This window comes from Leiobunum rupestre, chromosome 4 (assembly GCF_980474605.1).
Source record: "Leiobunum rupestre chromosome 4, qqLeiRupe1.1.hap1, whole genome shotgun sequence".
In the NCBI taxonomy this organism is placed as follows: domain Eukaryota; kingdom Metazoa; phylum Arthropoda; class Arachnida; order Opiliones; family Sclerosomatidae; genus Leiobunum; species Leiobunum rupestre.
This window is the reverse complement of record NC_143387.1, coordinates 17,043,131-17,187,309: the sequence shown is the minus strand read 5'-3', so window position 1 is coordinate 17,187,309 and position 144,179 is coordinate 17,043,131. Positions and strand designations below refer to the sequence as shown.

General features: G+C 35.5%; 7 protein-coding genes across 10 annotated transcripts; 1 reads left to right on the top strand and 6 right to left on the bottom strand.

Moving 5' to 3' along the window:
• Window positions 1-40,623: 40,623 nt before the first annotated feature.
• Window positions 40,624-101,171, top strand: IleRS-m (Isoleucyl-tRNA synthetase, mitochondrial). 4 transcript variants are annotated; one of them, XM_090171255.1, is made up of 25 exons: window positions 40,713-41,036; window positions 43,309-43,415; window positions 46,946-47,194; window positions 47,802-47,924; window positions 48,722-48,875; window positions 50,406-50,554; window positions 52,307-52,356; window positions 54,046-54,093; window positions 55,622-55,683; window positions 56,531-56,618; window positions 62,227-62,342; window positions 62,568-62,740; window positions 62,862-63,098; window positions 63,171-63,334; window positions 64,288-64,393; window positions 69,541-69,637; window positions 81,631-81,742; window positions 82,430-82,532; window positions 94,005-94,130; window positions 95,454-95,585; window positions 97,330-97,436; window positions 97,705-97,853; window positions 99,761-99,948; window positions 100,087-100,210; window positions 101,010-101,171. In XM_090171255.1, exons 3-25 carry the CDS (start codon window positions 47,063-47,065, stop codon window positions 101,150-101,152), a joined length of 2,883 nt encoding a protein of 960 aa, XP_090027381.1. In that variant the 5' UTR covers window positions 40,713-41,036; window positions 43,309-43,415; window positions 46,946-47,062; the 3' UTR covers window positions 101,153-101,171. The 4 variants fall into 4 exon arrangements, with proteins under 4 accessions (XP_090027382.1, XP_090027381.1, XP_090027379.1 ...); XM_090171253.1 differs by having other exon boundaries at window positions 40,713-41,369; XM_090171256.1 differs by lacking the exons at window positions 40,713-41,036; window positions 43,309-43,415 and adding an exon at window positions 40,624-40,642.
• Window positions 73,937-75,290, bottom strand: LOC149946509 (uncharacterized). Its single transcript, XM_090173093.1, has 6 exons — window positions 75,212-75,290; window positions 75,070-75,145; window positions 74,534-74,626; window positions 74,406-74,465; window positions 74,249-74,341; window positions 73,937-74,181 (listed from the first exon to the last, which is right to left on the bottom strand). The coding sequence occupies exons 1-6, from the start codon at window positions 75,272-75,274 to the stop codon at window positions 73,937-73,939; spliced, it is 630 nt and encodes a 209-aa protein (XP_090029219.1). The 5' UTR covers window positions 75,275-75,290.
• Window positions 101,172-109,341: 8,170 nt separating the features above from the next.
• On the bottom strand, window positions 109,342-109,833 carry LOC149946507 (uncharacterized). Its single transcript, XM_090170794.1, has one exon. The coding sequence runs from the start codon at window positions 109,831-109,833 to the stop codon at window positions 109,342-109,344; it is 492 nt and encodes a 163-aa protein (XP_090026920.1).
• Window positions 109,834-109,844: 11 nt separating this feature from the next.
• On the bottom strand, window positions 109,845-110,867 carry LOC149946506 (uncharacterized). The gene has a single exon (XM_090170792.1). It carries the CDS (start codon window positions 110,865-110,867, stop codon window positions 109,845-109,847), a length of 1,023 nt encoding a protein of 340 aa, XP_090026918.1.
• Window positions 110,868-111,094: 227 nt separating this feature from the next.
• On the bottom strand, window positions 111,095-111,661 carry LOC149946505 (uncharacterized). Its single transcript, XM_090170791.1, has one exon. It carries the CDS (start codon window positions 111,659-111,661, stop codon window positions 111,095-111,097), a length of 567 nt encoding a protein of 188 aa, XP_090026917.1.
• A 144-nt stretch (window positions 111,662-111,805) lies between these two features.
• LOC149946504 (uncharacterized) lies at window positions 111,806-112,759 on the bottom strand. The gene has a single exon (XM_090170790.1). It carries the CDS (start codon window positions 112,757-112,759, stop codon window positions 111,806-111,808), a length of 954 nt encoding a protein of 317 aa, XP_090026916.1.
• A 415-nt stretch (window positions 112,760-113,174) lies between these two features.
• Window positions 113,175-114,344, bottom strand: LOC149946503 (uncharacterized). Its single transcript, XM_090170789.1, has one exon. The coding sequence runs from the start codon at window positions 114,342-114,344 to the stop codon at window positions 113,175-113,177; it is 1,170 nt and encodes a 389-aa protein (XP_090026915.1).
• Between the last annotated feature and the right edge of the window lie 29,835 nt (window positions 114,345-144,179).

Here is a 144,179-nt window from a genome sequence, read left to right as displayed (position 1 = left end):
TAAAAGTAGAAAAAATAAAAGGTAATTGTCATGGTACATACATACGTCTTATTTTATGAATTATTTATTTATTTATGATTATTTACTGTTTTATGCTTTGAAAAGCAAGTTTTCTAAAACCACCACAATTTGTCAAACATTGGATAAAATATTTATTTGAAACGTGTTGTATTTAATAACATTTTTACATAATTTCACCGCTAGGTTTAATTATGAATTCATATTTTACCCGATTAATGTTTTTATTTTATTTATCAGAATTACGTTAACATAACATGAAATATTTGACTTGATTTCATATTGTCTCGGATATATTTTAGAATAAAATGTATTAATTTTTATTAATTTTGTGTAAAACATTTGCAGTTACACTTTCTGTTAAAATTAGAGTGAACATATATCTTAAATCATAGTATAATGGTTATTTATCTCCCGTCTTTTAATGTAAACAGCCTATATAAATATAATTAATCTTAATTGTTTTTAAATTTAATTAATAAAAGGTAAAAAAAGGTCAATAAAAACAGTTTATAATTTTGTATTTTTTATATTGTTTCGCGGAGTTTCTATACATCCTTAATTATAATACAATATTTTCGTAAATACCTATTCCTCTTTGAATATAAAAAAGTTGTTTTCAAAATAATTTTGCTCAGTTTAAAAAAAATATATAAAATTATAACTGTATACTTGTATCTAAAATATATATTCCAATATTTATAATACGTATGCATGCATTAACAATCCAATTAAAAATCTAAGAATTTTCTGATTTAAAATTTATTCAGAACTTAAAAAATAGAATGTAAATCATTTGGGGAAAAAACGGATATTAAACCTAACCACGTTTAAATTTTTAACTATACATACAATTTCCGTGAAGATATTTTTTCCAAAAATCTCTAGTCGCTTATCTCTTAATAAATCAGAACCCAAATGACAACCAAATTATTGTTAATTGGATATTATTGGTACGAGCTATTTGTAAGTTTTTAAATGTTTTTTAAATTTGTTTAGGGTTTAGCTTTTATCCCTTTTCATAATGGAGCAATCTAATTATTCGCTAATTATATGGTTGGTATTGTTCTTCGTTGTACCGACCACACAAATACGATTTTCCTTCACACGTGAAGGAATGTTTGACAGGAGATTAATAGAGCGGAGTCCGTAAGGTATTTTTTTTTCACAATATGCATCCCTTTTTATAATGAATAGATATCCCGAGGGGTTCTGGATTTAACAAGTGGGTTCTATAATACTATGTAAATAACGGGAAAAACTCCGTCTGTATTGATAGAGTTTAAAGTGCAGGTTTGTTATATGTAATTTTTTTAAATTATGTTTACTATTAAATCTAGAAGTGACATACAACAAGGTATCATTTTGATCAGTGTTTACCTTATGGTTAACAAATTTATTTAGTGATTAATTTTTTGAATTGTAATTCATTTTCCTACACAGTACCTGTTTATTTATTAGTTCGGCTTTAAAATACAAATTGTCTGATTATTATAGGACAAAAAGATTTACACTTATACGAAAATATTAGTATATTTTCTAGAAAATCATGTGTTGATGAATTATGCAGTAACCGTATGATTAAATCTTATAAGAATTAAACTCGTTATCGTGATGTTTAGGGTTATTTAAAATTTTAAATACTTGAATTCGTAAAATATTTCAAATATAACAACAAAAATAAGTACCAGTTACCGGGGAGAAGTGTATATGAATCACATAAACGCATTCTAGCCTTGGGCGGTACTATTCAGGGATACGCAATTGATTTCTAGTCGTTTTACCTGTGAGTAAAAAGTGATGAAAATGGAGCCAATCAAGCCTTTGGTAATATTGTGAGGTTAGTGGGTTGCCAATTCTGTCAACCTTGGTATTAGGAGATAATTAATGTATTTTCCATATACACTCTATAGCGTTAAGGTTTTAAAATTTATTTAAAATGGTGTTCTACGTAATATATTTCTAGGTCAAAAAGCTTTATTAGATAAATGGCTAAAGTTTAAAGATAACATTTTTAAAATTTTTAAAATATAAAATTTATCATAAAATATTTGACATACTATATATTACATAGAGTTGAAATCTTTGAAAGATTATATAATTATTTTAAGTGTTATTTTATGAAAATTATAGTAAAATATCGCATTAAGAAACATTTTCATAGAAGAAGTTTTTAATGGAATATGCAATTGTCATTATAAAAGTAGTAATCTATCAATTTGATATTATAGATGTAAGAACTAGATGTAACATAAAAAAACCAAAGGGAAAAAGCTACGCTGGGCTTCCGTTTTGTCATGTAAACATTTGTAAACAACTTACAAATGAAAGGTTAAACATAAAATAACATGGGAAAAGGACTACATTTTATTATATGACCAGGTAAATCAGTCCGATTTCTTATAAAATAAATCTTGCATCGTTTTGCAAACTAGCGCGAGTAGAAGGAAAGTAAGGTAAACACGCCGATCCCAGGTTCAGGTTTAGGTTCGCGATCGAGATCCGGGATTTAAGGGGTGAAATAGGGGTAAAATCATTGAAAAGTCAATGTATTTATGATATTTCTCGCGACGATTTGTTTTTTCGTATATCAACATATTGTGTTCAGGCCCAACTTGTTTATTTATCTCCGCTTATTTCGAAAAACACTTGAATGTATATCTTATCACGTTTTATCGTACGGAATAAGTTAAAATGATGTAAAAAGTTATAACCTGGGCGGCGCGCGTGCGCGGATTACCCGGGGGACGCGGTTAATTTAAATTTAAAACATGGAGTGTTTTGACGTCATGGAATATTTGCTGTTAAAGTGACGTAGAATGGAAATATTTTTAAACTTAATTTTAATAGCATTGTAGTACTTAAATATGCTTGGCATTTGAACCTATATCACGATTATTTCTTAAAACGAATATCTCAATCGCGTTTTATCATACGGAATAAGTTGAAATTATGTAAGTTGTATGATACTTGATAACCTAGGCGGGAAGATAGTGTTCACGCGCGCGTGCGTGGATTACCTGGGAGGCGCGGATTGCCCGGGGCGCGGTAAATTTGAATTTAAAACATGAATTCCCTCTCCGAAATAATTCATGTACCCAAAATTGGACCGGAAGTTTTTTTCTTTTTAGGCGAATCTCTATGGGAGTTTAACATTACAATAAAGCTAATAGGTCCAGTTTAAGGTACTTTTGGTCGTTTTTAGGGTACTTTTGGTCTATTTTGGTCCATTTTTGGGTACACCAGAAAAGTAGTTGGAAAAACGAAGAGCCTTAATTTTTTTCCACCCATCCCCAAAAAAATACTATAAAAAACACTTACCTATATTTTAATTACGGTAAATAAAAAATACTTAATTAATGTACTAAGTTACGTTTAAAAGAACCTTTTGTAACAATTCCAATATGTGAATATAGGTATAAGGATAGAAAAATACTTAAAGTAAGTGATTTTACTGATAAACTCTAAAGGAATTTAACATTAATGGGTATCTTAGATTATTGTTTTTAATTTTATTCAAGTTCAAAACGTATTAAGGGTCCTTCACAGTACTATAAAAGGATTTTATTTACAAACTAAATTCATATTTTCTTCAAACTTTCAATTCGTTATAACGCGTCATCAACTTTACTGATTGGAAACGGAAATTAGTGAGAATTCCTCGCGCGTTTCTGGCTTTGCCCATGACAAGTTTAGCTCGTGTCTCGCGATCACGAGATTTTGTTTCCTTGGTAACCTTTTCAATAGCGCAAGGAATATAAGCATTTTTGCATTTTTGGGTCCGCTTAATCTATGTTCCGCGTGAAACAAGGTCTCATTGAATTTTTTCAATGGAAATGTTATACAGAGGCATACTTATGAGTAACTATGTTACATATGATATTAGGTATAGAATAACGATAAAAACCGCTTACCTATATTTTAAATACGGTAAATTAAAAATACTTAATTAATGTACTAAGTTACGTTTAAAAGAACCTTTTGTAACAATTCCAATATGTAAATATAGGTATAAGGATTGAAAAATACTTAAAAGTAAGTGGTTTTACTGATAAACTCTAAAGGAATTTAACTTTAAAGGGTATCTTAGATTATTGTTTTTAATTTAATTCAAGTTCAAAACGTATTAAGAGTCTTTCAAAGTACTATAAAAGTATTTTATTTACAAACTAAATTCACATTTTCTTCAAACTTTCAATTCGTTATAATTTGAATATAAATTAATGAAAACATCATGGATTATAGGTGCGTAATCTACTATTAGACCGAACGGATTAAAAAATACTTAAAGTAAGTGGTTTTACTGATAAAATCTAAAGGGATTAAACTTTAAAGGGTATCTTAGATTATTATTTTTAATTTTATTCAAGTTCAAAACGTATAAAGAGTCCGCGTTTTCCGCATACGGTGGGTGTAAAACATTATACATTTGTGTCCGGCTTGTTTATTAAGTAGTGGTGGGTGTTGTATGTTAAAACTTCGTTAGGTTTTTTAGTAATAGTAGGTTGTGAATGCATTGGAATTTTTGTTGTATCATGTATAAACGCGCGTGTCCAAGATCAAGTTGACTCAAGTGGAATATCTTAAGTTGAGAGGTGGTATAAGATAAAATCTCGAGAAGTAATATCCCACGAATTATAATAGATTTCACTACGTTTTGACATTAGTCAACCAAAGAAACCCCAATTGGAAACGTTTTCAACGATCTCAACTGTTTCACGTTTTTGTGTATAAAAGCCTACTAATTTATGAGAAATGTATCCATTCTCCCCACCATCAGTTGAGATAAGCTCCTGCTGTTACCGTGGAAGTCTACACGAGTGTTACCAATCAAATTATAAGGTTTTTTGGAATTGAAAACAAAATGTCTTTTAGAATGTTGGAAGTAGCTCTGCGAAAGTTATAGGAAATCGAGATATTTTGAAAACAAAATAATTTAAATGACATTTCTAGATATTATTTCAACGCGTTGAAGTGGTACCAATTAACGACTTGATATTTGCGATCAAGAGAGTTTTTCTAATGTCGTTTCTAGAGATTATTCCCAGGAGTTGAAGTAATTTAAAGAAAATTATTTAAAACTTCTTAAATATATATTCATTGGAATATTTCCCCACTCGAGTGCTTACAGTTTTTGAGGCGCCCCCTACATTTTCCGGTCGTGGCGTTGCCGCGTGGAGATAATGTTACCCGTACGTGAAGGGGGGAGGGCGCTACCCGCGTCTCAACGTCTGACTTTATCATCTGGCAGCTCCATACTGGGCTATTTGACCGACAAAATGACCAAATACACGTATATTTGTACATTTCCTTGACTATATGACCGAAAAATTTATTTAATCATATACTAAAAACTTTGCAATTTTAAAAATTACTAAGGAAAAACTTGATAAAATTGTTTTTAACGTATGATTAAATATATCCTTAATAAATTGAAAAATAAATTTATATATTTTATTATTGCATAATAAATATAGACCAACTAAAATTAGTGATTCTTAACTAATTAAAAAAATTAATACATAATAATGTAATGTACTAATTTAATTTAATAACTGAAATTATTAGTGGTTTAATAGTTTTTTCATAATTTTTAGCTAGCGTTATATTGGTTTTTGTATTTCTTTGTGTATTGACAATATAATAACCAAAACATGCATATAAATGTAACATTTATTTTACATTAAGTATTTATATACTTTAAACACATTTGAATATTCTTTAACTAAGAACTCTCTGTATAATTAATTTTTATAAAGTAAAAAAAAATAACCTTATTAATAGTTAATTAATAAGCTATATAAATAATTATGCTTTATATGCGTTAAGTAATGTGTTTACTTCTATATTAAGCTATTTTAAATACCCTTATTGGCTCAAGTACATACCATAAATATAATATAGCAAATATAATTTTAATAATACTTGAAACTTTTAGTATTTTGTATAATAGTTTCCATTGATGGCTATAGATGTCAGCAAAGCATCTATTAAAATAGATTTATCGCTAGTTATAATAGTCTATTTTAAAAATCTTTATTTTATGTAGAATTGAGTTTTGCTTTTAAAACATTACTGTAGTTAAGTTAAAAATATAAACATAATGCATCTAATTTAATTATTTTTAACTGATTTGAAAGCCTTGATATATTTTTATTTTTAAACATTAGTTTTATGTTATATAATTTCAAATACAGGTCTAATTTTAATACTTATATTTAATTAAATAGGAAAACTGTATTTCTAAAACTCGATTTTGTAACTCCAAAGGAACTTAAAGAAACTGAAAGAGTTTCACATGGAATTGAGACTAGTGTGTAACAAAAAAGTTACTAGTGTTTAACAAAAAAAATGTTTTTTTTTTATATTTTATGTAAGATTTACAGGTTTAGCGTTTTACGATTAGAAATTTATTTACAATGATCGTTATCTAGTTATATAATCTCATTATATGCCATTTCTTATCTTGATAAGTTTACAGATAGAGGTAGCCATTATTACGTTACAATGTGGTTTTGTTATGGAACCAATGACAATAAGCGATAAAATTTGCTTATCTTTGAAAAAAACGTCTCTTATTCCTAAGAACTTGTATATTTATCTAGAATGTACTAGCGCTATTAGATATTTTGAATGAAAGGCGATCTAAAATTTATGTTTGTTTACTTAATTATTTCATTTAACTACATTTCGGATAGGAACACTGTAGTACAAACATCGATCATAATCGATATCCTAAAACAATCATCAAATTGATAATAATAATTTATTTTTAAGGTTTAATTAATCGCTTGTTATATTTTTATATTACCTTAAGACATTTTCTCGTTATTTAATAAATTAATTGTACATTAGTTATCGTTATTTAGTTTTTCGTCGAGCAAAGTTTTTAGTCTATGATTAAATATATCCTAAATAATTTGAAAAATGTTATTCCTTTTTTTAAATTGTGCAATTTTATATTAAAAATAATAATTAATGTAAATTCTATACTCTACTTTTAATGCGACAAAATACAATTACGATATTCAAATATTTAAAAATACTTAATTACAACAAAATAAAATTCCGATATTCAAATATTTAAAAATACTTAATTAATGTACCAAGTTACGTTTAAAAGAACCTTTTGTAAACACTTTCTAGTTTTCTGCTCTCTTCCAACTATCTTGCAATATTTTCAATCCAATTATATCTGTTTTTATATCTTTAACTTTATTTCTCAGTACAATTTCTCTTTGACTAGCTTCATCTAACTTAAATTTCCACTCATCAATATGCTTTTCCATTTCTTCCAAATGCTTTCTTATGTCTTGCACAACTAACCACGTCACATTATACTCTTCCACTATTTTACTCGCTTCTTCAAATGTATTGAAATCCATATGGTTATAAGTAATAAAACATAATTAATATAAAAAGTTCAGAAATGCTAAAATTTAGGTCGTCTGAAAGACCCTTCTCTCTACTACGTCACAAGAGTTTTTTTAAAGTGAATCTAACAATTCCAATATGTAAATATAGGTATAAAATAAGATAAAAACAACTTGAAAATTACTACATCCCCCAAAAATCCGACGCTTTTTTTAAACCTAAAAAACTGTACGCACTCGAGTGAGGAAATATTCCAATGAATATATATTTAAGAAGTTTTAAATAATTTTCTTTAAATTACTTCAACTCCTGGGAATAATCTCTAGAAACGACATTAGAAAAACTCTCTTGATCGCAAATATCAAGTCGTTAATTGGTACCACTTCAACGCGTTGAAATAATATCTAGAAATGTCATTTAAATTATTTTGTTTTCAAAATATCTCGATTTCCTATAACTTTCGAAGAGCTACTTCCAACATTCTAAAAGACATTTTGTTTTCAATTCCAAAAAACTGTATAATTTGATTGGTAACACTCGTGTAGACTTCCACGGTAACAGCAGGAGCTTATCTCAACTGATGGTGGGGAGAATGAATACATTTCTCATAAATTAGTAGGCTTTTATACACAAAAACGTAAAACAGTTGAGATCGTTGAAAACTTTTCCAATTGGGGTTTCTTTGATTGACAAATGTCAAAACGTAGTGAAATCTATTATAATTCATGGGATATTACTTCTCGAGATTTTATCTTATACCACCTCTCAACTTAAGATATTCCACTTGAGTCAACTTGATCTTGGACACGCGCGTTTATACATGATACAACAAAAATTCCAATGCATTCACAACCTACTATTACTAAAAAACCTAACGAAGTTTTAACATACAACACCCACCACTACTTAATAAACAAGCCGGACACAAATGTATAATGTTTTACACCCACCGTATGCGGAAAACGCGGACTCTTTATACGTTTTGAACTTGAATAAAATTAAAAATAATAATCTAAGATACCCTTTAAAGTTTAATCCCTTTAGAGTTTATCAGTAAAACCACTTACTTTAAGTATTTTTTAATCCGTTTGGTCTAATAGTAGATTACGCACCTATTATCCATGATGTTTTCATTTAAATTCAAATTATAACGAATTGAAAGTTTGAAGAAAATATGAATTTAGTTTGTAAATAAAATCCTTTTATAGTACTTTGAAGGACTCTTAATACGTTTTGAACTTGAATAAAATTAAAAACAATAATCTAAGATACCCATTAATGTTAAATTCCTTTAGAGTTTATCAGTAAAACCACTTACTTTAAATATTTTTTCAATCCTTATACCTATATTTACATTTTGGAATTTTTACAAAAGGTTCTTTTAAACGTAACTTAGTACATTAATTAAGTATTTTTAATTTACCGTAATTAAAATATAGGTAAGTGGTTTTTATCTTATTTTATACCTACGGAAGCGATAAATAAATTATATAAATAAATTTTTAGAGTTTGGGGATGGGTGGGAAAAAAAATAAGGCTCTTCGTTTTTCCAACTGCTTTTCTGATGTACCCAAAAATGGACCAAATTAGACCGAAAGTACCCTAAAAACGACCAAAGTCACCATTTTCGGCCCTATGTACCCCAAACTGGACCTATTAGCATTATTGTAATGTTAACCTCCCATAGAGATTCCCCTAAAAAGAAAAAAACTTGCGGTCCAATTTTGGGTACATGAATTATTTCGGAGAGGGAATCCATGTTTTAAATTCAAATTAACCGCGCCCCCGGGCAATCCGCGCCTCCCAGGTAATCCACGCACGCGCGCGCTATCTCTCACCCACGTGAAATACTCGTGAGATAGGTTCAAGTGCCAAGCGTATTTAAGTACTACAATGATATTAAAATTAAGTTTAAAAATATTTCCATTCTACGTCATTTTAACAACGAATATTCCTTGACGTCAAAACACTCCATGTTTTAAATTCAAATTAACCTTGCCTCCCGGGTAATCCGCGCCTAGGTTATCACTTTTTACATCATATCATCTTTGGCTATTTTGAACAATAGCCCCGCCACCTAGTTTCTACTTTTTAGTTACACCATACCAACGTACTTATTAAGGGGAATCTAATGTAGCAAAAATTGTAAGCCGCAAATAATTAATTTTAAAGATATTCTAATTTAAAGATGTACGAACCGAACGGTTCGGGGCATAGAATTCACTCCGCGGCGAAGAGAGCTCGCCGTCGCGCCGTTTTTTCTCGGTCGAAAATCAGCCTTTATTTATTGGGAGTGGTAATAGAGCCAGTAGGACTGCAATATTTGCGATATATGCTGATGGCGCCAGTACGACCACAATATTTTCGAAATATGCTGCTGTTGTAGACGTGCGGTCTAAGGATTCAAATGACGGTGCCCGAAACAAAGCTTTTGTTAAAGGATTAAAATGACGGTGGGCTACTAAAGAGGTAGGAAAGAAACATTTCCCAAACCGTATTCAACGATTCTTTAAATTCCTAGATTTTAATGCGTTTTGGATAACGTGGGTCTGATGACGAAAAAGAAAAATGTGGACATTCAAAACATTACTAACTTACTATTTTCGGTATTTTCGCGGTATTTCAACGAATTTTAGGGGTTTTGGTGGGGAAAATAGGTTAGGTTATTTATATTATTAGGTTAGTTGTATTAATATCGGGTTGACGATACTTGATGCGTCAGGCTTGGTGCTGTCCTCTAGGTTGTGTTATAGATGGCCCATAGCTTTTTTAGTATGGGGTTGGGGAGGCGCCGCGCGCCCCCAGCGCTCGAACGAAGTTAGTGCGCGGCGCCGTCAGGCGCCATTACTTAGAATACATTCGACGTTGTATAAGTCAACATCACACAGAAGACATATAATATGACATAGTAGTAGGAGTGTCTACCATCATCAAGGGTTTTCCATGTAGAGGTACACGTGGGGGTCGGCACCGGAAGTCCCCGCTTCCTTCCCCCTTCTGGCAGGTGCCGCGGGGGGGTTGACATTTCCCACCCCCTCGGGTAATTGACCTCCGCAGAGTGGCGCGCGTACAGCGCGCTGATTGGCTGGCGTGGTTACAACGCGGCGCGTATACTTCGCGCTCATTGGCGCGCGCGGCGCGTGTACTGTGCGCTAATTGGCTGACTCGAAATTATTCAAAATGGCGCTGATTGGTTGGTATTTTGGCACGAAAAGGGGTCAGTACTCCTTTAAAGGAATTCCCAGGCTCGCTCGGCTTTTCCATTGTTAATGCGGTGACAGGTTTTGATTGATTACGAGCAGGTGTAGAAATAACTTAGAGGCGTAAATACCTTTAGTGACAATACCGAGAGAATCACATATTAATTATGTCATCGAATTATTACGTCAAATTGAGGTCGCGCATTCGCTGGAAAAATGGTCGCGTTAGTGAGCAATCCTTTTTTAGCGACGTAGAAACCGGTTCATTCCGCTTTCGTTAAGTAATTAATCATTTTGACAAATTGAATACACCTGTTAATATTCGTTAACTGTCACGGGATTATTTTGTTCCTCCCCCACCCATTACCTTGCCTGTATACAAGAAATCGCGCAACGGTCAATTTCGCAGAAGCGACGAACACCGCCCTCACTCTCCCCGACGACTCAAGAAGATCAGCAAGATGGTAATTATGTTTTTGAAAAAAAAATAAGCGAGATAAGTTTTTAATCTCTATATGTCTTAGGCAGCCCGAGACGACATTAAGCTCGATTGTGACACTCCCCCAACAGCACCAGTGCAGTTGCCCGAAGTATACGCTAGAAAATCAAAATAAAAAAATAAACCTCGACAATTATTCGCGGGGAAACGGGCTAACCAAGACCAAGAAAAATTAACAAAGAATACCACTTGGCACGATATTGTATTAGAATTCTCCGAGCTCGGAGATTTGGGCGTTAAAATAACGACCTTTGACCAAAAAATATATATAGATATAAGGCGTTACGCCACGCACGTAGCATCCAGTCTTCCGCAACCGACTAAACAGGGTGTATGCGTTAAACTAGAATCAGGACCCCAGCTTAAAGCAGCCTTAGAAGACTTCAAAGGCCAAGACGACGTTTACCTAATTGAGGGCGATAAATTAGAAATTCGCCATAGCCAGGCCACCGGTCACGCTTGCTTGACCAAAATATCTGGTTTCACATTTGCAAAATCGCTGACCCTATACGGAAGAAGAGACGTTCACGACGTCCTGTGGTTATTTAGGGAAGTGACTCAACGCTACGACGAAATTCGTAAATTAAAATGACTCAAGAAGCCCCTCTCGATTTAAGTACCAGGTTTCGACCTGAGAACTATTATTCGGTTACTAAAATTATCTCTCGGACTTCCAAAAAATACAAATATAAAACTTTAGAATTCAAGTGCGAGTTTAAAAACTTGGATGATCTCAACCACGCGCGAATAGAAACCCAATTAAACGAAATTTTCCAATCCTTATTAAACGAAATTAGCGATGAAAATCGGGGTTATAGTCGTATCAGAATAGCGGTCAGTTCGGACGAACTCGAAGAGCCCATTAATTTCCAATTTATTAACCTAAACGAGTTGACGGCGATAGAATTTTAAGCGGTATCGAGCAGGTAGCCCAGTCCCATAAGAATTTATACTTTGAAGCCCCCCTAAAATTCGACATAATTCTTCTGCAAGACACCAATATGTGTGGTAGTCGAAAAAGTATTCGTAACAGGTCTATTGAGTGCTTAGAAAATTACATTGAACAGGGCAATACCTTTATTCCGATTCGCAATTCTGATAATCTGTGTTTTGCCAGGGCGGTAGCTGTAGGAAAATGCCTCGCTGACTACCAAGAATTAAAAAATAAAGGCCAATCCAAACATTTTAATATCCATGATCAACCATCCAAAACAAAAAAGCGGCTTTGGCATTACACAGATTGTCAAAAGTTCCCCCAGGTCCTGTTGAAATAAAAGACATTCCTAAATTCCAAAATGTCTTGCCAGATTATCAAATTATCTTACTCGATTCCGATTCCAATTTTGACCCCATTTATTTAGGCCACTTTCAACCCAAAAAATCTTTCTCCTTAAATTAGGAAACCACGTCCACGTAGTGAGGTCTCACGCCGCCATGTTCGGGGGAATAGGGTACTGCCCATTTTGTTTGAAAGTTTTTGGGAATATCAAAGAAAAAAAGCAGCACAATTGCGAGGGCCCCGTTAATTGTAAGCGGTGTCTCGACACGAATGTTTCCCATACCGAAGCTAGTCAACGTTGCGCCAGCTGCTTTAGATATTGTGCGGGAGATACGTGCTTCCAAAAGCATATAGAATTAGGGGCGTACGACAAACTCAAACGTTGCCTGGCTTGCGGGAAAGAGTTTGAAGGGGACCACGTATGCGATTTGAAATGTCATTTTTGCAAAATTGAACACCCGAAAAATGCTTGTTTTGTTCAACCTATCACGTTACCAGAAAATTCCACCAGAATCCTTTACTTTGATTTTGAAACTTTAGTCGACAATGACGAGATCAAACCCGTTCTGCTCATTACAGCTATGCAAGACAGTCCTTACTCTGAAACGTACGATTACGGTACCTTTACCGGCTTTAATTGCGTCGAGACGTTTTTAGATTACTTATTGGAGAGTCAGGTCGTTGCAAAAAAGGGTAAGAAAAAATATTCAAAGGTCGAACAAGTTTTTAAAAACATTACGTGCATTTCGCATTTTGGATCTGGATTTGAAAGTTTACTCGTATTAAAAGGCGTTCTGACCCGGTCAATAATCCCCGAAGTTATCTTTAAAGGCTGCAAACGTCTCGAGATGTTTCTTTCCAAATACAATATAAGATTTATAGATAGCTTTTCTTATTTTCCAGCCCCTCTCAGAAGCTTCTCCAAAACCTTTAATTTAAGCGAAAGCAAGGGATTTTCCCCGTATTCCTTCTTAAAAAAAGACACCTTAGACTATATCGGCGTCGTACCGGAAAAATCCTTTTTCGAAGTAGATAAATTCACCCCCGACCAATTGGCAAATTTCGAAACTTGGTACGATTCCAAAAATGTATCGTTTTTGATTTAAAAGAAGTATTGACAAAGTACGCCATTGATGACTTCAAGCTGTTACAGAGGGGTTTTGACCGGTTCAGAAATCTTTTTAGAGGAAAGGTCAATTTCGACATTTTGGCGGGAAAAAGCGTGACTCTACCAGGAGCTTTAACCGATTTATTTTTGAGCCGGTATCTGAGTTAAAATTTTATTTTATTTTATATTTATATTTTAATAATTCACACTGACTTACATATACTTTGGATTTATCGGTTACATTGATTCTATTACACACGTAAATTGTTAAAATCAGTAAAACTTTTGTTTATTTTTTAACACGCTGACCTTCTGCTCGCGTGATATTAGAACTTGAATATGGCGCGTGGTAAAATTTTAAATCAAATTAAAACTAACGAACGACTGAAGAAGAGCCTCGGCTCGAAACGTCTTGTATAAAATAAGTTTTATCTTCTAATACCATGCCGTTTTCTCTGAATTAAACATAATTTCTACTAATATTCACCATGGTAAATAATAAGTTTAATATATACGATTATATACATGATCAGAGACATGTATCATCATTTTATCGGACTCGTCATGTTGGCAATACTTTGGCAAGAGTATCGAATCAACTAACCTTCTTGAGTAAATGTAAGTCATGGAATTTGATACCTAATGGATTACGAATTAGATCATCCTATACACCCACGTCGGGTGGGAATGTAAGAATTCAACGCGACACTTATACTCTGGAGAGTAGCATCCTTCATGATAGTATTCTAGCCCTAAGACGAAAGAAAGCGGACCTTCAAAAAGAATTTAAATTTCTCTCTAACCGCCTCTCCAACACCCTTGATTCTCAGATTTTATCAATTTTACTTGACGTTATCTCACGTTCTAACTCTAAAGAGTTCCAAGAAGCTAAATCTAAACATATCCGAAAATTCAACGAACTATGCCTCAGACACGCTACAAGTAATCCGAAATCGAGACATCACATTGATCATCCATCTAACCCTTCTATAATCACCAACCTTTCTAATCGACAATTGACAACCGGCGAAACTTCGCTACTAGAAAAGGGTCTTAACTTCAAACCAACACAAACCAATCCCAATATCAATGATATCTATGCTACAACTGAAAATTTCTTACGCACTTCAAAACAATCCGATCAAGATAAACAGGAAATAAGGAGTCTAATCAAAAATTCGTTCAAACACGAGAAACAAGTGAAAAACTTAACTCCATCAAATCTAAACAAAATTGAAAGAACAGCTCTCAAATTCTTTAAAGAAAATAAGGACATTATTGTTTTAGAAGCGGATAAGGGTAAAAAAGTAGTTGTTATGGATAGACTTGATTATGTTCACAAGATGGCTGAGTCTTTAGATAAGAACAATTACTTAAAGCTAAAAAATGACTGTACTCAGGACATTGATAGGAAACTTAGGATTATTATAAATCAAGCGGTGAAATCAAAAGAAATTACGGAAAAGGAGAGATTTAGATTCTATAATGACAATGTTCAGACCCCTCATATTTATGGAAAACCCAAAATTCATAAGCCGAATAACCCACTACGAACTATAGTAGCTTCATATGGAAACCCAACGTACAACACGGGAAAAATTTTATGTAATATAATTTCCCCTTTAATTGGAAACAATATTTCTTGTTTAAAAAACTCTGAAGATTGTATTAAAAAACTAAAATCCCATTGCCCTGTCTTATCCCAGAATGACGTCTTAGGGAGTTTTGATATAACCGATATGTATGGTAGTATCCCTATAAATGAAGCCCTTAAATTATTGGAATCTAAATTGAGAAATGACCCTAATTTATTACAAAGATCTCCTCTTAAAATCAATACAATTCTTAAGCTTTCGGAATTATGTTTAAATAGTACTTATTTTGACTTTAATTCCCAAATTTATAAACAAAAAGACGGCCTAGCAATGGGGAATCCATTATCACCGGTTATAGCAAATCTCTTCGTGGAAAATCTAGAGGATACCATTTTTGGGTCGGACATGGACAAAAATCATTTGGCTTGCTGGCTTCGTTTTATGGATGATATATTTTTTGTATGGAAGGGAGACTTGGATTCATTAACGACTTTTCACAATGATTTAAATAATTTACATAACTCTATTCACTTCACTCTTGAACTAGAAGTTAACCACGAAATTCCTTTTTTAGACCTATTTATTAAAAATGTTAATGGTAAACTAACCTTTTCATTATTCCAAAAGCCTACTCATTCAAAAACCTTTTTAAACTTTAATTCAAACCACCCCAACCATGTAAAAACATCAGTCGTAAAAGGTTTAAAACACCATATTGAATCCATATCTGATAACCCAATTGCGGATAAATTAAAAATTAAAAATCAGTTAATTGAATCAGATTATCCAAAAACACTTATAGAAACCATATTTGACAGAAACTTAATCAGCATGCCTTCTGATATGAAAAGTAAACCTAAAGAGGAGGTTTTAGTTTTACATTGATTCTATTACACACGTAAATTGTTAAAATCAGTAAAACTTTTGTTTATTTTTTAACACGCTGACCTTCTGCTCGCGTGATATTAGAACTTGAATATGGCGCGTGGTAAAATTTTAAATCAAATTAAAACTAACGAACGACTGAAGAAGAGCCTCGGCTCGAAACGTCTTGTATAAAATAAGTTTTATCTTCTAATGCCATGCCGTTTTCTCTGAATTAAACATAATTTCTACCATAGCTATTATCCCGCCGGCAGGGTACAGGGGTAAGCATTCCGTTAAAGCTCTCAGATGGGCGGCTTACTTGGAGCAAAAAATGCACGTAAAGTTTCAAACGGCGCGATCTTTGGAGGGAGAAAAGTATTTAGCTCCCTACCACCCCGACATTTACAGCGCTGACCCTTTAATAATTGGGGATTTTTCGGGTGTTTCTGGCACGGGTGTCCCAATCACACTGACCATAATGGGTACAATTACGATCTTAAAGAATCTAATATCAATAATTACTTAAAAACTCTCGACAAAATCGAGTTTTATCGTCAAAATTACCACAACGCGCGTTTAATTACCATATGGGAATGTGAATGGGACACTTTTTTAAAAGAAAACCCCGAAATAAATTCTTTTTGCGACGAACTGGCTTTCTCCGACCCGATCAATTCGCGAAGCGCTCTGAGGGGCGGCCGCGTTGAAATTTTTTTACTGTATATAGAATCCACCCCCGAGAGGCCTATTAAATTTTACGACTTTAACAGCATGTACCCCTCCGTCTCCATGTCCAAAAATTACCGCTACCCCAAAGGGCTCCCCGAAATCTTAACTAGCAACTTTAATTACGAACCCGATTTCTATTTCGGGCTGATCAAAGCGACTCTTATCCCACCCCAAGATCTATATCTCCCCGTCTTGGGCTCCCTGATTGGCGATAAATTAATGTTTACGCTATGCAAAACGTGCGCCCTCTATAATCTAGCCGATTGCCGTCATACCGAGGCGGAACGCGCGATTACGGATACGTATACTACCCCCGAGTTTTATTTATCCCTTCAATATAATTATAAAGTTTTACAAATTCACGAAGTGCAGCATTATCGCGAAACTTTCGACTTTGACTGCCCCCTATTTCACGATTATGTCAGAGATTTTAATAAAATGAAAACCCAATACGCTGGTTTTCCTAAAAACGTTGACTCCTTAGAAGAAAAACAAAAATATTTAAACGACTTTTGGGAACAGGACGGGATAAAAATAGGCCTAGAAGAGGTTAGCTCTAACCCGGCTCTCAAAGCGCTTGGCAAGCTTTCCCTTAACCAGCTTTGGGGACGTCACCTAATTCAATTACGTCAAAATAATAGTTCTTTTATAAATTCCTATGCCGACTTGGTTAAAATTTTAACTGATAAAACGAAAGAGCTGATTTAAAACTCCTAGAAAACGGAATGGCTCTCGTGACGACCAAAGATCACGAAGACCACGTCCCGGCTTATCGTAAAGGTTCCCCAACTGTGGGCATTTTCGTCGCCTCGTATGGGCGTATTAAATTATATAATTTTATGGCTAAAATAGGGCCTAATTTGGCCTACGGCGATACGGACAGTTGTATTCTGATACACGATAAGAAATTAGATTTAACTTTATCAAGCAGCTTGGGCGGACTTACGGATGAATATCCTAATGACCCCATTAAAGCTTTTACCACGATAGCCCCCAAGGGTTACTCTATCTTGTTCGAATCGGGCAAAATTTTAACCAAGATAAAAGGCGTCACTCTTACTAAAAAAATCAGGCCATCTTAAACTTTGACACGATAAAGCAGTTGGCGCTCGAGAACCGCGAATTAAAATACCGAGTCGAGATTCCCTTTAACGTGAAAAGACAAAAAACCGGGCACTTGCATTTCAGAGAAGCCGAAAAAATCGTGGGATTTACGTCGACGAAACGTATATTTTTCAAAGACGGTACTTCTATTCCCTACGGATATTCATGTCCCTCACACGCCTAAAATTTCAAACCCCCTGTACCTTTCTTTTGGCTGGCCCCAGTAAGTCTGGAAAAAGTCACTGGACGTTTAATCTCCTGAAAAATAAAAATTTAATGTTCGACAATCCACCCCAAAAAAATTTATATTGCTACAATCTTTGGAACGATCAATTTGACGAATTAAAAACCCTCGTCCCCGAAATTGAATTCCATAAAGGGCTCTTTGGCGAAAAACCCGAAGATTTGTTTGACAAAAGACAAAACAACCTCTTGGTGCTAGACGAACTTTCGAGCGAGTGCTTAGACAACGCGCTAGTATCTGAACTTTTTCGCGTGTGTTTGCATCATCTGAATTTGAGTATTGTATTCTTATGCCAGAACGTCTTTGGTCAGGGCAGATTTTCGCGCGACATTTCGCTTAACGCCTCATTTATAGTCCTGTTCCGGAGCCCCCGTGATCCATCACAAATAAAACATTTAAGTCGTCAGATTTTTCCGCATAACCCTAATTTTCTGAGAAATGTTTATAATTACGTAACGTCGGATAAGCCCTAATCTAACGTGGTTGTTGACCTACAACAAAAACTCCCGAATTTCTAAAAGTTAGAACGCAATGTCTCATTGACGAAGGACCGATGCTAGTATTTACCGAAAATTAGCTTTTTGTATTATGTATTTATCATTTTTGGTAGAGGAAAATGTACATTATTGTAATAATCAGAATATATAACAAAGTGTTTATTCGAATTTTACTACATTCTGTAAAATGCCTTTGCCCAGGTCAATTATAGAAAGCCGCCCGTATCTAACTTTATTGAAAAAGGCTTCCCCAAATCAAAGACGATTTTTACTTAAGAACGCCACGCGAGATCAGGTTGGCTCAATCGCGAATATCTGTCATAATATTTGCCGCGGAGCTTTACCCGTTGGCGAGAATAAACGACGGCAATTGCAACGATATAAAAAATCTATTAGAAAACTAGGTCAAAGAGATCTCAGTGATCGTTATCGACGAAGAATTCTAGTCTCGCAAACGGGCATTTTTTGGATGGCGATTCTCGATTCGCTCATCCCGCCAATCTTGGGTCGTATAATTAATCCGGCGCGATGAAAAAATTTGTCTTGCTACCCACGGATAGCTATTTATCCGATACCAAAAAATTTTTAAATTTAATACAAGAACACATGAATAGCATTCTTAACAAATCCGTTCGAGACGGTAGTGAAGAAGAAAAACTACGAGAATATCTGGCAATGTTGGCGCGGTATCTCAGAATTCAAGACTACGACGGCGCTCCAGCCGTTCAAATAAAACCGCCCCCTTACCTCCTTCTTCGAGTACGTTAGCGCCGATACAGTTTCCACACGGTGCGATCTACCAGCCTCCAGCTGTATCTAACGTCTCATTCGGTAACCCGGCGCTCGCCTCGCCAAGTGTTTTTTTGCCTCCCCAAACGCCAAATCAGCTCCATCAACTGTTCGCCGTCCCGCCCGTACAACAGGTGCCAAGAGCCGTACAGCAACCTCTCCGCCAACTGGAAATGGCTATTAACAGCCCCCTCCCAGCATCACCGATAAATCCTGGAATTTCTACACCATGGCAGAGTGTCTCCGGCTTTTTTATCGCCGTAACAAACGAAATGCTTAATCCCCTGGCCCTTGAAATAGCGTTGCACGGTACGATTTAAAAATTCAGAACCTTGATCAGTGTTAATTTTCAAAGGCTTACGTTGTTTGTGGATTTTTTTGAAAGCCGCTAAGATATCGCTCGCTCTTTTGTTTTTCACGGGAATAGCGAATAAATATCGGGACAGAATATCGATATTAGTAAGAATATAATTAAATATATTAATATTTTTTAATTCGTTTAACTCGATTAAATCAGCCTGGTGTTCTTCGTTCAAGCTCGTGACATAAGTCCTATTTCTAGGAAAATTAAATTTTCTATCTTTGTGCAATCTTCAATTTTTTTCTTGGAAATAGAGGGTAATTATAAACGTTTTAGTCCTCCCAGACTTCCGGGATTTTCTGGGTCAAAATAAATAGATTCTATATTCATGTCTTGACAGTTCAAAGTGTGCTACATTATTAAATGAAAGATCAGCTAAGTTTACATTTTTATACATTTTAATGGAAATTTTTAATACATCAGCTCTGATAAAATTTCAGATTCATTTTGCATGATATTATGATATAAATTTTCTACCCCCAGTTTATAGTCGGGAAAGTTGACGTAAAACACCTTAATTACTTTGTCATAGTTCATAAGGGGTATCGCCATCTTGACACTTTTTTCGAGTCTTTCGCAGAAATGTGACGCGATCGGTTTGCAACTAATGTGATGGGCCAATTGATTATGGCAGGGCAGGTTTGGGCATGCCTCGGTTAACGTAAATAATACACTTTTTAATTCGTCTAAAATAGGCATTTTCATTCCTTCAAAAGCGTCTTTTCGGTCAGTTATTTCTTTATCGAGAGTCGTACGGATAATCTTCAAACGGTCCCAGGCTTCTTTATCCAGGGCGACCCCGAGGGCGGAGGAATACACAACGACGTAATTTGAATTAGACCCGCGAATATAGCCGCGAATATCAATAATTCTTCCACGCTGACAGAAGAATCCTTCCACCTTGACATTATCCGACAACCAGCTGTGAAAACGTATAGCTTCTGTAGTGGTTTTGAAAAATCTTTCAATTTCTTGTTCATAGTTCCAGAGATTCTTCCACACTTTTACGCTAAAATTGACATATTTTCTATGTCCTTGACGGTTAATTAAAATTTCAGGCTCCGCGAGATTCGCCGATAAAAAAATGTCGAGTTGGTTGGAGAGAAAATGGGGGCGTGTCATTCTGAAACAAAAGCTCGCGTCGAACTAAATCGAATAGAAAACAGGGTGGCTCATTTTATTCGATACTATATATCACCTTTCTGTCCCGGGTAATTAAAATCTCGTTATCAAATTCAAAGTACATTATACACACGACATTAGTCGGTAGGGGGTCTTTCAATTGAACATCTAAACGTAGAGACCCCTGTCGAGGAATACTCGTATGATCAGCCGAGGCATTCTGGTCCGCCGACATATCGAAAGTAAAGACCGTGTACCCCGCCTTAAAATTCGCGAAATTTAGATAATTACCCCTATCTTCGGAAGCTATGCCCATTGACTCGAATAAAGACTGATAAGGTAAACAGTAATTTGAATTTGCATAATCCATTTGAAAGCCGTCCGGAGGGTATCTATCCGGTCCGACTGACAAAGATAAGTCGGTGATATTTAAATGTTCAAGTTGCAAGCTATTTGTGGTCAATGACCCGTTGAAAGCTTCTTCTTTGACAAAAACTACAACTGCCCTTTTTGGTATTCTCCCGAGTATTACGTTATCGCGATTTATGTTTTTCAGACCCTGAGCGATAGAAATAATTGTTTGCGTAATGGGATAAATCGCTGGTATTCCGCTTTCTAGCATCCTAGCGTGGGCTAAACTTATCTGCGGAGCCACCTTGACTTTAGTAACGTATAAATACGCCTGTTCTAAAATTAGCTTATAATCTTTTCCCTGCTCTAAAGCTATTATACAAGTTAAACGAGGGCTTCTTACTAAGCGGAATCTTACGGGTAGTTGATTGACAATAAACTTATTCATGTGGCAAATATCGAGGGGTAAATGGCCCATTAACTCAAACGTGGTCGATTCTTTCGTTCGCGCGCATCTCTTCAGCATTCCGTTACGATCATTGTTAAAAGCAGGTTCCCACATGTCTTGCGGGTTACAGGTCAAGTTCATATAATACATTCCATTTTCGAGTTGCGTTTTTTAGCGTCTTCACCAAAATTCAGCAATTTCGCCAAGTACGCGTTATACGCCGAAAGATTATTTGTAGATTGTACAGACGTGTCGCCCAGATAAGCGTCGATTTGCGAAAAAAGAGTTCCAATAAGATTATTCGTGACCCCGACTTTCACTTCAGTGGCTGGTACGTCTGTACCATCGAAATGCACGAGTTTCATTTTTAGTTTGAGCATAGTTTTGAATAAATCAATGTATAAGTCATCATATGGCGGAATAAAAAATTCGAGAGGTCCATTGTCGGTCAAGTTATTCGTGGGTAGATATCGTATTTCGGTTGTAGCTAATATGTTGGTATTTAACACGGGTCGTTCGAACAAGTCTAACGAACTTAGCATGCCTTCTCGATGCGACATTGTTTCTTATCCCAAAAAATCGTCTTTCGTCCTTGATTTTTTCGTTCTCTTTTCCCGTTGTCTAGGAGGCGCGTCTCTTACGAGTTCCACTGCCTGACTGGGGCTTACTCATTCTGTCAGCGGCTTTATGTAACAAATTGCTTCCGGCTAATCGTAAATTGTTGTGGATAGCCAATTGAGGATCTACACTGGATTCCAAATCACCGAACATACGCTTTCCGAGACCTAGCGCTTCGCTGCGTAAAGGTGTTACCATCGGTGTAATATATCTCAATAATTTCTTAACTATTCCACCCAAACCACGCCCTCTCTGGTAAACGGAGCCGGCAAACACTCGTCCCCCATATTGAGACTTATAGAAACGGAAATAACTGTCACTCTCTGACATCTTTCTTGAAATGAAGTCGAACGACAGTCTTCCCCGCGTTAAATATCAAATTTTCTCCAAAATCTGTTTTTAAGTCTATATCGATCAACTCTAGCTCTCTTGCTTTAACCGGGTAATAGTCTATTTTGTCGTATATAATAGAATTATTACGAGGCTGATCATTGCTCTCTAACGGTGTAATTTTCATGAGAGGAGCGAAAGTATCTCCGGTATACTGGGGGTATATTAAATTCGAATATAGATAAAGCGTACTGGCTCCGCGGGATAAGTCGGCAGGGTAAGTACTGTCATGACCAACCAGGTCAAAATCGAAATCCGTAAATCCAAATAATTCTCCTAAACCTTTCTTACTCGATTTGAAGAAAATAGTCACAGCCCCGTGATCAGCTCCTACATGGATTGTGCCATTGGGGTTTATACCGAAATGAACAAGGTTTCTCATGTGATCAGGGATAGTGTTTGACATGGCGTCTAACATTGCTTTAATACTTAAATAAGTTCAAACGGAATATTACAGTCAACTTCTACGTTGCGTGTAGAAGTCATATCGCGTAGATGATTTTCTTTGATTTCAATATAATTTAGATGATTTAAAATTATGCTCCTCGTATAGGGGGTTACCGGTTTTGACGGCTGATATACCCCCGATTGATAGCCCGTGTCATCCTTGCTCTCGAAACATAACAGTTCTTTCAAAGGTCCGTCAGGAATAAATAACTTGAAATTGGCCTTCTTCTTTTTGGGGTCCGCGGGGTTATGTATTGTCGGTTCGTAAATCCAATAAAGTCCATCGGGTTTTTCCCAGATTTTGAAAGAAATGTAGGCGTCCAGTCCATTTTCCTTTATTCCTTCGTTAATAGCGCGTACAACTTTTTTAACCAGACTATATTTGATGACAAATCCGGCAGTGTCTTTTTCGGCTTCCAATTTAGCGACTTTTAATGAGATTTTATAAATGTAAGGTCGTTTTTTATAATAGTCAGCGGCTACCGTTTTTAATTGAAAATTATTAGTTTTATCCGTGATATTTTCCCAGTTGGGAGGTAAAATTACTTCCGACACGCCAACAACAAATTTGTCCGGTAGTGTTATAGAACGACCCAAGTTTACTTTAAAGTTTGACTAAGTATTCGCCGGATAGAGGTCGCTAGAGGCGTTACTCGGTAGAGTTACGTAAAAGTCGTCCATTTTTATAAAAAGAATGACGGTCTCTTATTTGGAGGGGATTCGAACTCGTGACTATTTTAATTTGCTATTTACAAAGTTGTTCGTCCTACCAAGTAAGCTACCGTCATCCTTACTCGACTTTCGTTTCGTTTCCTACAGATTCTCCTTTCATGAAAGGGCAAAGCGGTATCTTTTCCAAGTGTCGAATGAGGGGTACGCTTTTCCAATCGGTTATGACTAGCGGACAGAAGGCGCACTTGACCGATACGCTGTCTGGTAACGAATAAAACCCTTGTGCGGCCAAGTCTGATTTATGTACACCTGGTACCTTCCAATTAACGAAACTCATTAATCGTTTTTTTTCGAAAGAAATTTTAAAGGAATATCGTGGCTATTTAACGCCGCCATTTTTCTTTCGAAATTTACGTGTACAACGAAATCGTCCCGAATAAAAATCTAGAGTTTCCTCTAACAGCGTACTGGGTAACCTAGCAACGGCGCACGAGTCTCCGCGATAAACACCTGCTCAATCAATCAAACCTGTCACCACTTTAACAATGGAAAACGGGGACCGAGTATAGCTATGCGAGCCTGGGAATTCCTTTAAAGGAGTACTGACCCCTTTTCGCGCCAAAATACCAACCAATCAGCGCCATTTTGAATAATTTCGAGTCAGCAAATTAGCGCGCAGTACACGCGCCGCGCGAGCCAATGAGCGCGAAGTATACGCGCCGCGTGGTAACCGCGCCAGCTAATCAGCGCGCTGTACGCGCGCCACTCTGCGGAGGTCAATGACCCGAGGGGGAGGGAAATATCAACCCCCGCAGCACCTGCCGGAAGGGGGAAACAAGCGGGGACTTCTGGTGCCGACCCCCACGTGTACCTCTACATGGAAAACCCTTGATGATGGTAGACACTCCTACTCATAGTATTATTAAAAAAGCCTTAAATGCGCTGAAATACGGTGAAAAATCCCAACCCTTAAAAGTTAGTACTGTTTTGTATTTCAGCCTTCTTCTTTTTCGTCATCAGTCCTACGTTATCCAAAAAGTATTACAATCTAAGAATTTAAAGAATCGTCCACGTCATCAGTCCTACCTCATCCAACACGAGTGCGCGGCGTCGTCAGCCGCCAAGGTATAGAGTAGTAGCACTCCGTAGCTTTGGCCATGGCCATTGTGGGCGCGATTTTTTTATGAATAGGAAAAAGCATGGGTGAAGTCGTGTGACGTAGCACTGCCATTACTCTATAGTCTTTGGGAATTTTTTAATTAACTTTTTAAATACTGCTTTGCGGGGAATAATTTTCGCACCATTGGAATCTCCTTAAAAAGTACTTTCAGGGGGGTCGAGAAAGGGGGGCAAAGGGGGTGGCGGGGCTATTGTGCCATTTTACCTCATCTTATTCCGTACGATAAAACGCGATAAGATATACGTTCAAGTGTCACTCGAGATAAGCGGAGATAAATGAACAAGCTGGCCTGAACACAATATGTTGATATACGAAAAAACAAATCGTCGCGAGAAATATCATAAATACATTGACTTTTCAACGATTTTACCCCCATTTCAAACCTAAAATCCCGGATCTCAATCCCGAACCTAAACCTGAACCTGGGAGTGGCGTGTCGACCTTACTTTCCCTCTACTAGCGCGTATTAATGTATTCCTTTGTGCGATAAATTCAATATTATCATTGTTATTAAGAATATTATGTCAAATTCATATAAATGGTTAAATTTGAATACATTTCGGCTAATTCAAATAAAATTGGGTAAGTCCTTATAATATTAGATTAATTGAAATAATTATGCTTGAATTCATAGTCAATTGAAAAACTTTCAAATACATTTTGGTATCTTGGTTAATTGAAATAAATTATTTTATTTGAAACGACATTGTCTACATTCATATAAATTTGAAGAAATTCAAATGATATTTTTTATTTGAATAAGATTTGGTAAATTCCAATGATATTGTACAATTAATATCATTTTGTTTACAGTCTATTAGTTTTGACTAAGTTCAATTTACAAGGTGTAAATTCATTTACCACTGGGTACATAGGAAAAATGTGGGAAAGATTATATATTATCTGGTTAAAATAAATATTGGATAAATTTGTGTTATATTTTTGTAAATAAATGAGTACTTGCAACTAACAAAATGGCAAAATTGTTGTAGAATAATTACGGATTTTATCGGAACATGATATATTTTGCAACGTTTTTGTGTCAAGTGTTTTGAAACCAGTTTGGTATAATTTACCACTAGGTCGAAAATAGGTAGCTGTTTTAAATTGCCCTATAATATTACACATCGCTGTAAAACTTTGGCATCAAGTGACACTAGTGACCCGAACATAAACGTTTTCTTGACTTTTTATTATTGTCCAGCATTCTTCAACAAATATTTTCCGGTATTATTAGTTGAAAATAATCCAGTTTTTTTACAAACTCTGTGGAATATTTTATGAATACGTGCTCCACATTTTTTAATGATTTAAAAAAAATTTGTGTGGAAATATAAATTTAGATTGAGGTCGATGCGATCAATTGTTAATAAAAACTTATGCGTTAGTGACTTGTTATCGCTATATGATTGATTAAAACAATACCAACTGTGCTTCCCTGTATGGTGTTTTTAGCATTTCGATAAAAGATCTGAATTCCACGACGAGTATAGTTAATATATAGGCCATTATTCAACTCTGAAAATTCGTTTTTAACGAACGGCATTATTTTTTATATAGAACAAAAAAACAAATAGTATTAACTGGCTGCTTTTTAAACGAAATACCAACAAATACCTAGCGTTATATTTTGACCAACGTTTGAACAGCTCTAAAACCCAAAATGGGCGTAAGACAAAACCTTCGCAACCGGGTTTTATATAGTAAATTATCAAATTGTGTACCGGAACTGTACCGAGTGTCTATATTTTACTTAAAGGAATACGGCATATAATTGTAAGTCGTTCAAAACTTAATTAAATTGTTTTCTCTATCAAGCAAGGATAATTTCAGAAACAAAAGAAGGGCATTAGAAAACTCACGAATCGAGCCGAATCGTTACGTTTAAGGGTAAAATTAGTTCACATTGTTCGTGAGTCGGTAATTTAGTATGTTCAATTGCTTTTTAGGTCTTCAACTTTTTTGTAATGGCCTGAAATTGTTTGATCCTAAACATTTCAACCTTGGCAGTAGTTTGAAGAACGTTTATAGTTTTAGAAAATGAGGTCTTATCGGAAACGCTTCCTATCATTATATCGATTAACACAATTTTATGGGATTTTAATCAAAATATAAAAAAAAAACAATATTTGAGTTGTTCTAATATTATTGGAATTCACCCAATATTATTCAAATATACAAAAAAATCAAATAACCCAATATAATTGGAATCTAATAAAAATATAAATATAATCAACGTTTTTATTAACTTATCATTATATCAATTGACACAGTACTATTGGAATTTACTCAAAACTGTTTAAATGTTAACTAGAATATTTGAATTGACCTAGTATAATTTGAATTTATTCAATATTAATCAAATATACCAAATATTTTTATATTTAGCCAAGATACAAGAATTTACCTAAATGTATTCGAAATTTCCCAATTTAATACGAATTCAAATAAAAAATATTTAAGTTAATTCAATAATATAAGAAGTTACCCAATATTATTTTAATTTGCCCAAATGTATTCAAATTTACTCGTTTATTATGAATTTGACATAATGAAAACAATGATAATATCGAATTTATCAGACAAAGAGATACATTGATATGCGCTTATTTGCAAAAACGAAACAATATTTCTTTCAAAATAAATAGAATTGATTTACTCGGTCAAATAATTAAACATTGTTATTTTCCCATGTTATTTTACGTTGAACTTTTCTTTTTAAGTTGTCAGAAGCATTTTTTGGTTTCCAAAACAAAACGGAAGCCAAGCGTAATTTTCCCTTTATTGTTTTCGTGTTACATTTCGGACTTTATTCCCCAACTTTGAACAAAATCTGTGAGAACCACCTCGGGTTGTCTCGTTGTATGTGAAAAAATATTCTTTACCAAAATATTAATAAACTGGGACCAAAAGCAATAGATTTCATATTTCATTCGTACTATTTTTGAATATCATTTAGCGAATCTGTTAATTAGAATAAACATTTGTTATTATGAAAATCGAGACAAGTTGCTGCATTTAAGGGCAATCACCTTGAAATTTTCCCTCGTACTGGGAAGATGTTACTTTACCTACATAATTTACACGTTCAACCTCCCAAAAATTTAAAGTATGAAACAAAACTCATGTTTCTCCTTTCTTATATTATATATTTTTTTAAATTAGATAATTGCTTTTTTTATTATTTGATGCGTATTATGTTTAAAATAAAGTTTGGTAAAACATAAAGCTAAAAAATAAAGTTTTAAATTGAATTTACTCAAATAATTTAAATTAACCATAAGGTAAACACTGATCAAAATGATACCTTGTTGTATGTCACTTCTAGATTTAATAGTAAACATAATTTAAAAAAATTACATATAACAAACCTGTACCTTAAACTTTATCAATACAGACGGAGTTTTTACCGTTATTTACAAAGTATTATAGAACCCACTTGTTAAATACAGAACCCCTCGGGATATCTATTCATTATAAAAAGGGATGCATATTGTGAAAAAAAATACCTTACGGACTCCGCTCTATTAATCTCCTGTCAAACATTCCTTCACGTGTGAAGGAAAATCGTATTTGTGTGGTCGGTACAACGAAGAACAATACCAACCATATAATTAGTGAATAATTAGATTGCTCCATTATGAAAAGGGATAAAAGCTAAACCCTAAACAAATTTAAAAAACATTTAAAAACTTACAAATAGCTCGTACCAATAATATCCAATTAACAATAATTTGGTTGTCATTTGGGTTCTGATTTATTAAGAGATAAGCGACTAGAGATTTTTGGAAAAAATATCTTCACGGAAATTGTATGTATAGTTAAAAATTTAAACGTGGTTAGGTTTAATATCCGTTTTTTCCCCAAATGATTTACATTCTATTTTTTAAGTTCTGAATAAATTTTAAATCAGAAAATTCTTAGATTTTTAATTGGATTGTTAATGCATGCATACGTATTATAAATATTGGAATATATATTTTAGATACAAGTATACAGTTATAATTTTATATTTTTTTTTAAAACTGAGCAAAATTATTTTGAAAACAACTTTTTTATATTCAAAGAGGAATAGGTATTTACGAAAATATTGTATTATAATTAAGGATGTATAGAAACTCCGCGAAACAATATAAAAAATACAAAATTATAAACTGTTTTTATTGACCTTTTTTTTACCTTTTATTAATTAAATTTAAAAACAATTAAAATTAATTATATTTATATAGGCTGTTTACATTAAAAGACGGGAGATAAATAACCATTATACTATGATTTAAGATATATGTTCACTCTAATTTTAACAGAAAGTGTAACTGCAAATGTTTTACACAAAATTAATAAAAATTAAAACATTTTATTCTAAAATATATCCGAGACAATATGAAATCAAGTCAAATATTTCATGTTATGTTAACGTAATTCTGATAAATGCAATAAAAACATTAATCGGGTAAAATATGAATCCATAATTAAACCTAGCGGTGAAATTATGTAAAAATGTTATTAAATACAACACGTTCCAAATAAATATTTTATCCAATGGTTGACAAATTGTGGTGGTTTTAGAAAACTTGCTTTTCAAAGCAATAAACAGTAAATAATCATAAATAAATAAATAATTCATAAAATAAGACATATGTATGTACCATGACAATTACCTTTTATTTTTTCTACTTTTAACTCGAAAAAATAGAAGTGGTATCTGTGTGATAGAGAATATCTGGTGATTCACGCCCTATTAACAAATTTTGGGATTTACTGTAGTGTAGTATAAACCTTTAAAATAGTTTAATCCTGAGCTCTGCGATACCACATTTCCGAAGAGAACGCTAATATGATATCGGTTCTTTATTGTTAAGTTGTGTAATTTAAGAATTGAAATTATAAACACGAAAGAGTAATTTTATATTAATATTGAAAAGCATGTGTGGAAATATTAATTGAATACGTTTTGCTAGAAGAGGAAGAACGTTTGACCCACCTGTCAATTGTGTATTACGAAGAAATCAACCTACTCTTCAATCAACTAAAGTCTCCAGATTCTTTATAAGATTTAATTTACTTTTTTATCAATTTTAATTTAATATTTTTATCTCTACCAGTATTTTTTTAAGTTAGAAGAAACCACCTATGGACTGTGAGAAGGATGATAAAATACGCGAAAAAGTAGATACGTCCATAATTAAAAGGGATAATATAGCTAAATCCTAAACAAATTTGAAGAAAATTAAAAACTTACTAATAACTCGTACCGATAGGTCTTCGAGCAACGCGAAACTCGGATCAAATAGATTTTCGAGTAATAAACTAAAGTAAAAATAAATAAAATAGCCAGAAATTCCAACGGTAGACCGGTTTCGTTCTATTTGGAACTCATCAGTACCGTGCGGGAAATCTGGCTGGCGACTATCAAATCGAAAAGAAAAACTAAGCCTAAACATTAAAAATTGCAAAACGCGTTGCGTATAGCAACGGAAAGCCGAAAAGGGGGCTTTCCGTTGCTATATCTGGCGCGGAGATGCAAAAGTGAGTAAAAAATAGAGTAGGATCAATGATGCCAGATGATAATAAACATTTTGCGTTTGAAAGTGTGACAGTAAATTGTTGAAAATTCCAAACCAGTTTTACAAGGTTGTAACATTTGTAGTTGATAAATTCTACGTGTGACGATAATTAGGGTGTGGTTATAAAATCAGTTTTACAAGGTTACAATGTTGAACCACTTCTATCCCAGAGGTAATTATAATTTATTAATTTAAAGATATAGCTCGCAATCCGGCAGAATTTCATAGACCGTGTCTTGTACGATGGCTTTGCGTGTTTCTGGTAACGACAGTTCACTAGAAAGTTAAAATTATAAATCAATTAAAGTAAGTAATGATTAATTTTGAAAATAATTAAAATTATTAAACTTAATTTTGTTTTAATTTAGTCACAAATAAACACCCGTCCATTCACTGTGTATAGTTAGAGAAAATTCTATCTACGTGTATTCACAATGTTGCTATTTTTAATTTAAAAAGTAATTATTTTTTATTTATTTTAAATAAATGGTTTTAAGAATTTTTATGAATTATGTATCTTAAACTGTTTTTTCGAACGTTAGAATATATTAATTTACTATTGAAAATTAACCAGCCATCTATTTGGGTAAAATTATAGTCTTTTGGATTGCAATATGAACAAGAGTTAATAAAAACAACATTGTATCTTCAAAAATAAATGTAGGTATTATTTTATATTGCTAAACTAGTACGTTTTTATTGTAGGGGGATAAAATGATACATTTGAATTGCTAAAACCAAAAAACATTGTATCTATAAAAGTAAATAAATTGAATTTTTTTTCTTAATACATTTGTGACTATATCTCTGGCCGATATCGCCCGATTAAGTTCATTGTAATGTTTATTGATTGTTTATGTAATTAATTTATTATTTTAAAATAAATGTTTTTCGAATTTTTTTATTTGATTATATTATTTTAGAATGTATTAGTGTATGTACTATTGAAAACCAATTTCCTGTTTGGGTAAAATTGTACCTTTGTATTGCAAATGTAAAAACATTGTATCATCAAAAGTAAATAAATTTTATTTTGACCGGGGTAAAAACATAAGTGGGTATATCTCGGGTTGATATTGAGCAGCCCCATTGTTATTTGTGGTGTATTGATTGTTTATTATGCAATTATTTTTATTTCTTTATCTCCAAAAAATAAATAAATTGAGTTTATTTTCAACAGGGGTAAGTTGGATATCATGTGATTGGGTGTGGCCAAAAGTTGCCAAGGCTATAAAGCGAAGGTTTCCCTTTCTCGCAATTAACTAATTAGCATTTTAAAAGGCAAAAAAATGAAAAAACAAAAAAAAATTATAATCAGAAGTGAATAAGTGTAAATAATCGGGGGGGGGTCAAAAATTACCGCCAATATCTCGGTCCGAGCTTGTCCGATCGTGTTCAAACTTGTTGGTGTAATAGCCCGAGGCTTAGGGGTTGTGGACAGGGGTCAATCATCGAGGTCAAAGGTCATCTTCAATGTCAAATTTGAGATTGAAAACAAAAATATTTTGTTGACTTTTTCCAAGGTCAAAACTGGTTTTTTGAAAAACTTTTGGGGTCATTTTGGCGGCCATCTTGGCGGCCATCTTGGAAAAATGGTTAAGTTTTAGTCCACTACTACTAACTACGTACCCTAGATTCGAAATCAAGCTCCTGGCACGTAGCCGCAGGCTCTTACTGAGTTCCCGGCGGAAGTCGAGAAAAACTGCCTCCATGGAGCTGGCAGGGCTACCGACATCTAGTTAAAACGTAAAGGTTTAGTGAAAATTGCGCTGTGGTTTTTGACTTGCGGTTTTCAAGATACCAGATATTTTTGCGTTATATTGTTTTAAAACAATAATGGATCATGTCTGTAGCTCTAAAAATGTTTCTAAACGAAAGAAAACTAAAGGTGAGTAATATAATCTTGGGTTATCTATTGAAATTCCTTATTTCTCACCCTGCTATGGAGCCCGATTTTTCCGACTTCCGGCCAGCCTTGGAAATAAGGTTTTTTTAAACTGGTCCTTATGACCAGTGACCCCTAGCATATAAATTATTAAACTGGTCCTTATGACCAGTGACCCCCTAGCTTATGAATTATTAAACTAGTCTTATATAGAATGTTGTAATGTCATTTATAAGCCTAAAAAACCTATACTAAATGTTTAGAAGTTAGATTATGTTGGTAACATTAACTTTACACCTATTCAAAATAGTTAACTTTATTTTACGAGTACCACAAGAATAGTGCAATATAGTACTATCTCAACTAAGACTACTTCCATAGCCTAGAAGACCCTCGTAATTTACCGTATTATCTCTCTTTCTTTAGGCCCCGGAACTCCAGAGTCCCCGGTCCGTTACCGCGTAGCCAGGTAGCCTACAGTACTCGGGGGAAAGCCAGACTAGAGGATTGAGGGTTTGAGGCCAGAGGGCGGTAAGACAGTTCGACTCGTTCGAGGGATGCTAGAGAAGGGACTCTACACAAAACATCAACGTGCGGCCGTGGCGGTAGTAAGCGGAGTCGCTGTACATAGAAATCCAGTGAATAGGGAAATCAAAATTGATATAAACCTTGAATTCATCTCCTATTATTTGGAATTATTAAACTGGTCACCTTCTGTTTTTTGTTATTATTTCGAATTAATAAACTGGACACGGTGACCAGTGACCCCCAAACTTTGAATAAATAAACTGGTCTGAGCAATTAATTAAAGGGTCTTTGACCACCTGACCACCGCTATTTCCGAGGCTGCTTCCGGCGCGAACTCAGTAAAAGCCTCACGAGAAAACGCGCTATCGAGAAACGCCGTGATTTTGAATCTAGGATACGTAGTTATATTATCTTTGGTCGATTTTAAAGAAGATTGTGAGCAAACCAAAGATCGGAAAATTACAAACATAGGCTTAAACTAAAGAGTAACCTTACTTATATTAAAATTTCAGCGTTGACAAAAATTGTAAATATAACGGAAATTGTTCCTAAAAGTGGGACTCTCGAAAAAATTTCCCCGTAGGGTTACATTAGAAGGCTTCTCCTGGCTTTCAGCGTGCCAAGCGGAATTTTCCCATGTAAATCGACTTTTCCTCATACGCTCGTTAACATGGGAGAAACCATTGAGTTGGGAATATATAACTAGAGATATAATTACTGCTTCATTAATCGGGGTTTCGCGGGACAAATTCTTCACTAATTGTAAACTTTATCATTTCTCGGTGGCGCCTTCTATCTTTTCCAAAAAACTTTATTTTAACAAATATCGTCTGCTTATATACTTTTTTGCACGTGTTCACTTGTATTTTAGTGGTAATTTGTATTTAGCGAGGGGCTAACCACTCTTAGAAAATCTGTACACTGGATTACGCTTAGATTACCACTGCCAAAGGAAGGGACTTCAAAGATTACGCGTAATCCCATTAGTACAGTCAAAGGTACGGCTCTGTACACCGATTACGCGGAGTGATCAGCCCTTCGGTATTTAGATATTTAAATTACTGGGAAGAAACTGAAAATGACGTTTAATATTCTGATTATAATAAAAAGTAAATATTGTATTATTCTAACATAACTCCAAGCATAACTTTTGGCTTTTGAACAATATCAATTTAGTATTTTCCTAATGCATTCCCTTTTCACCTTCCCATTCGCTATTTTACTGAGTCTTAAGTCGGTGTAAAAGTTAATTACTTTAGGGACGGGGAAATTTAATTGATATAGTTCAAACCCACCTCTTGGTCAAACATGTGATCAATGCATTCAAATCTGAGAGAAGTGTTTCATCATGGTCAAATATGATTATGGTTAAGGCACCTTCGAACCAGCAACTACATTTTTAAGCTAAGGCGTTTATTTGAGGTCCCTTGATTTTCCAGTTAAATACTTCTTCTTTAGTAGCGCCGCCAGCGGTAGGCACAAGTAGGAACGTGCCTACGTTGAAAATTTTTGGGCCTACTTAGGGGGCCTCCATTTTAAGAACTATATGCCTACTTGGCCTTGGGGCCATAGAAATCTCATAGGTAACTAGAATGCTGCCGTGTAACTGGCAAATGGACCAAACGCCGTGGCAGACGATAGCCAGATCTCAGCCAATCAAAGCTCAAAGAGTGGTTCTGCCAAGAATTTAATGTCACCAGAGAGAATGACAATATCTAGCTCCCGCTATAGTTACGCGGAAACAAGGAGGATTATTATCCTCCTTGGTGGAACCACTCTACGGCCTCTCATTGGCTGAAGGTTCAAGGCGAACTGGCGTCAAGCTCGGCCGTAGGCGGCAGCATTCTAGTTACCTATGAGATTTCTATGCTTGGGGCCTCCAATTTAAGAAAAGGTGCCTACTTTAGGCCACCAATTTACGAAAAAGGTGCCTTCTTGGGGCCTAAAATTCATTAAAAAGATGACTAGTTGACTAAAAGTTTTTTTATTCATGAACGGCCGGTAATCTTTGCTTTCCACTTTAGAAAAAATGCCCCCTTAGGGGCCTCCTGCAGACTAAAAAGGGTAGATTAAGCGTTGTTAACATTCCGAGTAAAGGGGGATCATTGTAATTCGGGGAAAAACAGCTGCTTCCATAAGCCGCACACGTTATCGTAAAACGTACAAATGACCTCGGACCTTAGCTCCCCTCCACCTCGTGGCAAGTTCAAAGAGCGAAATGTCTCCCTCGCCACAAGATGCAAATCGATAAGGGGGGCCCCCGCACCTGACACCTGTTCGTCCGAGAGCTACCGTGTTGTCAAGAATGTCGTTTGTTGATAAACGCAATATCGTCCTAGAAGGGGTGGGCTTCCACCATGGGGGTAAAACTGGAAAGCTCCAGCTAATTTGGGGGTTTGTGATTCGCCCACTAGGTCACGTGTTCGATAGGCCGGTGGTCACTCTTATCTTAACGAGGTGAAGACATTATTTTTACCAGAGTTTCATTTCATTTTGTGCGCTTCTTCAAAGCAGTTCTATACATTTCGAGTCTTTCTCAGTCTGTTAATTTAGTGTCCTTTTTGTTTAAATACTTTTGGCAAGAGCCGACTTCTACCTCCTAGAAGTTTAAAGAAGCCGTACTGCGCTTGTTTTAAATAAAAACATTTCGGGCAAGATTATATAGTTAGTTGGCTTTTATCAAGCTTTCAGTAGCTAGATATTTTGAACCAAACTATTGGTGGTGCCGAGGGTGGTACCATTCTTGAAAATAGTTTTTTTTAAGACTATAGTGGTACCATTTTTAAAATACGTAATATCTGGAGTTTTTACTTTAAAAACTAAAACCAGAATGAGTTCCCGAAAGTTTATGTCGGGGGCCCAAAAACGCCAAAAATGTAAGAGATAGCGAGCATAGTTAGTAGTCAGAAAGCAGCAATGGAACGATTTCTTCAACCATCAGCTAAAATAAATAAACTGAATTCAGGGGAGACTCTAGGTTTTACAGAGACTGAAAACAGTAAAAAAAAAATTGTTGAAGTTTTATCCAATGTCGATGTCAGTCCGGCTAAGGAGGTAGTTATCGGAAATTTTGGTTGAATCATCTAATAGAGCCTCGAGTGCAAAGATAGACAATTCAAACGTAAGACGATTAATTGCTTTAGATATTAGTTTAGATAAGGATTGTCTGCCCGTTCAACCTAACCTCGCGTCTTTTCCCAAAACCCAGCTAATGGGTGGTAAAAACCGAGGCTTCAATTCTTGGTACACCAAATACCAAATGCTCGAATATTCTGTAGCAAACGTTAAAGTTTATTGTTTTTGCTGTCGGCATTTTTTAGGTGGCAGAAATACGGGATTTATTGAGGGGTTTCGGACTGGAAAAATATGGCCAACAAGTTCGAAGAACACTTTACTTCGACTAAATCTTTACACCAACAGTCTTATAAAAATATTCAGACTATTTGGAATCGAAATCTCGAGGCTCAATAGTATGTCAGGTTGATCAGCATCATAAAACAGACGTTGCTAGAAATAGAGATGTCTTAGCTGCTCAAGTGCAGATAATAGTACTGGGCGCCCAACAAGATCTCGCTCTTCGGGGACATAGGTCAGATGCTGAAAATGGGAACAGAGGCAATTTCGTAGAAATTTTAGATTTATGAAAGGTAAATTGTCCCGACTTAAAAGCCAAGTGCGAAAGTATGCTAAATTATGCTAAATACATACATAGCACCAAAAGTGGATATAAAACAGAAAGTCTGGGAGGACCCGGTAGCCCTGTTCCATCAAAAATGAGGATCCCCCAAGCATGCCCCTAGTTTGTGCCTACCCCCTTTGGCGGAGCATTACAAATGGCGCTTTACTCGCATGTACCTGCGTAAATCGGCTGATATATTATAGTTCTTCTTCAGTTCCTTATCCACCTGATTATATAGTCTTTGGGCTGGATTTGGTGCGTGAATTTTCACAAAGAGCAAACTTTGCTCTTTGTGAAAATTCACATGTTTGGCAAGGCTTAGGTAGATAATTGATAAAAACATGTTTGTTTGAATGGGGTGCGCGGCTTAAAGTGTTTAACGAATTTAAAAAACAATGGAACTTTAAAAGAACTACTAGAAGATATGTGTTCTCAACACGAGTTGTTACATTCGCATTACTCTGAAGAAAGAGGAGGATAGTGGCTTTCTGTACGCATGGAATAATTGGGTATACAATTTAGTACTTAATGAAGAAGGAATTGACCCAGTTATAATTTATGACCCAATATATGCAAATGAACTCTCCAATGTAGTACATTGGATAGCTTGGCAAAAAACTTCAATAAAATCCCTGTAGTTTTGAGGGGAATTAACAACGGAGGTTTATTTATTGCACATGATTCCCTAATGCCGTATGTGTCAACAGTTACAAAAATGGTTATCGGATCAGTTTCGCCTCTCATCTGGTAGAAATAATCCAGGGAAAACAATTAAAGAAACTACTTCAGTTGTGAAAAATGATTAAAATTTAAAGAAACATTTTTAACTATAATTCGAAAAGTCCCAGCGGTGATTGAGAAAAGTTTCAATATAAAATATTATACACGACAGGCGACATGGGACATTATCAACTGAAGTTAGTAATTTAATCGGGGTTCTTATTTCTTCAACAGTGTCAAATCTTCATCACAATTTGTCTCCTTAGCAGCTTCATTTCGCTCACATTTACGTTTAGCAAATTTAAGTTTATTAGTTGTAAAACAATTAATTTCATCCCCCTTTTCTTGAGATACAATTGAACCCAAAATCTCAGTTTGCGATTCTGCATTATTACCTTGGTTATTACTATCATTGATTAAATAACCTTATAGGGTTATTTAATCCATGTTACTATACTAAAATTTGTCTGTACATCCCTATCTACTGGAATTTTAGTTAAGCCTTGGTTTAAATCTTCACTGGTTTGTATAGTACCAATTGAATACAAATCTTTTATAAATAAATTACACTGACTAACTTTAATTTTCGGCTTTAAAGCTAACTCTTTTGGTGTATATTTCTTACGAGCTTGAGCCAAAATTTTTGAAAAAGGAATAAATTAACCAATGTGACAACGTCTTCGGGAATTTTACCAAGGAATGCTTCTTGGTTTTACCGCTAGGTTAGCTAGCATCGCCCATCTGAACTATTTCCTCTGACCGTGACGTCATGAGACATAGGCCAAACGTAACAGAGTCGTTCCTGATTGGCTCAATCATTGTATAGGGGAAACAGCTTCTCATTTTTGAAGGAAACCACTGAGAAAGCTAACGAACCCTTTTCCTCCCAGACTTTCTGTTTTATATCCACTTTTGATAGCACTGTCTAAAATGAGCTGATTAACCTTAGTGGGAATTTTGTTAGGTGAATGATGGTAAATGAGGTTAATGAATCAGGTGGTTTCTTATCCGTAATTGCCAATGAGACTAGAGATAATGCGGGAGTAGAACAGCTGAGTGTTTGCACTAGGTATCTAGAAAGGAAATTGGCGTAGTAGAGCGATTTGAAGCATGCAGATTTGCATAAGTTCGACTCTCAAAGCATCAGCTTGGCTTTAATTACCCTTTTGACGGAGAATGGACTTAAAATTGAAAATTGCGTTGCTCAGACTTATGATGGGGTGAGGGTTCAAATAGAGAAGGCGGTAGGTGGAAATTGTCCGTACGTCCATTGCTATGCCCATCGTTTAAATTTAGTTTTGGTTGAATGCTGCTCCAATATAGTCGCGGTTAGGGAATTACTCGGACTAGTTCAAGCGATCTATAATTTCCAAAGCAATTCAGTTATTGGGAGTGAATGTTTTGATAATTCTCAAAAAGAGCTGGGCTACGAAATAGTTCTTAAAATTCCGCAAAGCTGCGACACTAGGTGGTGGAGCAAAAAAAAAGGGTCTTCATTACTTCAGAAGTAGATTTGATTCTGTTCTATTAGCATTGGAGAACTTGGTAGAAAATGGTAAGCCTGAAGAAGCTGCCGAGTGTCGAGGGTACATATTGCAATTACAAAACTTCACTAACTTAATTTTGATTACGGCTTTAGATGAAATGTTAGGTATTACCAACTCCTTGTCGGAATATTTACAAAGTTCGAGAGTCGTTCTAACTGAAGCTATCGCTATTTGCAAAGCTACCATAACTACCTTAGAGGAACTTAGTAAGGAACCTCGAAAAATTCGACTTAATATGGGACGAAGCTTCTAAGTTAGCAGAATCCGTTTTTATCACGGTTCCCGATCGCAACACTGCACCTTTAGCTTAAAGAAAACGAAAAATAATTCCCAATCAAAGACTAAAGCATAGTGTGGTAACGTTTACAACAGGAAACCGAGACACTGAAGCAAAGACCTTAAATGAACAGTTGAGATCAACTTACTACCAAATAATCGATAAATTTATATCAGAAATGGAAAACCAATTTTTAGAAAATAATAGCCTAATTAAAGAAATAACTGCGTCTGACCCCGACTCGGAAAACTTTCTCGTACAAAATGACGTCCTAGCCCACTGCCAAATATACACTCGCTTTAATTTCCACCTAGATTCATTGAAAGGTCAATTAAATTAAAATAGCCAGAAATTTAATAAAATCGAAAAATTTGAAAAGCGAAATAGACTGTTATCACTATCTAATGACGATGGAAGGTGGCTTTCCCGACTTAGTTAAGTACTATAAAGTTGTTCTGTGTATTCCCGTGACCAATACGTTTTCTGAAAGGAGTTTCAGTTCCTTGAACAGAATTGAAACGCGTCTACGGACAACAATGCGAGAGGATAGACTTTCCAACCTTGCCACATTATCCATTAATCGAGATTTATCGAATCATTTAAAAGAACATCCGATGTTAGTGGTTGATGAATTTGGGAAGAGCTCTAATCGCAGAGGGTCATTCATTGAGTAAAACGACTTTAATATTTAAAATAAGGGATTATTGGAATTGGGGATATTGGATATCTAAATTTTGGTTAAACTGGGGGACAAGTGAAAAAAATAATTTAATTTTAGCTTCACATAATTTTGCAATAAGAAACACGGTGAACTCTTTCAAAACGGAGAGTTTAGTTTAAAGAAAAAAACGTGAAATTATCGATTGAAATTATTGCGTAGAGGGGGCCTCTAAATTCATCGGTGCCTCCTTGGGAAAAATCCTGGCGGCGCTACTGTTCTTCTTCATTTTCCCTTTATTTGAAGAATATTAACAACACTCTCAGATAGATAAATTAACCCTTCATGATTCCGTAAGATTATTAAGCCTTTCGATGTTAAGCAATAATCATAAACTAATGGATTTTCGTCTGCTAAGCAGACGAAAATCCAGCAGTTCATGAGCTTCTTGCATTTGCCACTACGTAACTCTAGGTAAACAGGGGCTTGATTCTACTCTTATCGTTAGGAGTTAACGAAAGAAAATTTTCGTTGGCTCCATTGAAATTATATTAGCTAACGAAAAATTATTTTCGTTAAGTAGCTAACGATAAGAGTAGAATCACGCCCCTGAAAAGGCTAATTTCGACGAATGTGTTGGCCGCTGTAGCACGAACAGCGCGTGATCAAAGTTGGCCGTTTTAACGGTTAATGTCTGACTCCAAGAATACTCGATAGCTACGCCGCAAAATTTTCGTTTTGTAAACGAAAACATTTGAGAGAGTTGGCCATTGACCGAAAATGACCGACGATTACGCCGCCGAAAATATTTTAGTAAATTGATCGGCGGCGTTTTTGACCGTTATTTTGACTTATCGACTAAGACTATTTTGGTACTAAATATTTTTAGGTAATCATGAAAATTCCGACGTAAAATGAATAGAGTTTTTAGTATTATGTGGCGGTAATAAAAGTTATTATTTATGAAACTTGGATGTGAAGCTGGACTTCTGAAATAAAATAATTATTTAACGAAAGACGATACTGTAAGAATATGTTGAGACGATCTTCAGTGTTTCTCCCAATCCATCTTACATTCTGCCAGTTTGCTCTTCCCCTGACCCCTTGAGACTAATCAAATTGATCTGATATCCCATGGCTCCATAAAACTTACTTCAAAGGAAATTGAAACACATGGTTGATGTGTAAAATGAGGCTAGCTCCATTTTTCTTTTCCCCATCTCTGGATGGGGAAACCTAGGCCACAGTGCCTGATGATCATCTCAAGATATTCATTATCCCAAGTATAAACAAATGCATTCTTGGCTCATGTAATGGGAAAGTTGCCACTTTTCCCCATTATCTCTTAATTGGCATTTTAAAAGTTAATTAAGACTATTATTTATGAACACCAAGCTCCATTTTTAATATTAAAGGCTAGACCAATGTTATTTGACTTAAGAGTAACAAACACACTCCACAAAAGTTAGTTTAAGCACAACACGATTAAAGACGCTGGAGAATTCCTTGGCTGCCACGAAGCAAGAGGTTGTTTTTCCACTCCATGATGTACAAACTGTATGAATAAGGGCAGCCAACAAAATTGGTGTCAGGGCTATTAAATTTATCCTCTTAGGGTTTGTTTGTTTCTTGATTTGATTTGATAGACGTAGTTTTAAAATCGAAATGACGTGTTAGTTAATGGAACCAGGAAAACCATCTCGTGCAAGTATTTGTGTGTAATTTTCATTGTAACTAAATTTGGTTCATTACAACGTGTTAAAAAAGTGTTGAAATATATTCATCTTGGTGTAGCATAAATAAAACTAGTTTATACTAATATACATCCCGAGCACCCTGTATGTATAAGTCTATCAAGCCCCCCCCCCCCAAGTTTGAGAACATGGGATTTTAAAGTTAGGCTACTGATTGGCCAAACTGGCTACATGAATCCACTTTGGTGGTGAAAAACTGAGACTTATGCTCAAATCCCCCAATTCATGCTACTAGAAACTGCTTCGTAGAGGGTGGTAATATAGGTGGTAGGGATGAGGACGATTGGGAGGATTGGCTCTTTTTCTCCACCAGGTAGCGTAGATCCTAATTTTGATTTCTCACACACCTTTCTAGTGCTGAATACATGGACCCTTATGCCCAATCAAAACTTAGGGGGCCTTGATAGGCTTATGTATTTTCTGATGTCGGCAGACATCCAAGAAAAACCAGAGTTCGTACACAGTACTGATGAGCCCCAAAAGGGTGCTACTGGTCTACTGTTGGAATCTCCGATTAAAATTTTGACTTTTGATATAGCTTATGATGTTTGTCTAATGTATTTTTCAACAGTACCTAGATAGGGGAGGGATTTTCTCATTTGATATGTTTTTACAAAACATTTATCAGTAAAATATTCAGGAGACAGTGAGATGAACTGTCAGTTTAAAGATGAGTTTTTGACTGAGTCTGGGAGCAATGATCATGAATCTGCATGGTGCCAAAATGAGAAAGTCCAGAAGTATAAGTTATGATGTTTGCACCAATCCCATAATGTGAAGTGTGATGTATATCTAAAGTGGGTGGTCAGACCGTAACATTTTCTGCATTTTTTGCATACCATATTGGTACTAATTTGGCCAAATCTGCCTCTAGGCAGCATTACATCCTGTATAAATTCAATAATCTTAAGTTGGTAATATCTCATTTTAAAGTATTCAGTGATCTGGTGCCATTAACAATACTTAAGCATATTTAATATTGTCAATTATTGGTTGCTGTGTTAATATTTATATCATTATCATAGTATTTTTCTATATAGAGTGTTGTCGTCTGAAACCTTGCAACGTCACCATTGTAATTTGCCTATTGATAAAAAACGGTAACTGTCATGGCGCACTATTAACAATACAGCTGTGACGTTACAAGCTTTCAAAATCGTATCAGACGACAACACTCTACAGGTTTAAATACAAGATTAAAAGCAATTGGCAATCTGTAAGACATTCTAATATTATTCACCATATCTGCCACTAGAGGGGCTTTATTAAGTTTAATCATAAGTCTTTAGTATAAGTATGCCAATTTTGCAAGCCCTTTCTAAGCGAGCGGTTCCACATTTTAAAATATAAAGTATGAGATTTTGAATCTCAATGCTATATCAGAAACCGATTTTGACATTTCAGAGCACAATTTTCGCGTTTATTTCTGGTTTTTTAGGCTGACTTCAAGATTTTGGAACTGATTTTCACTTAAATTTAGGGATTTTCCAGTTAATTTCAAGTTTTCTAAAATCATTTTTTTCTAGAGTGTGTGGGACCCCTCATGATGAAGTCAATCCATAAGCGCCTTTCAGTAAAATACCTTCTTGTGAAATCATATTTTAGCTTATAGTTTAAATTCATCATCTATATAGGGTTTTTACAATATAGGTTTATAATACCTCATTTATAAGTATTTACCAACCTGTTGATAATTAAACACATGATGATTTCATTAGGTCATTAGATACTTTTATATTTTGTTACCGAAAACCTGAAAATGAGAATCGTATAAATAACATTCAAATATTTGCCTACTTAGTTTGAGAGTAATTGACCCACAACATTGAAGAACTGATACATTTGACGTCGCTCGAATAGAGAGAAAACTGAAGTTAAAAAACTAAAAAGGCCAGCCTCTGCAACCAGGTAATGTGTTAAGCGGAGTCGAAATGCATTACAACAACGTTGAGTGGTGGCATAAGTGTATGGAATTCTATTCATCACCTGTTAACGATGTCAATAAATCTCTAATATCCAAATTCAACAAGTTCAATTCCTCAAAATGGCATGAGCCAAAAGTAATGACTTGGTTATGAAGATTATATCTTGTTAAAAGTTTGAAGAAATTAGGTCAATTTTCATACACCTATGGGGATTTATCAGGTAATGATGAAAAATCTCCCACAATAACTGCCAAACTTTATTATTACTAATGGATATAATTTAGGCTTTTAATTTCTCGCGATTCTGGTGAAAGATATTGCAAAGTTATTAAGTGTATATAGTACCAAAAATTTGCAAAAAGCTTTAAATGAGCTTGTTAAAAACTAGAAATAATGTATTTTTCTTTATTTACTACTTTTGAAAAGCATATTGTTTATCAAATGTTGCCGAAAAACTTTTGCTCCGACAACGTCTATTTTTAGATATTTGATAAGATTGATAATATGGGACCTGCTGGCTGTCTTGACTTTCCTTTGGCAACCACAAGATTAGCGAACAGATCCCTTGAAAATTCCAGAATCAATCAAAGAAGATTTGTTGTCTCGAATTGAATGGCTATGTAGCAAATGGGCAGTAGCCCCGCCAGGATTTTTTCGCGAGTAGGCACTGCGTTATTAAGAGGCCCCCATAAAAAAGTCCTTTGTAATTTTTGTTGTTCTTTAACTAGCCAAATTGTATATAATTATTTAAAAATTTTATTATTAATAAATCAATAAAATTTTTATTATTATTAAATTAATAAAAATTTTATTATTATTAAATTAATAAAAATGTTATCATTATTAAATTAATAAAAATGTTATTATTATTAAATCAATAAAAATTTTATCATTATTAAATTAATAAATTTTTTATTATTAAGTATATTATTTACAAATAAATATTACCAACTTTACTTTTAATCGAAGAATTCCACCCTACGATTACCTCTTTACCCAAATTCATCAACTACTTATTTAGGCTTGTCTCCCCCATTGTTAAGGGGGAAGACTACAGTGGCCATTGTCTAGTTTCGCGCTATTTCAAGCTGAACTGTTTAATTGTTGTGTTTTAACGTGTTAAATTAATATTGATGTGTAAAACTGCCTCTTGTTTAGTGCTTAAAATAATTTTGACAATTTTAAATTTCAAAGTAATTTAATTATTACGTTTTAATTCGGACCCCCGGAGCTAAACACGTTGGGCAAGCGCCCAAACTACCCTATAGTAGTTGACCTCTTGAACAATAATTTTTCTCACTAAACTTGCTTTTAAATCATGACATTTTTTTTTAAATATCTAATATTGCAATAAAGTTTCCCCTATTCCCAATATTGTCGGCGGATTTGTAAGTGTTCCCCTGAAGTGCTAAATCTTGTTGGGCACATAAAATAATAACTTCCACGTGTGTAGATAGGACCTCTCTGTTTCTAATAACGTCTAGTCTATGGTGGTCGTTAACCTGGCAAACTATTGATTCACGGGATTTGGATTCCATGTAGTCTAAGTACATTTTGTAGGCTAGTTGGTGAGAAGATTTGTTGGAAGTGAAGTGTTCTTCGAATTGTGTCCCCATGTTTTTCCAATCCGAAAATCCCTTTAGAAATGCAGTGTTTCTACTGCCTAAAAAATGACGGCAACAAAAACAATACACTGCATCCTTTGCAACTGAATATTCAATCATTTGATATTTGTCATACCAAGAAGAATTGAAACCTCAATTTTTACCGCCAATTAATCTTTTAGGAAAAGGATTTAGTTTAGGCTGAACTGGAAGGCAATCTTTATCTAGACTAATATCCAAGTTATTCAACGCGTGTAAGCCCATTTATTTTGAATTGGACACGTTGTTTGATGTATTTTGTGCATGGCTAGAGTTGGGGTTTGCAATTACTTGTGCAATTTCTCCTTCATGAGTCAGTTCCATTTCCATATCAGTACTGACGTTTGGAAGAACTTCAGCAGTATTACTAAAACAGTGACTGTTATCAGTCTCCAAGGATTCTAAACCCTTTCCCAATTCTTTGACTAGGTTTTTCTCAGAACTATAGTTATGGCTTTGCGCCGACGATTTAAGAAAACGTGCCATTGCCCCTTTCTGATTACTAATGAAACTATCTTCCCTTTTCCATTTTTCTCATTTTTGGGAACCAGATAAAAATTTTCTGGTACTCCTATTTGAAAATGCTACTATTATATACTAATAGCGAAATAACCTTAAAAAGGTTTAAGAAAATAAAGCTTAGTTAAAGCTATGTAGTCTTCAAACAGACTTATTAATAATACCAGCTATATCAAAGCCCTGAAAAAAGCGGTTTGAATATTTTTTCTAGAATAGCTAATTAGCCTTGAAAAAGGCTTTGTGAATAATTTAGCTAGAATAGCGAATTAGCTTTGAAAAAGGTTGTTTAAAAATTAGCTTTAAACAGCTAAATAGCCTTTAAAAAGGCTGTATTGGCAAAGTTAGTCTCGGAAGAGACTTAGAAAAAATTTGACTGGGAGATAATCGAAATTGAGAACTACCTGTTTGCTCAGGAGCAGAAAATGAAATGAAGAAACGCGCGTTATCTGGGACAAGTCCGACCACCGAAGGTCTAGGTCCTTTCTCTACGATCAGTGGTCACTGATATCACGTGATTTCGCAAAAGGGACAAGGAGTAAAAAAGAAAAAACCCTAATCCCCATGACGCTCTCTATTCAAAGTAGTGACTGGTACGATGCTTTACGCTTAGACATCTTCTCCGCTGGGATTTCCCTTCGTTTAAGCGTTGCAACGGTTTAAGTCGTATTAAAGAAATCCAGTTTCTCACTTTATGCGCCCTTTTGTAGAATTCCTAGAAACTAAGCTTATGTTTATTGTGTTGGTTGGAGCTAAGTTATCACTGAGGCGAACAGGTGGTTTTTTTTTGCTGCTTTCCTTGTACGACGGACTTCCCCGTCCCGGGCCAGTCTTTTGTCGTATACTCTATATCAATGTTAACAGAGTACACTACCAAAAGCAGAAACCACAGAGTTCGCTGCCTTTGTTTGTGTACTCAAGTAATATTGATTTCGAGTATAGGTGGTTCAAAAGGAAACGTTTTGTTAGGGCCATTTAGGACTCTTGGAAATTGGAATTGAATGGGAGTTCTTTTTTTACGGGGCTAGATGACCAATTTTTAAAAATAAATAAAATTTAAAAATCACATTTGGAGGCCCCAGAGGCAATTTTTTTAAACTTTTAGAGGGCCCTAAAATAGGCCTAAAATTTTTGAACATAGGAACGTGCCTACTTGTGCCTACTGCTGGCGGGGGCACTGCAAATGGGCCTTTTATCTCTTAACTCTATAATATTCAAACCAATTGTTTTTTTAATTAAAATTTTCTCAAAGTAAAAAATTCTTTAGAAATTTGGCTTATGTCTGTCTATGGTTAGCCTATATGTCAGCTTAGCCTGAGATTGTACTTTTATTCTTTGTAAAAATTATTTTCAGACTGAACTGTTAAATACAGAATTTTTTTACTTGAAAATCCTATGCAGTCAGGCACTGAAGTACACGGAGGGTAATGCTATAGCTAGACTATATAAAAGACAACTTGCGAACAATAATATGTATTCATTTTACAAAATTGTTCTACGAAAAAAATCATCATTCTCATCGACTATACATTTGCCAAAATCGTCACTTCCCCAATATTTACCACCTGAGAGATTACTCAAACGTGATGAGCAGATGAACAATGTGAGTATTTCTCATTCTCATTATCTATATGAAAATTGTACATAAAAACCAGTATCTTCTTCAGTGATATTCGTTTTGAATGGATTTTATCCAGGAATTATGAAGTTTTCTGTTAAAGTACCATGAATTATGGAGTACATACAATCATTTTGCTTGTGGTATTAGACAGTTTTTGCTTCCTATAGGTTCTCTTACCAAAAAATAAGTGGTATAGGAAATAAAATATTCTCTATATTTTTTAAATATTTTTAAGCCAAATCAGAACTAATTAAAACCAGAGTTATTGTGCATTTTCACAATGCTGCCAACTGTTTGGAAAAGAAGCTTCTTGATGGGGATAGGAAAGCATCAAAAGTCTTGTAGCATACAAAATTTCTAAACTATAATTAAATTGGAGTTGCATATGGAAAATGCAGTATAAGAAAATAGGTTGCTGATGATTTCAGAACATTAAGTAATGGTAAACGTTTTAGCCGTTACACATTTTTTGCATTTAAAATACTTTGAAAATGAAATATTGTGGTCATAACATAAGTGTTTATTTATTGGTCTTATATATGAAACACAAGCTTCCTTTAATAACTAATTGAGACCTTTTTTGTAACAGAGTTTAGACTTTGAATCGCATTACTCATGGCAACTTGAAAATGGGAAAGATCCACCGTATGTACTTCATGATGGACCGCCTTATGCCAATGGGAAGGTTCATCTAGGACATGCTATAAATAAAGTAATTTGTTATTGGTCTAATTGCTTGGGTATTTGTATATAGACCATATTTAATTGTGGAAAATCATCAAGATACCACGTGGAAATATTATTTAGCTGTTATTTGATTACTAACTAGCAGCCATCATTTTTCATGCTTCTAATTGACTAGTAGACCTAGCTTGTTCGACTAATTAAATAGTGGTATTAGGGCGGAAAATTTTATACATTTCCTATACACACATCATTCCAACATTATGCACTTTGTATCCACTTAGATCAAAAATTACAGTCTATAACAGCTTGCATTCTATTGATGTATATGTTAAGCCACTTCACAACCTCAATACAACCAGTAACTGATATCTCTCCGTAGTCGCGTTCAAGCCTGTAGTTTTTACTTTACTTAGGTGATTATAAATTTAGCATTACAAAATGCTTTACACTGTTTCATAACCTGGGAATTGGTTATAGATTTAGGACATGACTAGCTACATCATGCATCATGAAAGTAGGTAGGGTTATACATTACTTGTATTACTAGCGCAACCTTTTTTGGTTTATCTGTAACAATTAATTTCAGTGTTGTAACAGTTTAGTAACAAATTCAATGTTTAGTCGCTAATTTACCATAGTTTCTCACTTTTTTTAAAAGTACTGATAAGTGATTGAAAACAGTTTGGGGATATTTTACTCAAATTTTAAATTGGTATTAATACCAGTATGCTTGTTTTAATACCTATATTTTGATCAGCTTGGTCACTTAAATGATTTAGATATACATGTAATATGTATAAATTCTATATATTATGTTCTTAGATTCTGAAAGATATTATAAATCGGTTCCATGTTATCAGTGGGCGCAAAGTTTATTACAAACCTGGCTGGGACTGTCATGGTTTGCCTATTGAACAAAAAATCGTCAAAATTGATGAGAATAAACAGCAAAAGCCATTAGATATTAGGAGAAAAGGTAAGATCATACCCTTACCAAAAAATAAGTTGTCTAAAAACTACCTAAACTTGGTTTTAAGTCGGTATTTAGTTGGTATTTGAGACAAATACCAACTAAATACTTACTTAAAACCTACTTAAAAACCAACTCCGATTTCGCTTAATGGAGGCAACTTAAAGCCAACTTAAAACCAACTCTGATTTTGCTTAATGGAGGCAACTTAAAGCCAACTAATTACCAACTTAAAAAAATAAGAATTTACCAGTCAACTTAAAACCACCCTAAAACCAACTTATTACCCCTTTAACTAGTTTCTTGAAATATGCTGGTAACTTGAGCCTACTTGAAACCAACTTAATATCAACTAAAATGTGTAAACCAACTTAATATCAACTAAAAACCAACTTATTTTTTGGTAAGGGTATCAAAAGAAATTTGAATTAATAAAAATAAATACAAAGAATTTAAAATTTACTATTAACATTAAAGAAGTTTTACTTATGCAATAATTGTGTGGTTTTGTTAAAGATGATATAATTTTAGTATTTTGAATGGCTGAAAATGATTTGGCAATGGGGACTTTTGTCACTGCCACTCGTAATTAATTTAAAAGGGTCCCATTTTTTTATTTCTGCGTCTTTTCAATTTTGTGGTTAAGGTTATTTTTATTATTTAAACATGTTTAAATTAATGTAATTAAAGGTTTTTCTTAGAGAACACTAGGCTATATTCCTTTTAAATTGAATATGCATGCATTGGTAATTGTGGGATTGGTAGGGCTTATTGAAATAATTTTTTTCATAGTGCTTTTAGAGGGCTTCAATGTAATTCACTATTGAAGGACCATATTTGGATATGAATATTACAACTTTTATAATGAAACTATTAAGAGTGTTACTACTTGTCTCTTTTAGTGCTAGGGAACAAAAATTACGTAAATATAATTTTTGTGTTTTCTATCAAGAGTAATGCATCACAATGACCTACTTAATTTTATGACAAGGTTGGATTTTGGATGCACCATTTAAAAAATATTAATTCTTTATAAATTAAATATTTTATTTCATAGTTAATTCTGTAAAATCTAGTATTTTGCTCAGGACATTAAGGGCTCCGTTAGGTTTGAAGTATTGCATTTTATTGTGTTGTGTCTTATTTTGTCAAGAACTGAAGTAAAAGGTGATAGTATAATTCTGTAATATCATGAATACGCTGTCCTTAGTGTTATGTAGTTTGTGAAATAAAAATGCCAAGGAATCCAATTATTCGCATGCTGTATTACCAAGAATGCATTCACATGCCAAGAAAATATGGGAAGGCCGAAGTTCTAAACCCATCTCCTCATTCTTCTGAAATAAAGTTAATCTGCTTTTAATATTTTACGATACTCATTTACAGCCTAGTGAACTCTGTTTACATAAAAAAAGCGGACTCAGTTACGCTATCAAGTATGTGAGAATGGTATCATAGTCTTTGTATATGAATGCATTCTTGATGTGAAACAAATTATTGTAAATCACTAAAACGCTTTAAATTATACAATAATAGCTCACCATTTTTCTATGGAGACTGTAAAAACTCAAGAAGAGTCATTTAAACATTGGGGTATAATGGGAGACTGGAGTAACAAATATCTAACATCTTGTCCAAACTATATTTGCAAAGAACTTCAAACGTTTTGGATCTGTTACTCGAAGGTTTGAATTATATTTGGTAATGTTGTAAGTACCTTACCTAAATGGTACCACTACATTGAAGTGGTGACCATTTTTGTCTAACAAGGTCTATAAATTGTATTAGTAGTTGAAAATGACAGTCTGTAAGGTAGATAATGACTGTTGCAGTTAATTAATGATAATACGCTAATACATAACTTAAAGAAAAGAAATTTAGTAGAGTTCAGGTATTTACTCTATTATTTAGCCTGTTTTGAGCTTATCATTTACCATCTTGAAAAAGACATTACTTTAAAAACAACATGAAACCCAAAAGTGTAGTGTATAGAGTATAGTACAGGTTAAAAAAATACAACATAAAAATCATAAATGTTTGGCACTCCGAAGCCACCTTGCAATTGTGGCATTTTAGAACGTATCTCTATGCACAAGTGACGAAAAGTTTATAAAATTGTGCTAAGCCTCAAGATAGAGAATGTTGGTGCTATATTTCCATATAGTTGGCTATGATAGCTATTTTTAAAGGTGCATAGGTATTGGGTTATACAGGGTGTCTACTAAAAAATGAACCAGGGCAAATATCTCAAAATCTGTTTTAGGTACGATTTGGAAATTTTCAAGTCGTATACAAGATGTAGGGGGAAAGCTACTGCGAAAATGTCGATGACCTTGAACCATGTCTTCAAGGTCATCAAAAAACTAACTCAAGAACCATAAGAGTTCTTTTTAAGTACCAATAGCTTTGACCTGATCGGATTTGACCAATAGGAAGCCCGGAAATGCTAGATGAAAAACAATAAGGTCGTTAAGTTGATAACGTGTCGAAAGCGAGGTTCGGGAGCTGATAACTCTAAAGATACTTGTGTTAGAGTACTGAAATTAAGGATTAAGGGTCTTTAGATCAAAAATTTTAATGACCTTGAAAAATTGCCGCTGCTAAGCGCGCATTTCTCCCATTTTCATAAAATAAGCGAACCATTTCGACCTTTTCTCGAATAGTAAACAAAACTTTATTATTTCTAAAGAAAAAACTAACTTTGTGCTTACAAAAATAAACTTCGAATGAATATTAGGCTTAGCATAAAATAAAATGTCATTTGAAAATATTTTTAAATGTTGTTGTCATGACGACCACCAACATTTGTTGTTTTTGAAAAACAGTTCCTCGACTTCCTATTGGTCAAATTCAATCGAATCAAAGCTAATTAGACCTACAATATGACGTGGAACACGTTTCTAATTGGAACCAACTTTCTAACACTACAGTTCTCGCGTTAGTTTTTGGATGACCTTGAATACATAGTTCAAGGTCATTGACATTTTTAAACTAAAGACCTTCAATCCTGATGAGGATGTGTAGCAAATTTCAGTACTCTAACACGAGTATCTTTAGAGTTATTAGCTCCCGAACCTCGCTTTCAACACGTTATCAACTTAACGACCTTATTGTTTTTCATCTAGCATTTCTGGGCTTCCTATTGGTCAAATCTGATCAGGTCAAAGCTTTTTGTACTTATAAAGTAACTTGGAACACTTTTCTGATTAGAACCAACTTTCTAACATTTTCGGTTCTCGAGTTAGTTTTTGACATTTTCGCAATAGGTTTCCCCCTACATCTTGTATACGACTTGAAAATTTCCTAATAGTACCTAAAACAGATTTACAAATATTCGCCCTGGTTCATTTTTTAGTGGACTTCCTGTATGTCACTTTTGATTACATCAATATTTTAATTGAATTGTTAAAATTTTAAAGCAATTAATTTTGTTCTAGGGACTCATCTACAGAGCCTATAAACCAGTCTACTGGTCTCCTTCTAGTAGGTAGGCACTCATTTTACCATCTATTGAGGATAGATCTATAAGGATATGGTAACTGAATTTCTAATTTTTGTACAAGGCTGTGTGGACCTTTTTTTCTATAGGCCTGGCCCTTAAACAGCAACATATATGGCATTAGGGGTGTATTTTCAGCACCTCTGCCAATTAAGTAATTTTACCTTTGCCATTTTTGTTGCCTGTTAATGAAGGTTTATTAGCTATTTTGTTTTTATTTTTAAAAGAAATTTCAAATCCAAAGAAATAAAAAATAATGTTTGTAGATTTTTTCAATAACTATTAGTTATTGTGCTCATCCCTGAAAATTGTAGGTATGCTGATGCCAACTTTGACCTTTCCAACTAACTTAAAAGGTTTTAGTCCCCAAACGCTATAGTTACTTTCAGGGAAATCCAGAAATGAAACTGCGGGCTTTTTGCTAGAAATCTCCAAAGGGGTTTCATGTTACCCTAACCAAAAAATAAGTTTTCTAAAAACTACTTAAACTTGGTATTAAGTTGGTATTTGAGACAAATACCAACTAAATACTAACTTAAAACCTACTTAAAAACCACTTAATAACAACTAGAAGTAGACATAAAACCAACTCTGATTTCGCTTAATGGAGGCAACTTAAAGCCAACTTAAAACGAACTCTGATTTTGCTTAAAGGAGTCAACTTAAAGCCAACTTGAAACCATCTTAAAAATAAGTATTTTCCAGTCACCTTAAAACCAACTTATTACCCCTTTAACTAGTTTCTTGAAATATACTGGCAACTTGAGCCTACTTGAAACCAACTTAATATTAACTAAAATGTGTAAACCAACTTAATATCAACTAAAAACCAACTTATTTTTTGGTAAGGGATAAGCAATATGTAACGTTAAAAGGAACTACCTATGGACTGCAATGCTACAATTAGCGAATAAGTAGATTAGTCCATTATGAAAAGGGATAAATAAGCTAAACCTTAAACAAATTTGAAAAAATTTAAAAACTTACAAATAGCTCATACCAATAGATCTTCGAGCAAACAAAATGACGCGAAACACGGACCAAATAGATCTTCGAGTGAAAAACTAAATTAAATTAAATTTAATGTTAAGCAACTTAATAAAGAGGTCTAAATATACATTGCTTGAATGCAGATTTTATTTTTTGCAAACCTTCCGAGCTCCCCCTCAATATTTTTTGGTTTCCGCATACGTTTTTGTTGTCAAATAATTGAGGCATTAGGCATTAAAGGGGCTCCAAAGTTTGGTGGCAAAATGTGTGTAAAGTCAGTAAAGTGCGAAATTTACGGTTGACTCTGCCTGCCTCTGCGAAGGCCGAGTGAGGGGTTGGGGGGAATGAGAAGCATGCTCAATTTTCTTTTTTTTCCACCGAACTTTGGAGCCCCTTTAAGTATAAAAAAAGATGTCCTTTTATCAGACACATTTGTGTGAGTAGTATAAGTATCCAGTCAGAGCAATAACCAATATATAGAATATCTATACAGCCAATGATGCCATAATCGAAAACTAGTTCAGTGTAGGTTATTTTGTTAATAGTTCATATTTATATAGAGCAGTTATTAAACTTATACGAAAAACTAAATAATATACAAAATTTTTACAATAGTTTTATCCTAAATTTTAGTTTATTTTTGGAAAATGCTATACCATTTATTTTGGAATAATTTTTATTGCACAGAACTGCTTTAGCTGAAGCTGAGCTTGAATATAATCCAAAGCATGTCAGGTTGGTATCAATAATTTATTAATAAATAATACCAGGACGATTAAGTAGTGAGCTCGTATGTATTTGAATGGTCGGAGATACCTACTTTAGTAAAAGGGTTTATGATAAATAGTTAATACATATATCTCTTATGAGAGAAGTAGTCATTTACGCTATGTAGACTCAATCCAGTTTTCAATGTGCATATATTACTGTAATAAAATTACACTGCCTATGAATATTTACCATTTTTGAACAATGTTTTTGTATGTAAATGCAGGAATCCATAATGCTACTTGGAACTAATAACGGCTTTGATTACCCGGCATTGTGGCGGAATATATAGATCGAGCTTATAAGCCGAGTGTTAGCTCTTCCTCTCTTAAAACCACTTGACTGTCATCTGCTTGCTAATTAGGGTCTTTGGTGGAGTTGATTATAATGTTTATAAGTTCTGATAGACCAAATATGCATGAATAAGAAAAAAGTTATAACTTAAAAAACGGTTAAAAGCAGTTGTTTCGGAAATCAACATATTTACCCTTACCAAAAAATAAGTGGTCTAGGAAATACTTGAGTATTTAGTTGGTTTTAAGTTGGTATTTGTTCCAAATACCAACTTAAAACCAACTAAATACTAACTTACAAATAATATGTAATTTTCTGACCACCAAAAACCAACTAATTACCAACTTAAAGAAAAAGTATTTTCCCATCAACTTATTACCCCCTTTAACTAGTTTATTGAAATATTCTGACCACTTGAGCCTACTTAAAACCAACTTAACATCAACTAAAATGTGTATACCAACTAAATACCAACTAAAATCCAACTTATGTTTTGGTAAGGGATAGAGAACAGCATTGTCAATATTCCCTCCACGCCGGTTTTAAGACTGTATTTAGTTCATACAATGGTTTTAACACTTTGTGCCAAGCACTATGGAATACACGTTTGAAATAATATCATGATAGGATTGCCTTTAATTTGTTGGATGTTATGATAACACTCACAGGATTTTTATACCAATTTGCTTCACTCCATGCTTCTAAACCTGAGCTGTTGGACCTTTGCTCAGGATTTGGAGGAAAATAGACTATCTTTATGGACCATTATAATCGTTCTTTTCTTTGAAGCTTTGTTACAAACTACTGTTTTTTCTAAATCATGAATTGGTTTTAATGACTCATCTATTGCAGATTCTAATAGTGGAAAAACATCTAAATGAACTATGGGGATGGCTTCTGCAATTTTTTTCTGATGATGAAAACTAGCGTTTTTTCCCCAACCCATAATGTTCCGCCACAAAATACCACAGGGGATATGTGGAGATATTCATTCCAAGTAACGTTATGGATTCCTGGTAATAGTGTTAGGAAATCGGTGGATCCGATTTATTCCAAAACATATGTTGAAGAATCAGTGAGATGGTGCGAGTGCATATGTTTCAAATGAATAGCATTAACAGTATGGGAAGATGTTATTTCTCTCTGAGAGCTCTTTTATGTACTTGTTTCTATATGTATATAAAAATGTTTTATATTATAGCAATTCAGTTTTTGTGGAATTTGATCTTGCAGATTTTCCAGAATTTTGGAAGACACATATAGGTAAAACCTAATTTCATTTATCATATGCATGTACCTTTTATTAGTTTTTACAATGACTGTCATGACTAAGGGGAAGCTCGAATGTTGTATAGTAATGGCACCTGCCAGGTGGGGTGGCAGAGTGGTTATAGCTTTCGCCTTGCAGCAAGAGCAGCCGGGTTCGATCCCAGCTTGTGGCACTGGGTGAAAACTCGGCACTACTCCTTCTGCGTTAAGTTTGCAAGTTATCTCCCCACTGTTTAAAGGGGTTTCCCCCCCCCTCGGTTACTCCTTTCCATCAAAACTTGTAAAGGTTGTAAGGCCCAAAGTTGACGCCAAGCCAATAGTGACTAAAGCGCCCCCTATAACCTTAGTATAAAGGACGGAGTAAAGCAGTAGCACAGGGCAGTTGCTGTGGGGAGTCCCCCTGAGTAGTTAGGTGCTCCCTCCTTGTAGAATCACCTTCAGACCATAGGATCTCTTGTTCTAGTATATTAAAAGTAATGCTAATTATTTCTAGTGGAATTTATTTATTTTACAGATACCCAGTGGTAGAAATTTAGTCCCTTACAAGGTTAACGATAATAGTTTATGTAGGAAGCTGTTGGCTCGCATAGTATGAAGGGCATGCCACCACCCTCCTACACGTTGTAACCTGGCCACCTGTTTAAAGGCATTATAAGTCGCTAGATGACTTGGGACTAATATGGTGCCTTCGGTATTAACCTAGCAGATAATTATTCTTGAAAGAACTGCTTTGAAATTGAGATAAATTTAAGGAATGTAATTCAAATTTCAGAATATTTACTTAAAAGCATCAAAAATCCTGTTTAAAATAACAATTGGACTGTACATTTTTTGTGTTTAGGAAACAAGAAGATAAGTCTCATAATTTGGACTACAACACCATGGACACTACCAGCTAATGAAGCTGTTGCTTTTTCGTCACGGAATAGGTTTGATATTTTTTGATTTGCAAGTTCTAATTAATTTAGATGAGGTGAATTGGTAATACCAAAAAACTATTGTAATGAACTCTCTTCTACGTAGCGAGTATTACAATAAATTACTTAGATTTTTATATATAAGAGACGCCTGAGTTTGGTTAAACAACATAAATTATATTTTATTAGCACTCACTAGTTTACTCAACGATCCTTTCTTACGTTTAATTGTTCCGCCGCTTGTCTCATACATTCCCCTCTCTAGTCTCGTCTTCATCTATATCTATTTCTCCTGCACCTCTGGTATTTAACCACTAGAGGTGTTGGAGTTTGCCCCCTCCTGGGGCGCCCTCAATGGCGGTCCTTACAATATATATATATAAAATTAATTAACTTAACCTTAATTAAATAAAAACTTCCCTACCTATACAAGTTTATTGGGGTATAGTTTTTGTGAATCAAGAAAAATCTCTGGAATCTATCTGACCAATGCACAGTGTTTTCAAATCGACTTTTGGCAGCGAAAGTTAAATACTGATAAAATGTAACATAACATTATAGCCTATATTCTTATGGGATTTTGTGCGTAGAATCGGAAAACATTTATCATTTTTTTTTCTATGTGACACCAGGAGGCCAAATTTTTTCTTTACGGAATTTTTCAGGATTTTTTAGCGCAATATATGTTTGGGTGGTCATAGACGTTACTTGAAAGTTTGGTAAGTTTATAATAAATACAACCGCTGAAAATTGAATGTAAATGTTCAAATTTCATCAAAATGTGGCCTTTTCAAATGGCTTTTTTATAAAAGAGTGCAAGTAGATGCAAGTAATTTTAGAATTATCTCGTGGAGAATTTTGTGTAGAATACAATGCAAAAACTATGAGAGGTAAACGTCGTCAAGGTGTGTAGATACACCAATTTTTATAACATGCAAAAAATCCTATTTTCATCGGGAATTTTGAAGTAATTTTTTAACTAAAATAAAGATATACCATTCACAACTTCCTCTTCTCGATTCCCGCAGGCTAAATAAAGAATAGGTAGTGTTGATTAAAACATTCGGAATATGGATATGCGCAAATTTTATGATTATAATTAGGCGTAGGGCCCAATTTCAATCATTTTGAGTTTATTAATATAAACTTAATGTTTAATATCCTCTTAGAAATATCCTGCACTAAGTTCGAATAATCCGGTTTACATTCAGACGTGCAGCTACACTTATTCATTCAAACGCAAACTGTGAGATTCTTAAATTTACGCCAATGTGACGTCCGTCCAGAACTACCTTTCAGTGTCTTAACACTAGTTGTATTTAATCTTTCCCTTTCTTAAAAAGTTAAGATGAAACAGTGTAGCGAATGCCAATTTTAAAACATTTGGGCTACCAGTTTCTTTGGTTGTTATGGACAAAATTTCTTTTATTAACTAAAATTAAGATATACATGTAGTATTCCAATAGCATTTCAATTGGAAATTTAAATTTTACTTAGCTTTACGCTGTGTTGACTGATACTATACTGAAGAAAGGTGTGCGACCAGAATTTAATGAATAATTGTGCCCTTAAAAACTTTGAACTTATCAAATCTACGCCACAAAGTACGCAAATTAAACAATTAAAGTTGTTACGTGTATAGAAGTTATTGGAAATAGACTGTGATAAATTTATTATGTCCTACATGGTAGTTATGCCTGGCTTGTTTTATAAGGTCAGGGAGGTTTGTACTCTTGACATAACGCATTGTCTCTTCGTGTTGATTAGATGTATAATAATTATTGTTCGTAACCTATTTGAATTAAATGTTTTAACTTACTAAACGGCGTTTATTCAATGAATTTAACAGAAGTGTTGAAAGCATAACATACAGAAACAAAATTTATTAGATGATAGAAGTGTCGTAAAAGTTGACTGAAAAGGGATTTGAAACCTTGATATAAAAAGTTTGTTTTTCAATAATTAAAGGCAAAAATGAAAATTAATTCCTTTTAAACCTATTAAAATGTCTATTTATCCAAATAAAACTGTTTTTTAAATATGTATTTATATTGCAAATGAGTTACACATTGACATAATCATAATGAATATTAAATGGTTTCTAAGAAGGAATTTCATTTTCTAAAACAATTGCTTGCATATCAGCAATGCATTCAAAAAGTTCGTCTGAATTGTTATCTTGTACTTGTTGTTCTTCCGCGCCGGTCGATTTTGGTTCTAATGGGAAGTAATCTGCTACTCTTAGCAAACTTATAACAGCTGACGGTAGAGTTTGGTTTTTTTTTCGTTTTCTTGCGTATAGAGAATAATCGGAAATTATTGGGTCGGAGGAATCTAATGACCTGTTAAAGACGTCTTCGAGGTTGTCTGCTACTGGTTTTACGAGCATGAAATTCTCTGTACTGCCCATACAATTTGTTTCTTGATTCTGCAGCTTGTTCACTCAGCATTCCCAAAGGTAGCGTGGCAGCCTTGACAATATCTTTTCCGTGGACCAGAATCCTATGGTCGCTAACTGGCATGTAATAAAAAACCGCATGTGTCAACCTATTTTTCTAGGAAATTTTTACAGAACTCCAAATTTTTTCTCATTTATTGGTAATCCACATGATATTGCAACCAAAATTACGTGGAGTTGTTCCACCAACCACAGCTCTAACCCAAGAATATCAGCAAATACCCTTCTGTTGCTTTTGGGAAACACCCTTTGTGCCGTATTCCCATCATTCAAAGATCCACTACCACCAGGTTTTGGAAAGTCAACTCTTAATGCCAATTTTGTCTTAATTTGATCTTGTATGTCTTTTTTTTCGTTTTTTTACTGTCCCGTCAACTCGCCAACATTTCAAACCATCGCAATTTCGGTACCCGAGATGTAGGCAAAATTCGAGACATCGAATCCAGGCATAAAGTGGGCTTATTCCGTGTTTGAGATTATTAGGCATTGGGACAAATTTACGTGTTTCAATCTTATTTAATTGAGAAGGAGTTGCTCCACAAATAGGGCAGGATTTCTCTGATTTAGTCCCTGTTCCATCAATAACTGTTAAGGATAAGTCATGCGTGATAGTTATTTTTATATTAGTACTGATGTAAAGCTCATTTGGTGAAAGATTTATAATTTCCTCGTCAACCTTATTCTTTTCTCCTTAAATTACCTGAGAGGTCTCTTTACAAAAGACAAGTCTCAAAGGTCGGCAATATCGCACAGATTGAGGCGTTGGGTTTTTCCATAAAACGTGCCCATTCTCCGATTTTAACTGCAGTGGAATAACGGTTGTGGCAAATAGGCTCTGATCATCGTCATGTAAAGTGCTGTTATTTAAATATTTCTGCTTGTGGTGTGAGTGCCCGGTACTTCCGTCAAATCCCCAAGACATAAATAAAGTTAAATTCAGTTCGTTCGTACCTAATATATCAAAATACCTATTAAGGACTTCCGATTGAAGTTCCACAATGCGAGAAGCTGTGTGATTTAATAGTGTTTGTAGAGGTAGTACTGCTGATATATCTGTTTTTTTATTTCAAGGATTTCACCTTCTCGCAAACTATTATAAGTTTTAACCGTTAGGTTTTCTTCAATTATTAGAGCAAATGCCTCTGGCGGTGTATATCTACGTATATTGTTTATTTCTTTAAAGTTATTAAGGACCTGTGGTTCCTTTTTTGGACTTTTAAGGGCTTCTTTTAAAAGATTCGACAAGGTGTTTTGTCCAGCTCGCATAGTACACAACTGGACAGTCTTCAAAACTTTCGGCAAAGGTTGCTCAGTCAAGCTACTTGATAGAGCTGCCACTTGTCTTCTCTTTGATCGCGAACTCAGCCTAAACCATTCTTGTTTGGCGGGTTATCGCTATCTGGTGTAGTTTCAAGTCTTTGAATGCTGAAAGGAGTGTCCAACCAAGTAGCATGCTTCTTGAAAAATCGGGTTCCTACACACCAGCAGCTTTCGTATTTCTTTCGAAACTGGCATTTTAAGTTCTTAATTTTTGTAATTACCGACTGTTCTTCTGTTTCGTGGGACGTAAAGCGTGATGTACACTTAATTTTCTTTAAAAAAATTCGTAATTCTTCTTCGAGTTCGTTTTTCTTCATGAAAATCTCCACCAAATCTTTATACCTTACATGTCTAATTCGCCTGTTAGTTGGTAAGATCCTTTATTTTTTTAATGTGTCTTCTCACTTCCAAAACTACAGTGAGCCTCGGTGTCCGAGATCGATTTAACCAGATCTTGATGAATGTTTGCCATTAAAAGTTAAGAAATTTTGTCCATAACAACCAAAGAAACTGGTAGCCCAAATGTTTTAAAATTGGCATTCGCAACACTGTTTCATCTTAACTTTTTAAGAAAGGGAAAGATTAAATACAACTAGTGTTAAGACACTGAAAGGTAGTTCTGGACGGACGTCACATTGGCGTAAATTTAAGAATCGCACCGTTTGCGTTTGAATGAATAAGTGTAGCTGCACGTCTGAATGTAAACCGGATTATTCGAACTTAGTGCAGGATATTTCTAAGAGGATATTAAACATTAAGTTTATATTAATAAACTCAAAATGATTGAAATTGGGCCCTACGCCTAATTATAATCATAAAATTTGCGCATATCCATATTCCGAATGTTTTAATCAACACTACCTATTCTTTATTTAGCCTGCGGGAATCGAGAAGAGGAAGTTGTGAATGGTATATCTTTATTTTAGTTAAAAAATTACTTCAAAATGCTCTAATCTTAAATATTGTTTAAATTGTCACAATTTTTTTTTAAATATGCGTAATTTACTCGAATTAAGATAAGGCGCGGTGGTTGACATAAAAATGTAAACGTAAGCATCCAAGTTCGAAATCCCGCCAACTATTTACAGGTATTATTTTTTACCATGTTCGTATATAATGGTTTTAGATAAACCGACAGATAAGAACAGAGGGTGGGAAAAGTTGTATGTTATCCTATATGGTGTGTTTTGTAGTAGTTTTAAAGAAAACAAGATGATCAAAGACATGATAAAATTCCCGATGAAAATAGGATTTTTTGCATGTTATAAAAGTTGCTGTACCTACACACCTTGATGACGTTTACCTCTCATAGTTTTTGCATGGTATTCTACACAAAATTCTCAACGAGATAATTCTAAAATTACTTGCATCTACTTGCACTCTTTTAAAAAAAGCCATTTGAAAAGGCCACATTTTGATGAAATTTGAACCTTTATATTCAATTTTCAGTGGTTGTATTTATTATGGACTTACCAAACTTTCAAGTAACGTCTATGACCACCCTAAACATAAATTGCGCTAAAAAATCCTGAAAAATTCCGTAAGGAAAACGTTTGGCCTCCTGGTGTCACATAGAAAAAAATGATAAATGTTTTCCGATTCTACGCACAAAATCACATAAGAATATATAATGTTATGTTACATTTTATTGGTATTTAATTTTGGCTGCAAAAAGTCGACTTGAAAACACTGTGCAATATCAAGTTTTTGTTAAACAAAAGTTATAATTCTTTCATTCATTGTTCCATTTCAATCTGACCAAAGTCAATTTGAGGATTTTTGTTCAAAAACGTTTTTCATGGTTCCATCTCCAAGTAAAAAAGGAAATTGTTTGACTTGCAGGTATTGTTTGGTTGAATGCAATGCATCATCTAACCTATGGATTGTAGCTGAAGGCACTATCAAGCATTTGAATGAAAAGTTCAATACCACCTTGAAAGTCCTAATATGTTTTGAAGGTTAGGTTCATATTTGGCATTTTTTTGAAAAAATTTGGCAATTCTTAATGTTTCTGTAGTACAATGAGTTTCAAACCTTTTTAAAAAGAAATAAACTAAAAATCCTTAATTACTTCTAAATATTTTTTTTCTGTAGTAATTGTTTTTAAATGGTAATTCGTTTTTTAAAATGAAATTGTCAATCTTTAAAATTCTTATCATTTTTATTTTACTGCATTACCTCAGGTGATTTATTAAATCAGTGCTCTTATCATCATCCATTGAAAAAGGATAAACTACTACCAATCTTGGAAGGAGCACATGTAACAATTGAAAAAGGAACTGGCCTAGTTCACACTGCACCAAATCATGGTGCTGATGACTTTAAATTAGCTATGAAATATAAAATAAAAACTGAGGTATGAATTGAATATTTGTATGCCATAATTTCGTTTTAATATTTAAAACAATTTATATAGTGGCTTTGAATCCTTTGTGTACTTAAAATTAGAATTTTCTTTAAAATTTTATTTACTATAGGAATCTTTGGTAGATGAACATGGGCTGTTTGTTGAAGCTGCTGGAGATTATTTGAAAGGGCACTATGTTTTAAATGAAGGCTCAAGTAAAGTTTTAAAGCTTTTGGGATCTAAGGTAGTTCTTCGTGAAAATTACATTCATAGCTATCCTTATGATTGGAGAACAAAACAACCTATTATAATAAGAGCCAGCAAACAATGGTTCATGGATGTGGAATCCATTAAAGAAACAGCATTGGTAAGTGTTTAGGAAGTATTTTTGCATGATGTACTTTTAAAATCTGTTTAACGTAAAATCCTTTTCTTAAAGGCCTGTCTGGAAAAAGTAAATTTTTATCCAAAATCTGCTAAAACGTCCATGAAAACAATATTAGAACACAATAGTGCATGGTGTATATCTCGGCAGCGTTGCTGGGGAACACCTATTCCCGTGTTCTATGATATGTCTCGTGATGATTCACCATTAATTAATAAGTAAAGTTTCATTTTCATTGGGTCAGTAGGAATTAAAACTTAATATTTGCAGTAAATTGAAATAACATTCAATACAACAAGTAAAAACAAGTAGGGGTATAGGAAATTCATTGGCTTGCACTATTATTATTATTATTATTATTATTATTGAGTGGGGTGGCACTAACAATTTAATTCCTCCAATTTTGTCTCCTCTAATGTTGTGGTCAGTTCAAAACTTAAAATTGACCAGTTTAAGAAAAAAAAGGCTTATGCTATGATTATCCCCATAAAAAATAAGTTAATGTAACAAATTTCATCTGGGTTGTTTTTGGCTTTTTAAAGAACAGTTTTTAAAGCTCTGGGACCCCCCTAAAATTCAAGGTTTTTGGGTTTCGCCCCCCCCCCTCTTCCACTTTAGTAGCCCATACATAATTAAAACTTTCTAAAGTTGTGAGGGGCAGTGGGTTTGTTAAGTGCTTTCCTGAGTTTATCAGCAATTCGCTTTATTGATTAAAAATAATGTAATTGAATTATCTATCTAACTACCATTGATGAAAAACAAATATAAATTTGCTACTCGTAAGTGCCACCTACAAAATGATTGGTTTTGTGAGCATTCTTGGTAGTATTACTGTTTGTTTTTTGCAAAATTGTATCAATAATGCCAGAAATGCCCTGGCATACTTTACAGTATTGTAGCACTGCATAAATAATTTCATATACTATTAACATTAGACTATTTCAAATATAAAATAAAAGTTTTCTCAGGTTAAAAGTCATCAGTTTAACTTTTTGCCTGGTGGTATTGCCTGTTCAAGTGAGCCAATTTATTATAGCTGTTTTCAAATTATTTCTTGGCAAATTAAGGTAGTTTTTAATGAAACTTGTGTTTAACTAATTTCTTTTGTAGAATATGTATATTATTTTGCAGGTCTTTTAGTTCTAAGATTTTCTTGTTTAATTTCGTTTAGGGATATTGTGGATCATATATGTAGTCGTATTAAAAACACCGGAGGCGCCGATTTTTGGTGGACGGAAAATGTTAATGAACTGTTGCCTAAGGACATTTTAAGGAAGGTTTGTACAGAAGTAAATTTATTTGTATGAAAATATAGGCAAAGTACAAATTTAAAAACTATATATGAAACATTAAAATACTTCATTATCTCTAAATACCTCTTTCTTCTGATTAAAACAGAATAAATTTTACAAATTTGGGCGTTTGGTGCTCTAAAAGACCGATGCATTTTTGATATGAATAGTATTGTTTCTATAGTAGTCTGCCCTAATAATTAATTATCCTAATGACAATAAAAAAACTACACCCTCTAGGGAAAAGGTTTTTTTTTAGTGTCCAATCAGAAAAAGGCAAAGCCAACCTTTTTAAATTTAACAGGCTTCTGAAATAATAGTTCTTTCTATAAAGAAATTTTACCTTTTGGTTTAAATGTGGCTCTTACGTCACAGTCTCTTACTTTAACAAGTCTACAGCCGCGATGAAAATAAGTTGAATATAATGTTCTAATAAATCTGTGTCTTGTAACGTAAGACCAACATTTTAAAAAGTTGTGCAAGACCACTTTTTATTTTATAAAATCAACTATTGGGCTTTATTGAACAGAGTAATAGGCCTAATTCTCAATTATTTCTTTGATCATAAGACTATCAAGTTTGAAACGATTGGGATTTTAACGATAGGCTTATGACTGGCCAAACTGGCTACATTAATGAAAAACAGAAACATATACACAAATCATCCAATGAATGCTACCATAAACTGCTTCATAGATTGGCAAGAAGTTGTAGGGGTGAGGGAGGGGATTGGGATGGTTAAATTTGCTTTTTTTCTCCGCCAGGTAGCTTAAATCCTAATTTTGATTTCTCCTGCGTGTGTCTAGTGCTGAATCACTACCTACGTTATTTAATCAAGGCCTGTGCATGGCCATTTTTCAGTGAGTACTTTTCGCTCTCCTCCCCCCCTAAAGTTTCAAAAGTTGTCGATAGATGGCGCACATACGTCTAATGCAACTGGGGGTCAATACTAAAGGTTTTGTAATTGGGGGTGGCTTTTTTCATAAAGATATCATTGTTCAAGATTTTAAAAAGACAATTGTCCTTAAATAAAATATTATATCTTTATTTTAAACTTAAAAACTACTAGATATTGTTTCTAAATATTATATCTTTATTTTAGACTTTAAAACTTTAGATATTTTAACAAAACATTCAAAAAAATACTACATTGTATTGTTTCTACGTTAATCACGTAGGTAGTGAGTTTTAATATCACATGTTGCGCTCATATCACTTGTAGCTTATTTTTTGAATTATTATCAGGTACACATTGAGTTTAAACTTTTATAACCTTTCTGCCTAAGGGTTTGGTATTCATTTTTTTAAACTTTGCTTTGGCATCAGTGGCATCCTTTGCATAGTTATGTAAAAGGGGCTTAATAAATTTTTCTAACAAAAGTTTAGGGAGTTCTTTATTCTTGCAATGTTCATCGCATTCTAATGGCTTAGTTTTGAAAATAAGGTAGGATGACTAACATATGTTGGCAAGGTGTTTTTTTTTTGGGAAATTTTTCGATACTAGACTGTACGAAGTCTAAAATTGATTTCAGCAAAGCGATTAAGAGTCTACTAGGGTATTTCAACCCTCCGCGGTCTTGTGCTTTTATGAGGGAATAAAGTGGACCTTAAGAAATAAGCTAAATCAGCTTTTCGAGGCAGTTCCAGCATTCAGTATGTTCATCGGCTACTTTCACTATGTAACCTCCGACAAGAGCAACGGTACAGTTCTTCATACTGATTTGGCATGGTTCTGAAAAATTAAATAAAAATCACTCAAAATTAAATAAAAATCACTCATCGGCATTTTAACCACTAAAACAATAGTGTTTACACTCACCGTTTCGATTCACTTTCTCTATTAATGATAAAAGAAAGGACTGAGACTCTGTTAGCTGAATATTTACGTCACTTTGAATTTGAGCAATTTGTAAGGCCCAAAGTTGGCGCCATGCCAATAGTGACTAAAGCGCCCCCTATAACCTTAGTATAAAGGAGGGAGTAAAGCAGTAGCACAGGGCAGAACGTGGGCAGTGGCTGTGGGGAGTCCCCCTTAGTAGTTAGGTGCTCCCTCCTTGTAGAATCACCTTCCGACCATAGGATCTCTTGTTCGAGTATATTAAAAGTAATGCTAATTATTTATTGTGGAATTTATTTATTTTACGGATACTCAGTGGTAGAAATTTAGTCCCTTACAAATTTCATTATCACCAACTTTGACAACTGAGGTTTGAGGCAAAGCTTTTAGTGATGCGAAAGTGTCCCTACAATTTCCATTCTTCGACGCCTTTAATATACCCATCTTTAAATGTTGCTCAAATGCTAGAGTACATTGTCGCACGTCCATTTGATCATTATAACCTCCGGAACCTCTGATATGGCAGAATGTAAGTTCCACAATACTGCTAGAAAATTTCCTTGTGAGGACGTAGTGAAACCCAGCTTTAATTAGATACTTTATTATGGCTACCGTGGAATTAGTGGTTATTGTCAAAGCTTCAAACGTTTCTTCAGTTATTTTGGCCATTTTGTCAGTTGCATTGTCTTGAATTATTTGAATGAAGGGTAAAAACTCATCTTGCAGCCATTCTAAGCGTTTGTCATCAATTTTGTAAAACTTAATCTTATTTTCATTACAAGAATAAATTCCATGGGTTAGATTAGATATATCATGGATTTGGTACCATTTGTAAACCATTTCCATGAAATAGATTGTTGCTTCTTAGTCTTCTTCAACTTCTTTATCACACAAATGTAGGTTTAATACGGTTCTCAATGCAGCTGTGAGTGGTTCTGAAAATATCTGAACAGCCCTCAATACGTTCATTTTTTCAAAAGGGGTTGGGAACTCAACCTTTCGTGTTAGGAACCTTACAGGTTTGATTAGGTTGCCCTTTTGTAAATTGTAAAGCCACCATATGAAGTCGGAGTTAATAAGCAAGCCAATGAAATAAAACACCCTGGCAAGGAACTGGTTTCGAAGATTTTTGATTAAATGGCTCTGATCGAAAGCTATAAAAAGCTTTCTCTCGGGATCATTAGGGTGTTGAACTTCATGTGTTAGTGTTCCATTTCCAAATTTTGTAAAGGCAGATGTGTTGGTTTTTGCATTATCAGCAACTAATCTCAATACTACAAATCCAGTGCTTTCAACGACTTTAACTACATCTTTAGTTAACATGTAAAGCTGCTCTCCAGTCAAATTGGCGGTTTAGAAATAAGCAACTGGTAATCTAAAGTTCGTCGATAGTCCTTGAAATACAAAACACAGTTTTGCCAAAGAATGAATCTGGGTTACGGTTGTAAATTAGTTTAGATTGTATGGCCATTTCATCCATCACCAGTGATCCCAGCTTCTCATGTTCGTTACTTAGCTTGGAGAACTCTGCTTTCAGTCGATTTATAATTAGCCCAGTTACACCGTCTTCCCCAGATGCGTGTCCTATAAACCGTTTCAGTGTAACCCTGTGAGGTAAATGTAAAATTCCAATTTCTCTTAAAAAAATGTAAGCGCAAGGAGATTTCTTATATAACAAACAGCATATCTTCAGTGTTGATTCAGCGTACGGAAGTTTTTCCTTCCCGAATGCTAAAATTTGTTCTAGTAGAAAGCTTCGCCTCAAATCGTTTTCTGAAGCAGCTTCTTTAACTTTTTTAAACAATGTTTGCTTGGTCTTTTTTTTTCCATTTCTAGTTTTTTGCATTTCTCTGATAAATCTTGGAGCTTCATAGTCAATTTTTCAACTTTCTTCGTCATGTTATGTATAGTTCTTTGTTTATGAGTATTTACAAGTGGTTTGCGATAGCGAATAATAGCACACGCTTGAGTAGACTTATCTTCGCTTGGTAGCTTCTCTTGGATAATAGTGGAGGTTTGAGTAGATGCATCTTTACGCTTTAGGTTTCCCAGGATTTCAGTTTGAGTTTCAACAGTTGGAAAAGTTTTGTTAAGAGAATGTGATGTAAACAATCTTTTACAAACATTTGGAATTGGAGTTTTTTCTTTGTCATTGTTTGTGGAATTATTTGAAATGTCAATGGGAGACAAAGTTAAGTTTCTTATATTAAGTGGAGAGGCATTGATTCTTGCTTTTTTGGGGAAAGGACTTTTTGCAGAGCCATCATTTATGATATCACTTTGAACTTCACTGCTTTGTATAAAATGACTAGATAATAATTGACTATTAAAGTCAGGAACTGTTTTAGGAGTGCTAGCGACTAAAGATTCATCAATACGAATACTTTCAAATGTCGTTGCGTTTGGTAAAAGTCTTCTTCGTTGACCAGAGCAACTAATACTGTAATCACTTCGCTGAAAATGCCTACTGCAAACTCGAGCTCCTACTAAATTGATATTAATTGCATCTGATGGATCAATATTTTCATTTAGTACGGCAGACACCCATTTCCTTTTCAGATCTTCTCCTTTTGGGAAGCAGTGAAAACTCACTCCCTCAGCTTCTATCTTTTTATCATTTAGACCACATTGTGGGATTACACAAAATGGCATGACCTAGGCCCTAGAAAATAAATTTCATTTCAATTTTTAGGTATTTTAAATAAAGGTGATAAAAAGGGTAAATAAGATTGACAGAAAAGTCTTGAAATTTCAGATTTGGTAAAGAACATTAATTTTACTACATCAAGTTAACAATATAAGACACCAGAATGGATTAATAGTTTATATATTTTATTTATATTTGAAAAATATGTGAAACAATACTTACAAAAATGAGAAAAACGCCCGCATAAATGGTCTAAACCACTCCGTACGATTCGCTTACGCCATTATCGTGTAAGACTTTTTGGCAGACGAATTCAGAAGATCATGTGATTTCTTTAGACGTAGCAGCGCCTCTCGCAGGAATACGCGGTGAAGTAAAAAGACCCGAAAAAAAATATTTTTGGCGACCATGCACGGGCCTTGATTAAATAACGTAGGTAGTGGCTGAATACATGGACCCTTATCCCCAATTCAAATATAGGAGGGTCTTGGTAGTCTTATGCTTTGATATGTAACACCTATTACTTGCTTTAAAAGCACATCAATTGGTTATTTTAATCTACTAACGAATTTTTTAAAACAATGCATTTTTCTATAAGATTTCTTTGTATTACTTTTTTTTAATTTCTTTATCTCTTGTTAATTATAGAGTGGAATTGATGATCACAAGGAAGTTCACAAGGGTACAGATATATTGGATATATGGTTTGATAGTGGAACCAGCTGGCACTCAGCTAATCCATCTAGTAAGTACTTTAAAATCCATAGCCATTACATGTAGACTTTGCCTAAACTAAATTTGCAGATTGTGGATAATTAAGTGGATTTGTTAATTTAGGATTTTTACTTCTAACTTCATGTATTGGATTTAATTTGACAGTGAAGTTTTGATGAATTGGAGGGATGGCAGGTGGTGTTTTTATTTATTCAATAATATCGTGGTTTTAATTTTTTATTTTGTGTCACTGCACATGGTTTGTGGCCTAAAAAGTCATATTTGGCTTGGCCCTTGATTTAGATTTTCTTTCCAACTCCTCTGCAGAATATTAAAAACCACAACATTTTTTAAAGAATTTAATATAGCATGTAACACAATATTCACAAAGATATCAACTTTTTAGAAATTACACGCCTTAATTATCCACTACTCTTCGAAACATTGAAATCAAAATGGTTTTGTTTATGTTGAAAATAGTATACTTATTTCTTAATTGATTAATTACTCATTGCTATGACCTTTCAACCTCATAATCATTAACCCTATGGTGGCACCATCTAGTGGCGACATTTTAACATTAGAGCTGACTAATGCTCCTTTTATCAAGTGGGGGTACTTGTCAAGCAGAATTTGAGCTGACAGAGTGTTATGAATTAGCTTCCCTAAGTAAATTACCTAGAACATAGGCCTTAGTGGTCATTAAATGAAACTTGTAAATATGTATAGTATTTTTAAACTTTAACCTTAATTAAATACAATAATAAACCAGTTTAAGTAAATCGTGTTTGATTTATCCACCTACTTTCCAACATGGTAGCAGAGCGTGGCTAAAAGCAAAGAAGATTAAAGGAAAGTACATAGAATATTTGGTTTTTGGAATTTTGACACTAAGGCCAAGGCTTAAAAAATAGACGAAAAATCTAATATGGTGGAGGGCAGACATGAGTCATATTGGCAACTAGTTTCACTTTTGACAAGCTTAATGGATGAGAATTATAGTCAATGGAAGGCAGATATGAAGATGGTGTTATGTGAATATAGTCTATGGGGAATTATAGATGGATCCGACATTGAACCAACTGGTGAAGGAGTTAAACCCGAAGAGAAGGCAAGATACATAGATAGGAAACAGAGCCCTTTCTAGAATTTATTTAGCTGTTGAATTATTGGAAATTGTGACACTGCCAAAGAAGCTTGGGATATTTTATCTGATACCCACGAACCCAAGTCAAGGACACGCATTGCGGCATTGCGGTCAGAATTTCTTAGTTTGAAATATAGCCCTCCAGAATCAATGTCGGCATACCTACCCAGAGTCATTAGTACTGCTGACCAATTGGAAAAGGCTGGAAAAAAATTAGGCAAAGATGAAATTGCATATCAACTAATTCACGGGTTACCAACACAGTACGAAAATACTGTAGTACAAACATATGCATTGGACGATAAAGAATTCACACCAAAGAATGTTAAACTACTATTAATCTCAGAATATGAGAGACAGAAACCGGTCGCTTTGGAAGAGTGTTGAGTTACATAATCATTCTAGTTTCTCATCAAGAGCAAGATCTAATAGAAGAAATTTTAAAAGAGGTCCATCCCAACAGAGGGGACCTGAATGTTTTACTTGCCATAGGATGGGTCATATTTCTTGTGAATGCCCAGTTAACCGTGAGGGAGAAACTTCATCAAATTGTAATGGACAGGGACATAAGGCACAAGATTGCCGACTTTATCAAAGAAGTAATTCTAACCATAGAGTTTATACCCAACAGACTAGAGGTCGTGATACCCAGAATAGAAAAAGCGTAGCCCAATCTTTTTTTGCGTCTGCAACATTTATGGTGGCAATCAGCGAGAGAGACACGTTTGCATATGATTCTGCAGCAACGGACCATTTCTGCAACCAAAATACATTGCGCAGGGAACTGCATGTGGGGGATTAATGACTATTAGTAAATAAATAGACATCTTGAAATGAAATATAATTAAGTTTAATGAAGACCAAAAGTTAGCATATCAAATGGAGGTATTTGTATTAATTACCGAAAACTCATGAGGCAATTTGGATTTAATTAAAATTTATTTAACAAAATGAAAATTAAAAACAAATATTTTAAAAACGTAATGTTTGAATCAACGTCCGACACTACGTTTCGGGTCCTACGAGATCCTTTTGTCAAGTGTGAAGATTAAGTCGAAAACATGCTTATTTATAGATTTTTTACATTAGGTATAATGACGTCATATTTCTACAATTTATTACAAGAGAGGTTATATTATTATTTTTTATAATTATTACTACACCATGACAAAAATCAGTAACTCTATTAGCAAATCAAAGTATGCATATCTCTCTCAAAAGAACATGACACAACAAACAAAGTTTTAGTTTTGGTTTGCAGACGAAATTCGTCTGCTATATTGTCTGTTATGTTTAGCAGACAACATTAGTCTGCCATAGTGTCTGCATTGACTTTGCAGACGACATTAATAATAACCTATGCAAAGTACAGCAAAGGCCTTACAAACTCCCCCTTACTTTAACATAGGTGAAGCCAATATACAAAAATTATTTATGTAAATTCCTGACCCCTAATTTACTATAGTTAATATGTCAATTTTAACATAGCACAAAATTCTTGAAATTTTCTTTTAGGCAGAATCTTAGTAAAAATGTCAGCAATATTGTTATTCGTATTCACATGTTTAATTTCAAAAATACGGTTGTCGATACACTCCCTAACAAAATGATATTTAATCTGAACATGCTTTGATCTATTATTTTCTATGTTATTCAACGAAAATTGTATTGCCGCCTAGATATCACAGTAAATAATAGGTAATTTACATTTCTCATCTAATTTCACAAAATCAAATAGTTCTTCAACAATGTTGGTCAGCCATACAACTTCCTTCGATGTTTCAGCTAATGCAATTTATTCGGATTCCATAGATGACAGTGCAATGTTCTTCTGTTTCACTGATCTCCAGCATATAGGATTGTCACCTAAATTAATCACTAATCCAGTTGTTGATTTGCAACAATCCTGTTATTACATATCTATAGATACAATTGCATCCTTATATTATTTATATCTAAGTGTTAGTAATTGACCAAATAGTTCAGAAAACCACTGTTTTCCGCTCTGTTTCAATCCGTAAAGAGCTTTCTTTAATTTCCAAACATATTCTCCTTCTTGGTCCTTTCCTACTTGGACAAAACATTTGGGTAGTCTTACATAAATTTCTTCATCTAATGAGCCATACAGTTATGCTCCTTTTACATCCATGTGACAATTATGCCATCCGAAACAAGCCACTACCCCTGTAGCACAAACGAGTCGGCCCGACGTCGAAAATACCCTCCAACAGCAAGGTCGGCTGACCGTCGGCCGATTAGACTTTTCAGAGTCGAAATGTCCTAGGGGTAAAATGGTCCATCGACCGTCGATCGACCTTGAATGTGTGACCATAAGTCGACTGCCAAACGACGTCGGGCCGACTTCCTTTTTGATATTTTATCTGACTGAAAAATGACCACTTAAAGCCATAAAAATAAATTACCTGTAGTTGGAACGGAGTGAAATAATGAATTAAACAGATGTCAATAAAACTTTAGGAACTTTTATTTATCACATTTTCTATTTATCACATTTCTATTAATATTAAGCGGCTTGCTTAAATAGATAAAAAAAATACTTAGAACATTTAATTTATGAACTGGTTTCTATTCTTTTTAAAAAAATAACATTTTTTTATAAGCACCTGCTTAATTAAGGCATCTTTTGTGCAAAAAACTTTCGCCACTTCCCACAGGATATTTAAATATCTGAATTATCTAGTCTGAGTCATCTGAGCTGTCCTTGAAAATGTTTTGCCCATTTTCCTTTTCTATACCACTGTTGTTCGAACCTTTGGCCTGAGTGTCCTTTGATAATCTTTTAATTCTCCCACCTCCACGGTCCGCTTTGTGCTTTAACCATATTTTGATAACCGCTTCAATGTCATATGTTGTGGTTTTTCTGAATCCACTCATTTCTCGAACAGCAGCTGTAATGAATTACAGTTCGTAAAAAAACAAGTTGATTTTTTTCCCTCCCTTTTCAGTGTTTCAACCTACCAATTATAACATCTTTCAATTTAAGACTAGAGAAAGCTATAAAGCCCTTTTTTCCGCTCCAGTTCATTCCTAAAACCAAGTCATGATTAAAAGTGTTTCTTAGAATTCTTCGAACGGTATCTCCTACAGTTTTTCCGCCCATTGAAGCAAGGTGTGAAATCTATGTAAATTAAACCATAATATGTAGAATTGTATATCTTCGGTTTACTTGTGCCAAAATATAAGATTTATTACCAATTTAAATCTCTTAGTTTCGTCTCCTATTAAAATTTCATACTGACGTAAAACCTCTTTAGATTTTATAGGCAATGGTGGAAAATCATTTATGTCCGAAAATCCCATGACATTACTTTTAGTGAGCACATTTTGAATTTTACTAATTTTACGATCAAGGCCCGAAAACATCGTGTAGACAGTGCGCCGGAACTGTTCATCTTTAGCACAGCAAGCTGTTTCAATGAAATTATATGTAAATTTATTGATATCAAATTCTATTGTTAGATATATAAGATTCACCTGATGAATGCAAATTTGAATTAGCGGTAGCTTTAGCTGTAGTTTCACTGATTGGAAAGTCTCCCAATCTGACATTAAATGGACTTTGGAATGCTAAATAAGGGAGATCAAATAAGAGTACTATATTCGAAGATAATTTTGGTAAACGTTTAAATACCTAGTGAATGACTTGAAGATATGTTCCCAACTGCAGGGTGTGGAGTGAAAATGTTTTGAGCTGAAATGTTTCAATGAAATTACATGTACATTTATTGATATCAAATTTAATTGCAAGATATTATTCACCTGATGAATACAAATTGGATTTAGCACTAGCTATAGGTGTAGTTTTTCTAGCTGCAACGTCTTCCGATCTGACATTAAATTGACTTTGGGATGCTAAATAAGAGATCTCTAATAAGAGTACTATACGGGGTGTTTCAGAGAAGTCTGGAATCAATTTTCAGGCATGTTCTTTGGCTAACGGAGTAAAAAGATTCTGCGAAATATTTTCCTAAATTAATTGAACTGTATCAGAGTAAATGGCCGGCAAAAATCAGCCTTCAAAACGTCGAAAAACGCACAAATGTGCAGTTTCTATTATTCCTTGGACCGAATTGTTTCCTTTATTGAAAAAAAATATAAGAAACCAAATGTTAAGTAAAAGGAAACAATTGGGTTCAAGGAATAATGGAAACTGCATGTTTTCGAGGTTGATTTTTGATAGCCAATTACCCAAATATGGTTCAATTTAGGAAAACGTTTCTTATGACCTTTTTCGCTCCTTATTAGCCAACGAACACGCCTGCATGAAAAGGTCATTTAGTTAAATGTTTTAGTACCTAGAAGATAGGTTCCCAACTGAACAATATGGAGTGTTGAAAATATTTTGAGCTGAATTCCCACAACTTGCGTTTTCTAGATTTTTGAATATATTTGCTTAAGATTATATTGATCTATTTTTTTTTAAATAAATAGAAGTACCTCTGCAGAAGTTCTCTTGATAATCATTATTGTCATCGCAGTAGTTGATTTCTTGCGCTTCATTAAGATTTGCCTCCGGAACTGATACATCAAAAGAATTGATCAATTCACAACCTAACAGCCGGGATTTAGATACAAGTTATATTTTTAGTACTCTTATTACCATTTTAAATATATCAAGCTTATCTGTATTCTATACCTATAATAACATTAAACTTGGCTATCAAAATATCTAAGAACATGTGACAATGTGCGTAGGCAAAACCAATAGCCAAGGCTTAATAACTAAATGAATTCTTAACTCGTATAGTAATTAAAACGGATTGACAAAGGAACTACTTACCTTTATCAAAGATAATACCTTTAGTAATTCTTCAATAACTAAACTTTTAACCAAAGCGCATATAGAAAGTGAAAAACTTATTATTAATTAACCATGATGGTGCGGTGAACGATGAGACAATGAGACACACGCGAACAATGGTACCGTCAGCTATTTCTTTCCCCTGCTCCTCGCTAGATGGCGAAGCGCAGTTGCCGTGTGTTTGAAATTGCTAAGTAAGTCGTTTTAAGGTCGGAATATGGTCCATGAAATACAGTTGTCAATCTGACCATAAACCAACCTTTTTTAGTACATTATAGAAATTTTCAATATATCTCGTAAGGACCTTTTTAGTCGGTTTTTGGTCTTGGACCTAAAAAAGACTCTTCGACTAAAATTCGACCCAGACCCGACCCCTTCGTGCTACAGGGGTAATAGCAATGTGCAAACTCCAATCAGTGTAAAATTAACTACAGGTGCATAGGTCTGGTTAAAGTCTCTTCGAGGAATTTGAGAAAATCCTTGTGCAACCAATCTTGCTTTAAATCTACTGATTTCTCCATTAGCATTCTTTTTCACATCGTAAACTCCCAATAAGTTTTTTGTTAGTTGGTTTTGTAACAACCTCGTAAACTTCTCTATCTTGAATGGTTTTGATCTCAGTGTTCATAGCATCTTGCCATTTCTCAGTATCTAGACTTTCAATAGCTTCCTCATATGTTGATGGTATTTCTACACATCAGGCTTCAATATTCCCTGTCCGGTGGTATGGTCTTTGTTACTAGATACACCGGGCTATAAATTCTGACACACTGTCTGGTGTCCTTAAGTTGTTGTTTAGTAGCTAGTTGGCTAGACTTCCAGCCCTCCCAATGGAATACGAATTTTTCTCGGAGTCACTTTGCTTAAAAATTGCTCTTTTTTGGTTGCCCCGTCCCTCGATTTGGGGCAGCTCGGATCAATTCGCGAGGGAGCAACAGTGCCAATTGAAGACATGCCTCCTTTTTGGAGTTGCCCTTTTTGTCCCAATGGAACACGTTTTATATTTAGGAGCGCTCCAGGAGCGCTCAGAGGACTCCAATGGAAAACGCCATTAGTTTTGGTTTGCAGACGAAATTCGTCTGCTATATTGTCTGTTATGTTTAGCAGACAACATTAGTCTGCTATAGTGTCTGCATAGACATTGCAGACGACATTAATAATAACCTATGCAAAGTACAGCAAAGGCCTTACAATGCAAAGGCTGTTGGAACAGGAGATAACAATAATAGTGAAATATCTCGGTACTGAGAATCTAGTTTACCTGAGGAATGTTATATATGTACCAAAGTATACCCGAAATCTACTGTATGCAAGGAAAGTAGATGAGTCGGGTTTTTCATCAGTCATTGAAAAAAAGCGTATAACCGTATATGATAAACAAGATAAAGAATATATGACCGCACACTTATCTGATAGTAACCTGTATATCCTGGATGTCTATGTGGTAACTGACCTGGAAGAAATCCCACCACTGGAAGAAAAGAGAAGTTTCATAAGTAATGCAGGGGAGACGGAGTTGTGGCATCAGCGCCTTTGACATCCGAACATCCAAAGAATGCAAGAACTAGAACATCATCACATGGTAGAAGCACTACCTACTATCAATAAGGACATGGAGTAATGCATACCATGCAGATTATCAAAAGCTACCAAAGCAACATCAAAAGAAATAGCGGAGATAACAACTAGCCAAACCTTACAGCTTGTAAATAGCGATGTGTGGGGACCAGCCCCTGTAGAATCTCAAGGGGGTGCACGCTATTATGTAAGCTTTGTTGATGGCTATTCCCGAAAAGTTACAGTTTATACGATGTATAACAAGAATGAGGTTTTCAAAAAGTTCAAGATATTTCAAGCGTGGGTGGAAAGACAAACTGGCAATAAGTTGAAAAGACTTCGAACTGACAATGGGATGGAGTTTTGTGCTCATGTTTTTGAAAGCCATTGTGTAGCTGATGGAATCCAGCTGATTATTATTATTATTATAAACAGAACCCTAATAGAAGGAGTAAGAACACTACTCGAAGATGCAAAATTACCACAGACCCTATGGGGAGAAGCAGTAGTCTGTGAGGCATACCTAACAAATAGACTGCCGCATTCAAAGATAGATAGAATAGTTCCCGAAGAACGCTGGTCACATAGGAAACCATCAGTTCGCCATTTAAAGAGGTATGGATGTTTGTCATTTGCATACATTCTGAAACCACATCGCATGGATGTTTATTATAAAAAGGAAATATAACCCTTCGATCCCGCAATGATGTTGTCAAACACTATGAGGGTAGTGATGAAATATACGACCTAACTCTATTCGATTTCAGACTAACAAACAGGAAGACGACTGACAAGATGGAGTGTCATTGTCTAGAAATACCAAATTCGTATGAAGAGGCCATGAAAAGTACAGAGTCAGAAATGGGAAGAAGCGATGCAAACGGAATATGATTTGATAAAGGAAAGAGAAGTTTGGAATCTAGTACAAAAACCCAAGGATAGAAAAATCATAGGAAGTAAATGGATGTACGCCATTAAATGCAAAGCAGATGGTACTATGCACGTTTCAAAGCCCGATTGGTAGCCCAAGGGTTTACTCAACAATTTGGTCAAGATTTCACCCACACCTATGCACCAGTCGATCGTTAATTTCACGCTAATTTGATAAATCCTACTTTAATTTGCCGTCACATTGGGCTGGAGCCATAGACATCTAGATGTAAAAGGGGCCTATCTCTATGGTACCCTAGAAGTGGACATATTTATTGCACAACCAAAGGGATTTGAAGTTCCAGGGAAAGACAACTATGTCTGGCATTTACGCAAGGCAATATATGGACTGAAACAGAGTGGGAGGCAATGGTACACGGAGCTAGATTCTACATTACTCAAACTGGGACTACAGAGACTCAAATGGTGTAATTGTATATACACTCTTGGCGTAAATGACATTGTGATAGTCTCTGTTGACGACATTGTCTTGGCCAGAAATTCAACCACAATGGAGGAAATAATACAGATGTTAAGTACCAATTTTGAAATAACCGATTTAGGAGAACTAAAGTATTTCCTTGGTATCGAATTTGACTGGCTTAAGGATGAAAAAATGAAAATACACCAAGGAGGATACATTAAGAAAATTGCCAAAGAATAGAAAGTGACAGAAAAAACATATCCTAAAAATCGAAAAAAAGTTGTTTAAACGTGCATCCATAAATCTTTAAAAAATTGCCTTCAAAAGTTGTTAATAAGCAACCTAAATTTGCGCAACAGTTGCGTGACGGTTTCCCAATTGGCGCCCAACAGTTCAGTGACTTTAGGTTGTGTAAAAATTATTTTCAAAAGTGCAGATATAAAATTGCTCACAATTGCCTAAAAGTTGCCCAACCATTGTGCCTATAAATTTACAAAATGTATCCCAACCATTAGTTGCTTATAAATTGCCAGAAAGCAACCCAACCACTAGTTGCTTTTAAATTTTCGTAAAATAGTTAAAAGATGAACCATAGTAAATAACTTATTTATTTAAGAACTAAAATTCAATTGATTCCTTAAATAGAAATATTTTCGTTTTTAAAATTTTATTTTGGGAGTAGTACTTGATTTAACAGCAATGTCATATTTAGAATGCAGTGGAATGAACCTTCAACTTTGCTTTTAATGAATATGCTTATAGTAGCAGTTGAATTTGCACTGGAGAGTGATGTTTAGTAATAGAATTTTTTTAGAAAATCTGTGCCACCTTGGTAGTGTCACTATCTTTAGCTGATTGGTCCAAATTTCTACTGGCAATGTTTATAGCTTTAGCTTTATTGCACTTCTTTCGGCTAAAATTAACAACATCATGGTTATTGAAGACGTTTTATGTGTATATATTTATAAAAGGGTTAACTTACTTCGAAATTGTCGAGTTCATTATCACAATACCAAGGATAATAAAACATTGTTAACACACAGCTCCAGTACTCTTGTAGCCCTTACCAAAAAATAAGTGGTCTAAAAAAACTTTAAGTTGGTATTTGGAACAAATACCGTTCCAAATACCAACTAAATATCAACTTAAAACCTTAATTCAAACTGAAAACCTACTTAAAACCAACTTACAAATAATATGTAATTTTCTGACCACTAAAAACCAACTAATTACCAACTTAAAGAAAAAATTATTTTCCCATCAACTTAATAACAACTTATTACCCCTTTAACTAGTTTATTGAAATATTCTGACCACTTGAGCCTACTTAAAACCAACTTAACGTCAACTAAAATGTGTATACCAACTAAATACTAACTAAAATCCTACTTATTTTTTGGTAAGGTATAGACTAAGATTAATACTATAAACTGCATTTGTTTTGACCTAGGCTTAGCCAACAAGGTCAAAATCTGGGCATTAATATATCTTCATCGTGCTATAAGAGAGGGATTTCTACAAAAATTATATTATTAATTATGTAATAATAGAAAAGTAAAATAATTGACTGACTTACTTTTAATTAATATTTGGTAATCAGATAGGACATGAAGCTCTCTAATTCGAACATTGCCCTAGGTTTGCCAAAAAAAAATATCCCTAACTCCCCCAGTAAATACCGTTTTCGTGACCTGCCGGGACCCATCTCTAACAAGTTGGGCAAGCATAAAAAATTATAGAAAGAACTATTGTCTTTGGCTACTTTTAGGTAATTTAGGGGCAATTTTCAAAACTCGTTTTGTGTCACCCAGAGTAGTCCTTTTGCGTAGTTCTATACCCTTATTTCATTAACACTATTTTTTGCTGAATATTCAGCCTGCAATATTTTAAACAGCAATTTTAAGGCGATTTTTAGAAAACAACAGTTGAGGTGATTTTTAGGAAATATTATAGAAATTTTTAGACCATTCATTTTCTTTATAAAACTAGAAAAACTCAACAAATGTAGTTGTGTTTGGTTGCTTATTAGTTGCCCCAAAAAATCCAAGTTTCTCAATAGTTGACAAAATATTGTCATTTGGTTGTGTGAAATATTTGTAAGGGCAGGTGTATCATTGACGAAAAGAGACTGTACACCAGGTGGAAATCTTGAAACTCCTTATCGAAAGATTATTGGCATATTGTCGTACATCTCTCAACATACACGACCAGATATCGCATTCATTGTTGGAACTTTAGCCAATTTTGCATCAGCACCTGGACAGAAGCACTATGGCTACGCTATGCGTGTATTGCAGTATGTCTGCTCCACCATGGATTATGGACTTAATTATCACGCCGTAAATGACCATTGCTGTCAACTTGAAGCTCACTCTGATGCTTCATTCGCATCTGATGAAGATGACTGGAAATCCACCAGTGGCCTACTAATTCATATACTGGGTAATCCAGTGTGCTGGAGGTAAGCGAAACAAGAGACTGTTGCGTTGGCCAGCATGGAATCAGAATATATTGCACTTGCAGAAACCGCAAAAGAACTTATATGGTTACAGAACATTTTGTGCGAAATTAACCCACTGTTTAATCACACTAAAGACTTTAAGAACCCATTGTTAAAGTGAGATAATCAATCTGAGATACGTTTCTCTGAAAATCGCATTGAAAATAACAGAACTAAACACATTGATATTAAACACCATTTTGTAAGAGATAGTTTAGAAAAGAATTTATTTAATTTAGAGTTTGTACCCACTAACGATAACCTTGCTGATATGTTTACAAAATTATTAACCCGAAGAAAGGTCATCGATTTTTGTATGAGAATTAGATTAATTTAAAATTATATTGAATTAACAACTTTTCAGAAATTATACGCCTTAATTATCCCCTACTCTTCGAAACATTGAAATCAAAATGGTTTTCTTTATGTTGAAAATAGTATACTAATTTCTTAATTGATTAATTACTCATTGCTATGACCTTTCAACCTCATAATCATTAACCCTATGGTGGCGCCATCTAGTGGCGACATTTTTACATTAGAGATGACTAATGCTCCTTGTATCAAATGGGGTACTTGTCAAGCAGAATTCTATGTATGATTTTCTACAAAAAGGTGTAATTTCAATCATTTCTTTTGTCTAGATGGAATTTCTGACTGTGCTGATCTTTATTTAGAAGGTCATGACCAGTTTCGAGGTTGGTTCCAGTCATCACTTTTAAGTAGTGTTGCTGTTCATGGAAAAGCACCATACAGGTACCATTACTGAAAATTAATAAGCTTTGAGATTTCCCTTTTTCTGTTTGTGAAATTTGTTAGTAAAATTGAGTAGCATCACTGAGAAATTGTAACAGAAAAAATTTTAGATAATCATATCATTTGGTTTTTTACTGGAACACTTCCTACCTTGAAAGTAATTACAAAAGCGACCGCAAAATTGTGAGGTCGCCTTTATGCAGAACCTAGATAAGCCGTAAATTTTGGGAAAACAAGTAGGGTCAATACCGTTTTTTTTTATGATATATATAGTTCCTTTAAGCAAAGTGTTTTAACTTTTTAAAAATAATTTAGTTAAAGTTGCTCAAAAGTTCATTCCCCCCAACCCCTCACTCAGCCTTGGCAGAGGCGGGCTGAGTCAACAGTAAATTTTGCACATTACTGACTTTACGCACATTTTGCCACCGAACTTTGGAACCCCTTTAAGTCTTAAGAAAATAAATTTAAGAAACTTAACAACTTATTTACACACACGGAAAGTCAAGATTTTTTTTGCTAAGATTAAAAGTCAGTGGAAAAACATAGGGCTTTTGTCAAATGATATTTCAAATACCTCTATTGATTTGCATAGGGTCATTGATAGAATAGAGATTCTCAAGGCCCTTACTACGATTTTATGCATTTAATATGGCACTGTAAGCTTTTTATTCTTATGTGTATACACAGGTCTGTCTATGTTCATGGTTTTGCGCTTGACCCTTCTGGAGTTAAAATGTCTAAGTCTTTAGGGAATGTCATTGATCCCATAACAATTACAAATGGTTCACAGGTAGGTACCGTTAGCAGAAGTTCATAAATTAGACAAGAAGTGTACTAATTAGCTTAATTCTTAGCCTTTGCCTTGCATTGCATGAAATTTTTAAAGTAGACGTTAGGCAGTCAACAGTCCATATAGCAAGAGAAAGAGGGGTTATTGAAAGTAGTGTTCTGAGGTCATGGAAACATGTTAAATCCCTTACCAAAAATAAGTTGTATTTTAGTTTGTATTTAGTTGGTATACACATTTGAGTTGATATTAAGTTGGTTTTAAGTAGGCTCAAATTTTCAGCATATTTCAATAAACAAGTTAAAGGCAGGGCTGGAACAATTTTGCTAAGGGTGGAAAAAACCGCGGTTTTTTCTAGAAAAAAAAACGGATTTAAAAAACTATATTTTTCCACCTATTGTTTTCCTGTTAAAAACCGTGTGGAAAATCGTACTTCCATGGTTTTTTCCACCTCTAGTGGCAAAATTCAATAAAAAAATAAATAATAAATTAAAGCAGTATATTCTTCAATTCTATTCACTCTTCTTCTGGCCTTTTTTTCATCTCCCTTCTTTGCAATGACCAAATTAGTCTTTTAATAGATATATCAATGATTAATTTATCATGAAAAAATATTTTTCCAGTTTTTTCCATTTTTTCTGGTTTTTACCAGTTTTTCCCACATGTCCCGACCGAAACCTGTTTTGGCCGGGTTTTTGCCAACCCTGGTTAAAGGGGTAATAATTTGGTAGGAAAATGTTTTTCTTTAAGTTGGTAATTAGTTGGTTTTTTGTTCATATTTAGTTGGTATTTGTCTCAAATACAAACTTAAAATCAACTTTAAGTAATTCCTAGACAACTTATTTTTTGGTAAGGGATGGCGCCATATGATGGAAAGTTTTGCTCTTTCTGAAATTCAACTATTTTGTTTTGTTTTGAAGGTTGTACCTTCAATTATATTTTAAAGGTTGTAATTATAGCGGTTTGGTTAATCTTGATTTTGAGTTGCCTTGGTGAAAGCAAAAGAGACATAAGACCCAAAAGTGTGTTTGAACGGTATAATGTTTAATGAGAGCTGGTCACGAAGTAAAAAGAGGGAGTGGGAGAGGGGGTTGAAAATACGTCATCCAAATTTGAAATTTCCTCCACTTCAGCGCCGCCAAGTGTGGCGTTTTAGAACGTATGTCTACGGGAGAAAAAATTGTGCATCCCCAAACTGGGTGACTTAAACAAGTCCTATTGCTGACACAAAGCATAAAATCTGCCTGGCCGTGATGTTAGAGACGTCATACGTCTCTAACCGATGCATACCCAAATGCTCAAACCTCGGGGCTGCATAGTAATCGCAGCTACAGAGTACATGTGAGGCAGTTTCCTCCTCAGCTAGACAAGCTCTGCAAATCGGGTCATCACTGACCCCAATGAGAGTTAAATGTCTATTCAGATGGCAGTGGCCTGTAAGTAGGCCAATAACAATCCTAATACTAGCCCTAGAGAGCGAGAGTAATTCTCTGGCTCTCTCCCTAGAAGGGCCAAGAGTAAACTCTTTGGTCTGCCTTTGACCTTCAATCTCAGACCATTGTCTGAGTTGACGATCTGACATAAACTTGGAGATCAAGCCTCGCACAAGTCCTCGGGAGATGGGGAGAGCAGGTTCTGGTCCAATGAACCCAGCCCTCGCACCTTCCTTGGCCTTTTCGTTCCCAAGATGCCCCTTATGCCCAGGTACCCAACAAAGTTGAACTTTATTGTGCAACCCAAGAGCACAGAGGAGATCTAAGCAGCTAAGAACCAGTTTAGAAAGAATGCTATACTGGCTAAGAGCTCTGAGAGCGGCCTGGCTATCCGAATAAATCTGGATAACCTTCCCATGATACCCTTGATGTAGACAGTAAGCAACACAGGAGCAAATGGCAAAAATTTCCGCCTGGAATACACTAGTGTGTATCTCTAGGTTTTCATAAAAGCCAAAATTATTAGTAAGGCAATACATCCCCGCACCAGTGCCATAGTGGGCCTTAGACCCATCAGTGAACCAGACGATCTCTCCTCTGGTACTCCACTCCGCACGGCTGGGGAAGTTGACCTCCAAAGGTTTACTAAAGTGAAGTTTAGTAACCATCATATCAGAACCCATTGTCAGAATCGGCATCTGATTGGAAATATCCCGAAAGAGCTTGGTGTGGCTATGCTCCCAATTATTAGCCTTCCACCAGCCATTTTAGTTAAGCCTATAGGCACCTAAAAGGGCAGCTTCCTCAATAAAAAGGTGGAGAGGAAGCATATTCAGAGTATTTCCAGAGAAGCGTTTGGGGCTGTTCTCATGGCTCCTGTAATGCCGACACAAGCCAGCCTTTGTAGAGTGCGCAGATCAAACTGCACAGTCCTTAAAGTAACTCTTGGCCACCAGACCACAGCTGCATAAGACAGGATAGGTCTGATGATCGTGGTGTAGAGCCAGTACACAGCTCTGGGGCTCAGACCCCAGGTCTTGCTAACGGCACTTCTAGTTCTCCAAAATAACATTTAGCCCTTCTTGACTATATAGTCAAGGTGTGGCTTCCATGTTAGTTTGCTATCCAGGATGACCCCGAGGTACTTCACCTCGGTTCTCTCCACTAGGTACTTTCCAAATAAGGAAATACCCTCGAACATGCCTTTTATCCTTTTACGAGTAAAAGGAACCAAGACAGTTTTATAAGGATTAACCATGAGGTTGACCTCCCTGCACCAGCTCTCAACTGATGCTAGGGCCCTCCTCGTTACGTCCTTCACTGTTACCGGGAATTTCCCAGTAATGATGATAGCAATATCATCAGCGTAACTGAAACAGCGGTATCCTCCCCTGTTCAACCACCGTACAAATTCATCCACCACCAGGCACCACGACTGGTGGAGACCATAAGGGAGTCACCCAGCAAGGAGGATGCCACTTTCCGGTCAGTTAACATAGATTTGATCCAAAGGCACAATGTGTCATTAATACCAAACCTTTTCGCAGCCTTAAGTATAACTGCGCTGGAGACCTTATCAAAGGCTCCTTCAATATTGTTGAGTGTACTTAGCTATTCGACTAAATGGAAATATTTAACAGTTAACATGGCAGCACTGCCGAGCGTTTTTTCTAAACCTGTTTGTTAAGAAGTTCAGCCTGGTTAGTCTGCCTTGAGCTTATGATGTATTAAGATGTAGTTAATTTTAACCCATTTTATTTATTAAACTCTTTATTATTCTTAATGATTATGTCTTTATTTACTGAGTTTAGTTTATATTATCAGTGAGTTAGTTTAACATGGTAGCAAACCTCGTGGTTAGGTCCAAGGGTTAGTGTTTAGGGTTTCAGTTGGCGTTTAAGAAGACGTTTTTTTTTCAAGATGGTGGATCACTTGGAGCAAGATTCAAATTATTTATCATTCAAGAAGTTAAATGATGTTAATTATGAGAGATGGAAGTTAGATATGAGAATGGCATTGTTAGATTGTGGATTATGGGGTATTGTTGCTAGGACTGATGTTGTTGGGAGCACAGCAACACCTGAAGAGAGGGAGCGGCATTTATTTAGATCACAGAAAGCTTTAGCAAGAATATCCCTGGCTGTTGATGATCAACATAAACGAATAGTAGCACAATATGATTCAGCTATAAAGGTTTGGAGGGCATTAGCTGACATCTATGAACCCAAGTCTAGAGCCCGCATTGCAGCACTTAGATCAGAATTTGTGAGTTTGCGTTATAATCCACCTGAATCAGTCTGTATTTTTGGCAAGAATTATAAGCGTGGCCGAGCAATTGGAATTAGCTGGAAAGAAGTTGAGTGACGATGAAGTAGCTTACCAGATGATACATCGACTCCCAAAGCAATATGAAAATACTGTGGTCCGTGCCTACGCAGTTGATGATAAAGACTTTACAACTGATAAAGTGAAGAGTTTACTCATTTCCGAATATGAAAGGCAAAAAAGAGTTGCAAATGAAGAAGCTGGAGAAACCGTAACCCAGTAGTCTGGGTATGCGTCCTCAGCACAACCAAGTAAGAGGAATTTTAGTAATTCTAACAGAGGTGGAAGACAAGATTATAATGGAAATAGAAGACATGAAGTCATCTGTTTTAATTTTAACAAGTCGGGACATTTTGCAAAAGACTGTAAAGATAACGATACTAATCAAGAAAAATGTTCAAATTGCCATAGAATTGGGCATATTGCAAGGTTCTGTAGAACAAATTCTAGAACCCAACTTAGAAATAATGGAAGGGGAAGTTAAAGAGGCCAACATTTTCAATCTAAGGCAAAGTCATTATATGCCTCCGCACGTTTATCTGTAGAGGAAGATAAGGATTCTTGGGTTTATGATTCCGCTGCAACACACAATTTTTGCAACAAGCGGGATTGGCTTTATAACTATAGAGAAATTGAGACTCCTATTGACATAGCGCAAGGTCAAGCTAAGGCAATAGGTAGAGGTGATGTAGCATTGATGGTAAAAACCCAAAGGGGTGAAGAATTAGTTTACCTTAGGGATGTTATTTATGAATAAAATGGTAAATGGTTTACAAGAATTAAAGGGAAATATGGAGATTTGTAACTCCTGTAGAATATTAAAAGCGACAAAGGCCCCAGCCATAGGTAAAGATTGCATAACTACAAAGGCAGTTTTAGAACTTGTTCATAGTGATGTTTGGGGAAATGCACCTGTTGCCTCACAGGGAGGCGCACGGTATTTTGTTTCGTTTATTGACGATTTTTCAAGAAGAGCCAGTATTTACACCTTGCAAAGTAAAGATGAGGTCTTCCAGAATTTTTACTTTATAAAAATTGGGCAGAGAGAGAGACAGACAGGCAAAAGGCTTTAGAGGCTTCGTACTGATAACGGTATGGAGTACTGTGCTGGTTATTTTGAAGAGAATTTGAAGAGAGATGGTATTCACATGGAGCGAACAAATACCTATAGTTCTGAAATGAATGGAGTAGCCGAAAGGTATAACGAGACGATAATGGATAGCACCCGCACATTAATAGAAGATGCACAGTTACCTCAAGAACTTTGGGGGGAGGCTCTTCATGCAAGCGTATATATGTTAAATCGCCTACCCCATTCAAAAATTCCTGAAATAGTACCAGAAGAGAAATGGTCAGGATATAAACCATCAGTGAAGCATATGAAGAGATATGGCTGCTTGGCATTTACTTATATTCCAAAACCTCACAGAAGTAAATTATCAAATAGAGCTAAATTAGGAGTGATGGTGGGCTATGCGAATCAGACTAAAGGCTATAGAGTTTGGTATCCAAGGGAGCGCAGAGTTATTGAGACTAAGCACGTAACATTTAACGAGGATAAGCTTGGCGTAAATGAGTTAAATGAAACGAAAGAAGAGATTTATAACTATGTTTATAATGATTATTGGCCTAGGATACAAAATTGTGAGGAGAAAGATGAAAGTGAAGTAGTCAATGAAAGACATGTAGTTCCTGAGAGGGAAGTTGAGTCAGTTACTCAAGAGTTACAGAGTAAGCCAGTTATAGTCCAACCAGATACTACGCCATATGATGTTCTTAGAAAAACTCATGTCCCAAGAGGGTGGAGAAGAGAAGAAAAAACACGACAAAAAGGAGCAACCAAAGGCAGAATTGACGTGTATTATTATGATGACCAAAAAGTGAGAATTCGCTCCGAAGCTGAATTACTGGATTATTTTGAAGAAAAGGGTCTAGAAGTTGATATTTCACAGTTTTCATGTTAATATATCAGCCAAGAACATGGAGGTCCACTGCGTAGAAGTTCCAGAGATGTTTGAAGAGGCGGTAAATAGTCCCGAATCAGAAAATTGGAATGATGCAATGACAGCTGAATTGGATACAATTAAAGAACGTGAAGTATACGAATTGGTACCAAAACCAGACAATAGGAAAATAGTAGGTAGTCGCTGGGTATACGCCTTGAAAAAGAATTCAGAAGGAGAAATTGTAAAATATAAAGCACGTTTAGTCGCTCAAGGTTTTTCACAACAATATGCATTGGATTATCATCATGTATATGCACCTGTGGTCAACTTTAGTCTTATACGCCTATTTATTTTTATATTTGCTATTTGTATGGGCTGGCATCATAGACATTTCGATGTGAAATGTGCTTATTTATATGGCGAGCTAGAAGAGAATATATACATGTCCCAACCTAAAGGTTTTTTATTTCCTGGTAAAGAAGATCATGTTTGGTTACTTAGAAAAGCTTTATACGGCCTAAAACAGAGCGGTCGTCAGTGGTTCAATGAACTTGATAAAACTTTAATTGGAGGTGGAATGAAGAAATTACTTGGATGTAACTGTATATACCATTTTGGGTTGGATGGAATTATAATAGTTTATGTTGATGATATCATTGTTTTAACCCGTAATCAGAATGTTATGGCAAACATACGTAGAATACTGAAAGAAAATTTTGGAATAGTCGACCTAGGAGAATTACGAAATTTCTTAGGAGTGGAGTTTGATTTTTCTGAAAAAGGGAAACTAAGGATTCATCAGCGTAGTTATATAGAGAAGATCACCAAAGATTTCGCTATTGTAGAAGATGATAGATTGGGAACACCATTACCACCTGGTATAATCCTAACTAATCAGGATTCGTCAGATGACCCACAAATTGAAACAGCATATAGAAAGATTATTGGCATATTGTTATATCTTTCCCAACGAACTCGTCCAGATATTGCATATGTGGTTTCCCACCTAGCAAGATTTCAATCAAGGCCAGGAGAAAAGCATTATAACTATGCATTACATGTTTTGAAATACGTTTGCTCAACAAAAGATTATTGCTTAAATTATAGCTCAATAAATATTTTGAAAATCAATGCGTTCAGTGATGCTTCATGGGGTTCCGACATTGATGACAGAAAGTCCACAACTGGATATATTGTCCAAATTGGAAAGAACTCTATTTTATGGCGGTCTACCAAACAGGACTCAGTTGCACAGTCAACAATGGAATCTGAATATATGGCAGTATCCGAAGCTTCAAAGGAAATAATCTGGTTGGATCGTATTATTCAAGAAATTTTACCGCTGTGTCAGAATGAGCTTAATTATCAAAGCCCGGTTATCCAGTGTGACAACCAGTCAGCGATTTGTTTTTCCTAGAACTGTATAGAGAATAACAGAACTAAACATATAGACATTAGATACCATTGTGTTAGAGACTATATTTCCAAACATTTGTTCACAATAGAGTTTGTAAGAACCAACGACAATTTGGCAGATTTATTTACTAAAATATTACCAAGAAGAAAATTCAATATTTTTCTAATGATGTTAAATTTGAAATAATCAAGTTAATTATAGAATATCTAAGTAAGAGGGAGTGTTGAGTGTACTTAGCTATTCGACTAAATGGAAATATTTAACAGTTAACATGGCAGCACTGCCGAGCGTTTTTTCTAAACCTGTTTGTTAAGAAGTTCAGCCTGGTTAGTCTGCCTTGAGCTTATGATGTATTAAGATGTAGTTAATTTTAACCCGTTTTATTTATTAAACACTTAATTATTCTTAATGATTATGTCTTTATTTACTGAGTTTAGTTTATATTATCAGTGAGTTAGTTTAACAAATATCAAGAAAAACTGCTAGCGCAATTTCCTTGTGCTCAATTGCCTTCTCCAGGCAGCTGCTGATACCATGCAGGGCGGTCTTAGTAGACCTGCCTTTCTGATAGTCTTGCTGCGCAGCCGACAGAGGAGAGTTGCAAAGAACCTCCTCTCCAGTAGCGGCGCTAAGGGTGGGCTGAAGTGGGCTTTAGCCCCCCTGCATTTGTGAGAGGGGCCACATATTTATATTAAAAGGGCCACATATTTATAATTAAGAGGCCACATATTTGAATGTATGAATTTTCTTTATCTCTAGAAATTGGTTTTATTGCCAAGAAAAGTTGTTCTGGAAAAAAAACTTTCAAAATCAATTTGTTTACTCAATAAGATAGTAGACCATAAACAGATAGATTCGGGAGGAAGGTAGCGGAAATTGAGAGAAAGTTGAACGGACAATAGAAAGAAAAGAAAGGGAATTTAGGGAAATACCCCGGACGTGCACGTTTCCCCTCCAGGTCGGATACAAGGTCATAGAGGGGTCACGAAATTTGTAAAATGGAGTGTAGCTACACTCCATGGTTGTAAGGGCCACAAAATTCTTAGGGGCCACAAAATAATTAGCCCACCTGTGAAAAAACCTTAGCGCCGCTACTGCTCCTTTCTAATATAGTTGTCCACCATTTTCTCCTAAATTTTTAGGAGAAAAGAGGTAAGACTAATTGGCCTAAATGCCTTAGCTTCCACGTAATCAGATTTACCAGGCTTGGGTATGAAGATTGCTTGAGACAGCTTCCAGGTGCTAGGTAAATGCCCTAGAGCAATACAAGCCCTGTAGATTCTCAGCAGCAGAGGGCATAGAATATCACTGCTCTCCTGTAAGAGGATAGGAAAAATCCCATCCAGGCCCGGGGACTTAAAGGGTTTAAATGACTTTACAGCCCATATAAGTCTAGAATGCGTGACGACCTTATTCGCCACTGCCCAATCTTCCCTTTTGGTTCGATTGATCCTCAAAGGGCGAGTGCCATTGCCACCATTTCCACCATTGCTGGTGAGCTTAGAGTCCGGAAAGTGTACGTCTAACATATGTGTCAGAGTGTCCTTACCAGAAGTGGAAAAACTACCATCTTTCAACTTAATGGTGTCAAGATGCTTAGTATTATCATGTGCCAAAATTTTCATTAATTTGGCCGTACTGGGAACATCCGCTATGTTCTCACAGAAGTCCCTCCACGAAGCCTTCTTCAACAGTCCATTATCGACTCCTATCACCGCAATTGTCCAGCAAAGCCTGGCAACCGGCCAAGGTTAGTGCCTTGGTGGAACAACGAGATTGGCAGGCACCACAAGTCCCTCCACGAAGCCTTCTTGGCATCGCGGATTGACTTGTGGTGTCTGCATTTTGGAGACCAACTATCTTTCCATTGGCAGTCCATGGCTCCTGTATGAGAGCGACGTCGAAGCTCTCCTTGTCAAACCTTCTGCAGAGTACAGCAGAGGCTGCCTTACAGTGGTGCAGATTGATCTGCAGCACCTTCAAACTCATGTTTGGGTGGGGTTAACTTGGTTGCTGGCCAGTTCTGCCAAGCCGTACCGAGTGGAAGATGTGGAGGCCACATCACTCCCACCAGCCTGCCCCCCTGTTGCTCCCTCCATATGAGCATCCTCCTTGATCTCGTTGATATCGGACAAGTCAATAGCCTTAAGGTCCTCTGTGAGAGTTTCCTCTCCAGATTCCCCAATGGCTAGAATCTCGTCTTCCATCTCCGAGACCTCGGATTGTTCCCTATTCGGCGAAGAGCCCTCCAGGTTGGTTGGGTCCTTCGAGCTGCCCGTGCTTGGATCAAAGAGTATCTTGAAGAAACCCCTGTCCAAGCCGGTTTCAGCTCTAAAACCTGCTTCCCTGATGGCCTTGACCGACTCTCCATCCATCTGAAAAATCCAGCGGATGGCAGTCGGAACCTCAGACTTGTTGACTATCTTCCAGCATTGCGTATTCAACGCGCTGTTGAAAGTCTTGAGTCTGCGTAGAAGGACATTAGCGTCCTTCGTATACACATCCATGGTGCGGAAGGCGACCTTGAATGTTTTCGGCAGGTCTGTTACCTTCATTACTGAAAGTAATGACCCGGGTCATTACTTTCAGTAATGAAGGTAACAGACCAACAGGAACCAATTCGTTCTGGTCAAACTCCTTCCCCAACCACTCTGCAGTAGACACATCCTTAGACAGGTAGTGTACTGCTCCTCCTTCCAGCTTAAAACTCCAGAATCTAGGTAGAGGGTCCCCCAAGGGTATCCCATCTATCCTCTCCAGAATCCTTCGCTGGATGGTGCCCATCTCTTCTTCAGAGATGGTCTTCATGGGATAGCCATCAATAGTGAAGGCCATCTTAATAGAGTTTAAGGTCTCACTATAGGTCTGGTCGTGGACCTTAGACCTTTTGGAGACCTGAGACTGGGAGTCCGGAGTTTCGTCCCCCCTTGGTCTCTTGCCTCGCGTAGGAGGAGGGTCTTCCTTATTGGAGACCTCCCCTGACCTTTGCTTTTCACGGCGGCGGCGATTACGCTTTTGGTTTTTATTGAGGGACGCTTCCCCATTGATCCCTTCCTTCGCCAGCTGGGTCTTGCCGGAGGCAGACCCTTGAAGGCTAGGCCGGGTTCTATTTGTGGAGAGTCCCTCTTGCTTAAGGGTGGGTTCTTTCGAGCCCTCCCCTTGTTTTGGGTTGGGTCCTTTCAAACCTTCCCCCTGCTTTGGTTTGGGTCCTTTCGAATCCTCCCCTTTCTTAAGTCCGGGTTCTTTCGATCCCTTGCCTGGTTTTTGTTTTTTTGTTTTTTTTGTTGTGCATCCATTATTGGTCCCACGAGAAAAGAGGAAAGTAGAAGGTCACCGCCCTTAATCCTCTGACCGGGCGGAGGGCTAATTACAACGGGGTTTCGCCTGGTTCCCCGAGGGGATCATTCATTATACCGTATTTACGCTTCCCCGGTACCATTCAGCCCTCAGCACGATACCTTACACCTTAGCTTAAGGAAGAAGCAGAGCCTTAGTTGGCCAGCATGGAGGGTTGCCCCTTCACCTGTTACTCCCTTCCACCACGAAGAGGTACAAGGTTGCAGTTTATGGAAGGGAGAGCATCAGTAAGCAGATGCCAGCATGAGTTCATCATTCCCAACAGTAGTAGAGGAAATGATTTTAACCATGGAGGTGTCCCTAGAGTGATAGATTGAGAACGGAAGGGCATGAATGTCCTTGCGTACCAATACACAAGCTCTAGGTGAAACGGAGTTATAGTCATAATAGACATTACCGGCATTATTAGGACCAAGGATTCTCCCCTTGGCATTCCAAGGTTCCTGAATAAGAGCAACATCAATTTGTTTCTTAGCAAGCCCTCGACAAAGTACAGAAGAAGCTGCTTTGCAGTGGTGAAGATTTATCTGCGCCACCATGCCTTAGACCTCTTCACTGTCTGATACGCAGAGATCTCTGATGTCCTCTGTTAGTGTGTAATTTTAAAAAAAAGGGTGCTTGGTCGAATTTACCCTTGTCCAGGGCTTTTCATAGTGATATGTCATCGATGCATCACCCATGACGCAACAGCCCACTGTGAGATAAACTTTTTATTGATCCTCTCTTCGCCACACTTTTTTCAATGTGCCTAGTAAAGTGGCCAAATAAGTCAGGTAGTTATTATAACCACGTTACTTAACTATTTACATCCTCGCGAGGGGGGGGGGGTAGAAAGCGAAAGAAATTAGATGGCTCATGAAAATTCTAAATAGTACACTACATGTTTAATTTATAAACTTTGCTGTTAGTTTGTGTAAAATGACATCCTAACCTGTATTTATAATTCAAATAAATGAATACTATACATGTGTATAAGAGGTAATATTTATTTTCGCAGATCAATAAGCAAGTACCTTTTGGTGTTGATACTTTGCGATGGTGGGTTGCTTATTATGGTTCAAGCCATGAAAATATTGAAGTTTCACCTACACTTTTAAAAGAAAGCCACAGTAATGTAAGTAAAGTAAGTACAAGTTAAAATATTTTTTTCTAATTTGTGAATTCAAAATAGTTGTGTTATTATTGATCCCAGTGAGGAAGGTTTTTACGACGACTATGCTAAAGAAGGAAGTATAAATTACATTAAACTTATAAAATATTTTGTAAATGTGTCAGTACCCTATCTTCAATGTGTTAAACTTTATAGAAAACCACTTCTAGAATGACTACACATTTTATGGAGCCATTAGGTCTAATATGTGTTCTAGGTTTTTGATTGGTAAATTTTTCTCAATGCCGTTGCTTATCTTTTTCTTTGTGTCAATTCTATGTCAGTTCATGGATAATTATTTGGACTAATGGACAAACAGTTATGGAATATAATTAAAGAGTTATTACAACCCGAGGGAGATATGCGCAGCTAATAAATAGAAACAGGAAATCCTCTATTATTTTAGGAGAGGCTAAAGAAACTATCACCAAACTTTAAAAAAATTCCACCCCTGCGCCACTTACAAGGAGACTACCCGAGGTGTTACACACCGATTTTGTAGACCTTCATGTAACTTGAAAAATCCTAAAGGGATTTTATTCAATGGGCATACGAAAAATGTTTTTGACAACCTAAAACGGAAATTTTCTTATTGAAAATAACATGGGATTTTGACCGATTCCCCCATGTGAAACATTTTACAAAATTGAAAAAAATTAAAATTAAAAAACTTTAAAAAAAATGATAAAAATTGACGAAAAAAATTGTCACATTTTTATCAATTTTTTAAATTTTTCTTCACAGGGAAATTGGTCAAAATCCCATGTTATTTTATGTTGTCAAAAACATTTTTCGTTGCCATGGCAAACCCATTGCCCATTGAATAAAATCCCTTTAGGATTTTTCAAGTTACATGAAGGTCTACAAATCCCCTGAGTTTGAACAAAATCGGTGTGTAACACCTCGGCTAGTCTCCTTGTAAGTGTGGCGTTGTAGAACTTTTATTTATGCGCTAGTAATGAGGAGAGAAAATTGCGCCAAGACAAACTAACCTATAGACCAAAGAGAACGCTAACATGGCCATCTAGTTGGCTTTGTAGTCGATGGTGAAACCTGCCCTCAGTAGATATTTCAAAAGGTGCGAAGGTAGGGCTGACACACTTTTCGGTCTTAGGTTGCTTTTGCTCATTTCCGTAGTTAAGATTGGCTTAGAACCTTTTTGATATGGCAAATAGCCTTCCACTTAAATTACTTAAAAATCTTCACACACACTTAAGTTTGTTATCACTTTTGTCATAAATATAAACTTTGTTTATTTTAAATTAATTTAGAAGTATAAAATTTTATTTATTCTAGATAAGAAATACTTTTAGATTCATTCTTGGAAATTTGAACGATTTCAAAATTGAAGAAAACCGTGTAGCATACATTGATATGCTGCCAGTGGACAAGTATATTTTACATCTCTTAAACAGCTTTCATAATAATGTTAGTGTAACTTGTTCACCATTACATATATCATCAGTGGCGCCACCAGCAATAGGCACGTGCCTACGTGGAAAACTAGAGGGGGCCCCAAATTTATTAAAAAAGGGGGCCCTATTTTTTAATATTGGTTAATTTTCCGTAGCCAAATTAATAGAGAAATTGCTGAAACATTTCCAACTTGTGACTCTCAACTAATGCACATATTTTATGGGTTTATATTTACTCCATTTAAAAAGGATAATACCCATTGTATAATACCAGGGGGTTTGCGCATAAGCATAAACACAACGGTTGCCTTACGCGGCCGTCACTTCTCCTCCCGCTGAGGGGGAGTTACGCGCGTCACTAGATGAAACATGAAATCGCACAGGTGCGACAGAGAAAAATAAACCAACAACAAGCTATCTTGTGACTAGATTTAAGGCTTGTATATAGTTATCTTCACTATATTGTAACCGATTAGGTTCTCAGTAAGCCTGGGTTCGAAATTTTAGGATTAAATAAATGGGGTCAACGCAAGGCCTCCAGGGTTCAAGTATTTTTATTTGTATCGTAAACCATCCTAATCAAAGAATAGGTTATAAGGCAAATTTGTACACAAAAACATTACTTTTAAAGATGTTATTTTTAACATCCAAAAGCTTTAACAAAAGGAAAAGTTAACACTCACCAAACTACGAAGGGCCATATTCGGAATAATGGAAAAGAACTCTGTCTCGTCAGTAAGAACGAACTACAAGTGAGCAATAACGCTAGAGGGTTGTCGGGCTACGCGGAAGACAACTAAGATGGTGATGCGGGACTGGCTACTCTAGCCTTCCCTTAATTAACTAAATAAAATACTGCCAGTCCTATTCCCCTTGGCTACTTCTCCTGAACTCCACACGCGACCTTTTAGACTCCTCAATATATATATTCCAGAGAATTACAGCGCCTCCTGGGGATGGGCGATGATATCAGCTGTCAGACCAATCATAGTTTGGTGGGCGTGTACATTAAATAAAATAATAATGGGCAAAGGTAGGAATTTAGCTAGGCCTAAATACGTAAGCTAATGAAAATTTTATAAATATAGAATACTACTTCTGTTACAATATTTTGACCACTATTTTGAAATGACTGTCAGTGGCAGAGATGTAGACATGTTGTGTATTATTTCAATTACAAAAAGGGTCACTCATTTTCTCGTTTTTGTTAACAGTCTGTTTTTAGGTTTGTAGAGCCTATTTCAAAAATCCCTTACCATTTTCATATATCTTCATTTTCTAGTCTGTTTTCGTACGATAAAGCAGCAATTTAGAACTCACGATCATAGTTGAATTATATATATAAATATTGTAAAATAGTGTAGGATTAAATTTTGAGACAACCTAGTTTAAAATGAGTTTGAGAAAAACCCCGTCTGGTTTCCATAAGCGGATAAAACGCAAAATGGAAGAGACTATAATTAAGAGCCAATCTGGATCTATTAAAAAACTATTTCAGGGGCGTGATAGTTTTGAATGGGTAGGTGATAAGCCCTGAAAATTGGTGGGCAAGAGAGGGCCCCAAATTGTAGTGCCTGCGTTGGAAAAAATCCTGGCGGCGCCACTGTATATCATATATTCATAATTTCCCCCTTCCCCAACCCATTGTTCCGCACCTGGGCTTCAGTGGAAAGGGGAGAGACTGTGGCAGAAATTGCTCTCACATGTAAAATGTGAAACACATTTGAAGTTATATTAATACTTAAACAATTTTCTAGGTTAGGGATTCTTATAATTCAATGAAATTTGGAGCAGTCTGTTATCACCTCATTCATTTCTTTGTAAATAGGTTGTCAGCATTCTACTTCCCAGTGGTTAAAGACAGGTTAGTAATTTTATTGTAATTTTACTGAGTATGGGTTAATTAAATATATTATTGAATATTAAAAAATTTAACTCAATCAAAATTTAAAAAAATTGTCCTTATATAAAATGTCCTTAATTCAACACAGTTTGATAAGTTATCTATTATTGTTTCCACTTGCACAACCTATACCTAATAACCCTTTATTTACAAATAGTTTTTATTTTTGTCTTATAATAGCATAGATAACTTAATTAATCCTTAATGGTATCTTTAAAATTTTATTTAGGCTTTATTGTGATATTAAAAATTCTTTGAAGAGACGCTCTTGTCAAACTGCTTTGTTTCATGTTTTGGAAGTTACAAACCAGTACTTAGCACCAATTTTACCTCATCTTGCCGAAGAAGTTCGGGTGTACCATCCAGATTCAAAATATAGTATGATTACCTACATTGTACATGATGCATGATTAAGATTTTAACATTTTAAATTATATTAGGCATATTTTTAGATGCTTTAAAGGAACTATATCACCACCCATTTAAAAAAGAAATTGAGTTGTAGTTCGTTTTTTAAATAGCGATGGCACCAGGGTAGAAACGGACATATAAGAGTTTCGTTAATACTCAGGGGGTTATGTTTGTTAGGAAGATTAGATAGTGGAGTCCATTTAGGTATTTTGGTAGAACTTCGCAAAAGAATGTTTCATATTGAGTCTCTAAATGGACACTTCTAGGAAAAAACCTGCATCTGGTCCAGAGGCACGTGTACTCCAAGTGCACTATTGTATACAGTTTTTAGGTAGACATGATAATCCTCTCTGTCTTGGTTTTTTTTATGTAGAGAAGTAAGAGAAGAAGTTTTAGAAGCTCTTGTGAATCCATGATCGGAAGAAGGTTAAAATTTTTAAACCACAGCCGGCTGTTATATGAAATCAGGGTCTAATTTTTATTGAAAAATGGAGAAAGAGAAAAATAAACAATATAAAGGCAATTTAGGACAAGGTTTTCAGAGGTGGTCCATTTACTTCTTTATCTAGATCGTGAATAGTGGCTCTACTACTTGCATTTTAACATTTGAACGGAATTAATTGCCTAATTAATATATTAGCCATATCTAGTGGCATGTTCACAACTTTATCCATGACTATCCTAATCGTTTAGTTTTGGAAACCTTAAATTTTGTGACCGATATATATATATAATTATATTATTCATCAGATGAAATAAAATCCGAAACATTTTATTTTTAGGTACTTTTTTTATGCATAATTCTTCTTATAAATGCTACTCTATTTTGTGTGTTTTTTAGAAAAGATATTCACCATTCCTTAGAATGAATGAAATTCTTTTATAATTCTGAGTTATTGTTCTGCGCTATGTTATTATAGCTTTTCACTCATAAAGGAGTTCTCATTTATTAGAATATGTTTTACAAATATGTCAAGTCAGGTAAAAAAAATATAAAACTGAACAAAATCCGTTAATATTTTATTCAAACGTAACAGCATACTTAAATACTTTATTATATTATATGACATTTCTTACGATCATATAGGGGCCACACACTTTGTAGCCTACATTTGCGCGCAGCTACTAAACATAAGAGCACTGCTTTATTTCTAAACGAGTTTCTGTTTAATCATGTGAAATTTATACAAGATGGAAACCATGGTGATGATGGGGGAAAGGGGGTTGACACTAGCCTTTCACTGTAGGGTTGCTGACATCATGAGAATACCTCCTATTATCATACAGGTAGTAATTTTATCAAGTAAAGAGCTATTGAAATCATTCACTTTTAATTCGTTGATAATCATAAGCACTATGGAGGTATTTACCAATTCATAAACAAAAGAAACGCCATTACAGAAGGGCAAGAGGGCAAAAAACGATTAAAAAATATTCCGTTTCTAACTGTATCAATTTGAAGAAAAAGGCTCCAAAATGAAAATAAACAGACAGTGAAACTTATCTACTTCAAACAGTGAGTCTATCGGGAAAATGAGATATAATATTTGGGGTGGAATGGAAAGGGGTATATCCCAGCGGGGGTCTCGTTTTGGGCAGACATACCAACCGCCACAGGGGGTCTCGCCATGAAGTCTTGAGTCCTGTGATTTCCCCATTTTCAGCCCTCTAGCCAAACCATTAAATCCCACACCCTCTCCAACCTTGAGAGTAATTACAAAAGCGGCCGCAAAATTGTGAGGTCGCCACAATGCAGAACCTAGATAAGCAGTAAATTTTGGGAAAACAAGCAGGGTCAGTGATGTAGTTCCTTTGAAGAAATCACTTGTTTTTCTTCATTAAATAAGTCACTAATCTTTTAAATATAATTATAGAAGATATGAGTTTATTTAAAAAGAAATCAACAATTCAAACGAAGCAATGGGATAATAAAATTATAGAAAGTTTATTTACCACTATTGAGAAAATTAAAACAATTTTGGACAAGCAAAATGTACCACAGAAATTAAAAGATTTAGATATTAAAATCTCAATGAACAAGGAAGCAATACCTCGTATGCAAGTAAGTTTTGCTTAATACCAACATAATATGTAAATCAAAACCTGCTGAAAGTGTATATTCTATCAGGAAGGATAGGATTCACTGATGTTGTAATTAATGTATCCGACAATGTCTCATATTTAATATATCCTTTCATAGGAACTGACAGAAAACATCTATCCATCAGATTTAAATCTTTTACTACAAACTTCTTCAGTAGAAATTATTAATCCCAGTGACAAAATACATAAAGAAATGGTGCTTCATTTTGTAGAAGATGAAGGTAAGACTTATAATGGTTTAGTGAATTTTTTTTTAAATGTCAGCTGTTTCACAAATGAAACATTTCCAAGTTTTCTCATTTCTGCCTCGGGCAATTCATTTGTGGTGAAATTTTATAAAATACATCCCAAAAAATTTTGTATTGTTATTTGTGTCAAAGCTTAGTAAGGTTCTAATTTTAGTTATCAAATGAATAATTGAAATAACCTATTTGATGTATAATTTCTAAATCCAAAACACATAATCTATAGGTTTAAAGAAGTTGTTAAAATTATTTTTACTTTGACGTAATATTTTTAGAGTACCCTGATTTCACCAATCATTTTATAGTTTGAAAGCTTTTTTAAAAATGTATTTTTCTATACAAAACCTGGAATTTTTTTTGCTATCACTTAAGCTTTAGTATAAGTTGCAACAGTAGCGTAGTCAGGATTTTGGTAATAATAATAATAATAATCAGCTATTCTAAAACCCAAGGCCTCAGTCATCTAACAACTTTTAATGCCATTAATTTAACTGGTTAGGCTATACTATGTAGGAGGGTGGTGACCAGCCCTTAATTCCAAGCAAGCCAACAGCTCCCTACGCTTACTATTAACGTTAATCTCAACAAGTTTTTATGGAAAACCGAAGAACTCAAGGAAAAACACAATTGAAAAATTAAAAAAAAGTTGTAGGTAAAAAATTATTTGTTTCCCGAAGACTAGTGCCCCTGCTGGCCACCCCACTGAGTTGCAAATCCATTTTCAATACATATTGCCAACTTTTACTAATGTTTTTAAACTACTTTTCCATTGTAGATTCAAGTATTCAAATATATTTTGTGGAAAGTCGAAAAGAAGTATGTGAAAGATGTCGCCTTAGAAATGTGTCTCAGTTACCCGAAAATTTTTCAAAGTTGTGTACTAGATGCCAGGACGTTTTATTAAATATAAAAAATTAAATTTTATTTTTTCAGTTTATTAGAGATTATTCCTTTCACTGACCACCAATTCACAAATTACTTACAGGAACATTTAGATCAAAGCCATTACAGGTTCGATTTGAATGCTGTTAGAGCCAATTGAAACCTTAAGCAGGAACGAAATACTGTAAAGCCCGTATTTGCATCCGCAAATGTAGGCTTTGTCCCTAACAGCCTTTCCCTTTACTTCAGAGAGTCATCTCGTTGTTTTGGGCCATCGCTGCTGGGGAAGGTAGGGATGACTCATCCTCGCTCGCGTCGTCCACCTTCGGAATTCTCCGAAAGTGGCGACCTGTGACCCGAAGGGTTAAGAGCGGGGTAAAGTTACAGGTGACGCTTACTATTGCACCACCGTGAGTCCGCAAAGATTTCTTGGTGGGCTTTCTTCTCCAGCCAATTGGTTGGAGACCGATAGCGTCATCCGAGGGGCCCGCTAAATAAGGGACGTCGGGACACTGGACTCTCTCTCTTGGTTACGGACTCCGACCTAACCAGTCAAATCTTTTATATTCTCTCTTCTAGATAAAGTTTAGCTGCCATGCTTTGTTATCGTTGGTAAATATACAGGGTCTTTTTTTTTTGCTCGGAAAAGTGTTTTTTTTCAAAAACTATTTATAGTACCGATTTCAAATTTGGAAGGTCAATTCTCTATACCGGGGGACATCAGTTTGAGAAATTTGAGCGTTTTCGGTAATGTTTTTCACCAATTTTGAAAAATTATTTTTCGACCACTAGGTGCGAGATAAAAAATTTCTATTATAAAGTTGTAGGCCGTCATCGAAAACCCTTAAAAATTGTTCACTCGACGAAAAACAACTTATTTATCAGTGAAAATTCGAGCTTGAAAAATTTACAAGTTGGTGAAGCCAAATTACGATTGTTTGAAACGATAATTGAAAAGGGAACAAGTCTAATACAAACGTAGTAGAGTTTTCACACTTAAAAAATGTACACGTTTGGTTTTTAAATGCAGATATTTTATTCACATAAATTTTTACAAAACATTTTCAATAATATCACCATTGGCTGCAACACAGGTTTGTGCGCGGACAATTAAGTTCTCAAACGCTTTCTCTACCATTTCTGGTGTGACGTCTCGGCAAGCACTGATTATTCGTCTAATGAGTTCCTCCCTAGTTTCAATGGGCGTGGCGTATACCTTTGCTTTAACGAATCCCCAGAGAAAATAATCCAGCGGTGTTAGGTCAGGTGACCTTGCTGGCCAATGCACTGGACCATTTCTCCCTATCCACCTTTCAGGAAACTCGTTGTTGAGGTGCTCAGTTACTTGCCGGGAAAAATGCGGAGGGGCGCCATCTTGCTGAAACCACAACTGACGTCTTTCAGCCAATGGAAGGTCGTCGATTGCGTCACTCAGTTAGTTCTGTAGAAAATGTAAATACCTTTGGCCGTTGAGGTTCGTCGGCAGGAAAAAGGGACCAATCAAACGGTTTCCAACAAGTCCAACCCAAACATTGACCCGTTCAAATTGAACCTGGTGATGATATTCAAAACCCCAATGTGGGTTGATGTCAGACCAAAGATGGCTGTTTTGATGATTAAAGGGCCCATCTCTAGAAAATGACGCTTCGTCGGAGAACAAAACATGGCGCAAAAATTGTCTATCTTCTTGGACAGCATTTAGTAACCAGTTGCTAAATTCATAACGTATTTGATGGTCTCCGTCAATTAGTCCTTGGTGGAGCGTAGCTCTGTATGGGTGATAGCGATTCTTACGAAGAATTTTCCACACACGATTTGCAGAACAACCCAAATCAGCAGCGGCGTTAGCGCAACTGTGACGAGGATATGCCACAAAGTACGCGAGTACATTGTTCTCGAAGTCTAAATCCGGTTGACCCAATCCGCGAAACCTAGGTTGCAAGTTACCAAATTGATTGAAATCGTGAATTGCTCGTCTTACTGTATTTACAGATGGTGCTCCATTTGGATGTCTTTCTGCGAAGATTTCAGACCTATAGCCTCGTGTTTTTTAAATCCGGTCGTTTTTTTAACCAAAGTTTCAACTGGATTAGGTAATTCGGTTTCAATTATCGTTTCAAACAATCGTAATTTGGCTTCACCAACTTGTAAATTTTTCAAGCTCGAATTTTCACTGATAAATAAATTGTTTTTCGTCGAGTGAACAATTTTTAAGGGTTTTCGATGACGGCCTACAACTTTATAATAGAAATTTTTTATCTCGCACCTAGTGGTCGAAAAATAATTTTTCAAAATTGGTGAAAAACATTACCGAAAACGCTCAAATTTCTCAAACTGATGTCCCCCGGTATAGAGAATTGACCTTCCAAATTTGAAATCGGTACTATAAATAGTTTTTGAAAAAAAAACACTTTTCCGAGCAAAAAAAAAGACCCTGTATATATATATTATTAATAAAGGGTATTTTACAGTTTGACTCTTGTACATGGTTTACACATAAGCCGACAGTTTCCAGGCTTCACAAATGGCGCCCAACGTGGGGCCCGAGTTGTTGAATGTACGAGAGTTTAGTTTATTTTAAATTGTTAGTGTAATTTTTGGGTACTGCAAGCCAAATCCGGATAAATTTAGGGCTATAGAGGATTTCCCTCAGCCCAAGAATGTAACTGAGTCGCAGCGATTCCTCGGAATGATCGGGTATTATCGGCAGTTCATCCCGAATATGGCGGGAACTGCCAAGCCGTAGTAGATTTTCTGAAAAACGATGCAAAATGGCATTGGGAGGATACCCATACCAATGCTATGCGGGAACTAAGAAGCAGGTTACAAACACGGCGAAGTTGGCGCTCCTGGATTTAAATGGGAATTTTCTCATTAAATGCGATGCGAGTTTGAAGGGCTTAGGCGCTGTGTTAGAGCAGAAAGGTGGGAAAGGGATGACCCCTATAGCCTTTGTAAGCCGGGGACTCGTATCGGCGGAGCGCAATTACTCGACCACGGAATTGGAATGTCTTGCTGTGGTATACGCCCTCAAGAAATTCCGAATGTACGTCGAGGGGACGGACTTTGTGATCGAAACCGTTCACCAAGCGTTGAAGTGGTTACGACACCTTAAGGAGCCGGTGGGCAGACTTGCCCGCTGGGCCTTGGAACTACAGCCGTATAATTTCGAGGTGCGATACCGCCCAGGGAAATTGAACGTTGTAGTGGATGCTTTATCCAGGGCCCCTCTCGATTCCGAGAATGGTCAGGGAGAAGCGGTGGTGACGTTCGCGGTTTCAGATGAAAACTTCTGACTCCGCGGAGGGAGAAAATTCTTCCAAGGAGTGTGGGCTGCCTTTCGACAGGAAAGCCATCATAAGTTCGCAAGTTAATGATCTAGGGTTAGTGAGGATTATCGCTGAGTTAGAGCGGGTTAGAAGCTCTTGGAGTCCGAATACGGCATTGGAAGCCGGGACAGTACTAGATCAGTAAATAATGGACAAAGATGGCCTATTGTTTAGGTACTTCGCTCCTTGGGACGAGGAGGATGAAGACGGGCTTGAAAATACTTGGAAAGTGGTGGTACCTAAGAGACTTAAGAGTACCATTCATTAAGTATTTTCATGACGATGCGCTTGACGTTTAAGCGTTTGAAAATCAGAGTCACGTCGTCGGGGATCAAGCGGGACGTTATTAAGTATGTGAGGGGTTGCGAGGTGTGCCAGAACAGTTAGCCATCCCAGCAGTTAACCCTCGGGTTACTTTCTAGCGTCCCCAGTGAAAGGCCTTTTGAATTGGTAACCGCTGATTTAATGGGTCCCTACACTCGAAGTGCCAAGGGAAATCAGTACCTACTAGTCATAGTAGATCATTTTACAAAGTGGGCAGAACTCTACCCAATTAGGAAAATGACTACTGAGAAAATATGGGAGAACATGTATGAAGTTTTCTGTCGATATGGATTCCCACGACACGTGATAACTGATAATGCATCCGTATTTTCTAGTAAAAAGTTCAAAAGGGCCTGTTCGGATTTCGGCATACGCCCTAAGACGACGGCCCCTTATCACGCTCAGGCAAATCTGAGCCAATGATAATTTCTTATGTCGAACAACATAAGGACTGGGACGCCCGTCTCCCAGAATTAGGCTTTGCTTTGCGTTCAGGCGAGAGCAAAGCGACAGGGTATTCGCCCGCCGCTTTGAACTTAGGCCGAGAGCTTCGCGCACCCCTGGATTGGGAGTTGATACCAGGAAATACTTCCGGTAATCGAAGCGCAGGCACGTACGCTGAGAAACTGAAAATTAGGCTGCATGATGCAATCGACCATGCACGCTTGAATTAACAGGATTCGAAGCTCACGCAAAAACTGCACTACGACAAGCGTCATCGAGCGGTTTTCTACAAACGTAGAGACCACGTATTGCGCAAAACTCATCTTTCCGACGCGAGTCGTCGTATCACGGCTTCGTTGGGAGATAAGTTTGAGGGGCCGTTTGTAGTGCAGGAAAGGACGACTCCTTTGACATATCGGCTGGGGAACCCAAACTCCGGTGATTTCTTCGGAGTAACGCACGTGTCCCAGCTGAAGACTTTCACCCCGCCGTGGCAAGGAGATGACCCTCCGTGTGACGAAACCGGTAGGGGGGCGGAAACGCCGGACGAGAAGAAGGAAACCCTATCTCGAGAGTAGGGCAACCAGCCCAAACCACAAGGCAGACGGCCTTAGGAGGACCCTTCAGGTATACCGCCCAAGGATCAAGAGGGCAGGCCGCCCACTCCGCGGCAGCATCACCGGCGTCTACTGAGGCGAGGCATACGCCCCCTCAACGGATGTCGAGGACCGTAACTACTTGGGTGGCACCGATGGACGTTGGCCTGTTGACCTATTTCAGTGCCGCCCGGTGGCCCAAGCAGCAGATCCTTGGGGTAGGGGGACGCCCCATTCCCCATGTCTTCCAGGGGTGTACTGTGGGGAAATTAGCTCCGAGGGTGTATCCTTCGGTAGCTGTCCCTATGGTGCAGGGGGCTCCCGTTACCAAGTCAGTCGAGCCGTTTCCGGTCGCTGAGCTTGGCGCCGCCCCCGCCCCAGTCTTACCCCCACGAGTGTCAGGATCCGCCGTCACGATGGATCTGGACACTTTGTTATTGGGGGATAACGACGTCTCTGGCCTCGATAGCGGTGACGAGCACTTTCTCGACGCTATGGACCATCTTGACTTTACACCCGACGCCTAATTTTTGGGTGGGGGTGTGTAAAGCCCGCATTTGCATCCGCAAATGTAGGCTTTGTCCCTAACAGCCTTTCCCTTTACTTCAGAGAGTCATCTCGTTGTTTTGGGCCATCGCTGCTGGGGAAGGTAGGGATGACTCATCCTCGCTCGCGTAGTCCACCTTCGGAATTCTCCGAAAGTGGCGACCTATGACCCGAAGGGTTAAGAGCGGGGTAAAGTTACAGGTGACGCTTACTATTGCACCACCGTGAGTCCGCAAAGATTTCTTGGTGGGCTTTCTTCTCCAGCCAATTAGGTTGGAGACCGGTAGCGTCATCGGTAAATGCCTATTAGCGCAGTTCCCATTTGCGTGGTTTCACAAAAGCGCAATTCCCATTTGCGCAGTGTCCCAAAAGCCCGGTTCTCAAAAGCGTGGTTTCGATTATTACGTATATGTATATAAAAATTAATGAAAATTAACCTAAAGAAATGTAAAAGAGATTCCAACCACCCATGGTCTCGATGTAAAGCGTCCGAGTGCTGGTTAGGTTAACCGGGCGCGCCGCAGGCGCGTAGGCACTGTTGGTTAGTTTAGGTGTTTTCAACCCATTTGTTGAGATAGGGCTTACGAAAATCATATTTCTATTGCATTGGAATCTCCTTTAAATTTCCTTTGGTTTATTTTCATTAATTTTTATATACATATACGTAATAATCGAAACCGCGCTTTTGGGAAACCGCGCTATTGGGAACTACGCAAATGGGAACCGCGCTTTTGGAACACTGCGCAAATGGAAACCGCGCAAATTGAAACTGCGCTAGTGGGCATAAACCGCGTCATCCGAGGGGCCCGCTATATAAGGGACGTCGGGACACTGGACTCTCGCTCTTGGTTACGGACTCCGACCTAACCAGTCAAATCTTTTATATTCTCTCTTCTAGAGGAAGTTTAGTTGCCATGCTTTGTTATCGTTGGTAAATACAGGGTGTCCACTAAAAATGAACCAGGGCGAATATCTCAAAATCGGTTTTAGGTACGATTTTGAAATTTTCAAGTCGTATACAAAGATGTAGGGGGAAAGCTAATTAGAAAATGTCGATGACCTTGAACCATGTCTTCAAGGTCACCCAAAAACTAACTCGAGAACCGTAAGTGTTAGAAAGTTGGTTCCAATTATATAAGTGTTCCACGTGACTTTAAGTACAAGTAGGTTTGACCTGATGAAAAACTCTCACCATAATGAGTTTGTCTAGCAAATTTCGATGTAACACGAATTGGTTTGGTGTTATGTGCGTTTTCTTTCAATTTTCATTTTAACGACCTTTGTGATATTGAAAAACAGTTCCTCGACTTCCTATTGGTCAAATTCGATCGATCAAAGCTAATTAGACCTACAATGTGACATGGAACACTTTTCTAATTGAAACCCACTTTTTAACACTTACGGTTCTCGCGTTAGTTTTTGGATGACCTTGAAGACATGCTTCAAGGTCATTGAAATTTTTATACTAAAGACCCTCAATCCTGATGAGGATGTGTAGTAGAGAGCTGTAACGGAGCGGAAATTAATCCGTTTCCGAGGACAATAATAATAATAAATAAAATAATAAATAACGGAATCGGAGCTAATTTATAAGAAAGTAGAGGAACGGAATGGAATCGGAGCAAATTTCCGAAAATTTGTTGTAACAGAACGGAATCGGAGCAAATTTCCGAAAATTTGTTGTAACAGAACGGAATCGGAGCAAATTTCCGAAAATTTGTTGTAATGGAACGGAATCGGAGCAAATTTCCGAAAATTTGTTGTAACGGAACGGAATCGAAGCAAATTTCCGAAAATTTGTTGTAACGGAACGGAATCGGAGCAAATTTCCGAAAATTTGTTGTAACGGAACGGAATCGGAGCAAATTTCCGGAAAGTCTTTGTAACGGAACGGAATCGGAGCAAATTTCCGAAAAATCGTTGTAACGGAACGGGATTGGAGTAAAATTTTCCAAAACCTTTGTAATGGAACGGGATCGGTGCAAATTTCCGAAAAAAAACGTCGTATATTGATGCATGGACACTGTTTTCATTTCTCTCTTGGCTGCTGATTGGGTTTCCCACTTTTCCAGACAGTAAGATCATAATTCCCCTTCTTCACCGGCTCGTGGGAAACATAACTGCATCTGAAGCCTTTTTCTATACGACTACGTTGCGTACATCAATGCGCAGTATCGCAAAAGGTACAAAGGCCGTTTAGCGAAAAGGGGGAATAAATTGGCGGGGTGACCCGGCTTGCGGTAAAGTTTTAGTTTTACATTCAATTCAATAGAAATAAGAATTGTTTCTGTAAATTTCTGTATTCCGGAAAATAAAATAATTTTTCCTCATTTTTCAAGACTATAGACTTTGAAACGCGCCTTCCCAATCGACCGCCATTACCTTACAGTCTACGGGGAGGGTGATGAGAAAACCGGTTTTGGGGGGGATGAAATTTCTGCGGTAGAGGGGTGTAACGCCCTCTTTAACGTTACGGGTTCTTCGGGAGAGCTAAACTTCCAGCCTTCTATCCTAAGCAACCGACTGAACAAATCGCTAGGATTTTTCTCTAGTATTACGTTACTATAATTGAGCACACGTTTCTGAGTTAAAAAAAGAACTGTACTCTACTAATTTATTGAACATAACCCTCTTTTCGGGGTAAATACTACAGAGCTTCTCTAAACGGAAGCGAACCTTTTAATTCCTTTTTTTGAACTGAATAACGGTTACAATTTTATTTCATTTATTACGTGCGCGCGTTAAATCTTAGTTTTATTCCTCGCGCGTAACATCCAATCTCTTTTTTATCTTTTATATTTCAAATATACAACATTATATACATTTATTTATACATTTATACACGTTTTAATAATTAGAATCAAAATATCATGCTCGACTGTCAGATAACGAAAAAAAGCGGGATACTTTTCTACACTCCCCCCCCCCCCCCCCAAAATAATGCTGCTATAATTTAGCATTATTTTCTTACAAATTATTTCGCGCATTATTTCGTTATTTCTAACGCGTTCAGAAGAGAAACTGGGCGCCTTATGATATTCCCGTTCGGGATTCTAACTAAGCATGAGCGAACCTTTCCATCTGGTCCCCTTTGCGTTTCTGTAATGATTCCCAACTTCCACATGTGTTTGGGGTACTTTTCTTCGTGAACGAGAACAACGTCATTCTCTTTCATTGATGTTTCGTTTCTTACTCCATCATCATAGTGTGCGGAACGTAATTCCAGTAAATATTCATTTCTCCAACGCTTCCATAATTTTTCCATAAGTGCGCTTCGATGACGCTCTCGTCGAGTCATTTCTTGTCGGGTCTTCGGTATTTTTATTTCGGTAACGTTCTGTTGTGGTAAGCAGGTTAAACGTTTTCCTGTCAAAAAGTGTGCAGGCGTTAGTGGAGACGGTTCCTCAATGTCGCTTGGCACGTACGTTATTGGTCTCGAGTTAATCATGGCTTCTACTTCAACGAGACTCGTTTCCATTTCTTGGTACGTCAACGCTGCGCGACCCAAAATTTTTCGTAGGGTCGACTTGGTGGATCGCACCAGTCTTTCCCACAACCGCCCCACCAGGCGGCTCTTTCTGCGATATATCGCCACTTAATTCCTTTGATTCCAAAGAATTCTTTCGCTTCCGTGCTGTTTAAGTTTTTCCATATTGATCGTAAGTCCTCGTCAGCACGACGAAAACTTCCAGCATTGTCTGAATAAACTATGCGGGGAATTCCTCTGCGAGCGATTATCCTTCTAAAAGCCAAGAGAAATTGGTACGTATCTTGAAGTGGCACAAGTTCAAGATGGATGGCTCTTGTAACTGCACAAGTGCAGAGACATACGTAACATTTCATCATGTTGCAGTTAATTTTCACAAACAGTGGCCCTGCGAAATCCAAACCGACTACTTCAAACGGTTGACATTCTTCAATTCTTTCTCTAGGAAGAGGCGCCATTTGGACTTTGCCTGGTTTAGATCGTAATCTTCTACACAGCATACAGCTTGATACCACGGATTTGGCCAATTGACGGCCGCAAATAATCCAAAAACGACTTCTAGCCTGTGTTAGTGTGTTTTGAGTTCCGGAATGAAGCACTTGATGGTGACTTCTTGTCATAAGTAGTTTCGATATACTTTGTTTGTATGGCAGTATTATTGGATGTTTTTCTTCGTCGCTCAAATCCGCCTGCTCAAGACGTCCTCCGACGCACAAAAGACCGTTGCTAAAAATTGGCCTAAGTTTGGCGATTTTTGAGCTTTTAGCGATCAAAACTTTTCTCTTTAAAGCCTCAATTTCAGACCCATATTCAAGATGTTGAATGGTTTGAATCCACATTCTTTCAGCTTCAACCATTTCTTCCGCTGTGATGGGTCCCGTATCGGTCTTAATTTTCCTGGTTTTGTTTACGAATCGAAGTACGAACGCAGTTATTCTGAACACTTCGTTCACGTCGCTATAATTGTTAAGTTCCATGAGATTATGCAGTCCATTTTTTACTTCGCACTGGATAGTAAGAACCATTTTACGTTTTTCGCATTCAACCTCTTCTACTGAACCGACTTTAATGTTCGTTGGTGCAATTGTGGGTCACGCCGATTTGTTTTTCACAAGCCATGTTGGTCCCTTCCACCAACGCTTGTTCTCAACCAGTTCCGTCGCCTTCATTCCTCGAGTCGGAAAATCCGCTGGATTATCCGAACCTGGACAGTGTCGCCATTCTTCAGCGTTTGTCAAACTCTGAACTTCTGCTACTCGGTTTTGTACAAATGGCTTCCAAGTCTTCGGTGGTTTTTAAGCCAATACAAAGCGACCATAGAGTCCGACCAATAGACGACTGGTAAATCTTCGTTCTTCAGTGAGACCTTGACAGTGTTAGCGAGACGAGCGCCCAACAGGCAGCCCAATAATTCCAATTTTGGAATAGATAATTGCTGTTTCAGTGGTGCCACCCTTGCCTTTGACGTCACAAACGATACCTCTGCAGTTCCAGCTTTACCCTCAAAGTGGAAATACGCGACACAACCGTAAGCCTTTTGACTAGCGTCACAGAATATGTGTAATTCCTTCTTGATGGTTTCCTGATTTAAACTAAAGTAGTATCTATCTAGCTCGACCCTTTGAATCGTGGAGATTTCCTGACACCACATTTTAAATTGTCGGCTCAAATTTTCCTGAAGCGGTTGATCCCATTCAAATGGGGGTTCCCATAATTCTTGGAACAGGAGTTTAGCCCTTATCGTGTAGGGAGTTAGTATTCCAAGTGGATCAAAAACTTGAGATACCACACTTAACACGTGTCTTTTTGTTCCTTGCATTTCTCGTAACAAATCCGTCAATTTTGAAAGGTCGAACGAAAACCGATCCTTTTCTGGATTCCACAACAATCCTAAAATTTTCTGGTCATTACTACCTTCTATCTCGATTTTTGTCGCTTCTTTGGGATCCACGGCTTCACTTCCTCACTTCTTCCTTAATTCGGGTGAGTTAGATTTCCACTTACGAAGATTCATTTTTGCCTTCTTCATTATTTCTAGTGCTCTTTTGGACAACTCGTAAGCCTCTTCGACACCGTCAGCACCCGTGACGTAATCGTCCACGTATAAATCTTCGTCCAACGAGCGAAAAACTCCAGTTTCATCGTCCTTGTAATTTTCAATGTGAATTTTGATCGTGGCTGCCAGTAAAAACGGACTGGCCGAAACGCCAAACGGTACTCTTTTCATTTGTAGTATCCGGAACTCATTTTCTTGAACTTGTCCATCTCTCGTTTGAACCCATAAAAACCTAACGGAATTTCTTTCTTCTTGTGACAGACCAACCTGAAGAAATGCCTTTTCTATGTCAGCTATAACGACTACTCGATGGCTTCGAAATCGAATGATCAGCTTCAATAAATCAGGGTTGAGATTTGGTCCGCCGGATACACAATTGTTCAAGGACGGTGCGTTTTTTACGTGTGAAGACGCATCAAACACGATCCTTAATTTCGTGGTTGCGCTAGATTCGCGTGTAACGCCGTGATGAGGCATGAAATATGTGCCAACTTCGATTCTTTCACTCTGCGTTACTTCTTCGACGACTCCCAACTGAATTTGTTCTTCGATTATCTTCGAGTAATCTTCAAAATAAATTGGATCTTTCTTGAATTTTTGAACCAAATTCTTCATGCGTCGGATGGCTAAATTCTTATTGTCTGATAACATTTCCTTGGGTATCACCCATGGGAATTTCACGACATATCTTCCATCTTCAAATTTAGTTTCGCTTCGGAACCTTTCCATAACTTCGTGTTCACTCTGGGTTTGGTCTTCGTTGCCCTTGATACCCAGGGCTTCAATTTCCCAGAAAGATTTCAACGTCTGAGACACCTCCGATTCGCTAAGGCCTATCTTCATGACGTTTATTTGGTTCATGTTAGTGCCAATCAGACTTGAAGTTATAGGTCCCTGAATGGCCCATCCTAACTTCGTTTCTATAGCTACTAGCGAATTGGCCAATCGTTCGAACCTTCCAGTGACTACTTCATAGTAGGTATCCGCCCCTATCAGAATACCTATGCTTGACAACGTAGGGGTATTTTTACTTGGTTCATCCGCTAGCTAGTATCCCTTAGACCTCACGAAATCACTTATTTCTTCACATTTCACAAGAGTGAGCGCGTTACACAAATACGGCACTTCAATGGCCGAAATACTGATCACTTCTCGTGGATCCTTCACATTTTGTAAATCCACTCTCACGATTCTTCGTTTTGACTTCATGGGGTTTTCGTTCCCAAAATTCTGAATCTCGATCACTTGTTGACCAATTGTTGGTAGTTTCATTCTTTTAGCGACGTCTTCTCTTATAAAGGATGCCTGACTTCCCGTATCCAGAAGACATCTTTACTGTGGCTTTCGCGGTTTGTAAGAACACTGTCTTCCGACAATCTACGAGGGACACCGTCTTGACCGACGCTTCACCTCGATCTGGGTTTCGTATATTTTGTGATTGCGGCTTCTTGTTCGATTCATTCTGTTCACATATTGCAATGTTATGTTTTTGGTTACAGATTCTACAAGGGCGAAATCCAGCCCTACAGTTCCTCATACGATGTCCTATTTTCATAGAAAAATAACATCGACTCGAGTCTTTCAAAAACGTCTTCTTAGATTCCAAAGTCAAGTTTGTGCAGTTGATTGAAGCGTGGCCGTCGTTTTTACAAAATATGCAATATTTTCCACGCTGAGAGATGTTAGTTTGCAGCGCGGCCGCACTTGCGACAGGTTGATCTTCGCGATCTTCAATTTTCTTCTTGATTTTAGCTGGTTTGGATTCATGGATTTTATTAGCCTTGGTGAGTTTTGCTCCTTCTTTCAACAATACGCAAGTTTCCCTGCCTTCAACCTCCTTCTGTACAAACTCCATTACCCTTCCGACATTCCAATCCGTATTTCTACCCTTCGCCATGCTAAATTTCAAACGTATCTCATCCGGCAAACAACCGATAATTATGGGACAGATCGACACTCCATTAGCTTCTATATCGACTCCTAACGCCATTAGACTCCTAATACTAGACTCGCAAGTATCGTACAAATTTCGGAGACCTGATAAGTCATCACAGCTATTTACTGATTCTACAGATAAAAGCCTCGTCATAAGCTTGTGGATAACCAAGTCCTTTCGTCCATATCGTTCTTTCAGCAGTCTCACGGCGACGTCATAGTTTTCGGCCGATGAATTCATTCCTCCCAAAGATCTTTTGGGTTTCCCATCCAAATACGAGAGTAGATAATTGAACTTTTCTACTTGCGTTAGGGTTGTTCGAGCACCAATGGTTGACTGAAACTGGGACCAGAAGCCTGGCCACTCGGTGATTTCTCCAGTGAATTTGCCAATTGTAAGAGTCGGAAGTTTCGGTTCTCTCTTCGATGCCGACGCGGTCGAATTTACTGATTCTGCATCCGAGTCGTCGCCCGATTCACGAGTTGCCGCTTTCGGTCGTTTCTTCAACATCCTTCGAGCCGAGTTCTTTACAATAGTTATCTGGTCAGTAGAGAGTAACTAAAACTTAGCGCTTTTATTTCCAAGATGGCCGCCAAGATGGCCGCCAAAACACCCCCCAAAATATTTTCAAAAACAAAAATTTTTGTCCTTGGAAAAATTAAAAAAAATATTTTAATTTAAATCTCAAATTTCACCTTGAAGATGATCTTTGACCTCGACGCTCGAGCACTGTCCACAACCACTAAGCCTCGGTCTATCACCCCAACAAGTTTGGTCACGATCGGACAAGGTCGGCCCGAGATATGGTTGGTAATATGTGACCCCACCAAATACTTATGTTAAATTACTTTTGATATCGTTTTTTTCGTTTTTTCGTTTTTTCGTCGTTTAAAATGCTAATTAGTTATTTGCGAGATAGGGAAACGAATTCGCGACCTTCGCTTTATACCCTTGGCGGTTTTGGCCCCACCCAAAATACTTTAAACAGCTAATAAACGTGTCTAAACTTGCAATAATAACTATTTCTATAAATAATAATTGTTTTTACATTTAAAAGTCAAAGGATATGTGTAAGCGTAAGACGTCTCAAAAATCGAGCTCTTTAAAGGTTAAAAAAATGAAGTTATTTATGGGGAAACCAGAAATTAAATGCAAATCGCCTAACGATAATCCTTGTTATTATAATGAGCCATGTCGCAAACACGCTTTTAATTTCTTTGATAATTTAAACTTTAGTGTTAAATGCTGGATTTGTCAAGAACAATGTCTTGACAAGACAATTTTTAAACAACACTTAATGGATCACTTATCGAGTAGTTATAAAAATCAAATTCGTATTGATGTTTGCGATTGTCTTCATTCAAAGAAACCAGAATATACATCCAAAGAAGAAATATTAGACGATCAAATTATTGATTATTTGAACGAGTTTAAAGGAAAAATACATATGAATACGGTAAAAGTTGACGAAAACGAAGACAGTTCAAAATTAAAAATACAGTTACAAAAAGATGTGCAAGTAAGAATACCTCAAGCATCGCCCCTAGCATCTGTTCTGGAATTTCGAGAAAATGATTTTGTCGACAGTGATTATCTTTCTAATTATCCTCTCTCGAATCACGCTAAAACTATTTCTTTAACTTACGCAACAAATTTTATCGAAGTACGAATTAAAAAAGCGTTAGTTGTGAATAAATATCAACAAAAATATTTACCACGACAAATTCCCGTGGAAGAAATACAATCACAACCCAGGAGAAAAAAACAGAAAATTAACAAGAAACCGAAACTAAAACCAGAAGTGAAACAAGAGGAAAAACCAAAACTTTAACCAAAAACAAATTTAGAAGAAAAGCCAAATTTGAAACCAGAAGAAAATATAAACAACATTTTACCAACAGAACCTTTAATTCTAAATATTAATGAAGACGTCAACCAACCAAAAGTTTTAAATCCTTCCGAAGAAAATAATCTACCAAGTTCTCACCCAATACCCATTAATCCACCATCTCAGCCTGTTATTAAACAAATACAATGGAATAATTACGCGATTGTTTTTGAAGCGGGCAGATATGAGGGAGAAAGACAATATAAAAATGAAATTCAACCGTTCACATTACACTTAATTATACGTGATTTATTAGAACGATGTAAACCAAGACAGTTTGATGGATTAAAAACCGCAATATCTTCCGATGATGAAGATAATTTATATTTTAATTTAGAAATACCGGTAGGAATGGAAATTAAATTTCAAAATCCATTAGCAGATCTTTCTAAAATTCCACCAGACACTTATTTTACGGGTATTCAAAAATTTGGACCGTTAAATAATTTAAATAATATTACTTTTAATTCTCGTACTAATTTTATCGACATACGTATTGAGACTACAAAAATACCGCAATTTGAGCAGGAAGATTGGGCTTTCTATTCCGTATCAATCATACAACCTTTTTTATTTGAAGGTCAGAGAGATGATTTTGGAAATATTATCCCATTATCTTTGCATAGGCAATTAAAAAACGAGATTCAACAGGCGACTAACTTCCCCCCTTTAAATCGGTACGAAATTAGTTACGCAATTATTAAATTAATATTTAAAAGACTGGATGCTTAGTCTAAAGTACACTTAAAACAAGCTCATCATGGAAAGATATTATCATCATTATGTTCAAACAGGACGCGGATATAACATCTTTCGAGGAAGCCAATATCAGACTGGACCTGGATTTGGGTCAATTTTTAAAAGTTTAGCAAGATTCGTAACACCTCTTTTTCGACCCGTAGCTAAATCACTCGGTATTCAAGGGTTGGTTATGGGGAAAAGGATAATGGACGATGTTGTTGCTGGTCAAAATTTTAAGGAGTCGTTAAAAAAAAATAGTAAAATTGCTGGAACAAATCTTTTAAATAGTCTCGGTGATACCATATTAAATACACAGAAAGGCTCTGGAGCTCGAAGAGTAAAGAAGCGCAAATCAAAATTACGCAATAAGCAAAGAAAACGCAAGAGAACAAAAACCGATTTTCTTGACTAAAGCATTATGCCTCAATTTGAATCTATGTGTTCAGAGTTAGAACTTTTTAACGAACCCCTGATTAATGGTAATATTGAGGGGAATAAATTTGTAGACTATTTCCCTATAGCTCCCTTATCTAATGCTACACAGATTGATTTTTCTATCCCCGGGGGGGATTATTATATTGACATGTCAAACTTGATGCTTAAAATTCGAATTCGGGTTAAAAAAGAACAAAACGGTGTTTTAACAGATATTCCAGCAGCCGAAAAAAAAGTATCATTATGTAATCTTCCATTGCATTCTATTTTTAGCCAAATAGACGTGTTTATGAATGAGACTTTAGTACAATCTAGCAACAACTGCTACCCATATTTAGCATATTTAGCAACAGTTTTAAATTTTGATAAAGGCGCCAAACAATCTTACAAAACCGCCGAGGGCTATTACGAAGACGGGTTTTGCGACCCAACGCTAGCGTTTAACGATGTTCATAAAGATAAAAAAAACAATGGAATTTTAAAAAGAAGTAAAGATATTGCGGGATCGAAACTTTGTGAATATATGGGAAGACTTCATGTAGACTCTTGTAAAATAGACAAATTTCTTTTAAACAAAGTGAATTTAAGAATTCGACTCTTGAAAAATTCCGAGGAATTTTTAATTATTTCACAAGAAGATGTTAATATCAAATATAGATTGATTATCGAAGAAGCAGTTCTTACTGCTAAACATATTCTCGTAAATCCAGATCTCCAGCTGGCACATAATGCGATATTGCACACGATCTAACACAAACTGTTGTTAAAACTCTGACAATTTCAGCAGGCGCGAGCGATTTCGTGAAGTCAAATATTTTTTTAGGTAAAATTCCAAATCGTGTAATAATCGGAATGGTAAACAATTCAGCTTACAATGGATCTAGTAGAGAAAATCCCTTTCAATTTAACCATAATAATCTCTCGTTCTTACAACTTTCATTAGACGATCAGAATATACCAGAAACTGCTCTAACTCCAGATTTTAATAAAAACCTTTACACTAGGTCGTATTATTCACTATTCTCGGCAATGGATTTAATCGGAAATAACTCTGGTAATTGTATTGATTACGAAAATTATAAAAACGGTAATACATTATTCGCGTTTGATTTAACTTACGATTCCTCGGCAAACTCTAACAACCTCTCAATTCAACGAAATGGTAGTTTACGGATGGTAATGAAGTTTTCTTCCCCCTTAACTAATATTCAAAACATAATTATTATTGGAGAATACGAAAACCGATTTGTCATTAACCAAGAGCGTCAAGTTACGTATATTACGGAATAAAATCAATCAACGAGGGCAAAGATTGGTTAGTTGTTTCGCGAAATCGTAGTGGTAAAGATGTCTCGAACTCACAGTCTCTCACCTAAACAAGAAGTAACGGTGCTACGTTATGTAAATCCATAAATCAAAATTTACCGACTAGACACTTGCGCCGAATTTGAACTGAATTTGGAAGCCTGGCAATCTCTATTCACATTCGAAAAGGAAATAACTGATTTTTTTGAAGACCAAGTTGCTAGTTTTCACACCTGGCTTCCTCTTGAAGGTTCAAAGATAAAAATCGACTGTTTCAAGGGACAAAAGGAAAAACTCGTGGATGTACGCGCTTGTGCCAGAGGAAAAAACCATTTGTATCATCTTTTTTATTCAACAAATTATGGTTTTAATCTCAACCAAGCAGGGTGGAAAAGATTAAAACATTGTAAACATACAATCGATCAGGAAATTAATGTAATTTTGTTGGCAAAAAATATTATGCGTGACATAATTGTACATGAGCTCACGGATAAAATGTTTGAAATTACCGAAAATTGTGAGAATCCGCATTGTAAATCTTCGATTGCTCACGATGTCTCTTGTAAACTAGGATTTAGCACAAATTTTGAAGACCGAGTGGAAAATATGATATTAATAGCTATCCCCCAATTAAACTACGATCATATTGTTGTAAGATTCCAAAAGGAATTTGGTCTTGATCCCTTAATAGTAGAAAGTCAATTATATTTTGATATTGTACAAAATGTTTCAAACTTAAAATGCGATTTAATTTATTAAAATAAAACTTTTACTATAATCTGTTTTTATTATTTCTATTCACACATTTAAAGATGGTGTTGTCAAAAACAGACAAACAATTAAGTAAAGTTTATTACGATGTTGAAAACCCATACAGTTATTCTGACAGTGTTACTTTAAGAAAAAAATTTCCCAAAATTTCGGAAAAAGAAATTAAAAATTTTCTCAGTAAATAACCAACCTACACACAACACAAAGCTAGGAGGTTAAATTTTAAACGTAACAAATTATATGTAACGACGATTGATGAGACATTTATGGCCGATTTATTAGACCTCCCTATTTTACAAACTTTTAATAAAAAGTACCGCTATACGTTATTAGTTCAGGATATATTAAGCAAATTCGCTTTTATTCTGCCAATTAAAAATAAAACCTCGAGCGAGATTGTGAAGGCCTTTAGAGAGATTTTCAAAAAACGGGTACCCCTTAATTTATGTACCGACGCAGGGACAGAATTTCGAAACGTCCCATTTCGCGCTCTCTTAAAACGTTATAACATCCACCATTACCTCACGTACTCCGAGAAAAAAGCTTCTATGGTCGAGAGACTCGTTCGCACGGTAAAATCTAAAATTTTTAAAATAATTACCAAGACCGGCGATTTACACTATCTTAATAAACTACCATTAATTGCAAAATCTTATAACGCTCGAAAACATTCAACAACGGGAATCGCCCCTAAAGATGTCAATAAAAACAATGAATCGGCAATTTGGGAAAAAAACTATGGCAATCTTAGTATGATTGGAAAGGCAAGTTTAAAAATTGGGGAAAAAGTTCGATTAGCCGTTGCAAAAACAACATTTGATAAAGCATACAATAGAACGTTTACAGCCGAAATATTTGAAATTCATAGAGTAATTACGAGAGATCCCTGTATGTATATTGTGAAAGATTTGACCGGCAATATAATTAAAGGAGCTTTTTACGCTCAAGAAATAGTTAAAATTCAAGTGTAGAGCGCTACAGTCTTTATTCAACATTTTGTTATCCATGGGTAAAGTACACATTCTCCTGGGTCTCGCGATTGTAATATTTGGCGTGAGCGCCACAATAGTTTCATCCGCGATGAAATTTAAAAAAAGAAGTCCCGAATACAGCTTAGATATTGGAATTTGCGACAAAGCCTTCGATTTAGGAAGAGACACGTACCTTGTAAAATGTAACGAAACTTTTGACGTGCGACATTTTAAAAAAGAAGACGGTAGTTTAAAACCATCTATCAGAGGAATCAACTTAACAAAAGATCAATATGAGAAATTATGCATTTTGACAGTGACGTGAAAGATGAATACTAATCAAATCCAAGCTATACTTAAGTGTGACCCCCGCTCGAGAGATAAATTTATCGGAGTGTTTCCCGCTAATAGATTACCAAAAGTTCCAATTAAAAAAAAATCATATTGTTTCGTAATCAACACCGATCCTGATACGCTTCCAGGGTCTCATTGGACGGCTGTTTACAAATCGGGCGACACTCTGGACTTTTTTGTTCTCTAGGAAGATCACATCGTGACTATGGATTTTTGCTAGAGCGATATAGCAAGCGTATTCAATTCAATACTCATAAATTTCAATCAAATAAAAGCCAAAACTGCGGACCTCATGTAGTTTATTTTATAACCTCGAGATGTGTGGGGATTTCTTACAGTAAAATAATTAACGAATTGTATAATTTCGATTTAAAAAGAAATGATAGTTTAGCGTTGTTGAATATATGTATTCATTTGATGAAAGAGTGGAAACGAAATAAATCGATTTGTTTAAAATAAAAAAAAATGTTTATTTATTTCACACATAATTATTTTTACACATTTTTATTATTCTTGCCAACGAGAAGGAGGGCGGGTCTGTCTTTTAGGCCTTGGCGATTTTTTGGGGGATGGTAATTTTAATTTTCTTTGCGGCGATATTGAAACACCACCGACAGCACCCTCCTCCAAAGACAGCTCTCGATCCCAATCATCTTCCTGGCTTAATTGACTTCCAATATCGGTATTTTCTAAGTATTCTTCAAATATTTCATTTTCTCGATTTAATCGATTATGCATTCTATCATCGGTAATTGTCTTTTGTTGCTTAACAATCGGCGTAGATGCTTTCCTCTTCCAAGATTCTACATTTTTTAAGAGACTGGAATTTTCTACTCTGCTCGTTTTCTCTCTCGCTGAGATATTCTTTCATTTTGCGTGTCATAGTATTTAAACGCACCTCCGCAGCGTCGCCAGCGTTAACTCCCTCGGGCGTTTTGAAAGGTGAATAAATTTGCGAGGTGAACGGGGAATTTACTGGAGCAACAGGTCCGGGGGCTTGAAAGTTTGTAATTTCAACTTTAGGTACCGGTATCGCTTTTCTCATTTCCCGGGCCTCGCTCAGTATTTTTAGAAATTCTCGCAATTTAGAGCGGCTGTTTAAATAAGAAGTTAATATATTTTGCAACTCATTATCTAATAAGTTATAATACGTTTCCTGGGGAGAAACAAGCTGTTTATTTTCTTGAGATATTTGTCCGACACTCGATGAGGGAACTAAAATCATTTTTTTCATTTTATCTTTTATTGAATAAATTGGCAATTAAAGGAACAATAGAGCCTAATAAAGCCGGTATGAAGAATCCCGTACCTTTCTGAATTATTAGAGCACGCTTCTTTTTTTGCGAAATTTTCGGACTGGCTAAGAACCGTATTGTTTTTTTATATTTAGAAAGTTGTTTTTTTTGGCTTTAGATAATATAATTCCACCCCCTTTCAAGTTTTTGCAAACGGTTTGTAAGGCTTTTAATTGCTTTGGAGAACTGTTAGCTAATAAATTTTTACGTATCCCTCCTTTAGATTTATACAATAAATTTAAATATGGATAGTGTGTTTTAAACCTGTCAGAGGGATTTGCAATAGGAGTACTTTTTTTACGTACTGTCTTTTTTGGTGTCATTTTCTTTAATGAACTTGATAATAATATAGTAAATTATTTATTATTGGAAAAAACTACCATTTGTGGTCCGATTTGATTAAATGTGTACGATCTTAATCGTAAGCTATCTGGAGTGGTTACAGATGTGTCTATAAATAGTGAATTGTAAGGTTCTCTAGTAGACATATCGTAGGCCATTTTAATTATTTTTGTGTTATTTGGAGATATTTGATTGGCCAGATATTGGATTTGACTAAGATCTCGAGGAGATTTAAACAGATTTAGATATGACATATTAAGAGAGATTAAACGAGATTGTTTGCCTCGAGGAAATAGGGTTTGTGAGATTAATACGACTGAAATTTCATAATGATGACTGTCTACGGTAACTAATTTAGCAATTTGATCATTTTTGTAAAGCTCTTCTGCTAAGTCGTCAATAATAAGTAAAGAATTTCTATTTGATTCCCAGAACTCGCTGTCCATTGGAGGAAGTCCTTGAATAAACTCTATATCGGTTAAAAACTGAGATAAATCATGGTAACCTGATTGCCAAACAGAATAACAATAAATAATTTTAATAGGAGGTTTATCAATTAATTCATTCCTCCATCTAATTAGTTAGTTCGTCCATGCTGACTTGCCCGACATAGTAGGGCCTGACACCATCATTCGAAACGGTGAAAGAAATTTTATATAAGACATTACTGTTTAAACAAAGACAACATACTACGTATTTTGTTAGTACATTGCCTGTTTTATAGAATATATGAAAAAATAAACAAACACATTTTTTAAATTTAAAAAATTATTTTATTAAAGATTAATGTTTCTTATCAAAACCATCCCTTCACCAGTTATATAAAGTTTCAAAATAACATACAAAAATAACATTTTGAATAAAAAATAAAATCATAATATCTCCTTCACCAAAAAATAATTAATTCCCGTTTTTTAGTAAAAATTCAATTTTGGAAGTTAAAAGTTTAAATCTTAGGTTATTTAAAAATAAAGTATTTACTCGATTTTCGGAAGAGATTTCATTTACTATAACTATGTGGTTAAATGACACCTGTTTTGCAAGTTTTTTTGTTACATGTTTTTTAGATTTATAATTAAAAGACAACTTTATTTTACAATTCATTATTTTCACATTCTAAATAGCCATAGGGGACACTGGAAATATTATCTTGTAGCACACGTTTACAAAAAGTCTTTTTGAAAGTTTTACTTAAGTTGCCAACACGTAAAAGCATTTTGTACTTATCTTTTATTACGTTAAAGGGAATTTTCACCTTAAACTCGGTATTTGGCACAAAAATCATTTGTTTGAAGGCGTCGAAATGTATGATGTCTGAATTCTCCCTGGTAAGAGTTATTCCTTTAAGTTTTATAATTGTCCGATTATTTTCAAGTTTATAGCTGTAGCTTTTTGGTCCAGTTGATACGAATTTTGTGATATATGAATTCGGAGTCTCGCACGTAAGTTCACCTAAATTACCACCAAGGGGGGGTAGCCACTCGTGTGGTTTATGTGTAAATTTTATTCCGTCAGTGTCATAATAAATTACACGCTTTCCCAGCTTATTAATTAACTTATGCAGATGAATACGACCGTAACTGGTGACAAAGGAAGCCACAATAACATTACCTTTGCGAAATGTTGGGGCTAGCTCACTTTTTTTTTATAGCTTACCATGGCAACATCGTTGTTGATTAAATGAAAGTCTGTTAATTTATTCGATGTGTCTGCTATAATCTCAGTTAATTGGGAGTATCTATGTATAATTTTAGTTGATGATTTATCCATTCTTAACGCCATTCTGCCATATAACGAATTTTGCGCCAATTTCGCGGAAGTTCTTAAGGATGGGTTATCAACAATTTCCTCAGGCTCTAACCTTACTCCATCAGCTTCGTATATCGCGTCTAAATACTCTTTTTGCTCTTGATATGTTTTAATATTGGGTGGAAATCCTGAATTTTTAACTTTTGCTCTAAAAAAAAATGTCAATATATGTTTTGAAAAAATTGGTTGTAATACTATAGTGGTATACTTCGAAAATTTCTAACAGTTTGTAGTTACATTCTTTTATTGAATAGTAGATTTCCACCGAGGGTAAGACTACCGTTATAGCGCGTTCGTCAATACTGTGGGTACATTTGTAATCATTATTTATTACACAACTTCTGCATAAAGGATAATAAAGTTTTTTATTAAATCGGTATGGAAGAACGGGTAAGTAGAGGTCTCTGGGGGGGAGGATTCGACAACTAATTATTCCAAAATACGCGTCTGGGGCATAATCAAAATTGTGTGTGATAACTTTAACATTTTTACAACCGTATTCCATTTTTTGTAAACAATAGGCGTACAGACTACAAAAGTCAAAATATCGGATTTGTTCTCCAAGTAAGGGTTCAATTTCATGGTACAGCTTAATTGTTTCTACACGACCACCCACTAGCGAATCTCTAGGGTTAATTTTAGGAATGATTTTAATTGTATTAAAAAATACTTTCGCCTCGGCATTTTTTCTCAACAGTTCTAATATTTCACATTCAAAAATTTGAATATATGTATGGTTTGGTAAATTTTGTTCAATAAATTCTTTTCGATCTAATTCTCTTTCTCTAATTTCTTTGAATGATTTTCCGACAATTGAATTAAAGCTCGAGCCAGAAAAATGTTTTGGACAACCGTGCCAGAAATCACCCATTACATCAATTACTATGGGTGGATTTTCACAGTAGCCATCTACAAAATACGGACCTACAGCCTGTTCCCCAGCCGCGGATCTGACAGTTTGCAAAATTAAATTATTTTCCTTTTCATACCAAGATAAATATTTTAATGCAATCTCGCTTTGATTCTGTCTACTTGCCAAACCGATAGCCGGTATAGTACATAGTGTATATGGTTCTAAAAACTTGTCGATAAATACATTATTAAGTGCCCCAGAAAGAGAAATACCCCCATAATTACTGATATCAATTTCAATTAGTTCTTTATATAAGATGCGAAATTTCTGCATAGCTAAGCGTAATAAATTACAATTTAAAAGACAATACGCTCTGGATTCTGATTTAATACAATAGACCGGTTCGAGCTGTTTGTGTGAATACCAATTTTTAAATTCTCGGTATTCAAATTCTTTCATTTTATGGGGTTCAAAGTGTTTTTCGTCCGGAATTTTACCTGAATAGTTCAAAGTGTCTTTCGTCCAAAAAATATAGGGAAAATATCCTTTAGATTGAGGCAAAGAAAACATTTTAGGAAAATGTCTTAAAGGAGCACTAACATAGTTCAAAGAATCTACAAAACGAATGTCTACCCCTTTAATATAAATAGTGAGTATCTTGGCTCCATCGTAAATAACCTCGGGAATGACATGATTAATTAATTTAGAAATAATAAACATTCCGTCGAAAGATCTTAGATTATGGGCCATTACGATGAGGTTGGTAAATTTTGGTCTAATAGTTTTTCTCTTTCGTTTCCCATCAGTAAGTAAAATAGTTTCATGTTGAAACAAAAAATTGAGAAAGTTATTTACACAATATTGTCCTTCAAAAACCGTGGTTTCCACAGGCTGATTTAAAATTTCACTTTGGGCCACTAAGAGCATGGGTTTATGCACATTATTCTCGATTATAGTTTCAATATCGAAATATACATAGGATCTTGGATTCTTTTTAAATGTCGACTGTTTAACATAATGCTGGTTTGGAGGATGATCGATTTTACAAGATTCGCAAGCTGTTTCACATTTGTGAGTTTTTGAAGTTTCAAATTGAACACAGCATTTTTCGCATCTGTGGAAAAGCTTGCAAGTTTCATTTTTTAGGTGAAAACTATAACATTCCCCTTGTTTTAAATATCTATTGCAAAGTTTACAACGAATTAAAGGAATTTCTAAAATTTCGTGAAATTCTCGACCTAAACACCTTTTACATTTAATATTTCTAGTGTCAAAACAGTGGTGCTTGTTTCTATGTGTGGTGGAATAAAAAAAAATTTCACAATCTAAACACGAAGCTACACCGCCCCAAATGGAATGTAGATTTTTAGCTAAATGAACGTGCGTGCCAATTTTTACAAGTAGAATTTTGTGTTCGGCAGGGGAAAACCCTTGAAATAAATTTGAAAATTTTCCGTGGCGTTAAATATTATTATCTGATACTTTGGGGCTAAATATGATTGAAATTTAGCTATATCGCCAATTTCTACAGCGCCTCGAGCAATTCCTACATCATCGTGCAATTTCTTAGCGGCTTTAGTTTGTAATTTACTACGAAAGTATGTTAAGGTTCGATATTCTTTAAGAACACTTGTTAACGAAAGTTTTTTCTTTTTGTACTCGGCAATTTCACAAAGCTTTATTCCTACTGTAAGGGCTCTTGCTACGCATAAATTATCTACATTGTTGATATAGTAAAAATTGGCTTTAGATTTCAAGAAAGCATCAAGATCAATAATATCTCTATTTTTTAGAGATAAAATTTTTTTTCCCATTTTCTGTGGGGATTTCAAAAGAATTATACTAAATTTAATTTCTCCATCTAGTAAGAAATCTTTTTTCGATTGAGCAACGCGAGCTATATGGTTAAATATTCGAGAAACAGTTAACTGATCAATTTTAATAAATTTAATGTTAATTGGATGTTCTAAATTTTCCGATTGAATTGCAAATCTGAGGAAATCGAAACCGGGTGCTTCTTGTCTTACGTATTTGATAATTTTAAACAGAATCTTTTCAAATACTGTAAAAAATAAATGTGTGGGGATTTCGTTTAAGTCTATTAGCTCTAGGTCAATATCCAATTGTTTACATTTCCACTTTTTTGAATTTCTAGGGCTTAATTTTTTAATTTTATAAAACTTTTTATAATTAAAACTGTTTAACGATGAAAAGTCTAATTGAGAGTCCGAATCGTAATCACTCGAGTCGTCCATGTTCTAATTTCGTTTCCAGGTCTAAAATATTATTCTAATTACTATTACGAATAATTAATTAATGAGTTTAACTTGCCTTCGTGGGTGGAACAACAATTTTTCCTTCCGTCTGCTCAATTAATTTTTTCAGCCTGTTTGTTGAGTTTATGATTCGAATAACATCCATGGATAGGGTGTTAGCTAAGAATTTCACCCTCTTATAATCACCCTTCCAGAGCTCATCTTGGGGAAGATGTTTGATGTTTTTATATGAATATATCTGGATATCTAGATATAACCCCTTGTCGCTCGCTTTTTTTCTCGGAGTTTTAGTTTCGTAAGACACTCCACCTTTCTTGACTTTCACTGATTGTTCGATACCGATTTCTTCGATGTTTGACATGCGACGAACCTCTTGAATATAGTCCCCATCTGATTCGTCCGACTCTAATAACATCTCCTGTTCGGACCTATCAAAAACTGAAACTACCTGACTCGCGGAGATTTGACTATTACTTGTGGAAGCCATTTTAACCTGTTATGATTCAATAGTAAAATTTTGCCCTTTTATACCAAATGTATTTTTCATTAATTTTTTTCAAAATATAAAACCTTGAATATTAAAGTGATTAATACTACAAGGATAGAACCCAGTTATAATTTATCAGTATGTAAACGGTATTTAAAATTGTTTGTGAATAACAATTTAAATATGTAGACATGTATAAAAATATAAAATTATTAATTATTTTTTTTGAAGGACTTTATATTTAATTTCGTGACAAAAAAAGACAACGCCCTAAGAGTTTTAATATTTTTGCTTTAAAAATCGATTATAGATGTAAGAATTTTGGTAATTACAGGGTTAGATGTTTTAAAATTCTATGGGAAGAAATATATTTCTGCGAGGTATAAAATTTAAACGAAGGGATAAAATTATATTTCTGCAGGGTGTATTTGCTAAAAAATTGTCTTTTGACTTGATTTTAAAACAGGTTAAAATCAGGATGTAAAAATTAAATATTCTGAAATCTTTCTTATAAAAGCGTGATTTTCAACGTATTCCTTTTATAAACCATGGGCTCTCGCGAAGTTTTGACTGTTTCTGGTAAGATTTCTCATCCTCTCGCTATTAACCCTTTTTCACTAAAATATTTAGCTTTACGTAAAGTTAGGAATTATAAACTTTTTAAAATTAACGATATTTCAATTAGAGTTGAAAATTACTGTATGAGAACTGTCTTTCTTGAGTGTAAAGCATTAATAGAACCCTTTAAAAAAATTGTTTTTGCCTGTCCCTTTATAAAAAATTCTTTCAAATTATCGCCAGCTGTTTTCGCTTCGGTTTTTTCTAGAAGAATCAATAACAATTCTTGTCTATTTGACGTTCATTCTGTTAATTTTGTCTGTCCCCACGAGGCTTTTGAGTTTGACGGCTTATTGTTCCACACTCAATCCTCTCTTGAAGGCTGGTTTTCTTACGAAATTTTACGCCTAATTGGAAAACATATGCGCCTATATAAAAATTTAAATAAGATCCCATGGTTCCATCAACACAAAAATCGTAGGAGCCTTCAACGTGATCTTTTGATACTCTTTCAATTACAACAAGTTTCCTTTTTTCGAAAAAAACATTTATCTATTACAACTGACTTTCGCCTAACACGATATAACATCCGTTTAGAATTAGGCATGATCGTTCTATTTTTTATTAATGATTTGGATCGACAAGAAGTTAAAATAGTTACAACTTTAGAGTAAGGAATACTAATTTTAAAAAAATAATTACAATAATTAAAATAAATATTTTTATTTAGTTGCAAATTATCTCGACCGAATCAAAATTTAAACGATCGTCGGCAACTTTTCCAACTGCGATTCAAGGTATTTACAATAATTTATTCATTTTTTTAAAAAACTAAAACTATTTATTTTTTGAAATAGGACTCAAACCTTATAAAATTTTAATTTTTTTATTTAAAGACTTTTTTGTGATTTTATTTTTTAATTTGTTTATTTTGGTGAAAGATTTTAATTTTTAAAATGTTTTATATTTTTTATTTTAAATGTTTTTATTTTAGAAAGTTTAAGTGTTTTTTAAATATGTTTTCCAAATCAACTAGCTTTATTAATTTAATTCAGGCGGTGGAGGTTGTTTTTAATATTTCATAATCTACTTTTTCTTTTTTAACTAGCTTTATTAATTTAATGTTGGGATTGGTGTAAAGTTCTTTTTTCTCTATATTAAAAATCCTTTGTTTTCATCTTTTTTATCCAATAAGTTTTCAAGAAATGATATTCTTATCTTTTTTGTCAGGTATCAAATTTTTTGGTTAAATTAATTGTCTGATATAAATATCTTTTTGTTTTTTTTTATTAATATTAGTTTTTTTATATTTATTATTATTATTATTATTATTATAATGATTATTTAAAACATTTCTTGAAAATTTCTTGTTTAAAACCGATTTCAACAAACTTCATCTGGGATAAAATCTATCGCCTATATCAAACGAACCATTGATTATTTATTATTCTTTCTGATTTTTTTCATGTACTCTATGTACTTTTTTATACTAATATCGGTTAAACGTTAATGTTTTATGTTTTTTTTTGGTAATTGATTAGTATATTAACTGAAAATTGTATAAGTACATTTTGTACTAGGTTGTTTTTTAAAAATTGAATATAATTGTTTTTATTAATTTATAAAACTTGTTTAAGAAGGATAGGGATAATTAGTTAACCTTAGTTGTATTAAAAAATTAATAATTATTCCCAAAGACAATATTTTTAAATTTTAAAAATATATGTCAGGCTTAAACTATAAAATCTCAAAAGAAATCTATAATTAAGATGTCTGGTGAATTACATCTAAAGCCTGTACTTTCTTTGCCACGATCTTTAAAAATTTTCTCTTCGAATAGTAAGAATGTATAATCTTTGTAATACTCGTCAAATTTCGTGGTGGAATCACAAGAATTTAAAGTCTGAACTTCATATGTTAGATCAAATTCATCATGTTGGCACTGTACAACATTCGATCTGTTTTAATTCAGACATTCTCGAACTGTATACTTCCGAAGCGATTAAGACCAAAAAAACAGTGTTTTATTCGTGAGATGGTAGAGCAACAAAAAGAATTCTTGTGGTAAATATTTTTTAGATATATTCATTTTTAATAGCTTAATTTATTTATATTTATAAATTCTAGCCCGAATTTCCAACCCGACATCTCGTTTTGTACCGAAGAGGAAAAATACCTTCTACGAATTGATGTAATTATAATTATTTTTTATTATACACTTAAAATATTTTTAACATTGTGTTTTTTATATTTTTCAGCCTTCAAATTATTTATATATCCTTCTTTAATTCTTTATTATTTATTAATTTAATTTGTTAGATTTTAGTTTTATTTGTAGTGTTTCATATTTTGTTAAGTGTTTAAAAAAATATATTGAAAATATTATAGTTATTAAATATTATAATAACTAATTGTTTTTTTTTGATTACTTAAACTAGCATTGTTTTTAAAATAATAAAATATTTGCGAAAAATGAAAACTTATTTATATTAGTTTAATTATTTAAAATATTTTGGGTGGGGCCAAAACCACCAAGGGTATAAATCGAAGGTCGCGAATTCGTTTCCCCATCTCGCAAATAACTAATTAGCATTTTAAACGACGAAAAAACGAAAAAAACGAAAAAACGATATCAAAAGTAAATAAGTGGAAGTATTTGGTGGGGTTACATATTACCGCCGATATCTCGGTTCGACCTTGTCCGATCGTGACCAAACTTGTTGGGAGTATAGACCGAGGCTTTGTGGTTGTGGACAGGTGTCAGGCGTCGAGGTCAAAGATCATCTTCAAGGTGAAATTGAAAACAAAAATATTTTCAATTTTTCCAAAGACAAAAATTTTTGGAAAATATTTTTGGGGGTGTTTTGGCGGCCATGTTGGCGGTCATCTTGGAAATAAAAGCGCTAAGTTTTAGTTACTCTCTACTCTGGTCGCTGCACTCGTTCGCTTCATTTACGATGTCTGCATCACGAGATCCTGACATCAACATCATTATCATTTCATCGATTTGAAGTAGGGCATTTTACTTCTGCTGAAGAATGGACAGTTGATCCTCAATTTCGTCATATGGACGTCCATCGTTAGACTATAAAATCTTCAGAGAATCGATAATTTTCGTTACGTTCGTTCGTGTAACTTCGCGTAACGTTCTCGTTGCCTTGAGTTGAGCCATCTTCATTTAACCTTGTCGCCAAACGATTTTATTCCACGGATACGTCCCGGGTTTCGGCACCAAATGTAACGCCCTCTTTAACGTTACGGGTTCTTCGGGAGAGCTAAACTTCCAGCCTTCTATCCTAAGCAACCGACTGAACAAATCGCTACGATTTTTCTCTAGTATTACGGTACTATAATTGAGCACACGTTTCTGAGTTAAAAAAGAACTGTACTCTACTAATTTATTGAACATAACCCCCTTTTCGGGGTAAATACTACAGAGCTTCTCTAAACGGAAGCGAACCTTTTAATTCCTTTTTTTGAACTGAATAACGGTTACAATTTTATTTCATTTATTACGTGCGCGCGTTAAATCTTAGTTTTATTCCTCGCGCGTAACATCCAATCTCTTTTTTATCTTTTATATTTCAAATCTACAACATTATTTACATTTATTTATACATTTATACACGTTTTAATAATTAGAATCAAAATATCATGCTCCACTGTCAGATAACGAAAAAATGCGGGATACTTTTCTACAAGGGGTCTGTACGATAATGGCGGCGCCCAGTAAACGTTTCTAAAAAGAGTGTATACTGAGGGAAAGCAAAATATAAAACGGGAGCCGAAATAAATATTAAGTAATATGGACGATAAATGAAACGTAGCGGAAACGGACCGAAATGATAGGCGACAAACAAAACGGAGCGGAAATGGACGGAAATAATGGGATAGAAATAAACCGGAGCGGAAACGGACGGAAATAATGGGCTAGAAATAAACCGGAGCGGAAACGGACGGAAATATTGGGCTAGAAATAAACCGGAGCGGAAACGGAACGAAATAACGGACGAGAAACAAAGCGGCCCGGAAACGAAGGGAAATAACGGACGAGAAACAAAGCGGACCGGAAACGGACGAGAAACGAAGCGGACCGGAAACGGATTTATGTACCTTACCGGGAAACAAAACGGAGCGGAAACGGTATGGTATTTTCGCTGCTCTGCAGCTCTCTAATGTGTAGCATTACTCTAACACGAGTATCTTTAGAGTTATCAGCTCCCGAACCTCGCTTTCGACACGGTATCAACTTAACGACCTTCTTGTTTTTCATCTAGCATTTCTCGGCTTCCTATTGGTCAAATACGATCAGGTCAAAGCTATTGGTACTTAGAAAGTCACGTGGAACACTCTTCTAATTGGAACCAACTTTGTAACACTTACGGTTCTCGAGTTAGTTTTTGGATGGTTCAAGGTCATCGACATTTTCGCAGTAGATTTCCCCCTACATCTTATATACGACTTGAAAATTTCAAAATCGTACCTAAAACCGATTTTAAGATATTCACCCTGGTTCATTTTTTAGTGGACACCCTGTATATATATATAATTACTAATAAAGGGTATTTTACAGTTTGACTCTCGTACATGGCTTACACATAAGCCGACAATTTCCAGGCTTCACAATACATACTTCCTGATTTATTACGAAAATAACTTCTAACGCTATTGTTAACACTGATAAGTTAGAACCATAAATGTAAGATAAACTCTGCAGTGGTGTATTGGTAAACAATCAGTGCTGGCTTCCACCGTTCCACGAAAAAAAATTGCGGTATTTAGCTGATTTAAAATTTCTGGGTTTCAGACAGCTGTTGTCCTCTGGTAAGACTTCAAATCAAATGGACCTCTGAACATATTCTCCCTTGCCAATTAACATTTGTCATCATAGTCGGGTGCTGGGCACCCGAGTGTCCATTGAATTTAGTGCTAAAAAACCCAAATTTGTGTTTTTTCTCTAAGTACGCGTACGTAAAGTCAATTTCTTTTGTTTGCTGTATGTGGTTACATTCAGTCTCGGACAGGTCCCTCAAATTATCAATATGAAGATTTCTCAACCCTGTAGGGAAACGAGGGGTCAAGGTTTCACCGTTGAGTTCTGTCAGTTCAAACCGAATTAAAAAACCACGTTCACAGAATAATTGTCTTTTAAAAACTCTTTATTTAAGGTTAACCTAAAGGAGTCCTGACCATCTTGTTTCAAAAATCACATCTTTTTAAAAGTCTTATAAAACGTATTTGGAAACTACTTTTCTGAAACTGAAATATATCTACATAACCGTCTTTTTGCGCTCTACTCGTTTATCATTTTTTGATAATTTTATTCTCAGCCAAGAATTAATAGTATTTAAACAAAAACAGGAGAATTTAAAACAAATTTTAATTCTTAACACCGTAGTTTTTATTTAATATTTTTGAAATTTTTAGACAAAATAGAGGAATAGCGTTTCTATTTTTTAATCTTGACACATTTTTATTTAAATAATTCGTTTTGATTTTAAAGACTATTTACTAGTTTGATTATTTAATTTTTCCTTTAAAACATCATTATTAAGACATATTCTAATTTTTGTCAAGATTAAATAAAAGCTTAAAGTGTAAACTTAATTTTAAACATATTTTAAAAAATTTCAGTAAAGAAACTCTCTGAATAGTTAAAATGCTAAATTTCGTAGCTTTAGCTGTACATTTTGTTTATGAGCTTAGTTCGCTTTTTCTCCGGTGGATGGCGCTCAATACGTATTACTATAGAATAGGGTAAAAACTGATCTTCGTCTCCTCTTAGTTATATCTAACAATGTACATGTCAGCGGCCTATTGTTCTGGCGTGTCTTCGACATCAAACGAAAGTGCCCTCTGTCAGAATCGTTGGGAAACAGGACCAAACCCCTTTTTATTGTAGAAGCATTCCTCTACTGAACCAACTAACTTCATGGAATATCTCCAGATTTCCCAATCACGAGCAATATAGTCGTATTCGTTCTGGCCCTTTTGGTCCCTTGGCGACCTACGCCACTAAGGACAAACAATTACCCCGAGCCCAGCATAAAAATACCGCGGCCAAAATTCTAAAATTTTCGAATATATTTGCACGAGTAAAGCGTTCAGTTTCTGGTGGTGGTTTCTTCGTTCAATAGCTACACTTTCAGGATCTTAGTTCGCCAAATCTGCAATTTTTTGCGTATTGAAAAAAATTAGAGAAATGGCTCCTAGGTCTCACAAATATTATAAGAAAAGAACTAACAAAAGAGGAATAAATTTACGTGAACGTAATCGTGAATTGAAAAATTCCAAGCTTATACAGGAAGGACTACGTCAACGGAAATGCTTTCTTCGACGATTTCGGATTTTTCACATCAAGTAGCTGGTTTTTCGGAAGAATTGCGTACTTCTGTAATAATGACTTCGTCGCCAGTATCGCGTGCTCCAGTACCAATTTCACATTCCTCGCCAGTTTTGATTCAAGTTTCGGAAATGTAAGTGGAATTTACAAATATGGCTTCCACAACCAATCATAGTTCTGGATCTGTTAGTTTTGAGAAGTACGTAACATTCAGGTTTCAAAGAGATGTTTAGCCACCGCAAAAAAAATATTACTTTAAATTTGTAGAAATGTAGAGGTTTTTTTGTGCTTAGCCTGCACCTTCTAGAAGTTTCCTCTACTAGTTTAGATAAATTTTTTGGCGGTTTCTAAACCTCTAATTAAATTTATTCATTTATATTAATATTTATTCTTTAGTATAAAGGATTTCTAAAGCTTTTCCTGAGCCACCGGATCTTTCTTCATTCAGTCTTACAATTGAACCAATGAAATATGGATTTTCAACGGCAAAAATGAAAGAACTGGAGGGGCGGAGAATAGTAGACATTGGCTTCTTTTTTTCGGAGATTAGTAAACTAGAGAAGCATAAATACGAATACCAAAAACAAGGTTATTTTCAATTCGTAAAAGAATTAATTCTGGGACTGCAAAGTCATCTCTTTTTTCTGTGTCATTCCTGTTCTGCAACTGTGAAAATCACGACAAACAAAGAAACGAAAGACGAAAAAACTATGAATTACATCGGAACATGGGCATTAACGTCAATTGGAGTGGGCCATGCCCAGCAGGATGAAGTGTTATCTGTGCTAAATATTCCTTCTATGCGTTTACCAACGTATTTGAAACTTGTAAACCAAGTAGAAAAGGTAAGAGAATGTAACTTCTTCTAATTTAGAACCATTCTGAATGCGCTTATAGAGATCTCAACCTATTAGAAATAATTTACATGTTTGACGCATTTTTTTACTATATAGGCCTAATGGCCATCTTCAGTTCATACTTGTTTTTCACATAAAACGTACTAAAAGCTGGGTATAGGCACTAAACTTTTTAAGTAATTTCCAAGGTTTTTTTTATTATAACCGATAACAATAGTACTATTTAGTTTTGATATTGCGAGATATTGCAAAATATATCGTTCAAATATATTCATTCTGATATCAATCACTTTTCGTGTTAGGATTGGGCTGAACAACTACACTCCGAAATTTTGGCTGCCGGAGTTTCCGAGTATGAAATCGCTATAAGCTGTTGGGGGAAAAATAATACCAAAGCCAACTACTCAAGACAAAGGTACCACTGGATTTCTCTGGAATCGATTACTCGTAAAGGCGATGAATTCTTTGAAACAGGTAAGCATGTCACTTTTTTTCTTTATCAGGTAGACATGAGTGAATCTGGAGTAATCATCAATGAATGTCAGTAGATACCGGTTACCGCTCACAGTCTTCATAGGCCCACAGGCATCGGAATGTCGACTCTTGCTGTCGGTGGTTTTTGGGTACGGATTAGCCGCCATCTTACTTTTGATGCAGCACTCACAACGGATTTTAACTGGACATTTGCACACCTTGATACCAGTCTTCAACCAACTTCTTTACTGCGACTGGATCTCGGTGACAAAGATGAAGGCAGTCTTCGTGTATCTGCCCAACCGCAGCTTTGACAGTTGACTTGTGCTTCAACCGATAAAGAAGACCATCCATCTCTGCAACTGCTACAATACGACTCCCTTCCATAATAGTACTTTGTGACCTGATTTCGTTAGTTTATGAACTGAAAGTAGGCTTTCACCAAGCGACGGCACGTACAGGACCTCCTTGGCCAAGATATCCCGAGCATCGCCGTCTGGCCCGATACACTGTAATATACGTACGGTATTAAACCACCGTCTGACGGTGAGCGTTAACGGGTAAAGTTGCGGTTGCGTAGGGTGCGGTTTAGTCGTTTTTTTCGTTAACGCTCGCCGTCGTTTCGGTTTCAGCTCAGTTGTAATGGGAATTTGTTGCAATGTTTATGTGTAGTGTAGGAATGTTGAGTTTGTTTGTTATGGCGGTTGTGAGTGTTGAATTTGCATATGCGTCTTTGCTCTCTAATTTCTTCTTATTGACTTTTTGGGACGGACCGAGTGCTGAGGGTTACGATAAACGTCTCAAAGTCCAAATGGCAGGGTTTCCACCAATTGTTTACGGTATTCGTCTTAGTATCAATTTGCGATCGCATCAGGCGGGATTTGAACCCGAGACCTCCTGTTTGACAGGCGGACGTTCTACCACAGAACCACCGACACTTATTACGCTTAATCGAAAATTAGACCCTCAGCTTTAACGGAAGCGTTTATTACAAATTAACAGATTATAAAATTTTGGTTGTTACTAAATAGAACGAAATTTCGTGTTCTATTTAAATCATTGCATCGAAGTAATTCTAATAAACTCAGCTTCTCGGAAGAGTATATTAATGGTTTTTAAAGTCTACATTTTTTACGTATGAAATTTTAAAGGTGAAATCTTGTTTCGGATACGCTTTTTTGTTGTGTTTTTAACTGATCTCGATTACGTTCTTTTTTTGTCTAATCTTTGGTATTGTTGGTTTTTTTCTGTCATATTTGTATCTACTATTTTTTAAGTTTATTTCCTTTTTCCCGCAAAATCGTCCATTCTTAGAGGAACCTTTCAGAGCATAAGTCATGCCCAAAAGCTTATCCGGTTTCATTATAATAACGTGAAAAATCGTACTTGTGAATGGTAAGGTGTTGCGCTTCTTGATATTATATTTTCTATTGCATGATTTCTAAATATTTGAACTAATTTATTGCTTGACTGCGTTATAATATTTTTCTATGAATTATTTTGATTCTGAAGTCTGATTGCTTGACTGCGTTATAATATTTTTCTATGAATTATTTTGATTCTGAAGTCTGATTGCTTGACTGCGTTATAATATTTTTCTATGAGTTTTGTTTCTGAAGTCTGATTGATTGGGTTGTTATTGTGTATTTTTATTCGTTATTTTTATTTTTTGATACTCTAATATTTTAAACTGGATATAGTATAACGTTAATTCTGCGTTTTTCGAATGTGCGTGATGTGGAGGGTATTTTTACGTTTTATTAAATAGGATCAGTTTTTTTAATTTTAAATATCTTTCGTTTTATTTGTATTTTATTTCGTTTTTTCAGTCGTATATTTTTATCGAGTTGTATACATCGTGCGCTTACACTTATGTTGGTCTGGTTTTTAACTGGGTCGTCATTACTTCGTTATTTATTTTAAACGTTTTCTCGACTGATTAAGATGTTTAATTTGAAATTAAATGAGCGTTAAAGATGCGGCAAGTATTTCGTAAGCGAGAAAAATACAAATACCCTCTGTAGATATTTCTTTCGTTAAAATTGGCTTCGTGTTATATTTAACTGATAAACTTGTACCGTAAATAGGGTTAAATTCAATTGTGCATTGTTTTAGTACGTCTAACTCGCTGTTGTAACTACTTAATTTATAATATTCTGAATAAATTATACTCGGTTGTTTCGTCTCAATTATTTTAATTATAATTAAAATATTATACCGGGCGGGATTGATCCGGGATTACGTTTTTTGTAAATAACTCGGAATTGCGGAGATCTTTAAAAGTCATCTCGAAAAATTAATACCGCTAGGGACAATTCTTCCGAGGAGAGGTATATTTTGGCTTGCCAACTTGTTTAATATAGTAGGACTCGTAAATTTTTAGTTCTAATTGTTTATTACAGTGTTTTATAAGTTTTGCCGATTCAAGATTGATGTTTATGGTTCTTTTTACAATTATGCATATGTCGCAATGAAATATTATAGGGGGTCACGCCGCCGCCGCCGCTCCCAGCTGTAGCACCAATTTTGGGGCAGGAAGGGAAAAGGGGGACCTCAAGGGAGTATCCCCTACCGAATTTTACCAGAAGAACCAATTTTTTAAAAAACCGTCGTCACCGAGATTCGAACACACGGCCCTCAGCTTAGCAGCTTTAAAAAACCAACACCTGTATGATCTACGCCATGCTCTAGCTGGTAAAATGGGCGTTAAAACTTCTACTCTATAATTGTTAAAGATTGGTAGACCTAATTGATAGGTGGCGCGAAATACCATGTTGACCTCGAAAATTTGAATACCATGTAATATTTTTAGTCTTGCAAAATACTATCCTGACCGTGGAATTTAAATGGGTCATTCCATGTGTAATCGACCAGTGATGCCACCATTGGTCAACTGATTTTGACGAAACTTACTACACCTTTTGAGGGGTCCAAAATAATAACCTTTGGAAAATATGAGTGAGTTTTATTTATTCGTTTTTGATTTATAGTACTTTGAAAAAAAAGACTGAATTTTGAATTTCGACAAAGTTTTTTTTGATAGCTGTAGAATTATTTTTATATGTTAATTATCCTTAGAGCTACAATCGTCAAATTTTACAGTGGCATACAGAAATGACAGCCGAACATGATGGCGTTGAGATAAAAAGGCTACAATAAGTAGTACTGCCACACTTAACTGCAAAACGCAAAATTTATTTTTTTGGGGGGGGGGGGGGTTCCTTCGATCGCCCATACACAAAAAGGTGGAACCTAAATATTTCTAATTAATACATTTTAAGATAGCTTGTGCCTAGGGCTTTCGAAAAATTTACAGTATTTATGGTTATATTTAGTACCTAAGGTGAAATTTTGAAAAATAACAATTGTTTTGATTTTTGAATTTTACATTTAATAAGGAACTACGAAATACAAAACAATTATAACTTTTCGAAGAGGTACTTGATCTTTTTCATTTCTTGTGATGAAATTTTTACATATTTATTTGACTTTTTGTCAATTAATAGTGGTTGAGCTACTTTGCACAAAATACAGTTTAATGGTACATAGTCTTCTTGGGCCACGTCAACCGATTTTGACGGTCTATTCTCATAAATTTAATTTGGCAGTCCATTTCTTCTGGGCATTTTTCTACAATTACTCCGATGAACCAATTTTGGTCATAAACTGCAGCAACATAATGCCCAACCTCAAGGTCTTCGAGTGTTATTGTCTCTTCGGCGAATTTTGTTACGTTCCCTGTGGTATAGTAGGTATCAGCAGAAATGCGATACATTTTGATTTGGTTTTTTGAAATTGGAACAAATCGGTGATGACTACGTGTGCCTACAATCGTGTTAGCAATAGCTAGTCTTAAAGGGGCTCCAAAGTTCGGTAGCGAAATGTGTGTGAAGTCAGAAAAGTGCGAAATTTACGGTTGACGCTGCCCGCCTCTGCCAAGGCCGAGTGAGGGGTTGGGGGAATGAAAAGCATGCTCAATTTTCCTTTTTTTGCCACCGAAGTTTGGAGCCCCTTTAAGTCTTGACCTTCTCTGAGACTCTGACGTTTTTATTCTCGTCTCTGGAGACATAAAAAAGTAATTCCCCTAACTGAAGTGGCGTCATTATTTGATTACTATCAGTACGTTGAAGGGACTCTCTTGTCAAAGTCGTTTTGCAGTCCCACCAATTCCATCACATGGACTTTTTCCATGACTAGTCGCAAAGGTATTCCACTCAGCTGATAGGCCAAAATCCGCTTCATGGTTGCATAAGTTCAACAGATTCTTGCAGTTTTTGTACTGCGAAGCAGCTCCGTCACTGAAATAATGCATATGTTTTACGTGGGGAACTAAACTTCTCAGATGTCCAATGAGTTTTCCAATAAAACACTTATAACACAACTACTCAAACTTTCAAGCTGTCCATTTCTCTTAAAGTAGGTAACAAAAGAGTGTAGAGTAGCTTGGGTTGTTTCCCAGTGGAAATCTTGAACGGCATCTTGAGCTAGGAAAGAAAAATTATCTGCGAAATCCAATAGTGTGATGGCGTGATCGTCCTTAAGGTTAAATTTCAAATCTTTTTAGTAGGTAGATTGCGACTTCGCGATGAAATGATGGGGAAGTGACTTTTCTACTGCCGCTGTAAGTGTTTCAACGTATTCTTCAATTCGTTGTTTAATATCAACGAGTTTGGTATGTCCATCTCGATGAATCCATAGCTTGTAGATAATGGAATCATCTTCATCGATTTCATTTTCCTCAAAAATTTCTTTAATGGACGCAGAAAAGTTTTCCTCTGACAGGCAGTCGTAACAACGATGTTTGATGTTGAGCAAACAAACTTAAGCATTAACGATTTATAGTCTTCTTCCTGCGGTAAGGCTAATACTATTAACTTAAGATTTTGATGTATTTCACAAACGCAGATATTGTGAACACCTTTAAATCCTGCAGTGACGCAACATTTAGGTCTTAAAGGGGCTCCAAACTTCGGTGGCAAAAAAAAGGAAAATTGAGCATGCATTTCATTCCCCCAACCCCTCACTCGGCCTTGGCAGAGGCGGGCAGCGTCAACCGTAAATTTCGCACTTTTCTGACTTCACAGACATTTCGCTACCGAACTTTGGAGCCCCTTTAATTCACAAAACTTTGAAAATCCAATTTTTAGTTCTGGGTGTATGACTTTGAATTGTTGGTAAACTTCATTGATATTACACAATAACAGCTTCTTCTGTTTTTGAACCTTCTGCCCCTCGATACATACGGATACGAAATCTTTTTTACCGGGGAACATCCTACTAATTTCATCATCCTCATAATACGAACGAACTGCATCTACAGTTTCTAAAGGAAGTCTATTTCCTTGCCTTTTCTCAATTTTGGGAAGAATTCTGTCCGTCTCTCTCAGGTTTCTCGATTTTTTAGCTAGATATTGTGAAACATTAAACTCATCGCAATTTTTTTTAATACTCCATGAATGTGGTGCAAGTGTTAGCAACTTGCATTGCTCTCGTCTGGACGAGCTACGCATCTTAATTTTGAGATCACGAATTAAATTTTCCAAATCAGTTGTTGATGACGGATTTTTCACTTTCAGGTATTGGTAAATCCAAAATTTTAGCGACCTTTGTTTGGACAGCTTCCACTATCTGAGTAACTTTCCGCTTTGCATAATTTGCCTTTTCACGTTCATGAACCAGATGTCGAGTAATTGGACTAGCCCCAATATCTTTTAAAGTTTTATTTAAATCATCCCTTTCTGTAGTAATAATTGCCTTTTCTACGCTGGTCGAAGAAATATTACCTGCTTGACTTCCGATCAATTGTGATGAAGAAATTTAATTATCTTGGCTTCCAATTAATGGTGTTGAAGTACTACATGTATCTTCGCTTAAATCTGGTTGACGTAGAAGTTTGTAGTAGCAGTTCTTGCATAACTTCTGACCTGGAATCAACGTAATTCCACTTGTGCTAGATAATTCTTTGAAGTCATTCAGCGTCAGAGTATATTAATTAACTGAAAATATAAATTTAGTGTTAGTTCCAATATTCAATAATTAAAGCAAGTCAGTGGTGTAACTTTAAATTTTGGGCCGGACTGTAGAACCCGACGGCGTCGGCGCCCATAAGATAATGTATAAGATAATGACTATACGCTGACGTCGGCGTCCCTATTCTAAATACATTGGCGTAAATGACCGGCGTCGGGGTCTACCTGACTGTAGCCCGAAGAACTCGGAAAAGATAGGCCCTATATAGTACAGTAAAAATTTAAAAATGGTAAAGCGGCCCCTTTAGTGTCTTAAAGGGGCTCCAAAGTTCGGTGGCAAAAAAAAAGAAAATTGAGCATGCTTTTCATTCCCCCAATCCCTCACTCGGCCTTGGCAGAGGCGGGCAGAGACAACCGTAAATTTCACACTTTACTGACTTTACGCACATTTTGCCACCGAACTTTGGAGCCCCTTTAAGTACAAAAATTGAAAATGGGACCAATATTAGTCACAGGCCCACTCGCTACGCCACTGAAATTAGTATAACCCCCTCAGAAATAACAGTCGTTCATTGTCGCCCAGTGTAAAGAATTCGGTTTATATTAGTGTAAAAGTGTCATCAATGGATTACTGGAAAGCTTAACAGAACCGTAAGTAATTATAATCCCTTTAAGGACAATAAGACCAACCTTTTGCAGGCTTCTTGTGAATCTTAAGTGGATCAAGTCATTTGACCTCAAACGATGAATATTTTGTAATTAGCAGGGCATAATGTTGATTACATACTGTGTGAGGAATGTAATCTGTTGTCTTTGCCCGTAAAACAAGAAGCTCTCGTTCTTCTTCAGTTAACGACTTAAATTCCTTTAAACCTTTGATTTTACACTGCGTGGTTTTATGACATGCTTCATTTTTCAATTGGCCAACTGAACATGTCGGCAAATTAATTGAGTCTTCAATTTCCATGATGCAATTTCCGTTATTTTAACTCCACGTAGTAAAAACGAGACGAGTAAAAATTTCGAACGTCGTAATAACAATGTTTAAGCAGATTTTCTAGCAGATAATATTTTGACTTGATTTCGAGTGAAACGATCAGATATTAGCGTGAAAAAATTACTACTGTTATTTTAAAATTGGTAAAAAAGAAAAAAACATGTGTTTGTGTTTTTTTTAAATTTCGCCTTAGGTACTAAATATAACCACAAATACTGTATATTTTTCGAAAGCCCTAGGCACAAGCTATCTTAAAATGTCTTAATTAGAAAAATTTAGGTTCCACCTTTTTGTGTATGGGCGATAGAAAGAACCCCCCCCCCCAAAAAAAAAAATAAATTTTGCGTTTTGCAGTTAAATGTTCGGCTGAAATTTCTGTATGCCACTGTAAAATTTCACGATTGTACCTCTAAGCCTAGTTAACATATAAAAATAATTCTTAAGCTATCAAAAAACACTTTGTCGAAATTCAAAATTGAGGCTTTTTTTCAAAGTACTATAAATCAAAAACGAATAAATAAAACTCACTCATATTTTCCAAAGGTTATTATTTTGGACCCCTCAAAAGGTGTAGTAAGTTTCGTCAAAATCGGTTGACCCATGGTGGCATCACTGGTCGATTACACATGGAATGACCCAAATACAATACCGTTATATTTTTAGTCTTGCAAAATACCATGCTGACCGCGAAATTTATATACCATATAATATGCTGCATTATTTAAAAAAAACTTCTAGTGTAAAATTGTTATAGATTGATTGAAATACCTAATTGATAGGTGGCGCGAAATATCATCTTGCCCGCGAAAATTTAAATACCATGTAATATTTTTAGTCTTGCGAAATACCATCCTGACCGCGAAAATTTAACACCGAAAGTAACAAATAAGTGTTACACTTTTCGGAGTAATACGCGATGCTTACAACGTATGACCTGATGTAACAAATAATTGTGACAATTATCGGAGTAATAGGCGATGCTTACAACGTATGACCTGAAGTAACAAATAACAGTGACACTTATCAGAGTAATAGGTGATGGTTACAACGTATAACCTGAAGTAAGAAATAAGTGTGACACATATCGGAGTAATACTTGATGCTAACAACGTATGACCTGAAGTAACAAATGAGTCTGACACTTATTTTAGTAATACGCGATGCTTACATTATATGACCTGAAGTAAAAAATAAGTGTGACACTTATCGGAGGCCGTTCTAATATGACAAAAAAAACAAATAAGTGTGACACTTATAAGAGTAATAGGTGATGGTTACAACGTATGACCTGAAGTAACAAATAAGTGTGACACTTATCGGAGTAATACTCGATGCTTACATTATATGACCTGAAGTAAAAAATAAGTGTGACACTTATCGGAGGCCGTTCTAATATGACCAAAAAAACAAATAAGTGTGACACTTATAAGAGTAATAGGTGATGGTTACAACGTATGACCTGAAGTAACAAATAAGTGTGACACTTATCGGAGTAATACTCGATGCTTACAACGTATGACCTGAAATAACCAATCAGTGTGACACTTATCGGAGTAATACGCGATGCTTACAACGTATGACCTGAAGTAACAAATAAGTGTGACACTTATCGGAGTAATA

Excerpts from the sequence above, each read along its gene's own strand:
- LOC149946503 (XM_090170789.1), bottom strand. The coding sequence starts at position 114,344 with ATGTTGAAGAAACGACCGAAAGCGGCAACTCGTGAATCGGGCGACGAC.
- LOC149946504 (XM_090170790.1), bottom strand. The coding sequence starts at position 112,759 with ATGAACCAAATAAACGTCATGAAGATAGGCCTTAGCGAATCGGAGGTG.
- LOC149946505 (XM_090170791.1), bottom strand. The coding sequence starts at position 111,661 with ATGCAAGGAACAAAAAGACACGTGTTAAGTGTGGTATCTCAAGTTTTT.
- LOC149946506 (XM_090170792.1), bottom strand. The coding sequence starts at position 110,867 with ATGGTTCTTACTATCCAGTGCGAAGTAAAAAATGGACTGCATAATCTC.
- IleRS-m (XM_090171256.1), top strand. The coding sequence starts at position 47,063 with ATGTATTCATTTTACAAAATTGTTCTACGAAAAAAATCATCATTCTCA. Across the intron at positions 55,684-56,530 it reads ATTTTGGAAGACACATATAG|GAAACAAGAAGATAAGTCTC; the intron begins GTAAAACCTAAT and ends TTTTGTGTTTAG. Across the intron at positions 62,741-62,861 it reads AATATAAAATAAAAACTGAG|GAATCTTTGGTAGATGAACA; the intron begins GTATGAATTGAA and ends TATTTACTATAG.
- LOC149946509 (XM_090173093.1), bottom strand. The coding sequence starts at position 75,274 with ATGAAGCGCAAGAAATCAACTACTGCGATGACAATAATGATTATCAAG. Across the intron at positions 74,627-75,069 it reads GTTGGGAACCTATCTTCTAG|CATCCCAAAGTCAATTTAAT; the intron begins GTACTAAAACAT and ends TCTCTTATTTAG. Across the intron at positions 74,466-74,533 it reads ATCCAATTTGTATTCATCAG|CTCAAAACATTTTCACTCCA; the intron begins GTGAATAATATC and ends GAAACATTTCAG.
- LOC149946507 (XM_090170794.1), bottom strand. The coding sequence starts at position 109,833 with ATGGAAACGAGTCTCGTTGAAGTAGAAGCCATGATTAACTCGAGACCA.